Below are 127,042 nucleotides of genomic sequence, written 5' to 3' on the forward strand. Positions count from 1 at the left end.
ATGCTTGTGAGACATTGATGATCATGTGTTTGATCATAAGCTACACTTAATGTTTGCTTAATATTATCATCTTATCTATCTTATGTGATCATTCACTATTCTTGGTGATGAGTGCATGTATTTCATTCTTATCATTTTAAGCGCTCCACCAAGATGTATGTGACATGGAAGAGTAACCCATGACTCTAACTCTTTGTGCATTTGCAGTCCAAAGCAAATTTTAAATATGCACAAATTTAGGGGGAGCTCTTACTTGTCACATACTTCTCAAAGCGACGATATATTTCATGCTTATTATCATTTGTCGAAGCTTTGATCTGTATGTTGTCATCAATTACCAAAAAGGGGGAGATTGAAAGTGCAACTATCCCAAGGTGGTTTTGGTAATTCATAACAACATATAGCTCATTGAGCTAATGCTATTCCAAGATGACTATTTCAGGAAAGCTCAATGATTGGCATGGCATGGATGTGAAAGTGGAACCCTCAAAATGCTAAGGACAAAGGATTGGCTCAAGCTCAAAAGCTCAAGACTCTTCATTTTATATTTTAGTGATCCAAGATCACATTGAGTCTTTAGGAAAAGCCAATACTATCAAGGAGGGATGAGGTGTTGCTTAATGAGCCTCTTGCTTCATGTGCTTAGTGATATGCTCCAAAACCCTCAACTACTTTCCCACTTCCACATATGACCTAAACCCAAAGCCAAACTCGGTCCTACCGATTCTTTCTATCCGGCGCCACCGAGTTTCACTTGTCATAAGTCACTGCCAAACCCTAGCAAATCGGTTCTACCGATAGGGATCTCGGTCTCACCGAGATGGGATTGCAAACTCTCTGTTTCCCTTTCGTAACTTTTCGGTCTCACCGAAAGAGCGAATCGGTCCCACTGAGATTGCAATGTAAATTCAGTGTTTCCTTTTTGTAACTTTTCGGTCTCACCGAAAGAGCAAATCGGTCCCACCGAGTTTTCCTGACCAACTCTTTGGTTAGCTTATTACCAAAATCGGTCTCACCGAGTTTGTGTAATCGGTCTCACCGAGATTACGTTATGCCCAAACCCTAACCATATCGGTCCTACTGAGTTGCATGTCAGTCCCACCGAAAATCTCTAACGGTCACTAGGTTTACCTTTTCGGTCCGACCGAGTTTGTTGATTCGGTCCCACCGAGATTGGAAAACTGTGTGTAACGGTTGGATTTTGTGTGGAGGCTATATATACCCCTCCACCTCCTCTTCATTCATGGAGAGAGCCATTAGAACACATGCACAATTCCAACTCATATGTTCTGAGAGAGAACCACCTACTCATGTGTTGAGACCAAGATATTCCATTCCTACCATATGAATCTTGATCTCTAGCCTTCCCCAAGTTGCTTTCCACTCAAATCTTCTTTCTACCAGATCCAAATCCTATGAGAGAGAGTTGAGTGTTGGGGAGACTATCATTTGAAGCACAAGAGCAAGGAGTTCATTACCTACACACCATTTGTTACTTCTTGGAGAGTGGTGTCTCCTAGATTGGCTAGGTGTCACTTGGGAGCCTCCGACAAGATTGTGGAGTTGAACCAAGGAGTTTGTAAGGGCAAGGAGATCGCCTACTTCGTGAAGATCTACTGCTAGTGAGGCAAGTCCTTCGTGGGCGATGGCCATGGTGGGATAGACAAGGTTGCTTCTTCGTGGACCCTTTGTGGGTGGTTGCTTCTTCGTGGACCCTTTGTGGGTGGAGCCCTCCATGGACTCACGCAACCATTACCCTTTGTGGGTGGAGCCCTCCGTGGACTCGCGCAACCGTTACCCTTCGTGGGTTGAAGTCTCCATCAACGTGGATGTAGGATAGCACCACCTATCCGAACCACGGAAAAAACATCTGTGTCTCCAATTGCGTTTGAATTCTCCAAACCCTTCCCTTTACATTCTTGCAAGTTGCATGCTTTACTTTCCGCTGCCAATATACTCTTTGCATGCTTGCTTGAATTGTGTGATGATTGCTTGACTTGTCCTACAATAGCTAAAATCTACCAAGAACTAAAATTGGGAAAAGGTTAAGTTTTTATTTGGTCAAGTAGTCTAATCACCCCCCCCCCTCTAGACATACTTTCGATCCTATAGGGTATATGGGTATATATGGGAGGAAGAAGTACGTTGGTGGACCTCCGGGCTGTCCACGAGGCAGGGGGGCGCGCCCCCACCCTCGTGGGCAGCCCGGGACTCTCCTGGTCCAACTCCGATACTCCGTGGGCTTCTTTTGGTCCAAAAATAAGTTCCGTGAAGTTTCAAGTCAATTGGACCCTGTTTGATTTTCCTTTTCTGCGATACTCTAAAACAAGGAAAAAACAGAAACTAGCATTGGGCTCTAGGTTAATAGGTTAGTCCCAAAAATCATATGAAATAGCATATAAATGCATATAAAACATCCAAGGTTGATAATATAATAGCATGGAACAATCAAAAATTATAGATACGTTGGAGACGTATTAGTGGACTTGCTGAAAAGCTCTTATATTAACTCTTTCCTATGTTATGATAAATTGCAATTGCCTCAATGACTGAGATTAGAGCTTTTTGGTTCTCAATGAAGTTTATGATTCATATTTGAAATTGTGATTGAATTGTTACTTTAGCATAAGAGATCATATGACAATATATATATATATATATATATGTTGTTGTTCTAAGAATGATCATGATGCCCTTATGTCCGTATTTAATTTTTATCGACACCTCTATCTCTAAACATGTGGACATATTTTTTGATTTTGGCTTTCGCTTGAGGACAAGCGAGGTCTAAGCTTGGGGGAGTTGATACGTCCATTTTGCATCATGCTTTTATATCGATATTTATTGCATTATGGGCTGCTATTACACATTATGTCACAATACTTATGCCTATTCTCTCTTATTTTACAAGGTTTACATGAAGAGGGAGAATGCCGGCAGCTGGGATTCTGGGATGGAAAAGGAGCAAATATTACAGACCTATTCTGCACATCTCCAAAAGTCCTGAAACTTCACGGGAGCAGGTTTCAGAATATATAAAAAATATTGAGCGCAAGAAGTACCAGAGGGGGCCACCCATCAGCCATGAGGGTAGGGGCGCGCCCTACCCCCCTGGGAGCGCCCCCCTGCCTCGTGGGCCCCCTGGTGGCCCTCCGATGCCCATCTTCTACTATATGGAGTCTTTCGTGGAGAAAAAGGCATAAGCAAGCTTTCGGGACGAGACTCCGCCGCCACGAGGTGGAACCTTGGCGGAACCAATCTAGGGCTCTGGCGGAGCTGTTCTGCCGGGGGAAATTCCCTCCGGGAGGGGGAATTCATCACCATCGTCATCACCAACTATCCTCTCATCGGGAGGGGGTCAATCTCCATCAATATCTTCACCAGCACCATCTCCTCTCAAACCCTAGTTCATCTCTTGTATCCAATCTTTGTATCCAAACCTCAGATTGATACCTGTGGGTTGCTAGTAGTGTTGATTACTCCTTGTAGTTGATGCTAGTTGGTATACTTGGTGGAAGATCATATGTTCAGATCCATTATGCATATTAATACCCCTCTGATTATGAACATGAATATGCTTTGTGAGTAGTTACGTTTGTTCCTGGGGACATGGGAGAAGTCTTGCTATTAGTAGTCATGTGAATTTGGTATTCGTTCGATATTTTGATAAGATGTATGTTGTCATCCCTCTAGTGGTGTCATGTGAACGTCGACTACATGACACTTCACCATTGTTTGGGCCTAGAGGGAGGCATTGGGAAGTAATAAGTAGATGATGAGTTTCTAGAGTGACATACGCTTGAACCCTAGTTTATGCGTTGCTTCATAAGGAGCTGATTTGGATCCATATGTTTCATTCTATGGTTAGGTTTACCTTAATACTTCTGTTGTAGTTGCGGATGCTTGCAATGGGGGTTAATCGTAAGTGGGATGCTTGTCCAAGTAAGGGCAGTACCCAAGCACCTGTCCACCCACATATCAAATTATCAAAGTACCGAACGCGAATCATATGATCGTGATGAAAACTAGCTTGACGATAATTCCCATGTGTCCTTGGGAGCGCTTTCCTTCATATAAGAGTTTGTCTAGGCTTATCCTTTGCTACAAAAAGGATTGGGCCATCTTGCTGCACTTTATTTACTTTTATTACTTGTACTCGTTACAAATTACCTTATCACAAAACTATTTGTTATCGATAATTTCAGTGCTTGCAGAGAATACCTTGCTTAAAACCGCTTATCATTTCCTTCTTATCCTCGTTGGGTTCGACACTCTTACTTATCGAAAGGACTACGATAGATCCCCTATACTTGTGGGTCATCAAAGACCAAACTCATAACTCAAATATTCACCTCCACGATCAGATCGTAGAAACTTTATTTTCTTGTTACGATGATTTTCCACTTCACTTTGAAAGTCTTTGAAATTTTCAAATGTTTCAGACTTATATTTCATTAAGTAGATATACCCATATCTGCTCAAATCATCTGTAAAGGTCAGAAAATAACGATACCGGCCGCGAGCATCAACACTCATCGGACCGCATACATCAGTATGTATTATTTCCAATAAGTATGTTGCTCGCTCCATTGTTCTGGAGAACGGAGTTTTAGTCATCTTGCCCATGAGGCATGGTTCGCAAGCATCAAGTGATTCCAAAAGCCATCAACATGGAGTTTCTTCATGCGCTTTACACCAATATGACCTAAAGGGCAGTGCCACAAATAAGTTGCACTATCATTATTAAACTTGTATCTTTTGGATTCAATACTATGAATATGTGTGTCACTACTATCAAGATTCAATAAAAATAGACCACTCATCAAGGGTGCATGAACATAAAAGATATTACTCATATAAATAGAACAATCATTATTCTCTGATTTAAATGAATAACCGTCTCGCATCAAACAAGATCCAGATATAATGTTCATGCTTAACGCTGGCACCAAATAACAATTATTCAGGTCTAAAACTAATCCCGAAGGTAGATGTAGAGGTAGCATGCCGACGGCGATCACATCGACTTTGGAACCATTTCCCACGTGCATCGTCACCTCGTCCTTAGCCAATCTTCGTTTAATCCATAGCCCCTGTTTCGAGTTGCAAACATGAGCAACAGAACCAATATCAAATACCCAGGCGCTACTACGAGCATTAGTAAGGTACACACATCAATAACATGTATATCAAATATACCTTTCACTTTCCCATCCTTCTTATCTGCCAAATACTTGGGGCAGTTCCGCTTCCAGTGACCAGTCCCTTTGCAGTAGAAGCACTCAGTCTCAGGCTTAGGTCTAGACTTGGGCTTCTTCACTTGAGCAACAACTTTCTTGTCGTTCTTCTTGAAGTTCCTCTTCTTCCCTTTGCCCTTCTTCTTGAAACTAGTGGTTTTGTTGACCATCAACACTTGATGCTCCTTCTTAATTTCTACCTCCGCAGCCTTTAGCATTGCAAAGAGCTCGGGAATTGTCTTATCCATCCCTTGCATATTATAGTTCATCACGAAGCTTTTGCAGCTTGGTGGTAGTGATTGAAGAACTCTGTCAATGACACTATCATCAGGAAGATTAACTCCCAGTTGAGTCAAGTGGTTGTGGTACCCAGACATTCTGAGTATATGTTCACTGACAGAACTATTCTCCTCCATTTTGCAGCTGTAGAACTTATTGGAGACTTCATATCTCCCAATCCGGGCATTTTCTTGAAATATTAACTTCAACTCTTGGAACATCTCATATGCTCCATGACGTTCAAAACGTCATTGAAGTCCCAAATCTAAGCCGTAAAGCATGGCACACTGAACTATAGAGTAGTCATCAGCTTTGCTCTGCCTGAAGTTCATAACATCTGGAGTTGCTCCTACAGCAGGCTTTGCACCTAGCGGTGCTTCCAGGACGTAATTCTTCTGTGCAGCAATGAGGATAATCCTCAAGTTACGAACCCAGTCTATGTAGTTGCTACCATCATCTTTCAACTTAGCTTTCTCTAGGAACGCATTAAAATTCAAAGGAACAGTAGCACGGGCCATTTATCTACAACAACATAGACATGCAAAATACTATCAGGTACTAAGTTCATGATAAATTAAAGTTCAATTAATCATATTACTTAAGAACTCCCACTTAGATAGACATCCCTCTAGTCATCTAAATGATTACGTGATCCATATCAACTAAACCATGTCCGATCATCACGTGAGATGGAAAAGTTTTCAATGGTGAACATCACTATGTTGATCATATCTACTATATGATTCACGCTCGACCTTTCGGTCTCAGTGTTCCGAGGCCATATCTGCATATGCTAGGCTCGTCAAGTTTAACCTGAGTATTCTGCTTGTGCAAAACTGGCTTGCACCGTCGAATGTGAATGTAGAGCTTATCACACCCGATCATCACATGGTGTCTCGGCACGACGAACTGTAGCAACAGTGCATACTCAAGGATAACACTTGTACCTTGAAATTTAGTGAGAGATCATCTTATAATGCTACCACCTACTAAGCAAAATAAGATGCATAAAGGATAAACATCACATGCAATCAAAATAAGTGATATGATATGGCCATCATCATCTTGTGCCATTGATCTCCATCTCCAAAGTACCGTCATGATCACCATCGTCACCGGCCTGACACCTTGATCTCCATCATAGCATCGTTGTCGTCTCGCCAACTATTTCTTCTACGACTATCGCTACCGCTTAGTGATAAAGTAAAGAAATTACATGGCAATTGCATTTTATACAATAAAGCAACAACCATACTGTAGCGACCCGACCTCAGACGGTCAAGTCTCTGTGCTTAAGTGTCATCCCTGGATCGGTATGCTGACACACAAAGTACTCGAGGATTTATAACAGAGGTAAATCACATGTATAAAGTAACGTAAATACTATTACCTTAATCCAAATAGCGGAAGTAACAAGGTTGTGGATTCCCATCAACACCAACGGCAAAGTTGAGTGTAGAAATCGTAGCCCTAACGTATCACTTACTTGTCGTAAGATTCCTGCAACATGAGACGTTGCAGCCACAGGGTCAGTACATTGAATGTACTGGCAAATTCACACCATAGGATAATGATGAATAATAACTATCACTACATGCATATATGGCTGGTGGAGGCTGTAAGGTTAATATGTTTTGCGGAAAGCCAATTTTTCCCTACTGCAAAGGAATATATTTTATTTAACTACAAAGTTTGTTGAAAACATTGAGAATGGTAAACCCCATCTCAATCCCAATTAAAAGGTAATTAATAACCCAACAAAATTAATTTAGAGTGATGAGATCCACATGATAATCCAAGAACTAGATAGTCAAGATGTCCATAACTGGGGACACGGCTAACCATGATTAGTTTATACACTCTGCAGAGGTTTGTGCACTTTTCCCCACAAGACTCGATCTCCTCCATTGCATTTCTCCCACTACATAATGTTTGAGAAACGGATGACCGAGACACAGTCTTTCTGAAGAGGTCCCCTTAACCCATAGATAAGCCTGTACACCTACAATCCCCTACATCTGCTAGCCCATCATGGAAAAGTTTCCCACAACTTACTCAACTATGCCAGAGCCCATAATGGAATGTGGCTGCACATGGAAGTTTCTAGCATGGATAATCTTATAATCCCTTTGAGCCTGGGTGGCAGTCCATAGGAGAATCACACGGTACCCCGGGATTTCCAAAAAATACAGGGAATCACTTGGTTCCCTAGGTGCCTCAATCCACCCAGATGTGTATTAAAGTTGCCACCTTAAGTTAACCATTAATTAACAATACTCACATATGTCATGGACTCACTCAAACCCAATCCACGTCTATGAGCATATCATATCATAACATAATAAGCAACGTAGAAGTAACTCCCAAGGGTTTGATAATAAAACAGGTGAATAGGTACTACCTCAACTACTTCCCAACCCACAATTTATTCAGATCCTAACCATGCAATTGTTTAAGGGTTGATCTAATGCAATAAAACTAGGTAGTAAAGAGGTATGATCAAAGTGTGAACTTGCCTGTACTATTGATGAAGATGATTCCACTCAAAACTCTTGATAGTTCTACTCGTCACACTCCGGTCAATCTATCGTGAGCAAGCAATAGTAAACACACATAAGTAATCACTCAAAAGATCGAAAAGAACTAAAAAGACAATTTGGAAAACCTCAAAACTAAGCAAATAACTCATGCAACATAAAACAATTTCTAACAGTACCAAAATTATGTGAATTTGGCCTTATCAGAAAGTTTAGGTCAAGAACTTCGATTTGCAAAAAGAATCAACTGAATTGGAGTTATAAAACTCAAGTTATGATCAAAGAAAGTTTGAATCTAAATCTGTTTGAAACCAAATTTTAAATTTTCAAAAACATGTTTAAGTTGATTATCTGAATAGAGGGGATCATAACGAAGAAGTGAGCATTGGTTTCGTCGGATTTGGATAAACGGGTAAAAAGATGTGATAGATTGAAGATCAGGGACTAATATGTAAATAAATATTCACAGATGGGTCCCTGGCTGAAAAATAAAAAGAAAAAGAAAAACTCTACCGAGCGAACGTTCGCTACCAAACGCTAATCGAACGAACTCATTCACTACAGAACCCTAACTAATGAACGTCCATTAAATAAATCTAACTAAAAAGAAAAACCTAACTAAATCTAACTAACCGAAAAGAACCGGAATAAAAACCGAACTAAAACAATAAACCGGACCGGGCGGTTCTTTACCGGTTAAACGGGGTTCGGCCTAGCGGAAGTCAACGGCGAGTCGGGTGGCGGCTCCGGCGAGCTAGGCAGCTTCGGCTACGGCAGTAGGCAGCGTGGGCGGCGGCAGTAGGCGGCGTGGGCGTCGGCAGACGGCACGGCGGCGGCGCAAGCGGCAGCGGCCTGCAGCGGCAAGAGGCGGTTGGTGGCGGCGATCTGCGGGGTGCGGCGGCGGGCGGCGAGAAGAGAGGGAGGGGGTCGGGCGGCGGCTTAAATAGGCGGAGGGCGGTGGTCTTGGAGGAGGGGGCAGAGGAGGTGGCGGCGCTGCAGACTCCGGAGAGGAGTCCCGGTCGGCGACGGAGGTGGAAGGCGGCGCGGCTACGGGCCGGTCGGCTGGCTGGGCCGGTCCAGTCAGAAAGTTTTTTTAAAAATAAACATTTTTTCAAACAAACAAAATAATAAAAACAAAAAAAATTGAAATATTATATAGGCATATAATATATCAAAATAGTCAGAAAAAGATTTTCTGCAACATGGACATTTTTGTAAAATCAAATAAAGTCGAGAAAAATTCAAATAATTCAAAGAGTGCTATTGTCCTACTAAAATCCAATAAAAATCATTTTAAAAATACCAAAATGATTTCAAATTTATTTATCTCCAATTTTCTTATGTAGGGAATCATGTTACCCTATTTTCCATATATTCTATTTTTTGGAGAAAATAATTTGAATAAAAACCAAATAACTCCAAATTGAAAATAATTTCAAAGGGACTTTAAATTTGATTCGTTTAAACTTCCAACTCATATTTCATATGTTTTGAAGAAGTCATTTTATCTTCTCTCATGAAAATCATTGAGTTGCTTAAAGTTTCTGAATTTAAAATATTTCCCAATGAAATTCAAATATTTTCAAATACCCTTTTCATTTAATTAAATGGAAGAAGTCATGTCATCTTCTCTCTAGGGTTTTGTATTTGAATAGAATTTGAATTCACGGAGATCAAAATGCAAAATGAAAGTTTGGGAAAGTCTTTTTATTCCCTCTCATTTAACTTTCAAAAGGTTTCGAATTTCACTCAATTTCAGTCAATCAATCACACAACAATCAAACAATCAATCAAATCTATCTATTTATTATAACATTCCAAAATTTAGAATTTTGGGATGTTACAAACCTACCACCCTTAAAATGAATCTCGTCCTCGAGATTCGGAGAGGCTAGAAAGAAAGAGGTTAGGGTCGGGGTCTTCTCAAAATCCATCGATCGTCTCAGGGGTCTGGGGTGCTACCACCCTTAGAAACATGGTAATGGTTCCATGTAAACTCATTTACTCCATCCTTATTCTTGATGGAGTCGGTCTTCTCAAATCTTCTGTGTAATTCCTTCTCTGGCTCTTCCGGTAGTGGCATAACCTTTTCCTCAATACTTATGTCCTTTTCATCTTGGTACGGTTCTTCTGTGATCAAGTCTTCTTAGCTGATGGGTCTGGCGCCAATACTAAAAAACTATCGATATCTCATGGTGTCAACAATTTATGGTTTCTCTTGCAGGAAGTGGGTCTGGACTTCATTCTCACTGTATGACCTACGATTGGCAGCAGCTGCCTTGTACGAGGGAAAAAAATACTTATACCATTCTAAGGTTCAAACAAGGTTTAATATCGTCGTCCCTCTACTATAGGCAAGTCACTCAGATTTACCATCCCATATAGCAAGGCAAATAATAAGAGTAAGTCGGTATGGTGATCAATCCATCCCGCACCCAAATCATTACCTTGTACATGGTTTAGCGAATCTCGCATTCTAACACTCGGTCATCCTCACAAGCATTGCAGAATTTCTCTTGTCGATGAACTAAGTTCGGATAATCCATTGATTCTGCAAGCCAGACAAACAATCCATCGTTTCTTCATGACTCTCGGGTTTAGCGTTACTCCTGTAAGATCGTCTATCGATAAAATCGTAACTTATTCCATGGTTTTTCCTTCAGCAAGAATGTGCTTGCTTCTTGGCAGGTCCTGGGGCCTATGGTTTATGGCTCATCTCATCGCTTGTAAACCTTGAACTCATCCTCGGGGCAACGGATCTTTAATCCAACATCCAACATCCAACTACCAGCTTCCTAGCATACTTAAAATCCATCCAATTGTATTGTCTCTCTTCCTTCTATTTGTACAAGACTAAGACGTGATTACTCAAACTCATCATGGGGTTGCAATTGCTCCATATTTCCAACATCATACCTCCTTTATCCAATAGCACTTCATCTCTTCATACTCTTGGGGCTACCCCACATATCGAGACAAGACTCCTTATTTTGTCCAAAATCCACTTTGTGGTATATCATTCTCCTTTCCATGGGCCAAGTGTCCTCACAGGGTACTACCACCCTTAAAATGCACAAATCTTCCATAGACCATATTTCTCATATCCTCGAAAATGGTCAACATCTTTCTTCATAGAGTAACTACTCATAAAATCCAAATCAGTACCAACGATGCTAACTTTATTGATTCTCCCATGATAATCTCTTGCTTCTCCATCACATGCCTCAACTCATCGCCTCAATATAACGGAAAATGTTCTCACTACTACTACTATACTTCTCACAGACACAACTAATTATCACAAGTCTCCTTCTCCTTGGGGCATTCTCTGGTAAAGTGCCCTACTTTATTACAACGAAAACATATTACTTCTGACAAATCTCGAGGTTTCTTTTTTTGGGCAACTGCTGAAGTAGTGCCCCGACTCCTTGCACCTAAAACAGGTGATATGACTCAGGTCCTTCCTGAAATCCAATCTTCTTCTCTTCCTGGACTTTTCCGTTTCAATCAGGGCTTCTATTTCCTGTGGGTCATACTCTACTTCCTCTACCGGGAATTCTACTAGATCCCCATTCAAACAATTCTGGGAGATGTGTCCTTCTTCTCCACATGAATAGCATGACTTGGTGCAGGGTTTAATTGGTTCTTCTTTGGGTGTGTCCCCGACATCTTCCTTCATCATGAGTTCTTCTAAATCTTTCATAAGGGCTCCTTTCTTTACTTCTTTCTTCTGTTGTATGGTTCTTCGTACCATGGGGTAAATGTGACACTGAGCAGGATAGTGGGTAGTCCCTTCACACAAGAAACAAGTAATCTGCCTAGTTGGACATTCTTCAACTGGATGACTTCCTTCACAATTAGGGCATTCATCCTTGTGTTCTTTATGGGTGTGTTCTATTTCTCCATAAATCTTGCATGCACAAGGTTTCTTCATATCCTTTCCATAAGGCTTCAACTTCTGGGACACAAGACGAGATCTTTGCAGAGTCAACTTAAATTCTTTCCAAGTGGTTACTCCTTGCCATCCATTGATGGTTTGGTACATCCTCCACCAAGTAGCAGCACCTCTTTCAAAGCACTGAAGAGCATGCTGGGTCATATCCTTTCCAACTATAGGGTTATTCTTCATATGATTCTCCATGTTCTGAATCCATCGGTCCGTCTCCAATTGACTCATCGGTCCAGAAAATACAAGCTCATCTTCATTCATCCTCTATTGGGTCCATGGGTTTGGGGTGAGATAAGGGAGATATAGAGGGATACACCTAATACAAACAATAGTTTTGAAAAGACAGGTTTTTATTTGTGTCTATCGGAAAAAATAACAAACAAATGACACCTCACAACGTCGCATCTAACGTAGGTATATAACAGGGGTTTGGTCTTCTAAAGTTCAATAAATCTTCAAAGTCGCCAAACTCCTCAACTCTTGTTCATGTCTCCGATGGGCTTCTTCCGATCGTGCTCGTCCTTCTCAAGTTCTTTTGCCAGATCATCTCTGTTGACGTGAAGTCTCTCGTGACGTCCTTTAATATTTCTGGAGTTGCATTCCAAACTTCTGGGTTTCAACACCCCTGGCATGAGCCATGGTCCTACTGTCCTTCAGTTCCTGACAAATCTCCAGTATTCTCGAGGTTTTGCTCCTCTCTCTTGGCTACTTTCATCTTCTGGGGTCCTGAGTTCTTCACGAAAATGCTTCTTTGTCAAATACGGCTTCCTAAAGATCCATCTTATAATTCTTGATGTAATACTCCAAATCCTAGTGATACACCAGCTAAGGTTAAAACTTCATCTTACTGATAGGTGCTCCATCAGCCTTCTACCATACAATCCTTCTGAAGAAATGCATCCTTAACTCAGCACGGTGACAATAGCATCTACGGGCGATGACATCACGGATAACCGTGTTTATACCCATGTCATTGCCATGAGCTTTCATTCCATAATTGCCATCTCCTGTCTTGGGGTTTTCTTGACAAAATCTTTGATCGAGTTTTAATGCTCTATGTTTCGGTCTTTCTCCGACACACCTTGATCTCGGGTATTGACAGATCCAATAATCTGCCAAGTTCCATAAGGATAATCTTCCTAGGTCATACAAACCTGGAAAATTCTACAGGGCTTCCAAATTCTCCTAGTCTTCGGAGTCTTCAACCGTTGCAGTTTCCATTATTTTAATGCACGATAAAATCCTCTTCATTCCAAAATGATTTTACTTGTCTGATATCTTGTCCTTCTCGGAGTGCTCTCATCAGCTGAATATTCGCGTAGTCAAAAGGGGAAAAGAGGCGTATGGTCTCACTAAAAGGGAATATTTGAAGAAGCTCAGAAGAGAAGAGAGGTAAAATATCTTTTTGAAAATGAAGTTGAGAGAAAAATCTTTCCTATAGGCCTGCCAATTTCTAGGGGTCACGTCCTACAGTCAACATGTGCTCTTATACCATCTTGTAGCGACCCGACCTCAAACGGTCAAGTTTCTGTGCTTAAGTGTCATCCCTGGATCGGTATGCTGACACACAAAGTACTCGAGGATTTATAACAGAGGTAAATCACATGTATAAAGTAACGTAAATACTATTACCTTAATCCAAATAGCGGAAGTAACAAGGTTGTGGATTCCCATCAACACCAACGGCAAAGTTGAGTGTAGAAATCGTAGCCCTAACGTATCACTTACTTGTCGTAAGATTCCTGCAACATGAGACGTTGCAGCCACAGGGTCAGTACATTGAATGTACTGGCAAATTCACACCATAGGATAATGATGAATAATAACTATCACTACATGCATATATGGCTGGTGGAGGCTGTATGGTTAATATGTTTTGCAGAAAGCCAATTTTTCCCTACTGCAAAGGAATATATTTTATTTAACTACAAAATTTGTTGAAAACATTGAGAATGGTAAACCCCATCTCAATCCCAATTAAAAGGTAATTAATAACCCAACAAAATTAATTTAGAGTGATGAGATCCACATGATAATCCAAGAACTAGATACTCAAGATGTCCATAACCAGGGACACGGCTAACCATGATTAGTTTATACACTCTGCAGAGGTTTGTGCACTTTTCCCCACAAGACTCGGTCTCCTCCATTGGATTTCTCGCACTACATAATGTTTGAGAAATGGATGACCGAGACACAGTCTTTCTGAAGAGTTCCCCTTAACCGATAGATAGGCATGTACACCTACAATCCCCTACATCTGCTAGCCCATCATGGAAAAGTTCCCCACAACTTACTCAACTATGCCAGAGCACATAATGGCATGTGGCTGCACACGGAAGTTTCTAGCATGGATAATCTTATGATCCCTTTGAGCCTGGGTGGCAGTCCATAGGAGAATCACACGGTACCCCGGGATTTCCAAAAAATACAGGCAATCATTGGGTTTCCCAGGTGCCTCAATCCACCCAGATGTGTATTAAAGTTGCCACCTTAAGTTAACCATTAATTAACAATACTCACATCTGTCATGGATTCACTCAAACCCAATCCACGTCTACGAGCATAGCATAGCATAACATAATAAGCAACGTAGAAGTAACTCCCAAGGGTTTGATAATAAAACAGGTGAATAGGTACTACCTCAACTACTTCCCAACCCACAATTTATTCAGATCCTAACCATGCAATTGTTTAAGGGTTGATCTAATGCAGTAAAACTGGGTAGTAAAGAGGTATGATCAAAGTGTGAACTTGCCTGTAGTGTTGATGAAGATGATACACACTCAAAACTCTTGATAGTTCTACTCTTCACACTCCGGTCAATCTATCGTGAGCAAGCAATAGTAACCACACATAAGCAATCACTCAAAAGATCGAAAAGAACTAAAAAGACAAATTGGAAAACCTCAAAACCAAGCAAATAACTCTTGCAACATAAAACAATTTCTAACAGTACCAAAATTATGTGAATTTGGCCTTATCAGAAAGTTTAGGTCAAGAGCTTCGATTTGCAAAAAGAATCAACTGAATCGGAGTTATAAAACTCAAGTTATGATCAAACGAAGTTTGAATCTAAATCTATTTGATACCAAATTTTAAATTTTGAAAAATATGTTTAAGTTGATTATCTGGATTGAGGGGATCATAACGAAGAAGTGAGCATTGGTTTCATCGGATTTGGATAGGCGGGTAAAAACATGTGATAGATTGAAGATTATGGACTAATCTATAAATAAATATTCATGGATGGGTCCCTGGCCGAAAAATAAAAAGAAAAAGAAAAACTCTACCGAACGAACGTTCGCTACCGAACGCTAATCGAACGAACTCATTCACTACAGAACCCTAACTAATGAACGTCCATTAAATAAATCTAACTAAAAAGAAAAACCTAACTAAACCTAACTAACTCAAAAGAACCGGAATAAAAACCGAACTAAAACAATAAACCGGACCGGCAGTTCTTTACCGGTTGAACGGGGTTCGGCCGAGCGGTAGTCAACGGCGAGTCGGGCGGCGACTCCGGTGAGCTAGGCAGCTCCGGCGACGGCAGTAGGCAGCGTGGGCGATGGCAGTAGGCGGCGTGGGCGTCGGCAGACGGCGCGGCGGCGGCGCAAGCGGCAGCGGCGTGCAGCGGCAGGAGGCGGTTGGTGGCGGCGATCTGTGGGGTGCGGCGGCGGGCGGCGAGAAGAGAGGGAGGGGGTCGGGCGGCGGCTTAAATAGGCGGAGGGAGGTGGTCTTGGAGGAGGGGGCAGAGGAGGCGGCGACGCTGCGGACTCCGGGGAGGAGTCCCGGTCGGCGACGGAGGTGGAAGGCGGCGCGGCTACGGGCCGGTCGGCTGGCTGGGCCGGCCCAGTCAGAAAGTTTTTTAAAAAATAAACATTTTTTCAGACAAACAAAATAATAAAAACAAAAATAAATTGAAATATTATATAGGCATATAATATATCAAAATTTTCATAAAAAGATTTTCTACAATGTCGACATTTTTGTAAAATCAAATAAAGTCGAGAAAAATTCAAATAATTCAAAGAGTGCTACTGTCCTACTAAAATCTAATAAAAAACATTTTAAAAATACCAAAATGATTTCAAATTTATTTATCTCCAATTTTCTTATGTAGGGAATCATGTTACCCTATTTTCCATATATTCTACTTTTGGAGAAAATAATTTGAATAAAAACCAAATAACTCCAAATTGAAAATAATTTCAAAGGGACTTTAAATTTGATTATTTTAAACTTCCAACTCATATTTCATATGTTTTGAAGAAGTCATTTTATCTTCTCTCATGAAAATCATTGAGTTGCTTAAAGTTTCTGAATTTAAAATATTTCCAAATGAAATTCAAATATTTTCAAATACCCTTTTCATTTAATTAAATGGAAGAAGTCATGTCATCTTCTCTCTAGGGTTTTGTATTTGAAAAGAATTTGAATTCACGGAGATCAAAATGCAAAATGAAAGTTTGGGAAAGTCCTTTTATTCCCTCTCATTTAACTTTCAAAAGGTTTCGAATTTCACTCAATTTCAGTCAATCAATCACACATAAATCAAACAATCAATCAAATCTATCTATTTATTATAACATTCCAAAATTTAGAATTTTGGGATGTTACACATACGGCTCCTGCCAGTTGCCGATAACTGTTACAAAACATGATCATCTCATACAACAATTTATATATCATCACGTCTTGACCATATCACATCACAGCAAGCCTTGGAAAAACAAGTTAGACGTCCTCTACTTTGTTGTTGCAAGTTTTACGTGGCTGCTATGGGCTTCTAGCAAGAACCGTTCTTACCTACGCATCAAAACCACAACGATTTTTCGTCAAGTGTGTTGTTTTAACCTTCAACAAGGACCCGGCGTAGTCAAACTTGATTCAACTAAAGCTGGAGAAACAGACACCCGCTAGCCACCTGTGTGCGAACACGTCGGTAGAACCAGTATCATGAACGCGGTCATGTAATGTCGGTCCGGGCCGCTTCATCCAATAATACCGCCGAATCAAAGTAAGACGTTGCTGGTAAGCAGTATGACTATTATCGCCCACAACTCATTGTGTTCTACTCGTGCATATAACATCTACTCATAGACCTGGCTCGGAGGCCACTGTTGGGGAACACAGTATTTCAAAAAAATACAATTACTGCTATGATCATGCAAGATCTATCTAGGAGGTGCATAGAAACAAGAGGGGAGAGTGTGTCTATGTACCCTCGTAGACCGAAAGCGGAAGCGTTTAGCAACGCGGTTGATGTAGTCGAACGTCTTCGTGATCCAACCGATCCAAGTACCGAACGTACGGCACCTCCGTGATCAACACATGTTCAGCTTAGTGACGTCCCTCGAACTCTTGATCCAGTTGAGGCCGAGGGAGAGTTTCATCAGCACGCCGGTGTGGTGACGGTGATGATGAAGTTTACTGGTGCAGGGCTTCGCCTAAGCACTACGACGATATGACCGAGGTGTGTAACTGTGGAGGGGGGCACCACACACGGCTAAAAGATCAACTTGTGTGTTCTAGGGTGCCCCTGCCCCCGTATATAAAGGAGGAAGGGGGAGGCCGGCCGACCCTAGGGGCACGCCGAAGGAGAGGGAGTCCTACTAGGACTACTAGTCCTAGTAGGATTCCTCCACAAGGAAGAGATGGGGAAGGAAGGAGAGGGAGAGGGAGTAGGAAAGGGGCCGCCGCCCCCTTCCCTTGTCTAATTCAGACTGCTAGGGGGGTATGGCCTTCCCTGGTGGCCCTCATCTCTCTCCAATAAGGCCCATGGTGGACCATTAGTTCCCCCCGGGGTTCCGGTAACCCCTCCGACACTCCGTTTTTACCCGAAACCATCCGGAACACTTCTGGTGCCCAAATAACATGGTCCAATATATGAATCTTTACCTCTCGACCATTTCGAGACTCCTCGTCATGTCTGTGATCTCATCCGGGACTTCGAACAAACTTCGATCATCAAATCACATAACTCATAATACAAATCGTCATCGAACGTTAAGCGTGCGGACCCTACGGGTTCGAGAACTATGTAGACATGACCGAGACACATATCCGGTCAATAACCAATAGCGGAACATGGATGCTCATATTGGCTCCTACATATTCTATGAAGATCTTTATCGGTCAAACCGCATAACAACATACGTAGTTCCCTTTGTCATCGGTATGTTACTTGCCCGAGATTCGATCATCGGTATCATCATGCCTAGTTCAATCCCGTCACCGACAAGTCTCTTTACTCGTTTCGTAATGCATCATCCCGTGACTAACTCATTAGTCACATTGCTTGCAAGGCTTATAGTGATGTGTATTACCGAGAGGGCCAGAGATACCTCTCCGATATACGGAGTCACAAATCCTAATCTCGATCTATGCTAACTCAACAAACACCATCAGAGACACCTATTGAGCATCTTTATAATCACCCAGTTACGTTGTGACGTTTGATAGCACACAAGGTGTTACTCCGGTATTCGGGAGTTGCATAATCACATGGTCATAGGAACATGTATAAGTCATGAAGAACACAATAGCAATAAACTAAACAATCATAGTGCTAAGCTAACTGATGGGTCTTGTCCATCACATCATTCTTTAATAATGTGACCCCGTTCATCAAATGACAACACATGTCTATGGCTAGAAAACTTAACCATCTTTGATTAACGAGCTAGTCAAGTAGAGGCAAACTAGGAACACTCTTTTTGTCTATGTATTCACACATGTACTAAGTTTCCGGTTAATACAATTCTAGCATGAATAATAAACATTTATCATGATATAAGGAAATATAAATAACAACTTTGTTATTGCCTCTAGGGCATATTTCCTTTAGGACCCTCCTAAAATAATCCCTGGTCATCGCGACAAAAGGCCGCAACACCACCAGTATATCCCACCCTAGAAACACCACCGTCCACATTAATTTGCGCATCCAATAGGAGGAAACTTCCATGTATTAATAGGAGTAGGCGGTGCAGGAGAGTTAGAATTGCATAACAGGCCGTTGTATGAATTTTTACCATAGGATTTTATGCACTAACATAAAAATTCCATCATACCCGATAAATTTTGGGCCCTGCCACGCGTCGGCCGGCGGATCTTTTCAAAAGACCCGCCGCCTCGACATCGGCTAGATGTGGCACCATCCAATGATTCAGTCAGGTCTTTATCATTGCAACAAAGACGGTATTGTAGTATTTTCTACAACAGAGCTCATGTTGCAGAAAATATTTGTAATAGTTGCTGAATGCAACATGGATGATATTGCAGAATGCAATGAAAGATGTTGTCACAACTGCCCCTACGTCGAGTGACCCCATAGGAAACACGTTGAGTACGAAGGAGGTAGTCAACGAGTCGCATGAGATCCGGATCCTATAGTATGTAATTAGTATGTAAATTGTTAGAAGGGAGAGAGAGGTTTGGTGGAATTGTCGTTGTATTGCTTGAGCCTCGTGGGCATATATATATAGGAGTACATGATCTACTTGGAGTACAAGGCAAGCCAGACTATTTCCTATTCTAACCTACGTTTCCTAATACAATCACGTTACTCAACATCCCCCTGCAATCACAACGGTAGCGACGCAGACGGTGAGACTAGAGAAGAATTCGAAGGCAAGCCGACGGACACCCCCCACAGTTGTAACGGTCGACGCATCGCGGAGTCGTGGCTGGAGTGAAAACCGACGAGGTTGCTCAAGCAAGGCTGTAACGCCCCGTGACCGATGTGCCAGGTGTCGTCCAGTTATTCGCTGTTGTTGCATTGTCTTTGCTTGCGTGTCATGCATTGCATATCATGTCATCATGTGCATTTCATTTGTATACATGTTCGTCTCATGCATCCGAGCATTTTCCCCGTTGCCCGTTTTGCAATCCGGCGCTCCTATGTCACCCGATGTCCCTTTCTACCTCTTTTCGTGTATGGGGGTTAAACATTTCCGGATTGGACCGAGATTTGTCATGCGGCCTTGGTTTACTACCGGTAGACTGCCTGTCAAGTTTCGTACCATTTGGACTTCATTTGATGCTCCAACGGTTAACCGAGGGACCGAAAAGGCCTCTTGTGTGTTGCAGCCCAACACCCTTCCAATTTGGCCCAAAACCCACCTAAGACATCTCCATCATCTCGGTCGTTCGATCACGATCGCGTGACCGAAAATCGCACCTCATTTGGACTCTCCTAGCTCCCTCTACCTATAAATATGTGATCCCCACCCCAAAAATCACGGATGAACCCTAGATCCACTCCTCCGCGCGCCACCGGACATGTCCGTCCCGCCGCTGGACGTGTCCACCGCCGCCGCCACATCACTTCGACCAATGGCGCGATGCCACGTCACCCTCGTCGCCGCCCTCGGCCTATCAGCCTGCCGCCATGTCATCCCGCGCCTCTCCCTCCTCCCGCCGTGGCCCGTGGGGCCCGAGGCAGGCCCGCCCAGGCCCGGAGCCGCCCGCCGCCGCATTCGCGCGCCCCGGCCGCGCCAGACTTCCGCGCTGGGCCCGCGCTTCACCGCCACCAGCGCGCCACCCCGCCGCCGTGGTCGCCGTCGCCGGCGTCCACCGAACGCCGCGCCACCACCCGACCTCCGCGACACCGCCCTCCGCCGCCCTCCTCTCCCGGCCGGCAAGCCCCCCTCACTCTGGCGAAATCCTCCCCGATGGGATCCGTCTCCGGCGAACCTCGGGCTACGTGCATGAACAGTACCCGCGCTGGATCTGGATCTGGAAATCCCCCGCGGTTGACTTTCTCATCCCTAACCCTAATTATTTTGCATATTTTGACCTGTTGTATCTCCGCATCTGTAGCTCCGTTTTGGGCATATAGCATATCAAAATGTTCGTCTCAGATAGTACATCATTTCATATCATTGCATCATTTTTATTTGAGTTCATCTTGATGCTCGAAATGTTGTTAGAAGAGTGCTAGTTGAGATAATTGTCAGATCTGCTGCTCCATTTAGCTATTTGTCATTTTTGCCATGATTATTGTGTGCATGATATGCCCTTGAGCTCTTCATGAGTTTTGTTATATGTTTTGCCATCTTTCTAGAGGTGGAGCCCATGTATTTTTGTGATTTGTGTGGTGAGTAGCACAAGCTTGCAAAGTGGTGCATTCGTTAATGCTGATTTCAGGGACTTAGCATTTCCACTAAGTCCTTGACCTGTTTATCTCATTATGCCATATGTTCATGTTGTTTCCTAGTGATCCGTGCCTCTTTTGAGGATGACCAGTAAGGATGTTTTGTTAATCTTGTAGTGCTATATCCATCCATGTCTTTGTTTGCATTTATGGAGCACCCTAGCTTGAGTCAATCGAGCTCTAATTTTGCTATTCCGTGAATCTGGGCAGATTGTCTACTTGTTAGCGATTTTGCCGAGGATGTTGTAGTTGATCCGTGCATGCTATGTTATTGTTCTTTGCCATGTCTAGCTTGCTATAATGTGTATTATTGATGGGTGTATGCTTAGATTGTCATGACTTGCTCTGTTAGTGAGTGCATCGAGCTCGTAAACATGCCTACTTGATATCTGTTTCAGCATGCTCCAGTTTTCACTAAGTCTGTGATCTGATTATGTTTTTGCCATGTTCACATGCTTGCAAATGTATTTTCTGATCCCTTTTGGCTCAAGGTCACTAAGGGACTTTTGTTAAGCTCTTTGAGTAGCTCCATGCCATGCTTTACTTTGCCATGTTTAGGTCCTGTAGCATATAGTTTTGGTGCTCCGAAGAGTGCTACCTGATCTGAAATTCCACACAAGTGTTAATTTCACTAAGTCTGAAATCTGTTTGTCATATGCATTTTTTCCATGCTTGTTTGAACCTGTTAATGGATGAATTGGCCGTAGCTCACTGCTAGACTTTTGTTAAGCATCATGAATGCATCCCTGCCATGTATTTTTATGCCATGTTTGAGTGATGTAGCATGTTCATCTTGTTGCATTTAGATGACTACTTGCTGTAAATCGCATAACGTGGTCATATTTGAAACGCTTGCCATTTCCAAACCGTAACTCCGATTCCGGCGTTCTTTATATCGTTTTCAAGAGATTTCATCTCATCTTTACAGTGGCACACTTGGATTTCCATGTTGAGGCCAGGTTTAATCATTCCTTGTCAAATCATGCATATGCATCGCATACCGCATCCCGCATATCATACCATGTTCATGTGTTGGTTGTTTACTATGTTGTGTGTTTCTTTCCGGTGTTTACTTCTTCGGGTTGGTTCCGGTAACATCGTGTTTGTGAGGACCTGTTCGTCTACGTCCGTTTGTCTTCTTCATGGACTCGTTCTTCTTCCTTGCGGGATTTCAGGCAAGATGATCATACCCTCGAAATCACTACTATCTTTGCTTTGCTAGATGCTCGCTCTTTTGCTATGCCTATGCTGCGATACCTACCACTTGCTTATCATGCCACCCATATTGTTGAACCAAGCCTCTAACCCACCTTGTCCTAGCAAACCGTTGTTTGGCTATGTTACCGCTTTGCTCAGCCCCTCTTATAGCGTTGTTAGTTGCAGGTGAAGATTGAAGTTTTGTTCCTTGTTGGAACATGGAGATCGTTCCTTGTTGGAACATGTTTACTTGTTGGGATAACACAATACATCTTATTTAATTAATGCATCTATATACTTGGTAAAGGGTGGAAGGCTCGGCCTTATGCATGGTGTTTTGTTCCACTCTTGCCGCCCTAGTTTCCGTCATATCAGTGTTATGTTCCCGGATTTTGTGTTCCTTACGCGGTTGGGCTATTATGGGAACCCCTTGACAGTTTGCCTTGAGTAAAACTTCTCCAGCAATGCCCAACATTGGTTTTACCATTTGCCACCTAGCCTTTCTTTTCCCTTGGGAGTCGCGCTCCTGAGGGTCATCATTATTTTACCCCCCCCCCTCCCCGGGCCAGTGCTCCTCTGAGTGTTGGTCCAATCTTCAGCTGCCGGTGACCACCAGGGGCAACTCTGGGCTGGCCTACCCGTACCTAGGACAATCTGAGTGTGCCCTGAGAAAGATATATGTGCAGCTCCTATCAGGATTTGTCGGCACATTCGGGCGGTGTTGCTGGTTTAGTTTTACCTTGTCGAAATGTCTTGTAACCGGGATTCCGAGTCTGATCGGGTCTTCCCGCTAGAAGTCTATTCCTTCGTTGACCGTGAGAGCTTGTGATGGGCTAAGTTGGGACATCCCTGCAGGGATTTGAACTTTCGAAAGCCGTGCCCGCGGTTATGGGCAGATGGGAATTTGTTAACGTCCGGTTGTAGATAACTTGAACCTTAACTTAATTAAAATGAGTTTCAACTGCGTGTGTAACCGTGATGGTCTCTTTCCGGCGGAGTCCGGGAAGCGAACACGGTGTTGGAGTTATGTTTGACGTAGGTTGTTCTAGGATCACTTCTTGATCATAGTTTATCGATCGTGCTTTGCCTTCTCTTCTCGCTCTCTTTTACGTATGTTAGCCACCATATATGCTAGTCGCTTGCTGCAGCTCCACCTCATACCTTTTACCTTACCCATAAGCTTAAATAGTCTTGATCGCGAGGGTGCGAGATTGCTGAGTCCCCGTGGCTCACAGATACTTCCAAAACCAGTTTGCAGGTGCCGTTGAGTCCGTGTAGATGACGCAACCAAGCTCAGGAGGAGCTCGATGAAGATCTTGTCCTTTGTGTTGTTTCGTTCTAGTTGATTAGTGGTGGAGCCCAGTTGGGGTCGATCGGGGACCTTGTCGCATTTGGGGTTATCCTTTTATTTTGGTTCCATAGTCGGACCTTGATTGTATTTGGTTGATGTAATGCTTTATTCATGTAATTGTGTGAAGTGGCGATTGTAAGCCAACTATGTATCTCTTTTCCCTTATTGTATTACATGGGTTGTGTGAAGATTACCTCACTTGCGACATTGCTTTCAATGCGGTTATGCCTCTAAGTCGTGCTTCGACACGTGGGAGATATAGCCGCATCGAGGGCGTTACAAGTTGGTATCAGAGTCTTCCCCGACCTTAGGAGCCCCATTGCTTGATCGTTTTTAGCGGCCGAGTTGTTCTAGAAAAAAAATGTTTTGAGTCATTTAGGAATTATATATCGGAGAGTTTAGGAATTCTTTTTACTCCCCAGTCTCCTCATCGCTCTGGTAAGGCATCCTGACATAGAGTTTTGACTCTTCTCATCTCAAATTTCACTAATTTTTTTAGTATCACGCGGGTATCTTGGAATCGTTCCGATGGTTTTATGACGCGAACATTGTCTTGGTGCCTCCTATCAGGGGTTTTGTGGAAGTGTCCCGGGGAGTTGAGCTCCGAGGTGTTGTCGTCATAATTTTATCGTTGTAGTTCTGGAATACCTGAGTTTAGTACGCCGACATCGAAAATCTCTTTTATGCAGTTTGTTGGTGAGATAACCTCGGCGCCACCCAGTACTGGGGCGGGAGTTCGGGAGTATCGCCATAACTTGTATAACGGATGCTTTTCGAAGGTTGAGGTAGACGATTTCCGAAGGTTTCTTGGTTATGTGTTGAAGGATGGATACAGCTGGATGTAGGATTTGCTAGATTTGGGTGAGATATTATGCTTCCCCTGTATCCCCAACACCTGATTGCATAACCGGAAAGTTTCGGGAGTTTCATAAGTGGGAAATCAAGTAGCTCTTCGGATATCTTTCCGACAAATGTATGATATGAAATTGGGGTTCGACGTCTAGTGGTCCGCCTATTCACGGTCGGTTTTACAGTGGTCTCGTTGTGTCTTAAAGAGTCCTTGACTATGCCGACTCGGGGACGCTTCGTATGTCATGTGCACTGCCTTGTACATGATGGTGCTGTACGATCGAGCCCGTGTAGGCCCCACCACGAAAACTTCGGACGAAATCTCTATCATATGTTTGTTCCGGCTTATTTTGCAAGTCAATCCTTTGTTTTGTTTTGAGTTGTGGTATTCGAGTTGCTTCGATGTCAAGTGTTTGATTCCATACCTTCCCTAAATGGTGTTCTCATACTCCGATGCGAATACTAATCCTTCTTGATAATCGAGATTGTCATGTCAATCCTCTTCTCAACCGGTGTGCTTCTCCTCAAGTGGATCCGTTCACTTCAACATTCGCAAGACCAATTATCACTTCTTCTCAACGGTGTTCGTTTCATCCATTCCAAATTGTCTTTGTTTTTCCCGCCCTCCCTCCCTTGTTTTTCTTTAAGGACTCAGACTTCTTAATCGAGTATCCATCTTATTGATGTGAAGCCTCTCCGTTATTTTTCCTTCAATATTCTTATCCGATTATTCTCATGAAGGTTCTAACGGAGCTTCTAGTTCATCATTCTTCGCTGTTTTCTTCTCCGGTGGATTCAATTCAAGCTTTGCCAATTATATCCTTTCCTCGTTGCAAATACCTTCTCATGCCGGTGCACCTCTTAATCATCCACTTCTCGCTATTCATTTGTTCCGGAGTGCTCAAGATATCTCGAAGATTCGTGTTTTCCACTCTGCATTCATTCAAGATCTTTCGAGGTTGTTATCTCATTCAAGTCATTTAATTTAACCAGTGCAATATCTTTCAAGTAATCATTCCAACGGTGTTTATTTTGAGTGGGCCCTAACCCACAGGTTTTTTCCTAGGATCTTACCTGACTCTTCCAATCTTCCCGGAGCTATCCTCATATTTTCTTTTCAAAGTTTGACGTAAGAATGATTTATCATCAGTCAAATGTCTTCTCCTAGATCTTTCACAATTCTTTTCATCATTGGCTAAATCTCTTCGCTTTTGATTCTTCCGGTGTGCCTCAACAATTCATGGTGGTGTTTCTCGTCGTAATTCTCAGATTTTGAAGACCGAAGAAGATTTTTCTCTCAATCTTGCTCCACTCTCCTCAAGATTCGTGGTTCAAGCTTGTTGCCATCCTCTCATAATTATTTTCGATTGTGAGAATCCTTTTCACCCATCAGGAGATATTCAAGAGTCTTCTCAGTTTGATTATCCGGAGTCCATCAATTAAGGTGTATTCATTCTAAGCTGTCAGTTATCATTCCCCAATTTTACCGGTGCTTTGTTCAAGTGATCTTTAATCGGATCGTGATCTCTTCGTTCTCATGGGTCTAAATTCTCTCAAGCATCTTCATTCATTTGCTAATTCTTCCCGGTGTCTTCCTTATCTTTTCTTTGTTCATTTTTTTAATTCTTATGGTGGTTCGTTCAAGAGTTTTCTTCCTTCGTGTATCATATCTATTTATTCGTTGTTTCCAAATCCTACCGGTGGATCTTTGAAGACTTTCTCAAGTTTGCGCCATATCTATCTTAATCTTTTCTACGGGAATAAGTAATATGCCAAATCCGTTGATTGTCATCAATTTAATTGATGAAGGAGAAGCATAATGTAATTCTTATTCTTGTTTCATCCAAGAGATTAATTCCTTATTCCGGAGGCTTATCAAATTCTCAGTTTCATTTGTTTCATCTTTTCTTTTCCCGGAGTTCCAAGCTTTCATCATCATGAAGATCCATCTAATCATTGCAAGGCTTCAACCTTATTCTTTTCATCCTCCATTTCGATTGACCATTTCTTTTATTACCGGAGTTCTCATGAAGGTTCTACATGATGGTTCATCAAGGATTAAATTCCTTCTTGAAGTGTTCATCGAGATTCTTTTCTAATAAACTCAAGCTTTCTTCATTTTGTAGTCCGGAGTGCATTTCTGTCTATCGTATCATTGGAGGTGGTATTATGTCATTCTTGATAATTTGAGTTCATGTTTTTCATGATTCACATGCTGTCAATATTGGGATATTTTAAATCCATCAACCTATTCGTTGGAATTGTCTCGGGTTATATTTCACCTAAAGCCATCCCTAAGGACTGTTGCTATATATGGTGCTCATAAATGATCCAAGCTCTTCTTTATCCTCCCGGTGAAATACTTTCTCGTCTCCTTGTTCAAATAAATACAATTCTTTCCCGTGAGTGGCAAATTGTCACCTCATAATTTTGAGATGTATTTCATAAGACCATATCAAGATTTTTTTTCTTTTCGTTGCTGGTTTTCCAACAACTCCATTCTAGCCTTTGTTGTAAGCATGCTCTGCCAAGATATTGTTTTCTACTTCGTTCACTCCTTTCCACTCTCTCTTTTCTTCCGGAGGCATTTTGATGTGGCTCTCTTCTATTTTTTTCTTTTTGTTCTTGTCAAGATCATGTTCCTTTCATCTTATCAAGTCTTGCATCTCTTTCCAACCGGAGCGCTATACGAAGTTGTTCTTATTTGTTCCTCCTTTCTATCGGTGTGTTTTCAATTTTGTTCATCTCCGTTGTATTCTTTTCTCGTATTTGCTTAACCTCTTCAAGGTTCGTGGTTTCACTCGTTTGTCAATGAAGAAACTTAGTTTTACCTCTTCTCTTTCTCTTCCATTGTCCCTCCGGTGCCATTCTAGATCTCGGGACGAGATCCTCTCGTAGTGGTGGAGTGTTGTAACGCCCCTGTAACGCCCCGTGACCGATGTGCCAGGTGTCGTCCAGTTATTCGCTGTTGTTGCATTGTCTTTGCTTGCGTGTCATGCATTGCATATCATGTCATCATGTGCATTTCATTTGTATACATGTTCGTCTCATGCATCCGAGCATTTTCCCCGTTGTCCGTTTTGCAATCCGGCGCTCCTATGTCACCCGATGTCCCTTTCTACCTCTTTTCGTGTATGGGGGTTAAACATTTCCGGATTGGACCGAGATTTTCATGCGGCCTTGGTTTACTACCGGTAGACTGCCTGTCAAGTTTCGTACCATTTGGACTTCATTTGATGCTCCAACGGTTAACCGAGGGACCGAAAAGGCCTCTTGTGTGTTGCAGCCCAACACCCTTCCAATTTGGCCCAAAACCCACCTAAGACATCTCCATCATCTCGGTCGTTCGATCACGATCGCGTGACCGAAAATCGCACCTCATTTGGACTCTCCTAGCTCCCTCTACCTATAAATATGTGATCCCCACCCCAAAAATCACGGATGAACCCTAGATCCACTCCTCCGCGCGCCACCGGACATGTCCGTCCCGCCGCTGGACGTGTCCACCGCCGCCGCCACATCACTTCGACCAATGGCGCGACGCCACGTCACCCTCGTCGCCGCCCTCGGCCTATCAGCCTGCGCCACGTCATCCGCGCCTCTCCCTCCTCCCGCCCGGCCCGTGGGGCCCGAGGTAGGCCCGCCCGGCCCGGAGCCGCCCGCCGCCACATTCGCGCGCCCCGGCCGCGCCGGGCCCGCGCTTCACCGCCACCAGCACGCGCCCGTCCGCCCCGTACCTCCGCTCCCGCCGCCGTGGTCGCCGTCGCCGGCGTCCGCCGAACGCGCGCCACCACCCGGCCTCCGCGACACCGCCCTCCGCCGCCCTCCTCTCCCGGCCGGCAAGCCCCCCTCACTCCGGCGAAATCCTCCCCGGCGAGATCCGTCTCGGCGAACCTCGGGCTGCGTGCATGAACAGTACCCGCGTGGATCTGGATCTGAAAATCCCCGCGGTTGACTTTCTCATCCCTAACCCTAATTATTTTGCATATTTTGACCTATTGTATCTCCGCATCCGTAGCTCCGTTTTGGGTATATAGCATATCAAAATGTTCGTCTCAGAGAGTACATCATTTCATCTCATTGCATCATTTTCATTTGAGTTCATCTTGAAGCCCGAAATGCTGTTAGAAGAGTGCTAGTTGAGATAATTGTCAGATCTGCTGCTCCATTTAGCTATTTGTCATTTTTGCCATGATTATTGTGTGCATGATATGCCCTTGAGCTCTTCATGAGTTTTGTTATATGTTTTGCCATCTTTCCAGAGGTGGAGCCCATGTATTTTTGTGATGTGTGTGGTGACTAGCACAAGCTTGCAAAGTGGTGCATTCGTTAATGCTGATTTCAGGGACTTAGCATTTCCACTAAGTCCTTGACCTGTTTATCTCATTATGCCATATGTTCATGTTGTTTCCTAGTGATCCGTGCCTCTTTTGAGGATGATCAGTAAGGATGTTTTGTTAATCTTGTAGTGCTATATCCATCCATGTCTTTGTTTGCATTTATGGAGCACCCTAGCTTGAGTCAATCGAGCTCTACTTTTGCTATTTCGTGAATCTGGGCAGATTGTCTACTTGTTAGCGATTTTGCCGAGGATGTTGTAGTTGATCCGTGCATGCTATGTTATTGTTCTTGCCATGTCTAGCTTGTATAATGTGTATTATTGATGGGTGTATGCTTAGATTGTCATGACTTGCTCTGTAGTGAGTGCATCGAGCTCGTAAACATGCCTACTTGATATCTGTTTCAGCATGCTCCAGTTTTCACTAAGTCTGTGATCTGATTATGTTTTTGCCATGTTCACATGCTTGCAATTGTATTTTTTGATCCCTTTTGGCTCAAGGTCACTAAGGGACTTTTGTTAAGCTCTTTGAGTAGCTCAATTTCATGCTTTACTTTGCCATTTCAGGTCCTGTAGCATATAGTTTTGTTGCTCCGAAGAGTGCTATCTGATCTAAAATTCCAGACAAGTGTTAATTTCACTAAGTCTGAGATCTGTTTACCATATGCATTTTTGCCATGCTTGTTTGAACCTGTTAATGGATGAATTGGCCGTAGCTCAGTGCTAGACTTTTGTTAAGCATCATGAATGCATCCCTGCCATGTATTTTTATGCCATGTTTGAGTGATGTAGCATGTTCATCTTGTTGCATTTAGATGACTACTTGCTGTAAATCGCATAACGTGGTCATATTTGAAACGCTTGCCATTTCCAAACCGTAACTCCGATTCCGGCGTTCTTTATATCGTTTTCCAGCGATTTCATCTCATCTTTCCAGTGGCACACTTGGATTTCCATGTTGAGGCCAGGTTCAATCATTCCTTGTCAAATCATGCATATGCATCGCATACCGCATCCCGCATATCATACCATGTTCATGTGTTGGTTGTTTACTATGTTGTGTGTTTCTTTCCGGTGTTTACTTCTTCGGGTTGGTTCCGGTAACATCGTGTTTGTGAGGACCTGTTCGTCTACGTCCGTTTGTCTTCTTCATGGACTCGTTCTTCTTCCTTGCGGGATTTCAGGCAAGATGATCATACCCTCGAAATCACTACTATCTTTGCTTTTCTAGATGCTCGCTCTTTTGCTATGCCTATGCTGCGATACCTACCACTTGCTTATCATGCCACCCATATTGTTGAACCAAGCCTCTAACCCACCTTGTCCTAGCAAACCGTTGTTTGGCTATGTTACCGCTTTGCTCAGCCCCTCTTATAGCGTTGTTAGTTGCAGGTGAAGATTGAAGTTTTGTTCCTTGTTGGAACATGGAGATCGTTCCTTATTGGAACATGTTTACTTGTTGGGATAACACAATACATCTTATTTAATTAATGCATCTATATACTTGGTAAAGGGTGGAAGGATCGGCCTTATGCCTGGTGTTTTGTTCCACTCTTGCCGCCCTAGTTTCCGTCATATCGGTGTTATGTTCCCGGATTTTGCGTTCCTTACGCAGTTGGGCTATTATGGGAACCCCTTGACAGTCCGCCTTGAGTAAAACTTCTCCAGCAATGCCCAACATTGGTTTTACCATTTGCCACCTAGCCTTTTCTTTTCCCTTGGGAGTCGCGCTCCTGAGGGTCATCATTATTTTACCCCCCCCCCCGGGCCAGTGCTCCTCTGAGTGTTGGTCCAATCTTCAGCTGCCGGTGACCATCAGGGGCAACTCTGGGCTGGCCTACCCGTACCTAGGACAATATGAGTGTGCCCTGAGAAAGAGATATGTGTAGCCCCTATCGGGATTTGTCGGCACATTCGGGCGGTGTTGCTGGTTTAGTTTTACCTTGTCGAAATGTCTTGTAATCGGGATTCCGAGTCTGATCGGGTCTTCCCGCTAGATGGTCTATTCCTTCGTTTACCGTGAGAGCTTGTGATGGGCTAAGTTGGGACATCCCTGCAGGGATTTGAACTTTCGAAAGCCGTGCCCGCGGTTATGGGCAGATGGGAATTTGTTAACGTCCGGTTGTAGATAACTTGAACCTTAACTTAATTAAAATGAGTCAACTGCGTGTGTAACCGTGATGGTCTCTTTCCGGCGGAGTCCGGGAAGCGAACACGGTGTTGGAGTTATGTTTGACGTAGGTTGTTCTAGGATCACTTCTTGATCATAGTTTATCGATCGTGCTTTGCCTTCTCTTCTCGCTCTCTTTTACGTATGTTAGCCACCATATATGCTAGTCGCTTGCTGCAGCTCCACCTCATACCTTTTACCTTACCCATAAGCTTAAATAGTCTTGATCGCGAGGGTGCGAGATTGCTGAGTCCCCCTGGCTCACAGATAATTCCAAAACCAGTTTGCAGGTGCCGTTGAGTCCGTGCAGATGACGCAACCAAGCTCAGGAGGAGCTCGATGAAGATCTTGTCCTTTGTGTTGTTTCGTTCTAGTTGATTAGTGGTGGAGCCCAGTTGGGGTCGATCAGGGACCTTGTCGCATTTGGGGTTATTCTTTTATTTTGGTTCCATAGTCGGACCTTGATTGTATTTGGTTGATGTAATGCTTTATTCATGTAATTGTATGAAGTGGCGATTGTAAGCCAACTATGTATCTCTTTTCCCTTATTGTATTAAATGGGTTGTGTGAATATTACCTCACTTGCGACATTGCTTTCAATGCGGTTATGCCCCTAAGTCGTGCTTCGACATGTGGGAGATATAGCCGCATCGAGGGCGTTACAAAGGCGGTAGCCCTTTATGCCGTTTGTCGATGTAGCCGAGAGCGTAGGATGGTGTAGCCATGGTCGAGGTAGCCATGCAAAGAATGCCGTGGTTGATGTCGAGTTGGGGTAGCCGGTGTTGAGGAAGTCGCCGTGGAGCCGTGGGCGCAAGGGGGCGCCGAGTTAGCATGGGCGCAGTGGTGTCGAAGTAATGGTGCGCCGGAAAGGAGATGTTGTTGACGACGCGTCGCGGCGGGTTTGCCAAGCCCGGGGACACATCGTAGACGAAGGCACGCGGCCGTGTTACCAACACCGGGCACGCGGAGACTGGGACATGCATGAGCTATACGCCATGTCGAAGAAGTCGGAGAGGCCAGCTAAGAAGAACTCGACGACGATTGCGGCATCCATCGACGCGGGGCCGATGTCACCAACGGTGGTCGGAGTAGACGAAGTGGTCGGGGTAGATGACGGACGCTGGCGACGGGCTGGTGCTGACGAAGACGAAGGAGGTGGACGGGCGGCGGCGGCTACGTGAGTAGTGGCGGCGGCGACCAAAGAAGAGCGGCGGCGGCGGCTAGGTTAGGAGCGCGGTGGCGGTGCTCGAAGTAGGCGAAGAACCAGACAGTGTGACGGAGACCGGCGCGGACAGTGGCGTTCCCGCGCCAAGGGAGACGGCGCGACACATACCACGGGAAGTCAACGCGCGTGGATGACGAAGTGGACCGTGGGCCGCTGCGCTACGGCCCGAAGGGGCGACGCAACGGCGGCGGGCAGGTCGGGGTGACGGCGGGAAGACCTCGGGGCGGCGGCAGGGACCGCGGGCCGCGGTGCAACAGCACGAAGGGACGGCGGAAGAGCGCGGTGCAACAGCACGAAGGGGCGGCGGAAGAGCGCGGGTCGGTGCAACCGCGGGGACGGCCTCTAGACGGCGGCGTGGCCCGCGTGCCACGCTCGCTACGGCCCGACGAGGCGACGCAGTGGCGGCGCGAGGGTCGGTGCTGCCACGGGGACGACCTGGAACGGACGGCCTCTGGGCGGCGGTGGACCGCGGGCCGCGGAACTACGGCCTGATGGGGCGACGCAGCGGTGACGCGGGTCGGTGCAGCTGGGAGAAGAACCACGGGGCAATCGACGTTGCGGCCCGATGGGGCGACGCAGCGGCAGCCCATTGCTCGATCGGTAGAGGGGCGCACTGAACTCGGGACGGTCTTCATGGGGCCTGCGGAGGCGCGCGCAACCGACGAGCCAGGATCGGTCGCACGGTGTAGATTAGACGGATCGCGGCGGCGGGCGGGTGATCAATCCGATCGCGCGCGAGGTCGGGGACGCCGCTCGGTGGAGGCGTGGTGGCGGCGGAGTCCGAGATGAAGCCGGCGGCGGCAGGCGGCAGGGCGGCTATGATTGGCCGCAGCATGGCGCGAGGCCGCCGGGTCGGGGTGATGCAGGAGTCCCGGTCGGAGCAGGGCGGTGACAGCCGGCGTAGATCGACGGATAGGCCGTCACGCGAATGGCGGCGGTGAAGGGTCGTCGCATGACGTGAGGCCGCCGGGTAGGGCGACCGGCGGGAAGTCATGCGGACGCCGCCGGATCGGGGCGATCGACGGGCAGACGCGCGAGGCTGCCTGGTCGGTGAAGAAGCCGGTCGATCGCGCCGATGTTGGACTAGAGGCACACGGGATCGACGACGGTGGTGGGCGACGCAAACCGGATCACATAGACCGGAAAATCAAAAAGAAGGCGCCGATCAAAGCGACCGGCGAGAGAGAAAACTCGTATCAAAGAATCGGGAAAAAAACTCTCTAGAGCAGCCGGCCAACATGGCCGGGGGACGAACCCTACATACGGGCGGCGCGGCCCCCGGCGGTGGTCATGGAGGCCGACCGCCCCGGGGGCGGCGTGCGGTTGCGGAAGCGCCGGCGGCTAGGGTTTGGATTGTGATTAGGCTGATACCATGTTAGAAGGACGAGAGAGGTTTAGTGAAATTGTCGTTGTATTTGCTTGAGCCTCGTGAATATATATATATATATATATGAGTATATAATCTATTTGGAGTATAAGACAAGCCAGAATATTTCCCAGTCTAACCTATATTTTCTAATACAATCACATTACTCGACATAAATAGACTGCTACCCAAGCCATCCGATCAAATCATATCCGACGGCCACAAAGACGAGCGATGTGTGCGTCATTTCGGGTGACGGTAAGCGTTTTCCATAAAGTTTAAGCCTTCAAGTTTAAAAAAAATCCTAATAAGTGCCATACGTATGGCATAAACACATGTCAATTTAAACTTTGTGATGGCAAATTTAGTGACGGGAGAGTGACAACTTTATTTTCGGATGGCAGTTTTCAGTTTTCTTTTAGTTTTTTTCGGATGATAATTTTAGCTGTAAAAAACATCAGGATTTGCTTCGTTTTACTATCGTCTATCTATGGTTTGGGTAAAAAAAAATAGTTACCGGTGAAAAAGGCGGCCCGCGGGTCTAGCTTGGATCGATACCAGACACACACCGAAGCCGAGATCCAGGCCAGGCCAAGCACGCCGCCGCCGGCAGTCGAAAATAACACATTCCCTAGCCACGCCGTGACATGGCCACTCCGACGGCAGCCGCCGACACCGCCGCCGCCCCGCTGACTCCAGTTGCCCCGGAGCCCGCGGCGAAGTTCTCTCTTGCCTCTTCTGATATGGCTGCTCCGACCGCAGCAGCCGACACCTCCGCCCCGCCGCCGCCTGCTCCAGTCCCTCCGACCGCAGCCGCCGACACCTCCGCGCCGCCGCCGCCAGCTCCATCCCCTCCGACCGCAGGAGCCGACACCGCCGCTCCGCCACCACCTCCTCCTCCAACAACGACGGAGCCTGCGGCCAAGGTCTCTCATAGTCCTTACCACATGGCCGCCCCGACGGCAACCGCCGAGACCGTCGGTCGGCCAATTCCTCCTCCTCCAGCCCCGGAAATCGCGGCCAAGGTCTCCCATTTCCCCCCTCCTTTTCCTCCTCAGCCCGATGCGCCGGCGCCCAAGAGGCGGAAGCTGGAGGAGGCGGGGTTCCACACCTCCGCCTACTACAAGATCCGGGCCACTGTTGCCGACCTCCGCCTCCGCTTCGTCCAGGTCCGCACTCTCTCATGCCACACTGTAATATTTTTCACAATACTAGTCAGTTGCTATGCATTGTGGAAATGGCTAGCTAGTTGTTCTCTTAACCTCACTACCTCAGGAAAACTTGGTTGTTGGCAAATTTTAGGCTGCAAGACCGCAGGAGAAATCTACCAATCTGAACTCTCACGTGCTTATGTTTGATGAAATATTTGGTATGCATTGTTGAGCTAGTAATTTGCTCTGAACTGTTTACCTCTGTTTTAAAGGTTCACGAAGCTACTGATTTTCGGAAGAGCGATGCTGCTCGCGAGATTCTGAGAGGTATTTTTCTCTCTCTCGAACATATGCCATGTTAGAAAGGCATCAGTTATTTTAGACGACCTAGGGTACAGGAAAGAAAAATAGAGAAACAAAAGGTTCTTCGGTCATGGATCCGAATATGAACCCCTTTTCATACCATAATTTCATTCAGAAGCATCCTCAGTTATGCTTTCCACACTGCCGGCAGCAGAGGGGAGCTGTCTTAACCTGGAGAATGTTGTTAGAATAAATCCGAGGCATACCGTCGATCATCCGAGGACCAAGCAATCACACGAGCACGACACCGAGATTTGTTAACGAGGTTCACCGATATGGCTACATCTCCGGGGCCTGACTATGGGCGCTCCTCCCCATGACACCGCTACAATACCGCACCCGGTTGCCCTGGACACCGGCACATGCCGCCGGCTTCCCTTGCGTTCCGGTGCTATTATGTTGGCATAGGTTACATCATGTGTCTACCCCCGCTATATAAGAGAGGCCTAGGATACAAGTGTCCTACTAGGACACGACTCCACATCCTATGTAAACACAATACAACTCATAGTCCAACTGCAACCTACCTTGTACACAATATTCGACACAACTCTAACAAACTCCACCTTGGCGAATATTCTCGACCACCCTGAAATTGTCCATGCATCATACTTCCATGTACATTGGACTTGAGCTTATCCCATGAGTACCGCTGCTACTCCAAAGACCCCATATGACTCCACCTGCAACTTGTAGTCCCTTCTTTTCTTGACCACAGTCAACACTCGAGCAAAATTACCTCTTTACTCTAGATTATGCTCCCAACTTCCGGAGTATCAATCCAATGCCATCACACACTGATCACTGATCTGCGTGAAAGTGAACAACTCACATATTGGGTGTCACACATAAGAGTTACCTGAACTCAACATCACCGCTCCTTTCTTGACCGTCTGTCTGAAACTTGGAAGGAATTTCACCATTGCTTGTAATCATCCCGAGTCAAATTCGCAGTTGTCTCACCACATGTATAACCACCAAGCCCCGGCCCATCTCCATGTCCGTGCGTACCGCACGCCTCGCCGCTATTACCGCGGCGAGCCTCCGCTGTCCCGGTCGAGTCTCAAAGGTCGCGAACCCACACCACTCAACCCCCACTGCAGAGTACCACGGATTATCACCGACTGATGACGAGTTTCACGCTTCCATCAGACCACTGGGCTCCAATCCGAACTGCATGTCACTCGCTTTTCCTGCTGAAATAGGCTTCGACTCTCTGACGTCTTACGCCGTAGCCCCTCAATCAGCACCAAGTGAAGTCTTCCGTCAGACTCCAGCTCCACCTTCAACATGACTCCATGGTAGATGATCAGTCCACCCCTGCGCCTCATCGACTTCAAGCTCCATGTATACACCACCTTGAATCAATCCCGCGCCATAGTCTTGTCTAAGCCGCACAAGCCCTCGGGGCATGCGCCACGCGTTTCCACGCCCAGAAGTCGGTCACCATCAGCATTACGCTCCTATGTCGTCCTCACCGATCCCACCACCGTCTTCTGTACCAACCGACTCGCGTCGATCTGTCAGACTGACCTGTCCGACCCAGCCGAACTTGTCCGGCTACAACCATGCTCCACCTTGCACCATGACCGCTCGCACATCTGTGCATATCTTGGATGCCCTGTGTATTCATGATTCTGCCGTGACACACTCCAGACTTCTCCAAGCCCATATGCCCGTCGCTGTCCTTGCTGCACGCACACCCTGAAAGGCACTCACAACAAACTTGACCCAGCAAGGAAAACTTCCGTCCAGACAAAACACTATTTTTCCTTTTCCTTGTCCCTGTTTGCTTGTAGCCTCTCTTGTGTATGCACGAAGACTTTTTTTTTGTCCAAACAAATCTCACGTAAGCTTGTTGGTGTGTTGCACATCGTATCTCCACGCGTAGACCACACTAGGCCTTGCCTGCACGCACCTGGGCAGCATCACCTCCAGGTTGATCCGCGCCGCTTCGATCGATCCACTGCTACACACGCATCTTCCCGAAACCAAATCCGATCAGCAAGACCTCCAACATACTCGTCTGTGTCTGATTGCATCCAGCTGATATCGCTGAACCACACAAGTCTCGTCGAATCATGTACGACGCCGCTAGCCCTTCCAGCCGCACGCCTGCTTGGACTGCGTGACCGCGTCCTCCGGCCGGACCGCACTTGGCCCAGCTGCCAGCTGCGTTGCCGCAGGCCACGTCCTGACCTCGCCGACTCCGAGTATCTTTCAACTTGGCGTTGTTCACACGATAGTGACGTCACGTCGTCTCTTCCAATCTCGACAGTTGATTCTTCCACGATATCTTCACCTCTAGATCAACTGAATAACCGCCTCATAACCTAGCTCATGATACCACTTGTTAGAATAAATCCGAGGCATACCGTCGATCATCCAAGGACCAAGCAATCACACCAGCACGACACCGAGATTTGTTAACGAGGTTCACCGGTATGGCTACATCCCTGGGGCCTGACTATGGGCGCTCCTCCCCATGACACCGCTACAATACCGCACCCGGTCGCCCTAGACACCGGCACATGCCGCCGGCTTCCCCTGCGTTCCGGTGCTATTATGTTGGCATAGGTTACATCGTGTGTCTACCCCCGCTATATAAGAAAGGCCTAGGATACAAGTGTCCTACTAGGACACGACTCCACATCCTATGTAAACACAATACAACTCATAGTCCAACTGCAACCTACCTTGTACACAATATTCGACACAACTCTAACAAATGTGGTGAAGTCCACAAGCTGAGGATTGAACCGATGAGTATTCTTTTAGTGTGGGGTGTATATAAGCACTGAAAGGAGGGGATGTACCGGATAGGTTCTGAGTAGTTTATTGGTCTGTCTATGGAGAAGTATCTATTTGGTTTGGCGCTGTTGTTCAATGGTTAGTTACTACCAGCAAATATAATTTTATGCATTTTAGAAATATATCATAAGCTTGAGAGCTAGGATAAAATATACCAATACTGTGGATGAACCATAGCTGTTACTTGCTGTCTCATGGTTTTTTGTGCCAAGCAATACTTGAAAGAGAGAATAAGGGACACTGATCTTATCCAACATAAATTCCACTTCCAAGGTGTAACAGTTGAGACTTTAGCTAATCACACTGATCTTTCTTTTGTTGGTTCTGTAATCAAGTTCTTGCGAAGCGTAGTTTGTTGATCCTTTTTGCGTGCGGATCAGCTAGTTGTGCATTTGCATTTTGAGCTTGATGCAGTCTATGTTATACAATCCTGCAGATTGAAGCATATGAACTACTTATTAGCTTGTCTTTATGTCTTAGATTCTACATTCATGACTGACCTGTGAGAAATTGGGTTTATGCAGTAACATCCTTTTCATCTGACGAACCTATTATGCACCATGTCGCTCTAGATTCTTGGCGGTGTTAGTTATGCAAAAATATGTTCTTCAATACTGTAACTCATACAAAATATTGTTTCATTTCTATCCATTTTTTCCGTTAAGGAATTCCTACATATCATGGTAGATGTTTACAAAACTCTCCCAGGTTGTGAAAATAACTAATTAAACTGCCAGAGGTATATCATGTTTTATTCATCATTTTATCTTTCAACTTGCTGGATCTTGACATGCATTGCCTTTTTGTGTTTCAGAGATAAAGACAGTTATGGAACTCTCCAAGAAAATGAGGCTTGATCTCGGCGTCTCTTCTGAACCCATGAAACCGTCAGAGAAGCCTTTAGCTGGAGCTGTGAAGGATGAGCCCGCAGAGCCAATTCCTTCTGGAGAAAGAAATCAAGTTCCTCCGACAGGTCAGCCTGCAGTTCCTCCTAATATTGCAAATGATGGTGCACCGGCCACCCAAGCCTGACAAGTGATAACTCAGCGAGTGCAGCAGAGAAAATATCAGAGGGAAAGGGAACCCTAAGCAGTGAGATGGCAAATCACCCAAAGCACCTCGTGAAAACAGTGCAAGGGTCTTATGTGGTTGGTGGATCTCCTGTTGGCTGGAATTTTCTTGTTTGGCTTGGTGGTGAAATAATGTATTGTGGGGTTGCCAAAGAGGTGTTTCGGACGCGCCAAGCTGCAAATTGAGATGTTCCCTTCAAATTGAAACTTTCTGATTTGTAATGTACTCTTTAAATTGATGGGGGTTATGATTTAGTTTTAACATCCTTATCCTTAAATTCACTAAGCTCCCTAGGGGTTGGGGCGCTCTCAGTCAATTGAGGCATCAATTCTGGCATTTGATTTTGAATTTGACTGTGGGCCTGGATACTCATTGGGGTCGATGGTTATTCTCCCCCCTTTCGTACCTCCCACGTGGATTTACCCCTGTTGTTCTTGGCTGGGTTCCATTATCCAATAATATTTGGGTCTGACTATATCTTATCTAGATGTGAGATAATATCTAACATCTAACATGACATCACCTTCTGTTAGTAATAACTAAACGATCTCTTATATTGTTTGTTTGTCGGGAAATTATACATCGTGACCTGTGGCGGGGCGCATCAAGCTGTGATTTGTCTTCGCGCAGTGTGGCATTTTGTGTGTGCCTTGTACCACTACTGCATGCATGTGTCGTTGTCCAGCTACAGTGAGCAGTGTGCTATAACGCTGACTAGACTAGTTTGCCAAATTTACCTTTCGCTACGATAGCTCATCAGCTATTTTTTTCTGCTTGCTTGTTAGGCATTACTACAGTGAGCAGTGTCCCTTTCCTTTTTCTTTTGTGATCGTACCTAGATAGGTCTAGCTTTTCTCATTTTGGTTGTCAACATCTCCCACGAAAAGCAGAGATATAGTAAGGCCTATTTCTACAACACCTCACACAGAAAACAAATCGAATTAAATGGGAAAAAAGTGCTAAACAAAAAAATGTTAATAAATTCTCTGCATAAAAATGTTAGTATTTAAATACAAAAAAATATTTTTGCAAACTTTATAAAAGCATTTGTAAATTTTAAAAAAGTCGTGAAACTTCAAATGTTCGTGAAACTAAAAAAAGCTCACAAATTAATTGCTCGTCACTTGTTTAAAAAAAGATGTTCATCATGCGTTTAAAATTTTATAACACTGTTTTGAAAAAAAATCACAGAGTATTAAAACAATGTATGCTGCGCATTTAACATATGCGTAGGTCGAGTTGCAAGTCAATGGTGGAGTTGCAACTAGGATGAAACACACTACGATCCTAGTTGCGAGTCAAGGACGGACTTGCAATCTGGACAACTACACAAAATTACGATACCATTCGCATGTAGAGGGTGGACTTGCAACTGGGACAACAACAAAAAACAAGACCAGTTGCAAGTCGAGCGTGGACTTGCAATTGAGATGAAAAAACACGTGCTCAGTTGCGATACAGGGGTGGACTTCCAACTAGGACAACTACGAGCTCATTTGTGACCCGAGGATAGACATGCAACTGGGACAACTACAAAACTACGAGCTTAGTTGCGAGTCGATGGTCGGCTTGCAACTGGGGCCTCCAGCAAAACACATACACCCTTAGTTGTTGAGTCAATGGTCGGCCTGCAAATGAGGGGCCCTCGACAAAACACACGCGCCCTTGGTTGTTGAGTCGATGGACCCGTAGAAAGACACTCTCCTCCCCTCCCCCCCAGTCACGAGTCGATGGTTGGCTTGCAACTGGGAGCCTTAGACAAACACGCACACCCTTAGTTGCGAATCAATGGTTGACATGCAACTAGGGATCTCGACAAACACACAAATACACCTGTTGCGAGTCAAAGGTCGGCTTGCAACTGGGGCCGTGATAAACACACACACACACACACACACGCACGCACGCACGCACGCACGCACTAGTTGCGAGTTGGATGGTCGGCTTGCAACTGGGGCCCCGACAAACAAACACACACCTTGTTGCGAGTCGACAATCGTCTTGCAACTGGGGGCCCAGACAAACACACACACCCCTAGTTGCGAATCAATGGTCGACTTGCAACTGGGGACCCTCGACAAACCCACACACACCCCTAGTTGCGAGTCGACTGTCGGCTTGCAACTGGGGCCCCGGATAAATACACATCCCCTGGTTGCGAGTTGATGGTCGTTTGCAACTTGGGGCCACAACAAAACACACACATCATTAGTTGCGAGTAGATGGTCGGCATGCAGTTGGGGACCCTCTACAAACACACACACTCTTAGTTGCTAGTCGATAGTGGACATGCAACTCTGGACCCTCAACAAACACATACACCCCTAGTTGCGAGTCGATGGTCGGCTTACAACTGGAGACCCTCAACAAACACACACATCTAGTCGCGAGTTGATGATCGGGCACCGATAACACACACACCCCCTAGTTGCAAGTCAATGGTTGACATGCAACTGGGGACCCTTGACAAATACACACACCCCTAGTTGTGAGTCGATGGTCGGCTTGCAACCGGGGGTCCCAACAAACGCGCGCGTACACACACACACTTAGTTACGAGTCGATAGTAGACATGCAAGTGCGGACCCAAACAAACACACACACCCTTATTCATATTTTTTAAATGTAAATTCAAATAAGTGTTCACAAATTAAAATTTTGTGAATTTTAGTAAGTGGTCACACACTTCAAAAAATGTTCATGTACTTAAAATATCATGAATTTGAAAAAAGGGAAAAAAATTAAAAAGGAGAATAACAACAAAAAGGAAAAAAGCAGCTCAAATAAATGGGACAGATGAAGGGAGAGAAAGTGAGAGCATAATCTAACACCAGATCCTTTGTATATGGTGTCCGTTAAGTCTTCCTATTCTCCACGATCCAGAAAATACAAGTAACGATCCTCAAAAAAAAAATGACCCACGATAGCAGGCCGGCAAGAAAAATGGAAGAAGGGGCCAACGAACCAACGGTAAGCGGCTGCACGTGACAAACAAACGGCCGACCAAAAGCTGCCTGAGATTTACATACAGGACGGACAAAGACTTGAGACACGGCCGAGATAAACAAAACGATTAATGGCCCGTCAATATCGGCGTACTAGACCGGCGAGACAAATACGATGCAGGATAACCACAAAATCAACGCCGATCCAACGGTGAAAGATTTAGATGTGAGATAACCATTTCACATCTAGATATGAAATAGCAAATTCGATAATATTTATCCGGAGAACCAGATATGTGAAGGCTCTCGGATGGTCTACCATCTGTAAAAGCCAGGGGTCATGTGGGTTATTGTGCCTGTCCGTTAGGCGGGACAAGGCCGTGCATTGTCGGCGGCACGACCGACGATCATGGACCGTATAGGTCAAACAAGCCTCGTTAGAATGAGCGTTTACATGTACCATAGTAGTCAGTTCGGTAGGCATGAATGTTGGGGCCAGATTCAAAATAACTTTTCCAAGGGTCAGTGGGCGAATTAGTCATTTAGTACATTGATTTATGGGTGAGTCCCTCCTGTGAGTCAAACTAATTAAATTTGGTGCTGTTCATAGACTGAATTATGTTTTTTTGTTTCTTAAGCTTTGAGTGGATATTTCTTTTTGAAGCTAACTTTGAGTGGAATTTGAATGTGCAATTTTGGCACATGGTAGATGTGGACTTTTTATTTACTCCTTTTGATCCATATTAGTTGTCACTGAGGTGGATGTATTTAACAAATATTTTAACGATAGATACATCCATTTGAGCGAGAATTAATATGGATCGAAGGGAGTATCAGTTTTTTACACCATGCCTACATGCATTTTTTGTTGACCTTGTACACTGGCCTTGGTGGCATCAGAGTGCTGGTTGTTAATAAAATCGCAGCAGTTGATCTAAAAGATTTCAGCTTTTAGCCGAGAAGTTGGCAGCGGAAGCTGAACCAGCGACTTGCCTGTACCAGTAAGCATTCGTTTTGCCCCGCAAAAAAAAAAATCTATTCGTTTACCACAAAATACTGAACGACAACATATCAAACTTTTGTCCATACATGCAACAATATGTAATATGGATTGTCATGTACGTTAATAATACAAAATAGCACTTCAAACATCTTGAACTTGGACAGGAGGGTAAACAGTCAACTGGCCAGACACACCACTGAAGTTAGATTCCTCCTAGCAAAATTTGATTAGGGACCAGGTCACAGTGACCTCAATCTCACATGAATCAACATTAACTGTACCTTCAAGTTTACCGCGTTCCTGAGGCGTAAAATGCAGACCGTCATCAAATCGTTGCCCACCGATGCCATAAGCGCTGACAGAAACTTCCAGATACTCTCGTTTTTGAAGTTCAGCACAAACAACATGGCGTTGAAGCTTGATGGTGCCATCATCAGCAAGAGGCAACCCATTATCATCACCGATCTCAAGCAACCAAACTGTCATGTCATTTATGCTGGCAGTTCTTGCAGCAAAAGAGCCTCGAAACCATCTGGCCACGGCCCATGGACGACTTTCATACTGACTGAGGCCTCTACTGACCCAACAACGTGGCCAAATGTCAAGTCGAGTGCGCTGATCTTGTTGGTGTAGACAGACGTAAACAGGGATGAATCAGGCGGCTGGGTATTCCTGAACGGAGAGGCTACGTAGATTAGCTCTTGATCCTCGGATTGCCCAGCTCCACTCACCTTGAGGTCAACCTCAAAGTAGACAGGATCAACCAGCACAGCAGCACGTGCAGGCCCAGTCAGTGCTAGGTACGGAGACCGTTGGATTATGGATGGGCTTAGGCCCATATAAAACACTAATCCCTGGTTAATCTTGAGGCCCATGTATGAGATGGCAGGTGGTGGAAAGTTTAGTCACACCTTATTAGTTGAGGAGAGTTGAGACCCCTTTATAAGGGCTGCTCTACCACTTGCCACTGGGAGCTTGGGAAGAGGAGTGGTACACGCGCGTTCCTCTTCCTCCGCCGCCCGCCTCGCCACGCCGCGGGTTGCGGGAATGAGCCGAAGTTTATTTTTGCCGCTCAGAAATGAATTAATTAATCAGGGATTATTCGTCGACTCGGGAACAACGACTCCCTTGTCGGGAATGGGCCGACTTGGTCGTGGGCCTCGGCAAGGCCCACGACTTTCTTCCTTACGGATTATATAAAAAGGCTCTGGCCAGTGAAGTAACCAAGTTTGGTTCACTCACTCCCTCTCGCGTGACCTAGCCGTCATCTACTATTTCTCACTCTGTGCTGCCTCCGGCGATCCCATCCCGACGATCGCGTGCACGGCTGGTCGGGAGAGCAGGTGCCTCCGGAACCCTGTCGTTCGAGATCCTGCCCGGGAGAACGGCAATAAGGTTTTTGGGGAGCGTCTCGACGCGACTGCTTCCGATCCGTCCCCAACTCCGTTCGCCTCTGCTTCCACTACTTCCCCTGCATCGACACCATGGCCGACGACGCCGCCTCCAAGAAGAAGGCCACGGACGACGCCGAGGCTGCTGCTGCCGCCGCCGCGTTGGCCTGGCCAACCGGAGGGTATGATCTGTTCACCCCTCGTTTACTCGTACTTATGCTAGCCGTATATGTGCTGCTCATAGATGGTTCGATTCTATGTTCTGTACGTGCTAGTATGCTTAGGTATCGCTATGAGATGCATATCTTTTATGCCATGCTTACTGTTAACTCGTGGATAAGTCTAATCGGAAAAGTGCTAATATTTCCAACAATAAAAAAACCTTATTTTAGGCACTTTTCGATTCAAGGCTTTGCTGCTACTCTGAAACCGGAAAAGTTTACCGGGACGCATTTTAAGCGTTGGCAGACTAGGACCACCTTGTGGCTCACAGCGATGAACGTGTTCTGGGTTGGTGGTGTGTCCCTCATAGAAACGATTGCTCCTGAACAGGAGAAGGCGTTTAGGGAGGCAACCACAATCTTTCTGGGAGCAGTTTTGAGTGTGATTGGAGACAAGTTGGTTGACGCCTATATTCATATGGGTGTTGCCAAAAACTTGTGGGATGCACTCGAAGTCAAATTCGGCGCAACTGATGCTGGTAGTGAGCTGTATGCCATGGATCAGTTCCATGATTACAGGATGGTTGATAACCGTTCTGTATTGGATCAGGCTCATGAGATACAGTGCATTGCTAAGGAGCTGGAGCTCCTGAAGTGTGAGTTACCGGACAAGTTTATCGCGGGTTGCATTATTGCAAAACTCCCTCCTAGTTGGAGGAATTTTGCTACTCCTCTCAAGCACTTGAGACGTGAATTCTCTGTTGAGGATGTCATTGGTCATCTCAGTGTTGAGCAGAACTCGAGAGCAAAGGACTCGCACGTGAAAGGGGCAGAGGGTTCTTCTAGCGCCAATGTGGTGCAGAAGAACTTCCACAAGTTCAAGGGAAAGAACGCTGTCCAGCAGAATACTACCTTTAAGAAGAAGGGTGTAACACCCTCGATGCGACTGTATCTCCCACTTGTCGAGGCACGACTTAGAGGAATAATCGCATTGAAGGCATATGTCGCAAGTTAGGCAATCTTCACAACATCCCATGTAATATATATGTAATAAAAGGGGAGATAACATAGTTGGCTTACACTCGCCACGTCAATCAAGTACATAAATAACATTACATCATCCAAACACTCATGGCCCGACTACGGCGCCAAAATAAAAGATAACCCAACAAGCGACACGGTCCCGATCACCCCCAACTGGGCACCACTACTGATCATCAGGAAAAGAAACATAGTAACGTTGAGAGTCTTCGTCGAACTCCCACTTGAGCTTGAGCGCGTCACCTGGAGCGAAATCATCAGGCCCTGCATCTAGTGTAATAGTAATCTGTGAGCCACAGGGACTCAGCAATCTCGCGCCCTCGCAATCAAGACTATTTAAGCTTATAGGTAAGGAAAGGTAAAATATGTGGAGCTGCAGCAAGCGACTAGCAAAAATATGGTGGCTAACTTATTCGCAAAAGAGAGCGAGAAGAGGAGGCAAAGCGCGAGCGAGAAATTAGAGAACAATCTACGCAAGCATTACTCCAACACCGTGTCCACTTCCCGGACTCCGCCGAGAAGAGGCCATCACGGTAACACACTCAGTTAATTCATTTTAGTTAAGTTAAGGTTCAAGTTATCTACAACCGGACGTTAACAAATTCCCATCTGCCCATAACCGCGGGCACGGCTTTCGAAAGTTCAAATCCCCGCAGGGGAGTCCCAACTTAGCCCATGACAAGCTCTCACGGTCAACAAAGGAATAGACCTCCTCCCAAGACGTTCCGATCAGACTCGGTATCTCGGTTCTTCAAGACACTTCGACAGGTTAAAACAAGACCAGCAACACCGCCTAAATGTGCCGACAAATCCCGATAGGAGATGCACATATCTCTTTCTCAGGGCACACTCAGATGAGCCAGACGTCGGGTAGGCCAGCCCAGAGTTGCCCCTGGTAGCCCCGGACATCGCTCGGTGGGACCAACACTCAGAGGAGCACTGGCCCGGGGGGGGGGGCTAAAATAAGATGACCCTCGGGCTCCGGAAACCCAGGGGAAAAAGAGGCTAGGTGGCAAAAGGTAAAACCAAGGTTGGGCATTGCTGGAAAAGCTTTAATCAAGACGAACTATCAAGGGGTTCCCATTATAACCCAACCGCGTAAGGAATGCAAAATCCGGGAACATAACACCGATATGACGGAAACTAGGGCGGCAAGAGTGGAACAAAACACTAGATGAGAGGCCGAGCCTTCCACCCTTCACCAAGTATATAGATGCATTAAGATAACAAGATAATATAATGATATCCCAACAAGTAAATAAATGTTCCAACAAGGAATGGCCTCCAATCTTCACCTGCAACTAGCAACAATATAAGAGGGGCTGAGCAAAGCGGTAACATAGCCAATCAACGGTTTGCTAGGACATGGTGGGTTAGAGGTTTGACATGGCAATTTGGGAGGCTTGAAAACAAGTGGTAGGCATCATAGCATTGGCATAGCAAAAGAGCGAGCAAACTAGCATAGCAAAGATAGTAGTGATTTCGAGGGTATGATCATCTTGCCTGCACAGTTGTCAGAGTTGACTGGATCCTCGAAAGCAAACTCAACGGGCTCCTCGTTAGCGAACTCGTCTCCCGGCTCTACCCAAACAAGACAAACAAGCAACAAGGACACAATCAACCACGTGCAAGGACCAAACAAGATGATGCAAAGATGATATGCTATGCGGGATGCGATGCGGGATGCATATGCAAGATTTGACAAGGGATACATGAACCTGGCCTCAACTTGGGAATCCAAGTGTGCCACTGGAAAGATGAGATGAAATCGCTTGAAAACGATATAAAGAACGATGGAATCGGAGTTACGGTTTGGAAATGGCAAGCGATTCAAATATGACACCGGTCTGCGATTTACAGCAAGTAGCCATCTAAATGCAACGGGATGAACATGCTACAGCACCCAAACATGACAACAAAATACATGGCAGGGATATATTCATGATGCTTAACAAAAGTCTAGCAGTGAGCTATGGCCAATTCATCCATTAACAGGTTCAAACAAGCATGGCAAAAATGCATATGGCAAACAGATTTCAGACTTAGTGAAATCAACACTTGTCTAGAATTTCAGATCAGATAGCACTCTTCGGAGCAACAAAACTACATGCTACAGGACCTGAACATGGAAAAGTAAAGCATGTCATGGAGCTACTCAAAGAGCTTAACAAAAGTCCCTTAGTGACCTTGAGCCAAAAGGGATCAGAAAATACAATTGCAAGCATGTGAACATAGCAAAAACATAATCAGTTTTCAGACTTAGTGAAAACTGGCACATGCTGAAACATAACTCAAGTAGGCATGTTTACGAGCTCGATGCACTCACTACAGAGCAAGTTATGACAAGCTAAGCATACACCCATTAAGAATACACAAAATGCAAGCTAGACATGGCAAGAACAATAGCATAGCATGCACGGATCAACTACAACATCATCGGCAAAATTGCAAACAAGTTGACAATCTGCCTAGATTCACAAAGTAGCAAAAGTAGAGCTCGATTGACTCAAGCTAGGGTGCTCCAAAATTGCAAACAAGGACATGGCTGGATAGAGCACTACAAGATAACAAAACATCCTTACTGATCATCCTCAAAAGAGGCACGGATCGCTAGAAAACAACATGAACATATGGCCATATGAGATAAAGAGCTCAAGGACTTAGTGGAAATGCTAAGTCCCTGAAATCAGAATTACCAAGTGCACCACTTTGCAAGCTTGTGCTAGTCACCACACACATCACAAAAATACATGGGTTGTACCTCTGGAAAGATGACAAAACCCTTATCAAAACACATGTAGTACTCATGGGCATATCATGCACACAATAATCATGGCAAAAATGACAAAAAGCTAAATGGAGCAGCAGATCTGACAAATATCTCAAGTAGCCCTCTTCTAACAGCATTTCGGGCATCAAGATGAACTCAAATGAAAATGATGCAATGGAATGAAATGATGTACTCTCTGAGATGAACATTTTGATATGCTATATGCCAAAATGAAGCTACGGATGCAAAGTTACAAGGCTATGAACATGAGCATATGGGCTAGGGTTTTCTGAGAAAAGTCAACCCTAAAAAAACAGATCTCAGATCCGGACGGCGCGAATAACGAGGTTCGTCGGGGCACTGTTCACCGGCGGGGAGGGAGCTCGCCGGAGCCGGCGTGACGGCGGAGAGGCGGCGGGGCGAGGCCGGTCGCCGGAGTCGGCGTGACGGCGGGGAGGAGGCGGCGAGCTCGCGCACGGCGAGGCGCGAAGGCGGCGGGCGGCCGGACCGGGTCGAGGTGGCGGCAGAGCGGCGGGCGCCGGCGTCGAGGCGGAGCGGCGGAGGCGGCGGCGCGCTCCGGCCGGGCGGGGCCGGGCGGCGCCTCGGGCGCGAGGAGGCGGGGCGAGGGAGCGGGCCGCGGGGGCCGGCCTTGGGCTTCCCGTGCCCGAGCGGCGCGGCAATCTGGGGACCGGGCGCGGGCGAATCCCGGGGCGACATGTGGCGGAGGCGGCTGAGTCGGACGTTGTCCGGCTCCGCCCGGACACGTTCGGCTGCGGCGGAGATGGATTTTTTTTAGGGTTTGAAGAGGGGATCCGGGATTTTCGGAGGAGGGGCTATATATAGGCATAGGGGGAGCTAGGAGAGTCCAAATGAGGTGCGGTTTTCAGCCATGCGATCGTGATCGAACGCTCTAGATGATGGAGAGGGTTTAGGTGGGTTTTGGGCCAAATTGGAAGGGTGTTGGGCTGCAACACACACGAGGCCTTTTCGGTCCCTCGGTTAACCGTTGGAGTATCAAACGAAGTCCAAATGGCACAAAACTTGACAGGCGGTCTACCGGTAGTAAACCAAGGCCGCTTGGAAAGTCTAGGTCCAATTCGGAAATGTTTAATCTCCACACACGAAAGAAAGGTAGAAATGACCACCGGAGGAGATCGAAGCGCCGGAATGCAAAACGAACAACGGGGAAAAAGCTCGAATGCATGAGACAAACACGTATGCAAATGCAATGCACATGATGACATGATATGAGATGCATGACAATGACAACAACACACGGAGACAAAGACCCGAACCCGAGAAAATAAAATAACTTAATGCCGGAAACGACAAGAGTTGGAGTACAAATTGGGAAAGTTGTTGGGGAACGTAGCAGAAATTCAAAATTTTCCTACGTGTCACCAAGATCTATCTATGGAGAGACTAGCAACGAGGGGAAGGAGAGTGCATCTACATACCCTTGTAGATTGCTAAGCGGAAGCGTTCAAGTGAACGGGGTTGATGGAGTCGTACTCGTCGTGATTCAAATCACCGATGATCCTAGTGCCGAACGGACGGCACCTCCGCGTTCAACACACGTACAGCCCGGTGACGTCTCCCATGCCTTGATCCAGCAAGGAGAGAGGGAGAGGTTGAGGAAGACTCCATCCAACAGCAGCACAACGGCATGGTGGTGGTGGAGGAGCATGGCAATCCTGCAGGGCTTCGCCAAGCACCACGGGAGAGGAGAAGGACTTGGGAGAGAGGGAGGGGCTGCACCAAAGGCAAAGGTGTGTCTCAAGAGGCCCTCCTACCCTCACTATATATAGGAATCCCAAGGGGGGGTGCGCCAGCCCCTAGGAGATCCAATCTCCAAGGGGGCGGCGGCCAGGGGAGGTTTCCCTCCCCCCCAAGGCACCTAGGAGGTGCCTTCCCTCCTTGGGACTCTTCCTTAGGGTTCCCTCTTCACCCTAGGCGCATGGGCCATAAGGGAAGTGGCGCCCCAGCCCACTTTGGGCTGGATCCCTTCCCACTTCAGCCCATGGGACCCTCCGGGATAGGTGGCCCCACCCGGTGGGCCCCGGGGACCCTTCCGGTGGTCCCGGTACAATACCGATGACCCCGAAACTTGTCCCGATGGCCGAAACAGGACTTCCTATATATAAATCTTTACCTCCGGACCATTCCGGAACTCCTCGTGACGTCCGGGATCTCATCCGGGACTCCGAACGACATTCGGTAACCACATACAAGCTTCCTTTATAACCCTAGCGTCATCGAACCTTAAGTGTGTAGACCCTACGGGTTCGGGAGACATGCAGACATGACCGAGACGTTCTCCGGTCAATAACCAACAGCGGGATCTGGATACCCATGTTGGCTCCCACATGTTCCACGACGATCTCATCGGATGAACCACGATGTCAAGGACTTAATCAATCCCGTATACAATTCCCTTTGTCTAGCGGTATGTTACTTGCCCGAGATTCGATCGTCGGTATCCAGATACCTTGTTCAATCTCATTACCGGCAAGTCTCTTTACTCATTCCGTAACACATCATCCCGTGATCAACTCTTTGGTCACATTGCGCATATGATGATGTCCTACCGAGTGGGCCCAGAGATACTTCTCCGTTTACACGGAGTGACAAATCCCAGTCTCGATTCGTGCCAACCCAACAGACACTTTCGGAGATACCTGTAATGCACCTTTATAGTCACCCAGTTACGTTGTGACGTTTGATACACCCAAAGCATTCCTACAGTATCCGGGAGTTGCACAATCTCATGGTCTAAGGAATGATACTTGACATTTAGAAAAGCTTTAGCATACGAACTACACGATCTTTGTGCTAGGCTTAGGATTGGGTCTTGTCCATCACATCATTCTCCTAATGATGTGATCCCGTTATCAACGACATCCAATGTCCATGGTCAGGAAACGTAACCATCTATTGATCAACGAGCTAGTCAACTAGAGGCTCACTAGGGACATGGTGTTGTCTATATATCCACACATGTATCTGAGTTTCCTATCAATACAATTATAGCATGGATAATAAACGATTATCATGAACAAGGAAATATAATAATAACTAATTTATTATTGCCTCTAGGGCATATTTCCAACAAAAGTTACATCCGGGGTGTTACAACACTCCACCACTACGAAAGGATCTCGTCCCGAGATCTAGGACTGAAAGAACGCCGGGTACTCAGAACGGAGGTGATCCTCGCGTTCCCAGGTAGCTTCACGGTCGGAATGGTGTGACCACTTGACTTTGAGAAATTTGATTGACTTGTTGCGAGTCTTGCATTCAGTCTCTTCAAGAATAGCAACTGGGTGCTCACGATAGGAGAGATCTTCTTGGAGCTCAATGTCCTCGAAGTTGACGGTGCGGTCAGGAGTCTTGAAGCACTTTCGGGGCTGAGAGACATGGAACACATCATGAACATTCGCAAAGTTTGAAGGAAGCTCGAGTTGATAGGTGAGGTCGCCTCTCTTGCTGACAATCTTGAAAGGTCCCACGTATCTGGGGGCAAGCTTCCCTTTGATACTGAAGCGATGAGTACCTTTGATAGGAGAGACGCGGAGGTAAGCATGATCTCCGATCTCGAAAGCCAAATCACGGTGCTTACTATCATAGTAGCTCTTCTGGCGGGATTGGGCTGCTTTGAGGTTATCACGAATGACTTTGCACATTTCCTATGCCTCTGTGATTAAGTCATTACCCAAAAGCTGACGTTCACCGGTTTCAGACCAGTTGAGAGGGGTACGGCACTTCCTACCATACAGAATTTCAAATGGGGCCTTGCCCGAACTTGCTTGAAAACTGTTGTTGTAGGAGAATTCAGCATAAGGAAGACGATCCTCCCACTTCATGCCGAAGGAGATCACACAAGCCCTGAGCATATCTTCAAGAATCTGGTTGACACGCTCGACTTAACCGCTAGTTTGAGGATGGAAAGATGTGCTGAAGCGGATGTTGGTGCCCATGGCCTTCTGAAAAGAATCCCAAAACTTGGATGTAAAGATGCTGCCACGGTCTGAAGAGATCACTTGTGGAATACCATGCAGAGAGACAATCCGAGAGGTATATAGTTCCGCCAATTGAGCTGCAGTGATCGACTCTTTGATAGGAAGAAAGTGAGCCACTTTGGTGAGTTTGTCGATGACAACGAATATAGCATCATTGCCATGCTTGGACTTTGGAAACCCAGTCACGAAGTCCATTTCAATGTGGTCAAACTTCCATTCTGGAATGGCAAGAGGTTGTAGGAGACCTGCTAGCCTTTGGTGTTCTGCCTTCACTCTTCTGCAGACATCACATTCATTCATGAATTGAGCAATCTCGCGCTTCATTCGAGTCCACCAATAAGCCTGCTTGAGGTCCTGATACATCTTCGTGCTCCCAGGGTGGATGGAGAGGAGAGAATTGTGAGCCTCGTTCATGATCACTTTACGGAGGTCACCTTTGGGTACAACAATACGATCCTCGAAGAAGAGAGTATCCTTGTCATCAAGGCGGTAACACTTGTACTTGAGTTGACTTTTGGCAATCCCAATCTTCACCTTTTTCACCATAGCATCAAGAAGCTGGGCTTGGCGAATCTGGTCTTCCAAGGTAGGAGAGACTTGAAGGTTGGCGAGGAAACCTTGAGGAACAACTTGCAGATTAAGTTTGCGGAAAGCTTCACAAAGCTTGGGTTGATAAGGCTTGAGAATCAGACTGTTGCAATAAGCTTTCCTGCTCAATGCGTCAGCAATCACATTGGCCTTGCCTGGAGTATACTCGATACTCGGATTATACTCTTGAATCATTTCGACCCATCGAGTTTGTCTGAGGTTGAGATTAGACTGAGTGAAGATGTACTTGAGACTCTTGTGATCAGTGAAAATGTCCACTTTTCTTCCCAATAAGAGATGTCTCCAAGTCAAAAGAGCATGCACAACTGCCGCCAACTCGAGATCATGAGTGGGGTAGTTCTTCTCATTGGGCTTCAACTGGCGAGAGGTATAAGCAACAACTTTCTTCTCTTGCATCAATACTGCGCCAAGACCTTGGAGAGAGGCATCACAAAAGACCTCGTACGGCTTGGATTCATCAGGCGGAGTCAGAACTGGAGCAGTGATCAATTTCTCTTTCAAAGTGTTGAAAGCAATGTCACACTCCGGAGACCAAACGTACTTGACGTGTTTCTGGAGAAGATTAGAGAGAGGCTTCGTGATCTTAGAAAAGTTTTCAACGAATCTTCGACAATAGCTTGCGAGACCGAGGAAGCTACGGAGTTGCTTCACGTTCTGAGGAGGTTCCCAATTCACCATTGCAGACACCTTCTCAGGATTCATGGCAATGCCCTTGGCAGAGATGATATGACCAAGATAAAGAACCTCATCGAGCCAAAATTCACACTTGCAGAACTTGGCGTAGAACTGGTGTTCCCTGAGCTTATCGAGTACCAAACGCAAGTGCTTGGCATGATCTTCCTTGTTCTTCGAGAAAACCAGAATGTCGTCGAGATAGACCAAAATGAAGTCATTGGTGTAGGCGTTGAAGATGAAGTTCATCATGCGAGAGAACGTCGGAGGAGCGTTGACGAGGCCAAAAGACATGACAGTGTATTCATATGAACCATAGCTTGTCCTGAAAGCCGTCTCGGGAATATCTTGCTCACGGATTCGAATCTGATGATAACCCATACGGAGATCAAGCTTGGAGAATACTTGGGCACCTTTGAGTTGTTCGAACAGCTCATCGATGTTGGAAAGTGGGTATTTGTTCTTGATGGTCTTCTTGTTCAATGGACAGTAATCAACACAAAGTCGGTCCGTTCCATCCTTCTTCTTCACAAAAAGAACACCACAACCCCACGGAGAAGAACTAAGCCAGATGAGACCCATTTTCTCTTGAATATCGAGTTGCTTCTTCAGCTCCTTCAACTCTTCAGGTCCGAGATTGTAAGGACGTTTGCACACAGGTTCCGTGCCAGGCTCAAGATCAATAACGAATTCAACTGGCCGGTGCGGAGGCATTCCTGGGAGCTCTTCTGTAAAGACGTCTTGATATTCGCAAACGACTGGAATTTGCGAGATGGCATCGAGTTCACCCTTCTCATTGAGAGAAAACAGACGGATGGTATCATCACGAGTGGCAAAGACAATTACATCCTCAGACGAATGAGTCAATTGAATCTGCCTGGCTGCACAATCAAGCTGAGCCTTGTGCTTAGAAAGCCAATCCATTCCGAGAATAAGATCAATATCCGAGTTACCAAGAACCACCGGAGAAGAGAGAAACTTGTAGTCGCCCAACGTGATAGTAACATCTGGGGCAATAGCGCTAGCATTCATGAATTTACCTGGAGAAACAACAGATAACTGTCTAGGCAAATCTTGTAAAGGCAACTCATGCTTAGAAACAAATGGCCTCGAGATGAAACAATGCGATGCACCCGTGTCAAAAAGAACTTTTGCAGGAATATTGTTAACTGGAAGGTTACCCATGATGACATCTGATGAATCCTCTGCCTGAGCTGCGTTCATCAAGTTGACCTTGGCGGACTTGGGGTTATGCTTGACCACAGCTGTACTTGCCGATCTGACAGGAGGAGGAGGGGGAAGACGCCTCTGGTTTAGACACTTGTTGGCATAGTGACCCTTCTGTTGGCACTTGTTGCACGTGACTTCTGAAAGCGGACGGTGATACGGAGCACTCGATCTTGGAGCTTGAGACGAAGTCTTGTTTTGAAAGCCAGGGTTGGGTGGGTGGGAAGATCCACTGCCACCTTTGCTCTTCTGCTGATACGGCTGACGGAACGGAGGAGGAGGAAGCCAATACTTCTGCTGCTTGGCCATTTGAGTAGAGGAAGAAGGAGTAACATCTCTGACTCGCTTCTTGGAAGCATCACACCTCAACTGAGCGGCCTCTTGCTTCAGTGCCATGTTGTAGAACTCATCGTATCTCAAGGGCTCAAAGAGAACAAGGGCTAGCTGAATTTTTATCTGAGACCACCCCTGAACTGGTATATCATGCTCTTCTCATCTGGGACGTCCTGCTTGGCAAAGTGGGCGAGCTTTTGGAACAACTTGTTGTAGTCATAGAAAGACAAAGAGCCTTGCTTCAGGTTGCGGAATTCCTCACGCTTGCTTTCAACCACACTTTGAGGGATATGATGAGCTCAGAAATCTTGACGGAATTCATCCCAAGTGATAACACGTCCACCTCTGGAATCCTTGTACTGCTGGAACCATTCTGCAGCTTGATCTTTGAGTTGGAAGGAAGCGAACTTGACGAAATCCTCAGGCCTGACGTTACTGCACTCGAAATGCTTGCACAGATCCACAAGCCAATCGTCAGCATCGGTTGCCTCAACACAATTGCTGAAAGTCTTTGGCCCATTAGCAAGGAACTGGTTGAGTGTAGCAAAGTGATTCTGATTGTTGCCTGGGTTCCCTTGGTTGCCTTGATTGCGCTCTTGGAGAATTTGCATGATCAACTGTGTGTTTGCATTGGTTGCGGCCATCACAGCTTGCCATGCCTCCGGAGGAGGTGGAGGTGGTGGCGGATCAGGATTCGGAGTCGTGCACGTTGGAGGAGCCATCCTGAAGAGGTTGACATCCATTAGCACATTGATAGACAAATATTGAAGCTGAATCCAACGGAATGAAAATTGCAACATATAGTCTTCACATCCGAACAAAATGAACGAATGCATTCCTCTTGAAATGGTCACATATCCATAAATTGAGAAGCCACTTAGAATTAAGGTAGAGAAATAAATCAACAAGGTACGGATCAAGAACGAATAATCGGTAAGAAATCCCAATCTCAAACCAATATCCGTGGAAGAAGAACTAGAGCTACTAGAATTCCCACCTATGAAACTCTCGAACCTTTCCGGTTATGCAATCAGGTATTGGGGATACAGGGGAAGCATAATATCTCACCCAAACTAGCAAATCCTACATCCAGCTGTATCCATCCTTCAACACATAACCAAGAAACCTTCGGAAACCATCTACCTCAACCTTCGAAAAGCATCCGTTATACAAGTTATGGCGATACTCCCGAACTCCCGCCCCAGTACTGGGTGGCGTCGAGGTTATCTCACCAACGAACTGCATAAAAGAGATTTTCGATGTCGGCGTACTAGACTCAGGTATTCTAGAACTGCAATGATAAAATTATGACGACAACACCTCAGAGCTCAACTCCCCGGGACACTTCCACAAAACCCCTGACAGGAGGCACCACGACAATGTTCTCATCATAAAACCATCGAAACGATTCCAATATACCCGCGTGATCTTAAATTTTTTTTAGTGAAATTTGAGAAGAGAAGAGTCAAAACTCTATGTCAGGATGCCTTACCAGAGCGATGAGGAGACTGGGAAGTAAAAAGAATTTCTAAACTCTCCGATATATAATTCCTAAATGACTCAAAACATTTTTCTAGACACAACTCAGCCGCTAAAAACGATCAAGCAATGGGGCTCCTAAGGTCGGGGAAGGCTCTGATTACCAACTTGTAACACCCTCGATGCGACTATATCTCCCACATGTCGAGGCACGACTTAGAGGCATAATCGCATTGAAAGCATATGTCGCAAGTTAGGCAATCTTCACAACATCCCATGTAATATATATGTAATAAAAGGGGAGATAACATAGTTGGCTTACACTCGCCACGTCAATCAAGTACATAAATAACATTACATCATCCAAACACTCATGGCCCGACTACGGCGCCAAAATAAAAGATAACCCAACAAGCGACATGGTCCCGATCACCCCCAACCGGGCACCACTACTGATCATCAGGAAAGGAAACATAGTAACGTTGAGAGTCTTCGTCGAACTCCCACTTGAGCTCGAGCGCGTCACCTCGAGCGGAATCATCAGGCCCTGCATCTGGTGTAATAGTAATCTGTGAGCCACATGGACTCAGCAATCTCGCACCCTCGCGATCAAGACTATTTAAGCTTATAGGTAAGGCAAGGTAAAATATGTGGAGCTGCAGCAAGCGACTAGCAAAAATATGGTGGCTAACTTATTCGCAAAAGAGAGCAAGAAGAGGAGGCAAAGCGCGAGCGAGAAACTAGAGAACAATCTGCGCAAGCATTACTCCAACACCGTGTCCACTTCCCGGACTCCGCCGAGAAGAGGCCATCACGGTAACACACTCAGTTGATTCATTTTAGTTAAGTTAAGGTTCAAGTTATCTACAACCGGACGTTAACAAATTCCCATCTGCCCATAACCGCGGGCACGGCTTTCGAAAGTTCAAATCCCTGCAGGGGAGTCCCAACTTAGCCCATGACAAGCTCTCACGGTCAACAAAGGAATAGACCTCCTCCCAAGACGTTCCGATCAGACTCGGTATCTCGGTTCTTCAAGACACTTCGACAGGTTAAAATAAGACCAGCAACACCGCCTAAATGTGCCGACAAATCCCGATAGGAGATGCACATATCTCTTTCTCAGGGCACACTCAGATGAGCCAGACGTCGGGTAGGCCAGCCCAGAGTTGCCCCTGGTAGCCCCGGACATCGCTCGGTGCGACCAACACTCAGAGGAGCACTGGCCCGGGGGGGGGGCTAAAATAAGATGACCCTCGGGCTCCGGAAACCCAGGGGAAAAAGAGGCTAGGTGGCAAAAGGTAAAACCAAGGTTGGGCATTGCTGGAAAAGCTTTAATCAAGACGAACTATCAAGGGGTTCCCATTATAACCCAACCGCGTAAGGAACGAAAAATCTGGGAACATAACACCGATATGACGGAAACTAGGGCGGCAAGAGTGGAACAAAACACTAGGCGAGAGGCCGAGCCTTTCACCCTTTACCAAGTGTATAGATGCATTAAGATAACAAGATAATATAATGATATCCCAACAAGTAAGTAAACAAGATGATGCAAAGATGATATGCTATGCGGGATGCGACGCGGGATGCATATGCAAGATTTGACAAGGGATGCATGAACCTGGCCTCAACATGGGAATCCAAGTGTTCCACTGGAAAGATGAGATGAAATCGCTTGAAAACTATATAAAGAATGCCGGAATCGGAGTTACGGTTTGGAAATGGCAAGCAATTCAAATATGACACCGGTCTGCGATTTACAGCAAGTAGCCATCTAAATGCAACGGGATAAACATGCTACAGCACCCAAACATGACAACAAAATACATGTCAGGGATGTATTCATGATGCTTAACAAAAGTCTAGCACTGAGCTACGGCCAATTCATCCATTAACAGGTTCAAACAAGCATGGCAAAAATGCATATGGCAAACAGATTTCAGACTTAGTGAAATCAACACTTGCCTGGAATTTCAGATCAGATAGCACTCTTCGGAGCAACAAAACTACATGCTACAGGACCTGAACATGGCAAAGTAAAGCATGGCATGGAGCTACTCAAAGAGCTTAACAAAAGTCCCTTAGTGACCTTGAGCCAAAAGGGATCAGAAAATACAATTGCAAGCATGTGAACGTAACAAAAATATAATCAGTTTTCAGACTTAGTGAAAACTGGCACATGCTGAAACATAACTCAAGTAGGCATGTTTACGAGCTCGATGCATTCACTACAGAGCAAGTCATGACAAGCTAAGCATACACCCATTAAGAATACACAAAATGCAAGCTAGACATGGCAAGAATAATAGCATAGCATGCACGGATCAACTACAACATCATCGGCAAAATTGCAAACAAGTTGACAATCTGCCCAGATTCACAAAGTAGCAAAAGTAGAGCTCGATTGACTCAAGCTAGGGTGCTCCAAAATTGCAAACAAGGACATGGCTGGATATAGAACTACAAGATAACAAAACATCCTTACTGATCATCCTCAAAAGAGGCACGGATCGCTAGGAAACAACATGAACATATGGCCATATGAGATAAAGAGCTCAAGGACTTAGTGGAAATGCTAAGTCCCTGAAATCAGAATTACCAAGTGCACCACTTTGCAAGCTTGTGCTAGTCACCACACACATCACAAAAATACATGGGTTGCACCTCTGGAAAGATGACAAAACCCTTATCAAAACATATGTAGTACTCATGGGCATATCATGCACACAATAATCATGGCAAAAATGACAAAAAGCTAAATGGAGCAGCAGATCTGACAAATATCTCAAGTAGCCCTCTTCTAACAGCATTTCGGGCATCAAGATGAACTGAAATGAAAATAATGCAATGGAATGAAATGATGTACTCTCTGAGATGAACATTTTGATATGCTATATGCCAAAACGGAGCTACGGATGCAAAGTTACGAGGCTATGAACATGAGCATATGGGCTAGGGTTTTCTGAGAAAAGTCAACCCTAAAAAAATAGATCTCAGATCTGGACGGCGCGAATAACGAGGTTCGTCGGGGCACTGTTCACCGGCGGGGAGGGAGCTCGCCGGAGACGGCGTGACGGCGGGGCGAGGCCGGTCGCCGGAGCCGGCGTGACAGCGGGGAGGCGGCGGCGAGCTCGCGCGCGGCGAGGCGCGAAGGTGGCGGGCGGCCGGCGTCGAGGCGGAGCGGCGGAGGCGGCGGCGCGCTCCGGCCGGGCGGGGCCGGGCGGCGCCTCGGGCGCGAGGAGGCGGGGCGAGGGAGCGGGCCGCGGGGGCCGGCCTTGGGCTTCCCGGGCCCGGGCGGCGCGGCGATCTGGGGACCGGGCGCGGGCGAATCCCGGGGCCACACGTGGCGGAGGCGGCTGGGTCGGACGTTGTCCGGCTCCGCCCGGACACGTCCGGCGGCGGCGGAGACGGATTTTTTTAGGGTTTGAAGAGGGGATCCGGGATTTTCGGAGGAGGGGCTATATATAGGCATAGGGGAAGCTAGGAGAGTCCAAATGAGGTGTGGTTTTCGGCCACGCGATCGTGATCGAACGCTCTAGATGATGGAGAGGGTTTAGGTGGGTTTTGGGCCAAATTGGAAGGGTGTTGGGCTGCAACACACACGAGGCCTTTTCGGTCCCTCGGTTAACCGTTGGAGTATCAAACGAAGTCCAAATGGCACAAAACTTGATAGGCGGTCTACCGGTAGTAAACCAAGGCCGCTTGGCAAGTCTCGGTCCAATCTGGAAATGTTTAATCCCCACACACGAAAGAAAGGTAGAAATGACCACCGGAGGAGAACGAAGCGCCGGAATGCAAAACGGACAACGGGAAAAAAGCTCGAATGCATGAGACGAACACATATGCAAATGCAATGCACATGATGACATGATATGAGATGCATGACAACGACAACAACACATGGAGACAAAGACCCGAACCCGAGAAAATAAAATAACTTAACGCCAGAAACGGCAAGAGTTGGAGTACAAATTGGGAAAGTTACATCCGGGGTGTTACAAAGGGTAAGAAGAAAGACAAAAAGAGAGATGGCTGCTTTACTTGTGGTTCATATGAACATTGGGCAAACAAGTGCCCAAACAAGTATAAGAAGCCAGCGCAGGACTCTAAGTCTGTGAATGTCACTCTGAGCAACAATGATGCGGCATCTGTGTATGGTAATCTGTTTACCATACTTTCAGCTTGTCAGTCCACTGATTGGTGGATTGACACTGGGGCCAATATTCATGTGTGTGCTGATGTGTCTTTGTTTTCTTCCTACCAGGTCACACGAGATTGTTCCGTCCTGATGGGGAATGGCTCGCATGCTTCTGTTCATGGTGTTGGCACGGTAGATCTGAAGTTTACTTCAGGAAAGATCGTGCAACTAAAGAACGTGCAGCATGTCCCCGCCATAAAGAAGAATCTCGTTAGTGGCTCCCTTCTATGTAAAGAAAGATTTAAGTTAGTATTTGAGTCTAAGAAAGTAGTCGTATATCGGTATGGACTATTTGTTGGAAAAGGATATGATTGTGGTGGTTTGTTCCGCCTTTCCCTGGAGGATTTTTTTAATAAAGTCATGAACCAAATTCATTCTAATGTGAACGAAACTGAGGTTTGGCATTCACGTCTTTGTCACATAAATTTTGGTTGTATGACGCGGCTAGCTAAGATGGATTTAATCCCGAGTTTCACTTTATCCAAAGGCTCTAAGTGCCATGCGTGTGTGCAAGCTAAGCAACCTCGTAAGCCTCACAAGCCTGCGAATAAGAGACACCTGGCACCTCAAGAGCTCATACATTCAGATCTCTGTGAGATGAATGGTGTGTTGACTAAAGGTGGAAAGAAATACTTCATGACTCTGATTGATGATTCCACTAGATTCTGCTATGTGTATTTGTTAAATACTAAGGATGAGGCTCTACACTACTTTAAAGTCTATAAGGCTGAAGTTGAGAACCAACTTGAGAAGAAAATAAAATGAGTTCGGTCTGATCGTGGTGGAGAGTACTTTTCTAATGAGTTTGATTTATTCTGTGCGGAACATGGTATTATTCATGAGAGGACGCCTCCCTACCCACCCCAGTCAAACGGAGTTGCCGAACGGAAAAACCGTACTCTAACTGATTTGGTTAACGCCATGTTAGATACATCGGGTTTATCCAAGGCATGGTGGGGGAGGCTGTATTGACATCTTGTCATGTCCTCAATAAAGTTCCCACAAAGGATAATGAGACTACTCCCTATGAGCAATGGGAAAAGAAAAGAACTACACTCTCTTACTTGCGCACTTGGGGCTATTTGGCGAAAGTCAATGTGCCGATAATCAAAAAGCGCAAGTTGGGGAGAGAATTCCTTATTTAACACTGTCTTAAAATTTGTTGCCTTATTTAACACTGGAAAACTTTTTCTTCCTTATTTGATACTGAGTCTAAATTTTATGCCCTTTATAACACTTTCGTCCATTTTTAGCCTTAGTGGTGTTAAATGACACCTGAAAAGACGTATTTGCCCCTAATGTGTATGTGACCAAAAAAATCGTGTATGTGTGTATCGGGCCGACTCATTTTGTGTTGGCCTTGGTCCTGACCTCGACGGCGTTGTAGCAGGGTGCTTTCCGACGTACATTCATGGTACTTTCTGAGCTAATGGGTTCCGTACGAGGCTAGCACGTACACAAGAAACAAGTAGGCGGGGAGGTGGACTGATTCTAGTTGGACGTATACTTATGTACGTACCAGAGGAAGCTAGCAGCGGTTCTCTCGCTTGATGATTCTACTTTGGCTGGCTAGCTAACCAGCTATATGTATTGGAGGAAGCTAGCTAACACCGTAACACGAACACACGAGGCGATTGATGATGGCCACACGGTCTTTCTTTCGATCTCAACTCAGGGTTGTTATAAAGGGGCTGGGTACATACATATATACACTACGTTACAACTAGCATTTTTTATAGCTATTTATGATCTAAATTACCACATAATTTTTTTGGTCACATACCACATGAGGGGCAAATAGGTCTTTTCAGGTGTCATTTAACACCATTAAGGCTAAAAATGGATGAAAGTGTCATAAAGGGCATAAAAATTTAGACACAGTGTTAGATAAGGAAGAAACAAAATTTGAGTGTCAAATAGGGAAACAAAATTTAAAACAGTGTTATATAAGGAATTTTCTCCAAGTTGGGACCAAAGACCGTGGACTGTGTTTTTCTTGGCTATGCCAAGCATAGCGTTGGCTATAGATTTCTAGTGGTGAAATCTGAGATACCTGACCAGAAGGTCGGTACAATTATAGAGTCTAGGGATGCTACATTCTTTGAGGATATTTTCCCCATGAGAGATATGCAAAGCGTTTCTAGACTGGAATCTGATGAGACTCCTGAACCTGCTATTCCGATGGAATACTATGAACATAAAAGTGATGAGAGTTCCACGGAGGATGACGAGGAAGTTCCTGTTAGGAGCAAGAGACAGAGGACTACAAAGTCCTTTGGTGATGATTTTCTCGTGTACCTCGTGGATGATGATACTCCCAGTACCATTTCAGAAGCTTATGCATCTCCGGATGCTGACTACTGGAAGGATGCGGTCCGTAGTGAGATGGATTCCATCTTGGCTAATGGGACATGGGAGATCACTGATCGTCCCTATGGTTGTCAACCATTAGGATGTAAGTGGGTGTTCAAGAAGAAGCTTAGGCCCGATGGTATTGTTGAGAAGCACAAGTCTAGGCTTGTGGCCAAGGGTTATACCCAGAAAGAAGAAGAAGAAGATTTTTTTGACACTTATTCACCTGTGGCTAGATTGACAACCATTCGAGTGTTACTCACTTTGGCTGATTCGCATGGTCTTCTCATTCATCAGATGGACGTTAAGACGACTTTCCTTAATGGAGAGCTAGACGAGGAAATTTACATGCAACAGCTGGATGGCTTTGTAGTAAATGGTCAGGAAAGAAAGGTGTGTAAGCTAGTGAAATCTTTGTATGGCCTGAAACAAGCGCCTAAGCAATGGCATGAGAAGTTCAACACTACTCTGACATTTGCTGGCTTTGTTGTGAACGAAGCTGACAAATGTGTATACTATCGCTATGGTGGGGGCGAAGGAGTTATACTGTGTCTGTATGTCGATGACATACTGATATTTGGAACCCACCTCAAGGTCATTGAGGAGGTCAAGTCTTTTCTATCGCACAACTTTGAGATGAAGGACCTGGGTGTGGCTGATGTTATCCTAAACATCAAGCTATTGAGAAATTCTGAGGGTGGAATTACACTTTTGCAATCCCACTATGTTGAGAAGATTTTGAGCCGTTTTGGATATTCGAACTACAAACCTTCTGCAACACCATATGATCCTAGCGTGCGGATTCGAAAGTTCGAAGGCACGGCTGTAGATCAATTGAGATATTCTCAAGTGGTTGGTTCACTGATGTACCTAGCATGTGCTACTCGTCCTGACATCTCATTTGTTGTGTGCAAACTGAGCCGGTTTGTTTCCAATCCGGGAGATGTGCATTGGCATGCTGTAGAGCGAGTGATGCGTTATTTGCAAGGTACTGTGAACTATGGAATTCACTATTCTGGGTACCCGACGGTACTTGAGGGGTATAGTGATTTGAATTGGATATCTTATGCTAATGAGATGAAAGCCACAAGTGGACATGTCTTCACACTTGGTGGTGGTGCTGTTTCCTGGAAGTCTTGCAAGCAGACGATCTTAACCAGATCGACTATGGAAGCAGAACTCACAGCATTAGACACATCATGCGTCGAAGCAGAATGGCTTCGAGAGCTTTTGATGGATTTGCCAGTGGTTGATAAACCAGTACCGACTATCCTTATGAACTGTGACAATCAAGCAGTGATTGCCAAGGCTAAGAGTTCAAAGGACAACATGAAATCCACAAAGCACACAAGAAGAAGATTGAAATCTGTCGGAAAATCAAGAAACTCCGGAGTAATAGCGTTGGATTATATCCAGACGGCTAAGAATCTGGCAGACCCTTTTACGAAAGGGCTATCACGGATTGTGATAGAAAATGCATCGAGGGAGATGGGTATGAGACCACGTAAGTTGCCATGGGGGTAACTTGTAACGCCTCGAGACCGATGTGCCAGGTGTCCTCTAGTTATTCGCTGTTGTTGCCTTGTCATTGCTTGCGTGTCATGCTTTGCATATCATGTCATTATGTGCATTTCATTTGCATACATGTTCGTCTCATGCATCCGAGCATTCTTCCCGTTGTCTGTTTTGCATTCCGGCGCTCCGTTCTCCTCCGGTGGTCACTTCTACTTTCTTTTCATGTGCGGGTGTTAAACATTTCCGGATTGGACCGAGACTTTCCAAGCGGCCTTGGTTTACTACCGGTAGACCGCCTGTCAAGTTTCGTACCATTTGGACTTCGTTTGATACTCCAACGGTTAACCGAGGGACCGAAAAGGCCTCGTGTGTGTTGCAGCGCAACACCCCTCCAATTTGGCCCAAAACCCACCTAAACCTCCTTCATCATCTCGGTCGTTCGATCACGATCGCGTGGCCGAAAACCGCACCTTATTTGGACTCTCCTAACTCCCTCTACATATATATATGTGTGCCTCCCCGAATTTTTCGCAGTCTAAACCCTAGCCTCTTCTCCACCGCGCCGCCGGACACGTCCGGGCGGAGCCGGACATGTCCACCGCCGCACTGCCACGTCGCCCGACCAATAGGAGTGCGCCACGTCGTCACCGCTGCCTCCCTCCTCCACTCGCGAGCCGCCATGTGGCCCTGCTTCCCTCCTCCACCGCGCGGCCCGGGGAAGCCCATCGCGGGCCCGCCCGGGCCCGGATCTCGCCGCCGCCCAGCCCGCTCTGCCCCGCCGTGCGTCGCCGCCGCCCTCGCCGTCCGGCTGCCGCCACTGCACCACAAGCTCGCCGCCGACCTTCGCCGCGCCCCGCCAACCTCGTCGCGTTGCCGTCTGCTTCCTTTGTCGCGCGCGCGCCTCCGACCCACGGCGCCACCGCCGCCCTTGCTCCTCCGATGCCTAGCGCCGTTGCTCCGGCCGCCGCTTGCCGGAGCGCTCCACCACCGTGCAGCCGACGTCGCCGACCCCGTCCGGCCGTGCCCTCGACGCCGGCCCGGATCCGGCGAGCCCCCCCCTCGTCTCCGGCCTTCTCCCTCGGCTCTGGCCGTCTCCTCGCGTTTTTCGGCGATCTTCCGGCGAGCTCACCCGACGAACTTCGAAGAACGTGCACAAACCCTAGATCTGGGCGAGGTCTATTTCTAAGTCCCCGAGTTTTCCATGTTTCATATGCCCATCTTCATCATGTCGTAACTTTGCATCCGTAGCTCCGATTCATGCGTGTAGCATATCAAAATGTTCGTCTCAGAGAGCACATCATTTCATATCATTGCATCGTTTTCATTTGAGTTCATCTTGATGCCCGAAATGCTATTGGAAGAGTGCTATTTGAGATAATTGTCAGATCCGCTGCTCCAATTAGATATTTGTCATTTTTGCCATGATTATCGTATGCATGATATGCTCTTGAGCTCTACATGTGTTTTTTTATATGTTTTGCCATCTATCCAGAGGTGCGACCCTTGTATTTTTGTGATGTGTGTGGTGACTAGCACAAGCTTGCAAAGTAGTGCATTTGTTAATGCTGATTTCAGGGACTTAGCATTTCCACTAAGTCTTTGATCTGTTTATTTCAATATGCCATATGTTCATGTTGTTTCCTAGTGATCCGTGCCTCTTTTGAGGATGATCAGTAAGGATGATTTGTTAATATTGTAGTGCTCTATCCATCCATGTCTTTGTTTGCAATTATGGAGCACCCTAGCTTGAGTCAATCGAGCTTTACCTTTGCTATTTCGTGAATCTGGGCATATTGTCTACTTGTTAGCGATTTTGCCGAGGATGTTGTAGTTGATCCGTGCATGCTATGTTATTGTTCTTGCCATGTATAGCTTGTATAATGTGTATTCTTGATGGGTGTATGCTTAGTTTGTCATGCCTTGCTCTGTAGTGAGTGCATCGAGCTCGTAAACATGCCTACTTGATATCTGATTTGCGTGCTCCAGTTTTTCACTAAGTCTGAAAGTCTGATTATGTCTTTGCCATGTTCACATGCTTGCAAATGTATTTTCTGATCCCTTTTGGCTCAAGGTCACTAAGGGACTTTTGTTAAGCTCTTTGAGTAGCTCCATGCCATGCTTTACTTTGCCATGTTCAGGCCCTGTAGTTTATAGTTTTCATGGTTCAAAGTGTGCTACCTGATCTGATATTTCAGACAAGTGTTAATTTCACTAAGTCCGAGATCTGTTTACCAATTGCACTTTTGCCATGCTTGTTTGAACCTGTTAATGGATGAATTAGCCATAGCTCAGTGTTCATCTTTTGTTAAGCTTCATGAATGGATCCCTGCCATGTATTTTGTTTTCATGTTTGAGTGCTGTAGCATGTTCATCTTGTTGCATTTAGATGGCTACTTGCTGTTTATCGCAGACCGGTGCCATATTTGTTTTGCTTGCCATGTCCAAACCGTAACTCCGATTCCGGTGATCTTTATATCGTTTTCAAGCGATTTCATCTCACCTTTCCAGTGGAATACTTGGATTTCCAAGTTGAGGCCAGGTTCAATCATTCCTTGTCAAATCATGCATATGCATCGCATACCGCATCCCGCATATCATACCATGTTCATGTGTTGGTTGTTTACTATGTTGTGTGCTTATTTCCGGTGTTTGCTTCTTCGGGTTGGTTCCGGTAACGTCGCGTTTGTGAGGACCCGTTCGTCTACGTCCGTTTGTCTTCTTCATGGCCTCGTTCTTCTTCCTTACGGGATTTCAGGCAAGATGACCATACCCTCGAAATCACTTCTATCTTTGCTTGCTAGATGCTCGCTCGTTTGCTATGCCTATGCTGCGATACCTACCACTTGCTTATCATGCGTCCTATATTGTTGAACCAAGCCTCTAACCCACCTTGTCCTAGCAAACCGTTGATTGGCTATGTTACCGCTTTGCTCAGCCCCTCTTATAGCGTTGTTAGTTGCAGGTGAAGATTGAAGTTTGTTCCTTGTTGGAACATGGATATGTTGTTCCTTGTTGGAACATGTTTACTTGTTGGGATATCACAATATATCTTATTTAATTAATGCATCTATATACTTGGTAAAGGGTGGAAGGCTCGGCCTTATGCCTGGTGTTTTGTTCCACTCTTGCCGCCCTAGTTTCCATCATATCGGTGTTATGTTCCCGGATTTTGCGTTCCTTACGCGGTTGGGTTATAATGGGAACCCCTTGACAGTTCGCTTTGAATAAAACTCCTCCAGCAAGGCCCAACCTTGGTTTACCATTCGCCACCTAGCCTCTTTTTCCCTTGGGTTAGGCCAGCCCAAGGGCCATCTTTATTTTAACCCCCCCCGGGCCAGTGCTTGTCTAAGTGTTGGTCTGAAATGGGCAGCCTGCGGGGCCACCTCGGGGAAACTTGAGGGCTGGTTTTACTCGTGGCTTGACCTATCCGGTGTTGCCCTGAGAACGAGATATGTGCAGCTCCCATCAGGATGTCGGCACATCGGGCGGCTTTGCTGGACTTGTTTTACCATTGTCGAGGATGTCTTGTAGAACCGGGATACCGAGTCTGATCGGAATGTCTCGGGAGGAGGTCTATTCCTTCGTTGACCATGAGAGCTTGTGATGGGCTAAGTTGGGACACCCCTGCAGGGATTTGAACTTTCGAAAGCCGTGCCCACGGTTATGGGCAGATGGAAATTTGTTAATGTCCGGTTGTAGATAACTTGGATCTTAACTCAATTAAAATGCATCAACCGCGTGTGTAACCGTGATGGTCTCTTTCCGGCGGAGTCCGGGAAGCGAACACGGTGTTGGAGTTATGCTTGACGTAGGTTGTTTTAGGATCACTTCTTGATCATACTTTCTCGAACGTGCTTTGCCTTCTCTTCTCGCTCTCATTTGCGTATGTTAGCCACCATATATGCTAGTCGCTTGCTGCAGCTCCACCTCATACCTTTACCTTACCCATAAGCTTAAATAGTCTTGATCGCGAGGGTGCGAGATTGCTGAGTCCCCGTGACTCACAGATACTTCCAAAACCAGCTTGCAGGTGCCGATGAGTCTGTGCAGATGACGCAACCAAGCTCAGGAGGAGCTCGATGAAGATCTTGTCCTTTGTTTTGTTTCGTTCTAGTTGATCAGTGGTGGAGCCCAGTTGGGGTCGATCGGGGACTTTGTCGCATTTGGGGTTCTTCTTTTATTTTGGTTCCGTAGTCGGACCTTGATTGTATTTGGATGTTGTAATGTTTTATTTATGTAATTATGTGAAGTGGCGATTGTAAGCCAACTATGTATCTCTTTCCCTTATGTATTACATGGGTTGTGTAAAGATTACCTCATTTGCGACATTGCTTTTAATGCGGCTATGCCTCTAAGTCGTGCTTCGACACGTGGGAGATATAGCTGCATCGAGGGCGTTACATAACTCAACCTATGTGATCGGAGATCCCGTGAACTAGGACCTGGGAAAACAATCCAGCAGTCAACTGAGGAGAGTATCCTTAATTAACCCACTCCGTTGGAGATGCACAATACTCTCAATTCTGTAAGGCAGGCTGACTTTTGTCTTAATGTGTTCCAAAGCTTGTGTAAGCAAGATGCTAACCTACAGAGCATTCTTTGGAGGAACACACCTATGTGAGCCCGACTGCTGGTCACAGTCTATGAGATTGGGTAATCTCTATTAAGCTCATGAGAAGGTACGGAGTATGACTAATAAGCTCCACCCGTGGGGTTTAGCCTTCGGCAGCCATCTATCAGCTAACAATAGGCGAAATTTCTGCACGCCAAACTAACAATTCAAGGCATAGTCCATTGTTTAATTGTGAAGAAGTCTAATCCTGTTGCTCTAGGTGGAAGTTCAACTTAACAGTCTCCACTGAAAATTCTGGTATATCAAACATTGTTTGGAATAGTTGACAAACTTATGTGCCTCGAGATCTGGTGGGGGATTGTTGGATTATGGATGGGCTTAGGCCCATATAAAACACTAATCCCTGGTTAATCTTGAGACCCATGTATAAGATGGCAGGTGGTGGGAAGTTTAGTCCCACCTTGCTAGTTGAGGAGAGTTGAGACCCCTTTATAAGGGTTGCTCTACCACTTGCCATTGGGAGATTGGGAAGAGTGGTACACGCGCGCTCCTCCTCCGCCGCCCGCCACGCCGTGCCACGCCACGCCACGCCACGCCACGACGCGCGCGCGCCGCCGGTTGCGGGAATGAGCCGAGCCGAAGCTTATTTTCCAGGAATGGGCCGACTCGGTCGTGGGCCTCGGCAAGGCCCACGACTTTCTTCTTTACGGAGTATATAAGAAGGCTCTGGCCAGTGAAGTAACCAAATTCGATTCACTCACTCCCTCTCGCGTGACCTAGCCGTCATCTACTGTTCCTCACTCTGTGCTGAGAGCAGGTGCCCCCGGAACCCTGTCGTTCGAGATTCTGCTCGGGAGAACGGCAATAAGGTTTTTGGGGAGCGTCTCGACGCGACTGCTTCCGATCCGTCCCCAAATCCGTTCGCCTCTGCTTCCACTACTTCCCCTACATCGACGACGCCGCCTCCAAGAAGAAGGCCACGGACGACGCCGAGGCTGCTGCTGCCGCTGCCGCGTTGGCCTGGCCAACCGGAGGGTATGATCTGTTCATCTCTCGTTTACTCGTACTTATGCTAGCCGTATATGTACTGCTCATAGATGGTTCGATTCTATGTTCTGTACGTGCTAGTATGCTTAGGTATCGCTATGAGATGCATACCTTTTATGCCATGCTTAGTGTTAATTCGTGGATAAATCTAATTGAAAAAGTGTTAATATTTCCAACAAAGACTGCATGCAAAATTAATCAAGCAAGTAGTAAATACTAGTGTAAGGCTTAGCTGAAGACCAGATGAAATAGTAATTCATGTAAATATATGTAGACAAGGGGCTAGCTAGCAAGACAGAGACACGAACCCCCTCACTGACGATCTGGCAGTTATCTTTTCCACGCTCAAAGATGATATTGCGCTTGTAGTCCACCGAATCACGCGTGGCGATAAAACCATACACATGCAGCGGCCACACTAAGCCTGAGGCCTCTTTTGTTGGGATTCTGACTTCAAAGAGCTGCACAGTGTCGACGGTGCAGATGCTGGCCCTGGGGGAAACAAGGTCCGTGAAGCCCACGCTGGGTACAGTCGCTGCATCACATGTACGTAGTTATGCATATGAGATTTCGATTGCCACTAATTTTGGTATCATAATGCTTCTAATATGTCCATCTAGTAATAAGAAGAAGAAAAATTAAGAAACGCATGCAATTTGTAGGATATATGCTTACTTTTTCGGTCCATGGAAACGATGAGATCGCCCCATATTCCCATCCACAGTTCGTTGAACTCGTCGCGATTTTCATCGCCGACAGGAATTGTCAGCTTGTATACTGGCGCCCGGCGACGCGTTTCCCTCGCCGTGCTGTCTATCTTCCTCACGCTCGGTTTCGCTGCCTTCTTTGCCATCGCAGGTACCTTTTTTTTTGCTTCGTCTTCTGCTTCCTTTTTTTCACGATTACGCAAAAGCCTTGCGTATCTTTGCATTGATAGATAGAGTGACAAAACATGAAGGTATTACAAGGTGGAGGGGAAGCTAACTAGTTCATGCACAATGATGGCAAGCATCGGTAGCCTTGGCACACGGTCGACGGAGTGTGCAGCCCGATCTGCCATAGCCTACGTCTCAGGCAAGACGAGGGCCATGCCCTTTGCGCCGGCGCGCGCCCAGAGCCGCGCCTCCTCCTGGATCATATGCACCGCGCGTCCCACGGCTGGTTGATCGCCGTCGAAGAGGCAGCCGTTCCGGTGTTTTCATAGGTGCCAAACGGTGAGGACGGCAATGGAGGCGAGGCCATGGCGAAGAGGAGCTGAGGTGTTGGAGATGGCCGTAGAGAGCCAGCTGGCGAGCTCGTCACTGCGTGCGGGGATCGCGCTGGTGCATCGGCACCATGAGAGCACCTCGTGCCAGGTTTGGCGGGAGAAGGAGCAGCCCGTCATGAAATGTTGCATGGATTCCGGCTCTTGGTCGCATAAGAGGCAGCGAGGCTCGTGGGGAAGGCCATGGCGTGCTAGGCAGTCAGCAGTCCAACACCTGCCCATCAGCGCAAGCCAGACGAAGAACTTAATGCGGAGCGGAGCCCATGTTCTCCAAGTGATGTGCCAGTGCGGGTCGGCGGTGGAGCCGGCGAAAAGGGCTTGATAGCAGGAGCTGGCCGAATAGATCCCAGAGTCAGTCCAACGCCACGACAGCCGGTCCGGCTCGTCGGTCAGGTGCATGTGCCGGAGATGCCGCCATAGTGTGACGTACTGCACGGTCATGGCCACGCCCATGGCGCCGTGGATGTCGGCGATCCACGCCCGGTTGAGTAGGCCGTAGCGCACCGAGCGTGTCCTGCGCTGGCATTTGGGCACCCTGCAGTAGACCAGAGGCGCAATCTCGGAGATGCTCTTCCCGTCCAACCAGTGATCCTCCCAGAATAAGCAGGACTCACCATTGCCAACGTGCCAAGAGGTTGAAGCCCTGAAGATGGCCTGAACCTCCGGGCAGCGGGGGATGTGCAGGTGCTGCCATGGGCGCGAGGCGTCGGATCTCTGGAGCCACATCCACCGGGCGCGCAGCGAGATGCCGGCGCGCTGCAGATCCGAGATCCCAAGGCCACCGAGGGATATTGGTCTACAAACCCGGCGCCAGTTGACCTTGCAGTAGCCTCCACTCGCGTCTTTCCGGCCATACTAGAGGAAGTTTCAAATCAGGCGATTGATGCGCTTTAGGATGGGTGGGTTGATGGCCATCGCGATCATGATGTGCATGGGCATGGCCGAAAGAACATGACGGCACAGGGCAAGCCTGTCGCCCCTCGACATCAGAGATGCCCACCACGGTGACAGCCTGCGCTCCAGCTTGTCTATGATGGGTTGTAGAGCGGTGGAGCTGACTTTGCGGATCGACAGTGGCGGTCCGAGGTAGGTGGTGGGGAAGTCTTGCAGCGGGTAGGCGAGGTTCGCGGTGATCATGGCCCGGTCCGCGTCTGTGCACTGGATGGGGGAGGCCGCGCATTTGGCGTAGTTGGTGTGCAACCCAGACGCGGCCCCGAATACCCGCAGTAGCTCGCGGACGGCAGCCAGGTCGTGCCCGTCAGGTCGGCAGAAGACAACGACGTCGTCGGCGTAGATGGAGACGCTTGAGGACATATGACGCACAGTGAGGCGTTGCAGCACCCCCTCGCTGGCCGCGCGGCATATGAGGTTGTTGAGGGTGTCAATGACCATGAGAAATAGCATGGGGGACACGGGGTCGCCCTGCCGCAGCCCGCAGCGGTGTTGGATGGGCGGTCCGGGGACGCCATTGGTGAGGACCCGTGTGCTGGCCGTGCCGAGGAGTATGCATATCCACTCACACCACCGGTGAAAGAATCCAAGGTGGCGTAATGTCTCCAGAAGGAAAGCCCAGGACACGGAGTCGAAGGCGCGTGCAATATCAAGCTTGAGCATGACGCGGGGATTTTTCAGGTTGTGGAGCTGCGGCGCTGTTTGTTGCACGAGTAAGAAGTTGTCGTGTATGCAGCGACCGGCGATGAACGCACTTTGGTTGGCGGAGATCATGGCGTCGAGGCGTGGCGCGAGGCGAAGCGAAAGCACCTTGGCGAAGAGTTTGGCAACGAGGTGTATCAGGCTGATCGGCCGATAATCCGAGAGCGATGCAGCATCTTGTTTCTTGGGTAGGAGGATGAGTAGCGCCTCATTGATCCGCTGGAACCCGCGGCCGTTGAGGTTGTATAACTTGTTGAACGCAGCCACGAAGTCGTCTTTGATGGTTGCCTAAGAAGCACAAAGGAATTCCGATGTGAAGCCGTCCGGGCCGGGGCCCCGGCCCTTCGGGAGCCGCCGGATGGTCTCCCATATCTCACCCTCAGAGAAGGGGAGCTCGAGATCAAGCAGCTCAAAGGAGCGCGGGTCTAGGGCGTCCAGGTCGATGGATGAGGTGCGCTCGACGCCGGTACCTAGGATCGCCGTGAAGTGGTTGAAAGCGGCTTCAGCAATCGCGACCTGGCCATGCATGTGGTTATCACCGACCTGAAGTTGGAAGATGTGGTTCTTGCGGGCACGGTGGGCGGCATGGAGTCGGAAGAAAGCGGAGCCCGTGTCACCAGCTTTGAGGAAGTTGAGACTCGTGCGCTGCCGGGCCAGGGATCGCTCCAGGGAGGCCAAGCCGAGGTACGCGGCTTTCAACCGTCGTCGAAGCCAGGCCTCGGCCGGGGAGAGCGCCCTCCAGTCCTGCGCCGTGTCAAAGCGCGCGATCAGCTCACGGGCGACGGACAGCTGCAACGAGACGTCCCCCACCGTCCTGGAGCTCCAACGCTAAAGGCACTTGGCAGTGGCACGCAGTCTCGTGAAGATACAATGGAACGGGTTTGGCTCATGGGGTGTAGAGTTCCAAGCCTGCGCAACCACCTCGTGGTAGCCCGGAAGCGAGGGCCAGAACCGCTCGAAGTGGAATCGCCTCGGTTTGCAGGAGCGCAGGAGGGAGTCGATGATGAGCGGCGCGTGAACAGATGCCGCTGACGACAAGCAACGAAGCATGCAGCTTGGATGGTCAGTAGCCCAGCCAGCGGTGCAGAGAACACGGTCGATGCGCTCGAGGGTCGGCGCCTCGTGTTCGTTAGACCAGGTGTAGCGTCGGCCGTGTAGATAGATGTCCTGAAGCTCCTCATCGGCGATGAAATGCCTAAAGCGGCGCATGGTAGCCCGGTGCAGATTCCTGTTGTTCTTGTCCTCGACGTTCGTGATCATGTTGAAGTCGCCCCCAATAAGCCAAGGCCCGGCGCAGCAAGATCTCGTGTCGTGCAGGTCGGCAAGGAAGGCGATCTTGTCCGGCTCCTCTTGGGGCCCGTAAACTCCCGTCACCCACCAGTGTGGGCTGCCGTCGCGGGGGGTCACCAGCGCGTTGATGAAGTGGTCGGCGATGGTTGGATGGGAGAGGGAGACGATGTCGTTCTGCCATGCAAGAAGAATGCCGCCGCGTGTATCCGTGGCTGGGAGGAAGAAGTAGTCGGCAAACGGAGCGCCCAACGTTTCGCGTACGAGGGACGACGAGAAGGCAGCGATCTTTGTTTCCTGAAGACACGCGATACATGGGTTAGCCGAACGGATGACGGAGCGAACAGCGCTACGCTTAGCAGGGCAGTTTAGACCCCGCACGTTCCAAAATATAGCCCTTAGGTTGTACTCCATTGGAAAACTAGTGTTGTCTCGGTGGGGAGGAGCAACAGAAGTTAGGCCTCGGCGATGAGCGCGGGTGGGGCGTGCAGCGAGTCGTCGGGGTTGGCCGGCACCTCCCAGCCATGGTAGTCTGCGAGTGCGGTGATCGTGTCGGCAGCCAGTGGGCGATCAAACATGCGCGCGTACTTCTCGAGGATGGAGTCAGAGATTGGTTCATCGTGCTGCAGCAGGCCAAGGCGGCGTAGGAGCACCCGCTTTGCCTTCATCTCGGAGTCGAGGCCACGATCAGCCTTGGCAATGCGTCCACTGCGACGAGGCGTGAAATCCAGCGGGACGGCGTTGCGGCGTCGGCGCGGAGGCGGGGGCCGGAGGACTGGTTCGTTGGGGCGCTGCACCGAGGAGACGAACCGCTCCAAGCGCTCCCCAACCGCGCGATCGTGGCCATCAACGGTTGGGATCCCGTCTGTGGCGCATGGCGCAATGATTATGGCCTGACATGTGTTGGGCCCGCAATCCACGTCATGCGCCTGGGTTGGCTCCAGCATCGCAGGGACATGCATGGCGCTGACCGGCACCGCGGAGGCCTGGGCCTGTAGCACGTGGGCGGGGGTGGGGTAGGCTCTGTCTGCGCCACGGTGGGCCTGGGCTGCGCCGCCTGCAGGCCGCAGGCCGGTTGGGAGATGGGATTGGCACGGTGGGTTGGAATCTCTGGCCTGTCGGCGGCAGAATGAACAGAAGCAGCTTTGTCGGGGGAGTGTGGGGCGTCGAGCGCAAGGGCTAGCACCGGTGATGGGCCTGGCGGGGTCTGGTCGGGCGCAGAGGACTGACAAGTGGCAAGCCCGTGGTCGCCAAAGCTGACCTGGGGTGGCAGCGATTGGATGTCTCGTAGCGAGGAGCGCGTCAAACCGTTGACTGGTGAGCCCGAGGTGGACAGACGGCCGTCCAGCGTGGACCCGGGCGTGGCAGCAGTTATCCGTTGGCTAAGCGCGGGCCCGCCAGCAGGGATTGGGTCCGTGGGTGGGTGGGGCCCCAGAATGCCCCGCCAACCGCGGAGGACGCATACCTCGGCGGCGGTGTTGGCCCTGGCCGACGGTCCTAGTGCGGCGGGTGCCGGGCGGGGACGCCCGAGAGGGGCGCGGCGGGAACTCGTGTCGCCGGGGCCAGCGCGGAGGGAGCGGGGGTGACAGGGGGTTCGCGTCACCGTCATTGGCGCCGCCCGGCGAGCGCGGCCGTGCAGGTGGAGGCACCGGCCGGCGGAAATCCTCCGAGGCGGTGACCAGGATCTGCACCGGCTTGCGGAGCGTGCGCCGGACGAAGCGCTCGGCGCGGTCGGGGTCGGCGCCCGCATTGACGGCGTCTGGCTCCGGGAGCAGCAGGTCGGTCGAGCGCGGGATGGCGTCGGGATTCGCGGTCCAGGCCGAGAATCTGAATCGGGACATGTCGTTGCCGTCATGGGTGGAGGGGAGGAGGTGCTCGATCTCGAGGAATGGGGAGAGCATGGATTCGACGGAGGAATGGTGCCACGCCTGGTCGGGGAGGCCGACGATCTCGACCTCCACCCGAAATCGCAGCTGCACCGGCTCGCAGCCAGCGGAGTGACTCCAGGGGTGGACGATGAGTCGGAAGCGTGGCGAGCGCACCAGGCGCAGGGCCACCCTGGCTCGGGCCTCGGTCGAGGAGAACTTGAGGAGGAACTCGTCGTGGCCACGGCTGTGGACGGAGAACTCGTCGTCGGCGAGGCTGAATCTCTCGCGCAGCAGCCCAGCGACCTCCTCGCGACCAATGCCAGAGCGGTTGCCAGCAACAGTGGCCGTAAGGGCGCGCTCCTGCAGCTCCTTCTCGGTGGCGACCAGCCTGGCCGTGCGCGGCAGGTAGCACACGGCAGATGCGGGGCGGAGGGCAGGGTGGCCGGGGAGCACGACAGGCGTCTTGCTCGAGGAGGTGGAGGGGTTGCTCTGGGAAGAGCGCGACGGCGAAGCAGAGGCGGGCGAGGACCGGCCCCCACACCCGGAAGACGCGGGGTTGCTTGGGCCGGCGGCACTCGCGCCCACGCTCGTGGGAGAGGACGAGGCTGGGGGAAGGCACGGTCGTGGCGAGGAGCCGCAGCGACGCTTGGATGGCGGCTCAGCAGAGGAGGCCGGAGAGCGCGGGTTAGTGCAGTCGCGTGCAACATGGCCCGAGAACCTGCAGCGGCGGCAACAAATGGCACGGCGGCACTCCGAGCGCGGGTGGGCGGTGTTGTAGCAGCGCGGGCACTCGCCGGGCGCAGCCACGGGTGGGGAGCGCCGCGGAGGGACGGGATCCGCCTGGCAGCGACGGGGGGAGCACCAGCGGGGCCGCTTACGGCCGTGCGCGGACTCCCAAGGCGCCTCAGGGCTGACGCGGTGGACCTCGGATCTCGGCCCGAGGCGTTGCAGAGGCTGCGAGTCACCCTCGGAGGACGCGAGGGGCTCCTCGCAGAGCACGGCCGGGAAGGAGCGAGGCGCGGCGGGGCTGGTAGATCCAGCGGCGGAGGGGCTTGAATCCAACCAGCGAAGCTCGCAGCCGCGACCGCCGGTGGGGGGGGAGGCCATGCGTAGGGTGGAGGTGGGCGGTGTTGGGTTTCGTAGTAATTTCAAAATTTTCCTACGCACACGCAAGATCATGTGATGCATAGCAACGAGAGGGGAGAGTGTTGTCTACGTACCCACGCAGACCGACTGCGGAAGCGTTGACACAACGTAGAGGAAGTAGTCGTACGTCTTCACGATCCAACCGATCAAGCACCGAAACTACGGCACCTCCGAGTTCGAGCACATGTTCAGCTCGATGACGATCCCCGGACTCCAATCCAGCAAAGTGTCGGGGAAGAGTTCCATCAGCACGACGGCGTGGTGATGATCTTGATGTACTACAGCAGCAGGGCTTCGCCTAAACTCCGCTACAGTATTATCGAGGACTATGGTGGCTGGGGGCGCCGCACACGACTAAGGAATAGATCACGTGGATCAACTTGTGTGTTCTTTGGGGTGCCCTGCCTCTGTATATAAAGGACTAGAGGGGGGAGGCTGGCCGGCCAAGGGAGGGCACGCCAGGAGAGTCCTACTCCCTCTGGGAGTAGGATTCCCCTCCCCCCCCCAATGCTAGTTGGAATAGGATTCCTTGAGGGGGAAAAGAGAGAGAGGGGGCCGGCCACCTCTCCTAGTCCTAATAGGACTAGGGGAAGGGGGGAGGCGCACAGCCACCTTGGGCTGCTCCTTTCTCCTTTCCACTAAAGCCCACTAAGGCCCATATAGCTCCCGGGGGGTTCCGGTAACCTCCCGGTACTCCGGTAAAATCCCGATTTCACCCGGAACACTTCCGATATCCAAACATAGGCTTCCAATATATCAATCTTTACGTCTCGACCATTTCGAGACTCCTCGTCATGTCCGTGATCACATCCGGGACTTCGAACAACCTTCGGTACATCAAAATGCATAAACTCATAATATAACAGTCATCGTAACCTTAAGCGTGCGGACCCTACGGGTTCGAGAACAATGTAGACATGACCGAGACATGTCTCCGGTCAATAACCAATAGCGGGACCTCGATGCCCATATTGGCTCCTACATATTCTACGAAGATCTTTATCGGTCAGACCGCATAACAACATACGTTGTTCCCTTTGTCATCGGTATGTTACTTGCCCGAGATTCGATCGTCGGTATCCAATACCTAGTTCAATCTCGTTACCGGCAAGTCTCTTTAATCGTTCTGTAATACATCATCCCGCAACTAACTCATTAGTTGCAATGCTTGCAAGGCTTATGTGATGTGCATTACCGAGAGGGCCCAGAGATACCTCTCCGACAATCGGAGTGACAAAACCTAATCTCGAAATACGCCAACCCAACATGTACCTTTGGAGATACCTGTAGTACTCCTTTATAATCACCCAGTTACGTTGTGACGTTTGGTAGTACCCAAAGTGTTCCTCCGGTAAACGGGAGTTGCATAATCTCATAGTTATAGGAACATGTATAAGTCATGAAGAAAGCAATAGCAACATACTAAACGATCGGGTGCTAAGCTAATGGAATGGGTCATGTCAATCAGATCATTCAACTAATGATGTGACCTCGTTAATCAAATAACAACACTTTGTTCATGGTCAGGAAACATAACCATCTTTGATTAACGAGCTAGTCAAGTAGAGGCATACTAGTGACACTAGGTTTGTCTATGTATTCACACATGTATTATCTTTCCGGTTAATACAATTCTAGCATGAATAATAAACATTTATCATGATATAAGGAAATAAATAATTGTTGGGTTTCGTAGTAATTTCAAAAAAATTCCTACGCACACGCAAGATCATGGTGATGCATAGCAACGAGAGGGGAGAGTGTTGTCTACGTACCCACGCAGACCGACTGCGGAAGCGTTGACACAACGTAGAGGAAGTAGTCGTACGTCTTCACGATCCAACCGATCAAGCACCGAAACTACGGCACCTCCGAGTTCGAGCACACGTTCAGCTCGATGACGATCCCCGGATTCCGATCCAGCAAAGTGTCGGGGAAGAGTTCCGTCAGCACGACGGCGTGGTGACGATCTTGATGTACTACAGCAGCAGGGCTTCGCCTAAACTCCGCTACAGTATTATCGAGGACTATGGTAGCTGGGGCGCCGCACACGGCTAAGGAATAGATCACGTGGATCAACTTGTGTGTTCTTTGGGGTGCCCTGCCTCTGTATATAAAGGACTAGAGGGGGGAGGCTGGCCGGCCAAGGGAGGGCGCGCCAGGAGAGTCCTACTCCCTCTGGGAGTAGGATTCCCCCCCCCCCCAATCCTAGTTGGAATAGGATTCCTTGAGGGGGGAAAGAGAGAGAGGGGGCCAGCCACCTCTCCTAGTCCTAATAGGACTAGGGGAAGGGGGGAGGCGCACAGCCACCTTGGGTTGCCCCCTTCTCCTTGTGACGCCCGGGTAATTAGGCTACAGTAATCCCACGCTAATCGTGCCATGACACCTCGGTTACTGTTGCTGTCCTCGTAATAGTTTGAAACCGTTCAAAATTCAAATTCAAGTTTATGACAAGAATAAAAGTTTTCAAAAATTAAAACAGAAATGTTCGATGGTTGCCGAATATTATAAGGGTAATTATGGGGCAACAAACACCTTTTTATAAAATGGCTAAATGGTTTAAAATGATTTAAACAGGAAAGAAAGAAATAATAAAAGATAACACAAAAAACAGAAAAGAAAACTAACAAAAAAAGGTAAAAAGAGACCCCCCCCCACTGGACCCCTTGGCCCAACTGGGCCATGGCCCAGCCGGCCACCCCTGGCCTATAGGCCACCCCACCCCTACCGAAACCCTAATGCCCCACTCGCCCCCCCCCACTCGCTCTCCCCTTCTTCCCCGATCCAGATCCGATCGGGGGAACGAACCCCGCCGACGAACGCCGCCCCACCCTTGGCGCGCCACCACCTCGTCCCGCTGCCCACCTCGACGGCGCCCGCCTTCTCGTCCCGCATGGCGCTCGGTCCCCTCTCGACCCGAGCAAGATCAGGATCAACCCCGCGCCGCCCCAACGCCCGCCGCCACCGACCGCGCCGGCGCTGCCTCGCCGGACCGCTTCCTCGCCGGATCTCCCTCGTCAGACCACCCCGAGCCACCCCGAGCTCGCTGCCTTATCCCCTACACCCGTAGTGAGCTCCCCCCTTCTCTCTCGCGCGCGCGTTCTGGCGCCCCGCTGCCTGCTCTGCCGCTAGGGCCGCGCACCCTGCTCCTAGTCGCCGATGCTCAAGCTGCCGCAGCCGCGGCCTGGCCGAGCGCCCGCGCCCCGCGCGTGGCCACGGTCCTCTGCTCCTCACGCCGCCCCGCAGTCGTGCACGCGCGCGCCCGCGGCCACCCATGCGCTCACCCCGCTCCCCCTCTGCGCTCGCCGCGCGGCGACCGCGCCCGCCCGCACGCGCCCGGTGCGTGCCTTGCCTCGCGCCGTCCGCGACCCCCCTGCTGCTGCTCGCGGTCACCGCGCCGCCCGCCGTCCCGCTTCGCCCCATCCACGGCCTCGCCCTGCCCCGCGCATGCCTCGCTTCCCCTCTGGCCCCGCGCTGGTCAGCCGCTGCCGCCGCGCCTGCCTCGGCCCTCCTCGCCCCGGCGATCTCGGCGAACGCCCAGTCGAGCACCACAACGCCCGACCTGCCCCGTTAGTGCCCAGCGCCCGATAGGCCCCCTGGGCCATTGACAAAATGGCCCCACGGCCCAGAACGATTTAAAAAAAAGGGAATTAAAAAAATAAATAAAAATAAATAAATAGATAATAATAATTAAATTAATTAATTAATTAAGGAATTAATTAAGTTAATTAATCACAATTAGATTAACCTAATTAACTGTTAAATAATTAATCAAACAATGACAGTGGGGCCCACCCCCTAATTAATTATGATTAGTTTAATTAATCTGTTAGTTAAAATGTGTCACTCACCAGTGGGACCCACTGGTCAGGTTGACCAGTCAACTCTATTGACTGCTGACGTCAGCATGACATCATGCTGATGTCATTAATCTATTTTCGAATTTAATTTAAATAATTAATTAAATTCCAAAAATTATTAAAATCTTTAGAAAATCATATCTTTTAATCCGTAACTTGGATTAAAATACTTTCTGCATGAAAGTTGCTCAGAACGACGAGACGAATTTGAATACGCAGCCCGTTTATCCGCCACGCATCCCTAGCATAGCGAACACGCAACTTTCCCCCTCCGGCTCCTCTGCCCGAAAACGCGAAACACCGGGGATACTTTCCCGGATGTCATCCCCCTTCACCGGTATCACCTACTACCGCGTTAGGGCACCTCTAACGCCGTTACTTGTCATGTCATGCATCGCTAAGCACCTGCTTGCTTAAATATTTATTGTTTCTTCCCCCTCTTCTCTCGCTAGACACCGAGACCGACGCCGCTGCTACCCAGTACGACTACGGTGTTGACGACCCCTCTCTCTTGCCAGAGCAACCAGGCAAGCCCCCCCTTTGATCACCAGATATCGCCTACTCTTCTCTATACTGCTTGCATTAGAGTAGTGTAGCATGTTACTGCTTTCCGTTATTCCTATCCTGATGCATAGCCTGTCCTTGCTACTACTGTTGTTACCATTACATGCTATCCTACTGCTTAGTATAGGATGCTAGTGTTCCATCAGTGGCCCTACACTCTTGTCCGTCTGCCATGCTATACTACTGGGCCGTGATCACTTCGGGAGGTGATCACGGGCATATTCAATATACTTTACACAGTTACATTACCTGTGGTACTGTTCGGAGTTGGGGGCTGAAGGGGCAGGTGGCTCCATCCCGGTAGAGGTGGGCCTGGGTTCCCGACGGCCCCCGACTGTTACTTTGTGGCAGAGCGACAGGGCAGGTTGAGACCACCTAGGAGAGAGGTGGGCCTGGCCCTGGTCGGCGTTCGCGGATACTTAACACGCTTAACGAGATCTGGGTATTTGATCTGAGTTTGGCCATTTGGTCTATACGCACTAACCATCCACGCGGGAGTAGTTATGGGTATCCCGGCGTCGTGGTATCAGCCGAAGTCTTCGTGACGTCAGCGACTGAGTGGCGCGCGCCGGATTGGAACGTAAGCCTGCTCTTGTATTAAGGGGGCTAGTTCTGCTTCCGGCCGCGTTCGCAACGTGCAGGTGTGCTAAGGGCGATGGGCCCAGACCCCTGTGCGCTTAGGTTTAGACCGGCGTGCTGACCTCTCTGTTGTGCCTAGGTGGGGCTGCGACATGTTGATCTTTCGCGGCCGGGCATGACCCCGAAAAGTGTGTCCGGCCAAATGGGATCAAGCGTGTTGGGGTATGTGGTGCACCCCTGCAGGGAAGTTAATCTATTCGAATAGCCGTGATCTTCGGTAACAGGACGACTTGGAGTTGTACCTTGACCTTATGACAACTAGAACCGGATACTTAATAAAACACACCCTTCCAAGTGCCAGATACCACCGGTGATCGCTCTCTCACAGGGCGACGAGGGGAGGATCATCGGTTAGGATTATGCTACGTGATGATACTTGGAGGACTTCAGTCGACTCTCTTCTACATGTTGCAAGACGGAGGCTGCCAGAAGCGTAGTCTTCGAAAGGATTAGTTATCCCCCTCTTATTCTGGCATTCTGCAGTTCAGTCCACATATGATACCCTTATTCCATTTGATACCAATGCATACATATGTAGTATAGCTCCTTGCTTGCGAGTACTTTGGATGAGTACTCACGGTTGCTTTCTCCCCCTTTTCCTTTCTTTCTGGTTGTCGCAACCAGATGCTGGAATCCAGGAGCCAGACGCCACCGTCGACGACGACTCCTACTACACCGGAGGTGCCTACTACTACGTGCTGCCCGCTGACGACGACCAGGAGTACTTAGGAGGATCCCAGGCAGGAGGCCTGCGCCTCTTTCGATCTGTATCCCAGTTTGTGCTAGCCTTCTTAAGGCAATCTTGTTTAACTTATGTCTGTACTCAGATATTGTTGCTTCTGCTGACTCGTCTATGATCGAGCTCTTTTATTCAAGCCTTCGAGGCCCCTGGCTTGTAATATGATGCTTGTATGACTTATTTTATTTGTAGAGTTGTGTTGTGATATCTTCCCGTGAGTCCTTGATCTTGATCGTACACATTTGCGTGCATGATTAGTGTACGGTCAAATCGGGGGCGTCACAAGTTGGTATCAGAGCCGACTGCCTATAGGAATCCCCCTTTCCAACTGCTTGGCCGAAGTCGAGTCTAGGCATTGCAAAACTTTTACTAACTTGGCTGTGTGTCTTACGGGCACACGTCGCCATTGGGTGGTACTAGGATCTTTTACTCCTTGTCTATACTCTGGGACTCTGATCTCTCTTCTATTCGGGTTAAATGAAATTTGCTAAATCTAACATTAGGATCTCGTTATCACTTTCACCCGGAGAGCCCCTTATTACTGATGATCGTGTGCTGCACGCGGAGACCCTGAAGATACTCTCCGCTGTTAACCCGAGGACTTGTGTTCATCGCGTTTGCAATTCCCTTCCACCATCAACCCTTATGGGTAACTACTTGCAGTTGTTATTCTTACATTCATCCCCAGTTGGTCTTGTTATTACAAGATACCCCGAATTACTCGTCGATGTTTCGATAATCTTTTAAGCCTACTGCCTTGCAGTTATTTGTCACCTGAATACCCCTATGGAAAAATTCTCACACTTATCGAGTATCCGCTCATCCCCAGTTGTTCTTGTGTTTCACAAAAGTCTTCAAAATACTATTCGATCTTCCAAAAATCCTCTGGAGCCTTTGGCTCTTGAAATTCTTGCTTGCTTGCATTATGGTTAATCCCATAAGTCTCGTAGTCTTATTGACATTCCTTGTCATTATCATTTTGAGTCTATTGACTCAATATGTTTGCGAATACACGCAATCATCATTGATCCTTATAAATTACCTTTCCGGCTGAGCTGCCATTCTTTAACTGGAATTGGTTCTCGACCAATCCAATTTTCGTTGATTGTACCCTAAGGCTATTCAACTTATCCATCCCTAATCAGAGCATTGCTTCTGATCCCTTGATTTGGAAATCATAATTCCTTTGCATTTGACAATTGACTTAGTCAGTTGTTTCTATAATCTGATCTCCTTGTATTCTTCTTCCTCTAGTTGAGTACCGATGCTCACGTCAGATCCCTTGTGGACCACCAGAACCTTTATTGGATTTTATCCGACAGTGTCCTTCGTATTCAATAACCTTGTGAACCTTCCCTCGGATACATAATGCCTTTGGTAAATTGTATCATCTACTTTCTCAACCTGGCTCTACTTTCGAGCTTGTGATATTTACTCTTGAAGCTTGTGGTATATGTTTCTAAGAAGCCCCTATGGGTTGAACATATGCCTTCTCTAAACTGTGGGAACTCGAAAGTTTTCACGAGTCATACACTTCTGGTATCTTGCCAGATAAAATTTCAACACTGCAACTTCATCAAACGCGAGAAGTGAATGAAAGGTTATGCATTGAGGAAGTGGGAGTCGACCTTAAACTTTGCGTTCATGCCCATGGACACGATGCAAATCTTATCATGGAAGCTTCTCGCAGAATAGTTACCCCCTTGTTATAAGTGCTTGTATCTGTGGTTTGATCATGTACAAATGTGATTCTGACCATATTGTTTCCCTTTGATTCAATTCCTCAGACAAGTTAAAACCACTTGTCCTCTGCAGAGCAATACCCAATCCAACCTCTATTTTGATCTGTCGTCGAGTATTACCCCCTGGTATCTCGAGATTATCACAGAACTGCATAACCTCTTATGAGTTCTTTATCAAGTACTACATCCTCACTGATTCCAATTTTTCACGGGCTCCGAGTCATTAAACACTCAAAAACACCGATAACTGAACCGAGTCTGCACTATGGTTCAACGACACTTGATAATCTTCTTTAAGTACGAGTTTGTACCCGAGCACGCCATTCCTAGCCTGTATGGCTATATCATTGTCATGGTGATTTTAACCGTGCTACCTGGTCCTTATTCTCGGAGCACCACTTCGACGATGAGCTAAGCTTACGTCGATTTTCCTTGTTATATCATTTCACCTTGAAAAGCAAGCTTGGTTTTGAGTTTGTGTCGTATCTGTGCTTCCATTGACCTCTTACTTCATCATTCCTTTGACTTGATGTCATCGCTGATCGATTACATCCTCATGAAACCTCTCGACAAATGTGTCGTGATCATCATCAACATTTTGACCCCTTCCAGGATATCAATTGAATTCATGATGAGAAGTACCCTCCTTGCCCTCGATGATTTGTGTTATCATCGACCACTTTATTGCCTTCCGTTCAACACAAACTTGTTCGTGTTTCTAGCAACCCTATTGCTTTCAAGTTAATGGTCGATAATTCATTCTTAGACTATTGGTTGTTGAATCACCTTTCTAACATTGGTCATGCTACCTAAGGCCATATTTTGGGTGCACTTTTCAACCAATGCTTATTGTGTATGTTTTCCTCGAGCATACATCCTTATATCATTTGATCCGACAAATGTTATCTCCTTGTTCGCATAAGTGTGGAAATCCATCTTTTGAAAATCTCAATGAATTGTCGCTGAGTTCATCAGCCATCTCTTCATCCTCTCCTTGGTTTTAATGATGAACTCTTGTTTCGGAACTCGCTACCATAGTACATTTCCCGAGAATCTTACAATGTCGTCTCGTCAATTGTGTTGCACCTTTTCTTCTCAGGCATCCTGAGTCTGAGGTATCCTGACACCAATCAGATCTAAATCTTGGTCAGATATGATGGTTGGAACATTTTTCAAGAGACATATCATTGGTCCTTATATGACCCGGTAAGGTGATGTCATGCCTAGCCCACCTGACCGGAGGACCTAATGTTTTAGTTTCCTTTTTAGCAAGGTTAACCATTCTTCCATGAGGAAATGGAATGACTTTCTTTATAAATTGTTCCTGATGAATCCTTTGTATATCCAAAGCCCGACCTTTGTTTGAAGACCATGTCAGTACTATCTCGAAGCATGTATGTGGTACTCCTATCATCGATAAGAACACTTGAAGCACAAAGCTAAATTTTCTTAATCAAATTATCCAAACATCTTGTATGGGTAATGTCATGAAATTTCTCTCCCCTACCTAAAGAGTTTTCTACGTTATATCATGTCATGGATATCATGCTCAGCTTGTCCTTGGGAAGGATATACCCTTGAAATATGTGTTTAAACACATTTTCCTTTCCATTGTTCTATTTAATCTAATGACCACCTTTTCCTTTCCATTGGTTTGTTTAAACCCTTTCTATGGTCAATATGATCTAAGCAGTGATAGTTCCATGCTTAGGTAAGAACCTCATTGTACACTCTGTTAGTAAGACCCTGTTACTTTTGTTGATGACATTCTGGTAACCACCGATGGACGAGAACCTTGCCTATTGGTCCACCTCGTTTCAACAAGTAGGGAAATGGTTCTCTTCGTCCCTCGCCCTTGGTACCGACGTTGTTGCCAACATAACCGACATGCTATCCGTTGACATGTCTTGCCTACATGGTCATACAAGACGTCACCGCCCTTCCTACCGATAACTCACATGGTGGGCCCATAACCCACAGTTTCACAGGATCGAAACCAGACTCCTATACATCCCTGTTTCGAAGTTATCCCTTGCGCTTCGTTTTGTATGTAATTCGCGAGCCACCTTCCTAGTGATCAAATCTGGTATCGGACACAATACTTATTCCGTTGCTCTGAACCCCTTTCACACTTGTTTTAGGCAATAAACGATTGCCTATCCGCTCAAAACTTCTTATTGCACCGTCTTACTTGCTCTCGATGTTTTCTTAAGTTTCAATTCGAGAGTTACTTTCCGCCACCTTCCCTGGTGTTATCTACCAGCTAAGCAACCTTGTAGAGGTCTGCTCTCTCGGAATAACCATCCTTTATTCTTTCGTAAGAACGATGGAGATCCTGAAGAAAGGACGACAATTTCATCATGATGCGATGAAGCAGAGAAATGAAGACGTCCATATAAGGGATCGACCTCTTCGAGAAGAGCAACCAAGACCAAGAAGATCCGCTAGAATTTCACAACCACAAATTTCCCCCTTACACCACCTCTTAAATCTCGGGACGAGATTTCTTGTAGTGGAGGAGAATTGTGACGCTCGGGTAATTAGGCTACAATAATCCCATGCTAATCGTGCCATGACACCTCGGTTACTGTTGCTGTCCTCGCAATAGTTTGAAACCGTTCAAAATTCAAATTCAAATTCATGACAAGAATAAAAGTTTTCAAAAATTAAAATAGAAATGTTCGGTGGTTGCCAAATATTATAAGGGTAATTATGGGGCAACAAACACCTTTTTATAAAATGGCTAAATGGTTTAAAATGATTTAAACAGGAAAGAAAGAAATAATAAAAGAAAACACAAAAAACAGAAAAGAAAACTAACAAAAAAAGGTAAAAAGAGACCCCCCCCCACTGGACCCCTTGGCCCAACTGGGCCATGGCCCAGCCGGCCACCCCTGGCCTATAGGCCACCCCACCCCTACCGAAACCCTAACGCCCCACTCGCCCCCCCCCACTCGCTCTCCCCCTCTTCCCCGATCCAGATCCGATCGGGGGAACGAACCCCGCCGACGAACGCCGCCCCACCCTTGGCGCGCCACCACCTCGTCCCGCTGCCCACCTCGACGGCGCCCGCCTTCTCGTCCCGCATGGCGCTCGGTCCCCTCTCGACCCGAGCAAGATCAGGATCAACCCCGCGCCGCCCCAACGCCCGCCGTCACCGACCGCGCCGGCGCCGCCTCGCCGGACCGCTTCCTCGCCGGATCTCCCTCGTCAGACCACCCCGAGCCACCCCGAGCTCGCTGGCCTTATCCCCTACACCCGTAGTGAGCTCCCCCCTTCTCTCTCTCGCGCGCGTTCCGGCGCCCCGCTGCCTGCTCTGCCGCTAGGGCCGCGCCCCCTGCTCCTAGTCGCCGATGCTCAAGCTGCCGCAGCCGCGGCCTGGCCGAGCGCCCGCGCCCCGCGCGTGGCCACGGTCTCTGCTCCTCACGCCGCCCCGCAGTAGTGGCACAGCGCGCGCCCGCGGCCACCCATGCGCTCACCCCGCTCCCCCTCTGCGCTGCCGCGCGGCGACCGCGCCCGCCCGCACGCGCTCGGTGCGTGCCTTGCCTCCGCCGTCCGCCTCCTCTGCTGCTAGCGGTCACCGCGCCGCCCGTCGTCCCGCTTCGCCCTCCCCCGCGCGTGCCTCGCTTCCCCTCTGGCCCCGCGCTGGTCAGCCGCTGCCGCCGCGCATGCCTCGGCCCTCCTCGCCCCGGCGATCTCGGCGAACGCCCAGTCGAGCGCCGCAACGCCCGACACCCCGTTAGTGCCCAGCGCCCGATAGGCCCCCTGGGCCACTGACAAAATGGCCCACGGCCCAGAACGATTTAAAAAAAGGGAATTAAAAAATAATAAAAATAATAAATAGATAATAATAATAAATTAATTAATTAATTAAGGAATTAATTAAGTTATATCACAATTAGATTAACCTAATTAACTGTTAGATAATTAATCAAACAATGACAGTGGGGCCCACCCCCTAATTAATTATGATTAGTTTAATTAATCTGTTAGTTAAAATGTGTCACTGACCAGTGGGACCCACTGGTCAGGTTGACCAGTCAACTCTATTGACTGCTGACGTCAGCATGACATCATGCTGATGTCATTAATCTATTTTCGAATTTAATTTAAATAATTAATTAAATTCCAGAAATTAATAAAATCTTTAGAAAATCATATCTTTTAATCCGTAACTCGGATTAAAATATTTTCAACATGAAAGTTGCTCAGAACGACGAGACGATTTGAATACGCAGCCCGTTTATCCGCCACGCATCCCTAGCATAGCGAACACGCAACTTTCCCTCCGGCTCCTCTGCCCGAAAACGCGAAACACCGGGGATACTTTCCCGGATGTCTCCCCCTTCACCGGTATCACCACTACCGCGTTAGGGCACCTCTAACGCTTACTTGTCATGTCATGCATCGCTATGCATATGCTTGCTTAAATATTTATTGTTTCTTCCCCTCTTCTCTCGCTAGACACCGAGACCGACGCCGCTGCTACCCAGTACGACTACGGTGTTGACGACCCCTCTCTCTTGCCAGAGCAACCAGGCAAGCCCCCCCTTGATCACCAGATATCGCCTACTCTTCTCTATACTGCTTGCATTAGAGTAGTGTAGCATGTTACTGCTTTCCGTTATTCCTATCCTGATGCATAGCCTGTCCTTGCTACTACTGTTGTTACCATTACCTGCTATCCTACTGCTTAGTATAGGATGCTAGTGTTCCATCAGTGGCCCTACACTCTTGTCCGTCTGCCATGCTATACTACTGGGCCGTGATCACTTCGGGAGGTGATCACGGGCATATACTATATACTTTACACAGTTACATTACCTGTGGTACTGTTCGGAGTTGGGGGCTGAAGGGGCAGGTGGCTCCATCCCGGTAGAGGTGGGCCTGGGTTCCCGACGGCCCCCGACTGTTACTTTGGCGGAGCGACAGGGCAGGTTGAGACCACCTAGGAGAGAGGTGGGCCTGGCCTGGTCGGCGTTCGCGGATACTTAACACGCTTAACGAGATCTGGGTATTTGATCTGAGTTTGGCCATTTGGTCTATACGCACTAACCATCTACGCGGGAGTAGTTATGGGTATCCCGGCGTCGTGGTATCAGCCGAAGCCTTCGTGACGTCAGCGACTGAGCGGCGCGCGCCGGATTGGAACGTAAGCCTGCTCTTGTATTAAGGGGGCTAGTTCTGCTTCCGGCCGCGTTCGCAACGTGCAGGTGTGCTAAGGGCGATGGGCCCAGACCCCTGTGCGCTTAGGTTTAGACCGGCGTGCTGACCTCTCTGTTGTGCCTAGGTGGGGCTGCGACGTGTTGATCTTTCGCGGCCGGGCATGACCCCGAAAAGTGTGTCCGGCCAAATGGGATCAAGCGTGTTGGGTATGTGGTGCACCCCTGCAGGGAAGTTAATCTATTCGAATAGCCGTGATCTTCGGTAACAGGACGACTTGGAGTTGTACCTTGACCTTATGACAACTAGAACCGGGATACTTAATAAAACACACCCTTCCAAGTGCCAGATACCACCGGTGATCGCTCTCTCACAGGGCGACGAGGGGAGGATCATCGGTTAGGATTATGCTACGTGATGATACTTGGAGGACTTCAGTCGACTCTCTTCTACATGTTGCAAGACGGAGGCTGCCAGAAGCGTAGTCTTCGAAAGGATTAGTTATCCCCCTCTTATTCTGGCATTCTGCAGTTCAGTCCACATATGATACCCTTATTCCATTTGATACCAATGCATACATATGTAGTATAGCTCCTTGCTTGCGAGTACTTTGGATGAGTACTCACGGTTGCTTTCTCCCCCTTTCCCCCTTTTCCTTTCTTTCTGGTTGTCGCAACCAGATGCTGGAATCCAGGAGCCAGACGCCACCGTCGACGACGACTCCTACTACACCGGAGGTGCCTACTACTACGTGCTGCCCGCTGACGACGACCAGGAGTACTTAGGAGGATCCCAGGCAGGAGGCCTGCGCCTCTTTCGATCTGTATCCCAGTTTGTGCTAGCCTTCTTAAGGCAATCTTGTTTAACTTATGTCTGTACTCAGATATTGTTGCTTCTGCTGACTCGTCTATGATCGAGCTCTTTTATTCGAGCCTTCGAGGCCCCTGGCTTGTAATATGATGCTTGTATGACTTATTTTATTTGTAGAGTTGTGTTGTGATATCTTCCCGTGAGTCCTTGATCTTGATCGTACACATTTGCGTGCATGATTAGTGTACGATCAAATCGGGGGCGTCACACTCCTTTCCACTAAAGCCCACTAAGGCCCATATAGCTCCCGGGGGGTTCCGGTAACCTCCCGGTACTCCGGTAAAATCCCGATTTCACCCGGAACACTTCCGATATCCAAACATAGGCTTCCAATATATCAATCTTTACGTTTTGACCATTTCGAGACTCCTCGTCATGTCCGTGATCACATCCGGGACTCCGTACAACCTTCGGTACATCAAAATGCATAAACTCATAATATAACTGTCATCGTAACCTTAAGCGTGCGGACCCTACGGGCTCGAGAACAATGTAGACATGACCGAGACACGTCTCCGGTCAATAACCAATAGCGGGACCTGGATGCCCATATTGGCTCCTACATATTCTACGAAGATCTTTATCGGTCAGACCGCATAACAACATACGTTGTTCCCTTTGTCATCGGTATGTTACTTGCCCGAGATTCGATCGTCGGTATCCAATACCTAGTTCAATATCGTTACCGGCAAGTCTCTTTACTCGTTCCGTAATACATCATCTCACAACTAACATATTAGTTGTAATGCTTGCAAGGCTTATGTGATGTGCATTACCGAGAGGGCCCAGAGATACCTCTCCGACAATCGGAGTGACAAATCCTAATCTCGAAATACGCCAACCCAACATGTACCTTTGGAGACACCTGTAGTACTCCTTTATAATCACCCAGTTACGTTGTGACGTTTGGTAGTATCCAAAGTGTTCCTCCGGTAAACGGGAGTTGCATAATCTCATAGTCATAGGAACATGTATAAGTCATGAAGAAAGCAATAGCAACATACTAAACGATCGGGTGCTAAGCTAATGGAATGGGTCATGTCAATCAGATCATTCAACTAATGATGTGGTCCCATTAATCAAATAACAACTACTTTGTCTATGGTTAGGAAACATAACCATCTTTGATTAATGAGCTAGTCAAGTAGAGGCATACTAGTGACACTCTGTTTGTCTATGTATTCACACATGTATTATGTTTCCGGTTAATACAATTCTAGCATGAATAATAAACATTTATCATGATATAAGGAAATAAATAATAACTTTATTATTGCCTCTAGGGCATATTTCCTTCAATAATAACTTTATTATTGCCTCTAGGGCATATTTCCTTCAGGCGGCGGGGCCGGGGTGGCCGCCGTCGAGAGTGGTGTACGCCGGGGCTGGAGTGGCCGGCGGCGGAGTGCGCGAGGCAGGAGCTAGAGCACCAACCCTAAACCCTCGTCTTCTGCTTCCCAGCCGCCGTATCCTTGCTTGTAGTTGTAGCCCCCGTATCCATCTGCATCTCGGACCTACCCTTCTTGGAATCCATCTCAATCTCACTATGGTACGCACCTTGCATAGTTTTCCTAACCCTTGCGGCCTCTTTTTTACGTGAGGAAACCCTAGGGTTTAGAGTTCGCGTGCGGGTACCAATCGATCTCTCCCAACACAAACAAAGCAGGTTTTGCTTGCTTTTTTGCAGGGGTAAAGGAGATTTTCATTACTCACGAGGGCCTCTCAGCCACAACCAAGTTTACAATGAAGTCTAACCCCGAGTACAACCACACCGCGGTTCGGTGGTACTACGGCCATAAGCAGCAAGTTCATGGCTAACTTTATTTTGCGAACGATGACAAAGAGGAAAAGAAATCTCCCTATCCTTAGTTGAAGCCAAGCTTTTAATCTCCTGGATCACGAAGCGATGTGTTGATCTATCATCAGAATTTTCTATGATCAGCGACACTGCCTCAGAACTATCTAGTTCTACTGAAATTGGCAGCATCGTCCGACGGAAGGCTAGCTCTCCAGCCCCTCCCTACACGCTGTGAGCTCGGCGCCCACCGCGTCGCCACAAGTACAGAGTTCATGGCAAGCGCTAAATATGATGTTTCACTTAGTGTACTGGAGGATCATCCCACCTCCCGCCATACCTATAGCCGGTATGAAGCTTCCGTCCGTGTTCAACTTGGTCCATCCTGTAGTAGGAGCGACCCAACTCAGCTCCTCTTTAGCTAGGGTGCTGGCTGTATGTGCTGGTGGTGCATCATTGATCACCATTTTCCCCTTCACAACATCATCATTGGGGTACTGCTTGAGGCACAATAAAGAGCTGATATATCCATGTAGAAACCGCCAAGAGGACTCACTTGGAGGTGGCTGTTTTTCATGCGTGATCTCATTTCGCACGTGCCAAGTCCTCCACATGATCATCAGTACGATCATACGCGTCATCTCGTCCAAAGGCTCAAGGAGGGTGAACAACCATTCTGGCCCCGTGTTGCGAATGGATTCAATCCTCGGGATGACCCAATCTAGCGCAATGGCATGCCAAAGTTCCTTCGCAAAGGGGCACCTCCACATCGCATGGAACCCATCCTCTCGTTCCACACCACAAATGGGACATATGTCAGAAAGCTCAAGATGACGTGAAAATTTATTTGCCCAAGTAGCTAGAGAGTTGGTCACAATCCGCCAAGCAAACACGCGTACCTTTGGGGGAGCAGGGCACCCCCATATGGTCTTCCAGATGGCGCGACGACCATCCGGTGCCCTGCTCATGGCGGTGGCCAATGGACGCTCGCGCTCGTCCATGGCCAACCGATAGGCAGAACGAACGGTGAAGATACCGTTCTTCTCCGGCGCCCAAGCAATGATGTCGTCGGTGCAGCGAGGCGAGGTGCAAATGCTGGATATCGCATCGACGTCCACTGGAAGGAAGTGTCGGCGGAGAAGATCCATACGCCAGGACCCATCCGCCGCGAGAAGCTCCGCCACTCTCCTCAGCCGGCAGGTGCCTTGCTGCGTGATAGGTTGGCGCAAGGGTTTCCTCGGCACCCATCGGTCGCGCCATATCCGGATGTTTTGGCCGTCTCCAACACGCCATATGATGCCCTTTTTCAAGAGCTCGAGGCCATACTGTATGGCCTGCTAGGTCGAGGATGCGTTCCCGGAGAACACTGTATCCTCAAGGCGACCATCTGAATAGTACCGAGCTTTTAGTACCTGCGCACATAAACTGTTAGGCTTAATTAACAGGCGCCACGCCTGTCGAGCAAGGAGCGCTTGGTTGAAGAGACGGAAATCTTTGAAGCCCAAGCCTCCCTTGGTCTTATGTGCTAAAATTTTCGGCCATGCCAATCAATGTGTTTTTCTCTTGCCCTCCGCCGAGCCCCACCAGAAATTTCGTACCATTCTGTTCAAGTCGTCGCAGACTGACATGGGTAGTTTGAAGATACCCATTATATAAGTTGGAATGGCTTGAGCAATAGCTTTAATCATGGCTTCCTTTCCTGCAAGTGACAGAGTGTCCCTCCATGCAATGATCCGCTTCAATAGATGAGACTGCAAATTCTGAAATTCCCTGTTGGCATACGGCCTTCGGGCGTTGGTAGACCCAGTATTTTTCCTCAAACCACACTGTATCAATATTCAGTACAGCCCGTACCTTTCCCTGCTCATCCAGCACACAAGCTGGGCCAAAGAGCGCACTACACTTTGCTGGGTTGATACTCTGCCCTGTAGCTCGCTCATATGTGTTTAACACATTATGTATTTTTGTAGCTTGCTCCTCGTTCGCCTTAAAAAACAGTAAAAAGTCGTGTGCAAAGAGCAAGTGAGACACTCCAGGGGCTCTGGGACATATTTTCAATGGGGAGTAATCATCTTTTTCCTCTCCATCTTTCAACAGAGTAGACAATCCATCAGCCACAAAAAAGAATAGGAACGGGGATAACGGATCACCTTGCCGTAGTCCACACGACGGTGCGAACGAATCCAAGAGGGTTCCATTGAATTTCACAGTATATCTCACCGAGGTGACGCAAGCCATAATCCAGTTCACCCACCGGTGAGTGAAGCCCGTCTTTTGCATCATTCGCTCCAAAAAGATCCAATCCACCCTGTCGTAAGCCTTAGACAAATCCAGCTTATAAGCACAAAAGCTCTTGTTGGGGTCTTTTTCATGCTGTATATAATGAATGCACTCAAACGCAATCAAGGCATTGTCAGTGATCATCCGTCCAGAAACAAAGGCACTCTGCTCGGGAGAAATAATATCATCTAACATAGGTCTCAAACGATTTACCAGACACTTCGCCGCCACCTTGTAGATGACGTTACATAAACTGATGGGCCTGAATTCCGTGAGCTTCGACGGGTTATCTATCTTTGGAATGAGAACAATGGCAATGTTGTTCACCCCCTCCGGCATTATTCCCGTCCGAAAAAAATCCTTCACCCCAGCAATAATTTGCTCCCTCATAATCGCCTAGTTTCTCTGAAAGAAACGAGTGGGGAAGCCGTCCAGTCCCGGCGCCTTCACTGGCCCAATCTGAAACAGGGCGTCAGCGATCTCCTTGTCCGTAAAATCTGCGCAGAGTCCATCATTCATATGATCAGTAACACGGGTATTAATCAAGTCAATTACTGGATCCGCACACAAGGAAGCATCAGCTGAAAATAAATTTGAGAAATAAGACGTCGCCATGGCAGCTATAGATGCATGATCCGTGTGAGCATTCCCTGTGTCATCCACGAGCACCTTTATACGGTTTTTCCGGCGGGCCAGACCGCTTTCCTATGAAAGAACTGGGTATTCCGGTCTCCCTCCCGCAGCCATGCAATCCTAGACCTCTGCATCCAAAGCATTTCCTCACGGTACAAGAGTTCATTCATCCGGTCCGTCGCCTCTCTAATCTCCTTCCGATCTGCATTCATAGACATGAGCTCCTCTAGCCAAGAGTGTGACTTATTAATCTCTTTGATGATATTACCAAACTTTTGACGACTCCAATCTTGTAGCTGTTTCATCATGTTACCCAGACCAGAAGCAATATCACCAAGGTTAAGCATAGATCCTAATTCAGTCCATGTGTTCATGATTACCTCCGGGAGTGAGGGGTCCCTCTCCCACATTACCTCATACTGGCGACACTTCCTGCCAGTCACCTGCTCGGCACCTCCCACGTACAACGAAGCAAAATGGGGAGGTGGTCCGAACTGCGAGCCACGAGGTGTTCAACCTTTGCATGGCCAAAAATATTTCTCCAGGAGTTGTTCGCGACGGCTCGATCAAGTCGAACCTTGATGTTGGCCCGGCCGCCACGACGATTATCATATGTGTACGGTAGCCCTGCAAAACCAAGATCGTACAGACCACAGATTTCAAGGGCATCATGAAAATCAATCATCTGACCTGCTGACTGTGGCGTTGCAGAAAAGTGCTCGAAGCTCCACATAGCTTCATTGAAGTCACCAATCATGGCCCATGGCATGTTGGCCTGTTGGTGAAGACCACGGAGGGCGGACCACATGCGGTGTCGGTCCTCCTTCCACGGTTCGCCATATACACAAGTGAGCCTCCAGGGCGGCTCACCCGCCACACTCGTAACATACACATCAATATATCTCTCGTTTATTTCTTTTACATCCAGACTCAAGAACTCATGCCAATACAAAGCAAGACCACCACTAAGACCAACGCTATCAGAAGCATCAAAACCTCGTAACCCTAACCGAGCATGGTACCTACTCATTTTATTCTTAGACTGCCTAGTTTCACAAAGAAAGACGATACTAGGGGAGTGAGCTTGCACAAGGCTCACAAGATCACGAACTGTCCGGGGGTTCCCTCCCCCTGGCAGTTCCAGCTTAAGATATTCATTGCTCCCGACGGGGCTCCAGAGGCCCCGTCAGTTCGTCGGCGGCCCCTGGGCCGACTGCCTCCGTTGTGGTCGTAGCATCCTGCATGTCATGATCACGAGTCCCTCCATGCGCCTGTGACTGCTGCCCCTCCAGCATCTCACCGGTCCTCCGCTTCTTAGGTGTACCTGAAATAAGACATTCTGCTGTGGAAGCTTACTTCGTGTACACGACCAATGCCTTCTCGCCAGCATCGTCGTCCGCATCGGCGGCCAGCTCCTCTCCCGCGTTCCGCTTGCGCAAGGACGAGGTGTTTTTCTTGCTACTGCTGCTACACCCGGTTAATCTGTTTATTAATGTTATATATTGTTATTTTAAATTTGTTGATAATATTATATCTTCTCGTTTTATTACTTTTATAAATTTATTAGATCACGACATATTTCTTCTAGTTTCAATCAATCAACTGTTTGATATGTTAAAATACAGGATGTGGACCTATGAAGGGTTCAGAAAGAGAGTTAATGAGGTGCATGTAGGCAAAAAGTATGCAGGGTCCAACACGAAGATGTGGATGTGGACCCGTAGAGGGTTTTGATCCATATTTATTGGGCTACAAGCATGTGATATTAACATCAAAAGAGCTAAAAAAACTGACGTTGATTTTCGCTCACCTCGCGCGAACGTGCTAGATGCCGTTGGATAACCACACAAATCTTGAAGCAGCGAAGAGGAAACACATCAGCTCTAAAACCCATTTAGTAGAACAGAAAACCGGCGAGAACACTCTTCTATGCAAACACAATAGTTCACCGCATTGGCTAGCACCTTAGGCCTCCATTTAGGAGATCCGGCTTCCAACCCTAGTTTCTCCCCTGTTTACAGAGCAATTTTACAAAAGGAAATGTACATGGTAAATTTATTTTTTGATCAATGAATGGTAATTATTTTTCATAATTTACTATGGTAATTTTAATTTTTGGACCATAGCAAATTTATTTTATAGATGGTGGCAACTATTTTAGTTGACCATGGTAAAAACAAATTTGACCAACAAGTTTGTCAATTTACTTGTTTGCATTGATGTGTTTTTTTCTCTTCTTCCGACAAATTTTGTAATATTGTTTATTTTTTGACCCGCGGTTAGAGTTATGGAGACAAACCTTGGAATCGAAAGGGTTTAGGCTTAGTAGAACTAAAACCGAGTACATGATGTGCGGTTTCAGTACTACTAGGTGTGAGGAGGAGGTTAGCCTTGATGGCCAGGTGGTACCTCGGAAGGACACCTTTCGGTATTTGGGGTCAATGTTGTAGGAGGATGGGGGTATTGATGAAGATGTGAACCATCGAATCAAAGCCGGATGGATGAAGTGGCGCCAAGCTTCTGGCATTCTCTGTGACAAGAGAGTGCCACAAAAGCTAAAAGGCAAGTTCTACAGGACGGCGGTTCGACCCGCAATGTTGTATGGCGCGGAGTGTTGGCCAACTAAAAGGCGACATGTTCAACAGTTAGGTGTGGCGAAGATGCGTATGTTGAGATGGATATGTGGCCACACGAGGAAGGATCGAGTCCGGAATGATGATATACGAGATAGAGTTGGGGTAGCACCAAGTGAGGAGAAGCTTGTCCAACATCGTCTGAGATGGTTTGGGCATATTCAGCGCAGGCCTCCAGAAGCTCCAGTGCATAGCGGACGGCTAAAGCGTGCGGAGAATGTCAAGAGAGGGCGGGGTAGACCGAATTTGATATGGGAGAAGTCTGTTAAGAGAGACCTGAAGGATTGGAGTATCACCAAAGAGCTAGCTATGGAAAGGGGTGCGTGGAAGCTTGCTATCCATGTGGCAGAGCCATGAGTTGGTTGCGAGATTTTATGGGTTTCACCTCTAGCCTACCCCAACTTGTTTGGGACTAAAGGCTTTGTTGTTGTTGTTGTTGTTATTGTTTATTTTTTGACCCGCAACATGGCAATTCTTTTTTTAAAGTTTTTTTCTGAGAGAATTAAGATCGGGCTGGAGGCCTAGTAAAAGGCTTATATTTCCGGGGTTCATGCAAGGCGGCTGCTTTGAATTTGTTTTCTTCAGCGCAGCTGCAGATGAGTTTAGGCTCAGAAGTGGATTATCGGAAACGGAGGGAGTACTCCAGGTGTAAGGAGAGAAGTAGAGCACAATTTTTGCAAACACTAGTCTTAATGTGTTTTTCCATCACTTCACCGAGCTTCTGACGGAAAATAAGCAACACCAGTTCTTAAATAGGGGAATAAAGGGACGTGATTATTCTGCACTCGGGCTCAAATGAGCCTGAATATGAATAGTAAAATCGTTGTAAATAGCAAAAACATTAAAAAAATTATCTTTTTTTTGGTGAAAGATGCTTATGTACCCGGGCTTAATTTTTGGTGAAGTTTGGACATTCGAGGAGCTAGAAACTTTTAAAGAGAACACTATTCATACCTGATTTTGTCTTTTTACCAATGAGCTCCTCGAATGTCCGAAAACCATGAAATTTTGCACGAACATAACGCACTTGAGCATGTAGCACAGAAAAATTGTTTGTTTGAATTTTTCTAGTATTTTTCACTGTTCGTGGGGTGTAGATGAGCCCGGGTATTGAATTGAATTTTCGGAAATAAAGGAACAATCTCGTTGAATAAATGAGAAAGGTTTGGAAATAAATGGCTCACTAACCGACCAAAGATATACCACAACGTGCGTGCGGTTCAACAAAAAGTACGAATACCAATCATAAATTAAGGAATTAACGACCGGAAGCCCTCTATTATCAGAGATGATCCACTAAATAGGGTTGGATTACTAAAAACGGGAGCATGTTTTCTGGGGCAAAAAGAAAAAATGCATCATGAATGTGTCAATAACAAAAGGGAAAATGAAAAAAGAAATATTAAAAGAACAGGATGAGAGAAGGAGCAACGTCATTATCATTTCTAAAGTACATGGAAGTGCTTCAAAGTAGCACTCTGCATTAATAGAGAGTTTTTAAGTTCGTCATGTCTAATACACTAGTGGGGACTTTGTGCTATAGAACATGACTTGTGTATTCCGACTTCCGAGGATGAGCTACCTCGGATGCTTTAGATCTTCGTGAGCAAACAAATAGGATGCACATTTTGCTAGTTCAAAAAAGAGATATCATACATTAATAGATCTAGTACATATGGTGCATGACAATCCTACTCATTGTATTAACATCGATTATAAAGTATTTCCATTTCCTAATGATTAGTTATGTTGATGCAATACTTTCTTCATTTCCGACTCCTCATAACACCATAATTATTCTTATTTCTCCTTTTTAAGCGCGGGAGCGAAGAACCTAATGTGAAGTTTCCTAGGGCGTGTTTGGTTGCCTGCATGAGGCTCAACCAGACTCGTGCGGGAAGGAAACGGGCTGTTTGGTTGTTTGGTTTTACAGTTGAGCCTGCATAGCACGAAACTTAAAGCAGCTCTGGGCCTGGCTCACTGGAAACACTCAGATCGGCAGTTTCTCACGAGTCAAGCCGAGCCAAACGCAAGCGAGTGGGCCATTGCACGAGTGGAGACAGGAGGAATGCGAGGTGATTACTTGAGGTCTTCTTCAACCTCCACTAAGCTCCTATCTAATCTCCTTCCTCTGATCTACACAACGGTGCTTCGGTTCGAGGTAAGCTCTACACGAAAAAGATGCACCTCGATGCTATGGTTCCATTCAGGCGATCAGTTCGTAGTTTCGTCGGTTGTAAGTTCTTAATATCGTGTTTTCGTTTGGAGCTATTCTGGATAAATTTTGTCAGGTTCTCGCGCACGATTGATCATTTGAAATTTCCTTTAACCAACAGCCTAATCTCGCAGTTCCTCACAACATTTGTGTTGTAAATTTTTGATTTCGACGGTCGTAGCTTCATCTCTCTTTGAACAGCAGTCTACTGCACTGACGCTGCCATGTCAAGCTCCTCTGTTCTCTGCTCAGATCCCTCCTATTCGTCCCTCTCGACGCCGAAGCCCTTCCCCTTGATCTCCTTGCCCGCATGCTACTACACTAGAGTCGTTTTCGGCGTCGTTCATCTCGGCCTACTCTCTGTCGTCCTCCTATTGCATTGACGCTGCAATGGTGCGCACACTGCTTTCTTGTACCCTCTGCCTCCATGCCTGCGCCGCTGATGGGGTCGATCATCTTCGCCTCCTTTCTGTCACCCTACTACACTGGAGTCGTTTCCGGCGTCGATCATCTCGGCCTCCTCTCTCGTCCACTGCACCGACGATACCATGACGCGAGCACTGCATTCTCCTCCTCTGTCCACTGTCTTTGCGCGAGCACCGCAACTAGTTCGCCGACGGTGTCGCTCGTCATGCTGCCGACGGGGTCGCTTGTCCACGACGCCATGCTCGTCATGTCGGACATGGCGCCACGGCCACTATCCACCACAGTCGCCATGGTCCGATGCACACTGCATTTCTTCTCCCCCTTCCTCTGCTAGCTCTTACCCCTGTGTGCTAAGTGCAAGTTGAAAGTGCGTTATATCGACTAGAGGGGGGGGGTGAATAGGCGATTTTTATGAAAGTCTTCAAAACGTGAGAGTTATGAAGACAAACAGTGAAGATTATGCCTATTACTATGCAGCGGAAGTTAGATTACACTAGGCCAGCCATGGTCATGTATTCAATAGAGTGAAAGCGCAATGACAAACAGCTTCAGTGTAATAAGGATCAGGTAGGAAGAAGTTATGAAGCCAAACAGATCATACATTCATGTTGTGAAGACAAAAGATAAAGCAAGCACGCAATGGCTTCACAATGAATAACTGTAAGTAAAAAGGAAGTGTAGATGAAACCAGTGACATGTCGAAGACAATGATTTGTTGGACCAGTTCCAGTTGCTGTGACAACTGTACGTCTGGTTGGAGCGGCTAGGTATTTAAACCGAAGGACACACAGTCCCGGACACCCAGTCAAGGAACACTTAGTCCAAGACACCCAGTCCTCACCGTTTTCTCCTTGAGCTAAGGTCACACAGACCTCGCCCAATCACTCTGGTAAGTCTTCAAGGTAGACTCCCAAACCTTCACAGACTTCGTTCACCGGCAATCCACAATTTCTCTTGGATGCTCAGAACGCGACGCCTAACCGTCTGGAGGATGCACAGTCCTCAAGTGTAATAAGTCTTCAGATCACACAGACACGAAGACTTAAGTGATGCCCAATTTACTCTGGCTCTGGGTGGTTAGGGCTTTTCTCCTCACTAGGAATTTTTCTCTCAAAGGCTTCGAGGTGGGTTGCTCTTAAACGACAAAAGCCGTGCACTGAAATCTGAGCAGCCAACCGTTTATGGTTGTGGGGGGTGGACTATTTATAGCCACTTGGCAACCCGACCTGATCTGTCCGAAATGACCCTGGGTCACTAAGGAACTGACACGTGTACCAACGGTCGAATTTTGAACTCACACGGCAACTTTACTTGGGCTACAAGTAAAGCTGACTTGTCTGACTCTGGACAAGATTTTCTCTCAAAGTCTTCGCTCGAAGACATAGGATTTGAATTAGGCATCACTTCAGTCATTCTGACTGGTTCTCTTGGACCCCACTTAACAGTACGGTGATTCCTATGACACAACATAAATGAAATAAAACTACGAAGGATCTAAGTCTTCGAGTTCCATAAGCTTCATAGGGAGTCTTCTCATGTCATTGTCTTCAATATGAATATCTTCATAAACCACCATTGTCTTCAATGTCTTCGTACATTTTTAGGGGTCATCTCTGGTAATAAAACCGAATCAATGAGGGACTTCTACCTGTGTTTTCCTGCAATTCTCACAAACACGTTAGTCCCTCAACTAGGTTTGTCGTCAATACTCCAAAACCAACTAGGGGTGGCACTAGATGCACTTACAATCTCCCCCTTTTTGGTGATTGATGACAAACTAGTTGAAGTTTTCAACGGGGAACATAATTTGTGAAATAGTAAAGGAATTTGTCTTCATAAGTTGCAAGGGCTCCCCCTGAAGATGTGCATATAAGTAATTTGCCTTTTGAATGCAAATGCACATGGCAGGTTGTACTTGTGGAGATCCACTTCAACTTATGATGACAATCCACTATGCATGTGAAAGTATATGAAGATAATGACATGCATAATGGAAAATGGACGTCTGCAGTAAGAGATGAGTGCGGAATTTATCGTCGCACATGCGGAATTTATCTTCGCATAACGGAGTGACAAACAGGTAGCAGACGGCCATCAAGGCTAAGTGTTACAACTCAAAGAAGCAAATGTAGCAAAAACGGGAGTTGTAAGCACGAAGCAAAATGTAGCAAAAACGGGAGTTGTAAGCACGAAGCAAAATGTAGCAAAATATAAAGGCACCCGCCCAAAGTGACCCGCTTGAAGACTATAAACATCATGCTTCTCCCCCTTTTGTCAGTGATGACCAAAAAGGTTTGAAGACATAGAGTTTTCTACGCGTTCCCAGGCGCAGCAGGATCGGTGGAGTTGTTTGGTGGCGGTGCAGATGAGCTTGGTGCAGATTCGACGTGTGTTGAAGCAGGTGGAGATGATGTCGCGTCGTCGTCTTCTTCAATAATCCGGGCAGACACGGTGGCAGCAGAAGAAGAGAATTCTGACTCTTCAAGTGATGGTGTGCTTCGCATCACAGCTCTTCTTGGAGGCGTGGAGTCAAATTGGAATCTCTCTCTGAAGCCATCCTCTTGCAGTTCAGCTTCATTGCTCATCATGGTGAGGCCTTTCCAAGTGCGGCGACAGGTCTCGTGTGCGACAAACGCATTCTTGGTTGCCAGATTTCTGATGCGATTGACGTCTTGCATGATGCTTCTCATCTGCCGTTTGAGCCAGTCGTGATGCCTATCTTGCTTTTGGTGAAGAGCCACAAGAAGCTCTCGGTCATTGAGTGCTCGAGCGCGCTTCTTGGGTCTCTTGGCAGCTGTGCTGTCAGTGGCTTCAGTTGATGCAGGGGCACGTGTGGTGCCAGCCATTGGATACACTCGGGAGAGAGCTTCAACACCTTCAATATTTTGAGTGAAGCTCTGGTGTTCTGCATTTTGAAGACTTAATGGTTGCTTGCCAGGCTCTGGATATATTGCTTCAGCAGATGTGTCCACATCTGGCAAAAATATCCTATGGTTGCGGGCTGAGGGTTGATAGGAGATTGCAGAGTGAAGCTTGATCAGCCTCATAACCCAAGGAGCATAGAACTTTAATCCAAACAGTTCTGAGGCAGACGCTGCAAAGTGACGGATGAAGAGATCCTGTGCATTGAAGCATTTGCCATGAAGAATGCAGAAGATGAGAGTCTTCATTGCACCATCAATTGTTGCATATCGAGAGTGTCCCTTTACAGGCCATAGAGTCCGCCTTATGATGTGATATATTGTTCTGGGCAGGTACTCTAAGTCTTCAACGAAGAACCTAGTTGGATAGGGTGCATTAGGAGGCAGTGGCTTCATTATTGAGAGCATCTGACTCATATCTGGCTCAGGACGCTGAAATATGCTCTCAATTGCTTCAGCATGGAGTTGGCACCCTTCTTCAAAGAATTCGCCAGGAGTGGGAAGGCCGGTAAGCTCAATTAGGTCGAAAGCATTGGCTTCATGATGGATATTGCCTGTCATCCACTCCAGAATCCATGTCTTCGGATCTCTGTTATAGCCTTTGATATGCAAAGTGGCATAGAACTGGAGCAGAAGCTCTTCGTTCCAGTGCTCTTCATCAGTGATAAATGGCAGCAAACCCACTTGCTTGAAGCAATCCAGTGCTTCTTCCAGACCAGGCAGACCAGCAACAGCTTCAACCTCAAGGCGCTTGTGAGGAAAGATGCGGCCTTGGTTGTATAGGATGCATGAATAATAGCTGCGCTGTTGATGGCTCCAGAACCTATCTGATACAATCCGTTCCCTTGAATAAGGGTTCTTGGAGCGGTCGAAAAACGTGTTATCTGCCCTGAAGCCGTTGATGTTGAAGGAACCAGGAGCTGATGCAGGACCTGGGAACCTTGGCAGTCGTGGGATCGGCTTCTGGACCTGGGGTCTGTACGCAATATGATAGTTGAATTGTGGTCCGGCAGCAGACTCAGGCACAGAATGTTCAGGAGCAGTAGCTTCATTGTCTTCTGAAGCTATTGTTGGGTTGGGCTCCACATTTGCTTCGGCGTTGTTTGTGGCAGCCTCAACATTTGCAGACTCAGGCACGTTCTCCTGGAGAACTGCTTTTTGTTGGTGTGGGGAAGTTGGAGCTTGTGGTATCTCTGCATGCTCTTCGGCTGATGCAGCCGGAATGTCGTCAGCAGCCTGAGCCCTTGGCCCTTTGCGAAGCCTACGGAATGTAGGCGCCGGTGGAGTTGTAGTGGGTTGGGGCTCATCTTCCTCCTGTGGGCGATCTGCCCACGATGCATCTTGTGTGATTGGCATCAATGGACGACCAATACTGATCAGTTCACTTGTCTCAAGCTGAGGAAGGGCTGCATCACCTTGCACATTGTCTTGGAGACCAATGTCTTCAGCAGCGTTGGGTTCGTGCACAGTCAACTGACGATCTGCGTCAGGATAGCGGACGGAGAGGGGTTCAACTGTCAAGGGCTCTGTGGGAGCAGCCCGAGATTTCTTGGTCTTGCGCTTCTTGATGATGGGTTCAGAAGGAGAGGCTTCAGAGTGTTTTCTCTTCTTAGCTTCAGCCTCTGCAGTCCGTGTCTTCTTGAGCTGTGAGGCGGTTGATCGACTCTTTGGCTTCGAGCCAGTCGTTGCAGCGGGGAAGACAATCGGAGCAGTTTCTGACCTTGGCGCTTCAGGTTCAGGCACAGCAGCCTTCTTTTTCTTCTTCGCGGCCATCCTGGGGTCAATGCCGGGACGCCCAAGTGCCTTGCGCTTCTCTGCCTCATTGTAGGCCTGCACGCAGCGATCAGCCAAAGTCTTCATGCGCTCTCGCGAGCCTTGAGCTTCAGCACGCGTCTTCAGAAAGTTCTCTTTCAGCTCGTGCAACATGATCTTGAGGTTTTTCACTTCTTGCACGCTGAGCTTGGCCACGTGCTTCTTGAACTGAACCTTTTCATAATCAATTTTCTGCTTCGGTTCTACAATTCGCTGGGCTATTGCAAGTTCTGAAGCAATTGCACCTTGAAAGACAACGCTGAGGCCTATGGGCAGCTGCAGATCATCGAAGCTTATGCCTGGTGTGTCAAACCATTCATCAATGAAGCTGTGGATGACGGCGACATCAAACAGAGGCAGATTGTTGAAGATTTCAGCCTCCTCCTTGCTCTTGATGAGCTGCTCAAGTGCGTCATCTCCAAGATCTTCATCGCTTGATAGATCAATGTTTTCGCAGCGCAGAACGGCAGCAGTTGTGAGCTCTTTGCCTGTGTGTGGCTGAGGCTTCTTGGCTTCTTGTGGCTTGGAGACTCATGATATGTCTTCAGACTGCACACTGGCTTCAGGAGGTGCAGTTGCCAATGGCTTCGCTCGTGAGATTTTGGGAGAAGCGGCTGGCTTTGAAGCTTTTGGAGCTTTTGGCTTCTTCTGCTTTGGCTTCGGAGCAGCAGGGGCGTCATCTGACTCAGTATCTGCTGGAGGGTCATTCACAGCAGTCCCTTGGACTAGGATGCGAGTGATGAGGCCTGCAAGATTGGCATACGGCCCGATGATATTGGGATCGGCGTCGCGTGTGCCATCTGCCCTTGGTGAGGAGGGACCAGGGTTGAAGTCAAGCCCAAATTTCTTCTTGTTTATCTTCACTGACTATTGTGCAAACTGAAAGTTGCGCTTGAAGAGATTATCATCGCGGCACCAGAGAAGTGATGACGGATGTGCTTCAGCTGGCTTTGGTCCTCTCACCATGCATGGATAGAAGCCTTGAGCAATGGCTTCGACTCTGGACCTGGGTACGAGATTTTTGTATAGTACGTCTCCCCACGGTCTCTTGATGGCGCACTTCTCCGCATATTCCTGAGTGACGAAGCGGTAGTGAAACCATTGCTCTGCCCAATATCTTCGAATCCATTGGATTCGTGTCTTGCTTTGACCATAGCTTTCTTCAGGATCAGTTTTGTACATCTCTGCCAATTCATCAGGCAGATCTTTGAACGTTTCACCACGTCGCTGTCTGCCTCCCTTCCTTGCTGCTGTTTCTGAAGCCATGAATAACTTGGAAGGCTTCAAGATGTTCAAAGGCTTCAAAGGCTTCCTTTTGCAAGAACTGGCTTCAGGAGAGCTGATGTGATGCTGCAAGTACTCTGCAAATGAATGCAGACTATGAGAACCAAAGGATTCTCCCACGGACATGTACCTGTGACAGCATTAAGGTGCGAGGGAAGGGGAAGAGGTCATATGCATTCTCAGAAGATTTTGAAGATAAATCGGTTTAGAAGACATAGACCTCATTGTGCGAAGACATTCACTCATAGATAAGAAGTTGGTTCTAGATTTGTACGAACCCACAGATCAGTACAAGTGAGGAATCTAACTACCTTATGAAGCACAAGTGAATATACTAGGCATGTCATGAGATGTAGCGAGATAACTAACTGATGTGAAGAGAAACTCCTTATGGCAGAAAGTGACTGAACTATGGGATCAAAAGAGGCTGTAAAAAGAGGTTTTATTTACCACACTTGGAACTGCTAGACGAAGTGAGAGTTGAGGTCGAGCAGTTCGATCCTCTGTGCCCTAACTTGGCGACGGAAGACACCTACGGCAACGGCGGAGAGAGCGATGTCCGCTGTCGGCGTGAAAACGGCGTCGGAGAGGTTGCGGCAGTGAAGCGCTTCGTCGCCGGCGTCGTCGAGTGCTAGCGGTGGCGCTAGGGTTCGTGCGAGGGTGAAAGAAGGAGATAATGACTGCAGTGAATCGTATATTTATAGGGATAGAGGCGGCACTGCGCTATTACGCAGGTACCCCTGGCGGTTCGCATTTGAGGCACGCGTGGCCAGTTAGAGGAAGATTGGGATTTGTTCCACGTCCCATGCACGCCTAAATTGTCGGGCGGTCATTCCTGCTTCTCCGGATCTTATGTGGAGGAATGAGCATTAAAAACGGACTTTTATGGTTGTCACTATGTCTTCAGCTGACAAGGACACAGTGAAGACATTTGACAGTTTCAACAGAATGCATATGACTTGGAGAGATAGAGTTTGAGATAGAAAGCATAGAGAGGTTAGGGTCCGATCACATTCACTTAGTTCAAAAGATTCAACCAAGAAGACGTAGCTATAAGTGAATGCTGTAGAGGACAGAACATCAGTACATATATATCCATATAATCAACGCAGTGAAGATAATCATGAAGACATATTGAGAATGAAGCCAAACCAAATGTGAAGACATTGAGAGGTAACGCCATGAGAGAAACACTTCACAATGGAACGTTTGGTGGTGGCGTTACCCACCGTATAGGAAGTATTAGACCCAGACACGGCGCACAATTATCGTGGCACTCCGAAGTCAAATTCCACATTAATGTATTCACACTTAGAATGTATGTCTTCATTGTCTGAAGATATACGCTACTTCGTGTGTTGCACATCTAAGTCATCAATATGCATAAGTGTTAGGATGTGTGCCTGATCACAGGACATTTGAGGATTCCAAGATATTTAGCTCACACCGTAACTTGCAAAATCTCTTCTCATCCAAGGGCTTGGTGAAGATATCTGCCAATTGCTCTTCAGTGTTGACGTGTATGATATCAATGTCTTCCTTCACAACATGATCTCTGAGAAAGTGATGACGAATTTCAATGTGCTTTGTCTTCGAGTGCTGAACTGGGTTGTTGGCAATCTTGATGGCGCTTTCGTTGTCGCAGTAAAGTGGCACTTGCTTCAGATGAATGCCATAATCCTTGAGTGTTTGCTTCATCCACAGAAGCTGAGCGCAGCAAGATCCAGCAGCAATGTATTCAGATTCAGCAGTGGAGAGTGATACATAGTTCTGCTTCTTTGAAGACCAACATACAAGTGATCGTCCCAGAAAGTGACATGTGCCTGATGTAGACTTGCGATCAACTTTGTCACCAGCATAATCAGCATCCGAAAATCCAACCAAATCAAACTCTGAGCCCTTTGGATACCATAATCCTAGAGTTGGGGTGTGAGCCAAATATCGAAGAATTCGCTTCACAGCTAAGTGATGCGACTCCTTTGGTGTCGCTTGAAATCAAGCACACATGCAAACACTAAGCATGATATCTGGCCTAGATGCACATAAATAAAGCAAAGCCCCAATCATGGAGCGGTATACCTCTTGATCGAACTCTTTACCATTGTCGTCGGGACCCAGATGATGCTTGGCTGGCATTGGTGTTGTGAAGCCTTTGCAGTCTTGCATACCGAACTTCTTCAGGCACTATTTAAGATATTTCTCTTGAGATATGAAGATGCCGTTGCGTTGTTGCCGTATTTGAAGACCGAGGAAGAACTTCAGCTCCCCCATCATGGACATCTGATATTGCTCTTGCATCATATATCCAAACTCTTCACTATACTTCTGATTGGTGCAGCCGAAGATAATGTCATCCACATATATTTGGCACACAAACAGTTCACCATCATATGTCTTCGTGAAAAGAGTGGGATCCAGGGAACCAGGTATGAAGCCTTTGCTTTTCAGAAAGTACTTGAGTGTATCATACCAGGCCCTAGGGGCTTGTTTGAGGCCATACAGTGCCTTGTTGAGCTTGTATACCATATCAGGATGTTTTGGATTTTCAAAGCCAGGTGGTTGTGCAACATACACTTCTTCTTCAATTTTGCCATTGAGAAAGGCACTTTTCACATCCATCTGATAGAGAAGTATGTTATGATGATTTGCATAGGCCAGCAGTATGCGTATGGCTTCAAGCCTAGCCACAGGAGCAAATGTTTCATCGAAGTCAATGCCCTCCACTTGAGTATATCCTTGAGCAACGAGACGAGCTTTGTTTCTGACAACTTGACCATGCTCATCTTGCTTGTTGCGGTATATCCATTTGGTGCCTATTATGTTGTGCCTCCGTGGATCAGGACGTTTAACCAGTTCCCATACATTATTCAGCTCAAACTGTTGAAGCTCTTCTTGCATAGCTTGAATCCATTCAGGTTCCATGAAGGCTTCTTCAACTTTCTTGGGTTCTGATATTGAGACGAATGCGAAATGCCCACAGAAGTTTGTTAGCTGAGTTGCCCTTGAACGAGTGAGTGGACCAGGTGCATTGATGCTGTCAAGTATTTTGTCAATTTGTACTTCATTTGGAACACGAGGGTGTGTAGGGCGAAGACTTTGCTCTTGCTGATCTATGTGGTCATTTGAAGGTATATCTTCAGGCTGAGCATTGTCTTCATGTGGATCAGGTGCTGAGATGATAAGTTCTTCTTCAGGATGAGCTTCAGAAGGTACAATCTCTCCAGTTCCCATAAGCTTGATTGATTCATTAGCTGGAACTTCATCTAGCACATTTGGCAATTGCTCTCTTTGTGATCCATTGGTTTCATCAAACCGCACATCCACTGTTTCAACCACTTTGTAGTGGAAGAGATTGAAGACTCTGTAGGAGTGCGGAATCCTTTCCATATCCAAGCATGAAGCCTTCATGTGCTTTTGGTGCAAACTTTGAGGTGTGGTGTGGGTCCTTGATCCAGCATTTTGCGCCAAATACTCTGAAGTAACTGACATTTGGCTTCTTGCCAGTTAGGAGTTCATAGGATTTCTTGTTCAGAAGCTTGTGAAGATAAACACGATTGATTGTATTGCATGCAGTATCAATGGCTTCAGTCCAGAATTTTCTTGGAGTCTTGTATTCATCTAGCATTGTTCTGGCCATCTCAATGAGTGTTCTGTTCTTGCGTTCGACGACGCCATTCTGCTGTGGCGTGTATGGAGCTGAGAATTCATGTGTGATCCCCAAGGTATCCAGATATGTATCAAGGCCAGTGTTCTTGAATTCAGTGCCATTGTCACTTCTGATGTGCTTTATCTTGGCGCCAAAATTGTTCATAGCTCGATTTGCGAAGCGTCTGAAGACATCCTGCACTTCAGTCTTGTAAAGGATTATGTGCACCCAAGTATATCTAGAATAATCATCAACAATTACGAAGCCATAGAGGCATGCAGAAGTAGTAAAAGTTGAGTAGTGAGTGGGACCGAAAAGATCCATGTGAAGCAGTTCGAAGGGTTGTGTAGTAGTCATGATTGTCTTCGAAGGATGTTTTGCCCTTGTCATCTTTCCTGCTTCATAGGCACCGCATAAATGATCTTTCTTGAACTTGACGCCTTCGATGCCTATGACATGCTTCTTCTTTGCAAGGGTGTGGAGGTTCCTCATGCCAACATGCCCAAGCCTTCGATGCCAAAGCCAGCATTCTGAAGCTTTTGCAAGAAGACATACCGCAAGTTGTGGTCCTGCTGAGAAATCTACCACGTACAAATCATCTTTCCGATACCCTTCAAACACTAGAGATTTGTCAGATTCCATAAGCACCAGGCAGCGATATTTGCCAAACATTACAATCATATTCAAATCGCAAAGCATTGAGACAGACATTAAGTTGAAGCCAGGGGATTCAATAAGCATGACTTTATCCATGTGTTGATCCCTTGAGATTGCAACTCTTCCTAGACCCAATACCTTACTTTTACCAGTGTCAGCAAATGTAATGTGGCTCTTGTCGGATGGACGTAAAGTTGAGTCCATGAGAAGGCTTCTTTTGCCAGTCATGTGATTTGTACACCCACTGTCAATAATCCATTCTGAAGACTTTGAAGTCACTGGTGTCATACCCTACAGTGCAGTTAGGGGGATAGGCTTCACGAAGGGTATTGTGAAGCATAAACATTTGACGAACCAGTGGATTATGAAAACTTAAATCCAGATTAGGACTAATAGGGAGAGTAGCATGCGATTCAGGAACGAAGTACATAATGATGCCATTTGGGCATTTTATCTTGCGCCCTACAAGATTTTTAAGGTCCCCAGCAATAGCATCAGAAGATTTTGTTTTTCTGCTGGAGACCTTTCCCTGCAAAAGAGAGTTAAGCTTTCTTAACCACCCACATCTTCAAGGGTGGCTTAGAAGCAATAAGTCTAAGTGCAGCATCTGAGAATTTTGGCTTTGAAGCCTTAGCAAACAGTCTAGCAGGTGGACAATAATACTCATAAGAATAAGCAGAATAATTTTTGGTCATATGAACATGACGGTTCGAAGAACCGCTCTCATATTCGTATGCCTGAGTATGGTTTCCCTGCAAAACATTAGCGTTAGTGCGACTCAGGTGAGTCCTCTGTTCATATGAAGCCTTTGGACCGTATGAAGCCTTTGGTCTGAGGTTTGTCTTCTTCAAGTGAGGTGTCATGAAGACATTCACAGGAAGATTTTCCAGACACTTTTTCGGAACCAGATCTTTTTCATAGGCGGTCCATTCCTGCAGTTAGTACCAATGTACCTGGCAAACACTTCACCATTCTGATTCTTAAACAGTTTATAGTTTGCATCAAAGGATTCATCAATGATAATAGGGTTAGCACAAGTGAAGCCAGATAAATTGGATGGATCTGCTGAAAGTTCCTTTGCAGCAACCCATGTAGTTTTGGGGTACTGCTCAGGTTTCCAGTAAGAGCCATCTGCATTGATTTTCCTCACAAATCCAACACCCTCTTTCCTAGGGTTACGATTCAGGATCTGCTTTTTGAGGACATCACATAATGTCTGATGCCCTTGAAGACTTTTGTACATCCCTGTTTCAAGCAATGTCTTCAACCTAGCATTCTCATCAGCAATAGCAGTGGTATCCTCAGCAGAGGGGTTAGTTACCACATCAACATTTGAAGATATTCGAACAGCAGTAGCATTGGAACATTCAGCAACAGAATTAGCATTATCGCGCTCAATGCATTTAAGACATGGTGGTTCAAATCCTTCCTGAGCGGGACTGATCTGTTCGGAGCAAAGTGACTCGTTTTCCTTTTGAAGGTCTTCATGAGCCACCCTCAATTTCTCAAGTTCTTGCTTCCTTTGAAGATAATCATAGGCAAGCTTTTCATGAGTTGTTGAGAGAGTATCATGACGATCTTCAAGTTCCTGATACTTAACGTGAAGGTTTTTATGTCTTCAATTAAGGATTCAGATCGAGTCATTTCAGCACCCAACAGATCATCGCTTCTGTCTAACAGTTTTTGAATATGTTCCATAGCTTTCTGTTGTTCAGTTGCAATTTTAGCAAGCGTTTTGTAGCTAGGTTTTGAATCACATTCAGAGTCATTGTCACTGGATGTTTCATAGTGAGTAGTGCGTGTGTTTACCTTGGCACCGCGGGCCATGAAGCAGTAGGTAGGAGTGGAGTCGCTCTTGTTATTTGTGTCGGTGTCGGTGATGCAGTCATTGTCTTCAGTGTTGAAGATGGACTTGGCGACGTATGCTGTAGCCAGACTCGCAATGCCAGAATCAGACTCCTCCTCAGACTCCACCTCTGCCTCCTCAGATGCGGACTCCTCCTCTGAATCCATCTCCTTTCCAACAAACGCACGTGCCTTGCCAGATGAGCTCTTCTTGTGTGATGAAGACTTTGATGAAGACTTGGAAGAAGACTTTGAGAATTTCTTCTTCTTCTTGTCGTCAGAATCATATTCCTTGCTCTTCTTCTTCCTTCTGTTCTCATTGTCCCACTGTGGACACTCAGAGATGAAGTGTCCAGTTTTCTTGCACTTGTGACATGTTTTCTTCTTGTAGTTATGAGCAGAAGCTTCATCATTCCTTGAGCTTGATCGTGAAGATTTCCTGAAGCCTTTCTTCTTAGTGAATTTTTGGAACTTCTTCACTAGCATTGCAAGTTCTCTTCCAATGTCTTCAGGATCATCAGAACTGCAGTCAAATTCTTCTTCAGATGAGGAGACAGCTTTTGCCTTCAAGGCACGAGTTCGCCCATAGTTTGGACCGTAGATATCTCTTTTCTCAGAAAGCTGAAACTCATGTGTGTTGAGCCTCTCAAGTATGTCAGACGGATCGAGTGTCTTGAAATCAGGACGTTCTTGAATCATCAGGGCCAGGATGTCAAACGAACTATCAAGTGATCTCAGCAGCGTCTTGACGATTTCATGTTTGGTGATCTCAGTGGCGCCGAGGGCTTGAAGCTCATTTGTGATGTCAGTGAGCCGGTCAAATGTGTGCTGGACATTCTCATTGTCATTTCGCTTGAAGCGGTTGAAGAGGTTGCGAAGAACACTGATTCTTTGATCTCTCTGGGTTGAGATGCCTTCATTGACCTTGGAGAGCCAGTCCCAGACTAGCTTTGATGTCTTCAAGGCACTCACACGGCCATACTGTCCTTTGGTCAGATGACCACAGATGATATTCTTGGCAGTAGAATCCAGTTGAATGAACTTCTTGACATCACCAGCAGTGACACCTTCTCCAGCCTTGGGAACGCCGTTTTCGATGACATACCATAGGTCGACGTCAATGGCTTCAAGATGCATGCGCATCTTATTCTTCCAGCAGGGATATTCAGTTCCATCGAAGACGGGGCAAGCAGCGGAGACTTTGATTATCCCTGCAGTCGACATAGCTAAAACTCCAGGTGGTTAAACCGAATCACACAGAACAAGGGAGCACCTCGCTCTGATACCAATTGAAAGTGCGTTATATCGACTAGGGGGGGGTGAATAGGCGATTTTTATGAAAGTCTTCAAAACGTGAGAGTTATGAAGACAAACAGTGAAGATTATGCCTATTACTATGCAGCGGAAGTTAGATTACACTAGGCCAGCCATGGTCATGTATTCAATAGAGTGAAAGCGCAATGACAAACAGCTTCAGTGTAATAAGGATCAGGTAGGAAGAAGTTATGAAGCCAAACAGATCATACATTCATGTTGTGAAGACAAAAGATAAAGCAAGCACGCCATGGCTTCACAATGAATAACTATAAGTAAAAAGGAAGTGTAGATGAAACCAGTGACATGTCGAAGACAATGATTTGTTGGACCAATTCCAGTTGCTGTGACAACTGTACGTCTGGTTGGAGCGGCTAGGTATTTAAACCGAAGGACACACAGTCCCGGACACCCAGTCAAGGACACTTAGTCCAAGACACCCAGTCCTCACCGTTTTCTCCTTGAGCTAAGGTCACACAGACCTCGCCCAATCACTCTGGTAAGTCTTCAAGGTAGACTCCCAAACCTTCACAGACTTCGTTCACCGGCAATCCACAATTTCTCTTGGATGCTCAGAACGCGACGCCTAACCGTCTGGAGGATGCACAGTCCTCAAGTGTAATAAGTCTTCAGATCACACAGACACGAAGACTTAAGTGATGCCCAATTTACTCTGGCTCTGGGTGGTTAGGGATTTTCTCCTCACTAGGAATTTTTCTCTCAAAGGCTTCGAGGTGGGTTGCTCTTAAACGACAAAAGCCGTGCACTGAAATCTGAGCAGCCAACCGTTTATGGTTGTGGGGGGTGGACTATTTATAGCCACTTGGCAACCCGACCTGATCTGTCCGAAATGACCCTGGGTTACTAAGGAACTGACACGTGTACCAACGGTCGAATTTTGAACTCACACGGCAACTTTACTTGGGCTACAAGTAAAGCTGACTTGTCTGACTCTGGACAAGATTTTCTCTCAAAGTCTTCGCTCGAAGACATGGGATTTGAATTAGGCATCACTTCAGTCATTCTGACTGGTTCTCTTGGACCCCACTTAACAGTACGGTGATTCCTATGACACAACATAAATGAAATAAAACTACGAAGGATCTAAGTCTTCGAGTTCCATAAGATTCATAGGGAGTCTTCTCATGTCATTGTCTTCAATATGAATATCTTCATAAACCACCATTGTCTTCAATGTCTTCGTACATTTTTAGGGGTCATCTCTGGTAATAAAACCGAATCAATGAGGGACTTCTACCTGTGTTTTCCTGCAATTCTCACAAACACGTTAGTCCCTCAACTAGGTTTGTCGTCAATACTCCAAAACCAACTAGGGGTGGCACTAGATGCACTTACACAAGTGTTAGCTCTTAATCATACCCCATGCGGGCAACCAAAAAGCGTGTAGTTGTATGCGACGAGACAATGCAGGCAACCAAACAACGTGCCAAAGTTGATCTCCTAATGCAGGAAGTCCACATGCAGGCAACCAAACAACTCGAAGATGTCGCATATGAGAGCAACTCGAACGGGCCGACCCAAACGGACGGCGATTTCGTCCGCTTTTATCCGTTTGGATCGGCCGCCCGTCCTGCGCCCGCCCTCTTTTAGATTTGGGTCGGCAGCGCGCCCAACGCGCCAACCCATATGTGCCGGCGTGGCCGGCTGGTGATACGTCTCCAACGTATCTATAATTTTTGATTGCTCCATGCTATATTATCAACTGTTTGGACTATATTGGGCTTTATTTTCCACTTTTATATTATTTTTGGGACTAACCTATTAACCGGAGGCCCGGCCCAGAATTGCTGTTTTTTTACTATTTCGGTATTTCGGATAAACAGAATATCAAACGGAGTCCAAACGGAATAAAATCTTCGGGAACGTGATTTTCTCACCGAACGTGATCCAGGAGACTTGGACCCCCCCCCTAGGGCGCGCCCCCTGCCTCATGGGCCCTCGTTGCTCCTCCGGCATACTTCTTCCTCCTATATATACACACGTACCCCCAAACGATCAGAACAGGAGCCAAAAACCTAATTCCACCGCCGCAACTTTTTGTATCCACGAGATCCCATCTTGGGGCCTGTTCCGGAGCTCCGCCGGAAGAGGGCCGTCATCACGGAGGACTTCTACATCATCCTAGCCCCTCCGATGAAGTGTGAGTAGTTTACCTCAGACCTTCGGGTCCATAGTTAGTAGCTAGATGGCTTCTTCTCTCTCTTTGAATCTCAATACAAAGTTCTTCCCCTCTCTTGTGGAGATCTATTCGATGTAATCTTCTTTTTGCAGTGTGTTTGTTGAGACCGATGAATTGTGGGTTTATGATCAAGTCTATCTATGAATAATATTTGAATCTTCTCTGAATTCTTTTATGTATGATTGGTTATCTTTGCAAGTCTCTTCGAATTATCCTTTGTTTTGGTTGTGTTTTTTGTGTTTAATTAGTGTTTGTGCCAAGTAGAATCGTTGGGAAGACTTGGGGAAAGTCTTGTTGAACTTGCTGTAAAAAACAGAAACTTTAGCGCTCACGAAAACTGCTGTCATTTTTATTTAAAGAGTGATATTTAGTTAATTCTTTTTTAAGATGATTAATATATAAATTCCTCACGTCCAGCAATTTATTTTAGAATTTTTGTGGTTCCAGATCTTGCGCTAGCTACAGATTACTACAGACTGTTCTGTTTTTGACAGATTCTGTTTTTGTGTGTTGTTTGCTTATTTTGATGAATCTATGGCTAGTAAAATAGTTTATAATCCATAGAGAAGTTGGAATACAGTAGTTTTAACACCAATATAAATAAAGAATGAGTTAATTACAGTACCTTGAAGTGGTCTTTTGTTTTCTTTCGCTAACAGAGCTCACGAGTTTTCTATTTTGAGTTTTGTGTTGTGAAGTTTTCTAGTTTTGGGTGAATTTTTTTGATGGATCATGGAACAAGGAGTGGCAAGAGCCTAAGCTTGGGGATGCCCATGGCACCCCCAAGATAATCCAAGGACACCAAAAATTCAAAGCTTGGGGATGCCCCGGAAGGCATCCCCTCTTTCGTCCACTTCCATCGGTAATTTACTTGGAGCTATATTTTTATTCACCAACATGATATGTGTTTTGCTTGGAGCGTCTTGTATTATTTGTGTCTTTGTGTCTTAGTATGCCACAATCATCCTTACTGTACACACCTTTTGAGAGAGCCATACATGAATTAAAATTTGATAGAATACTCTATGTGCTTCACTTATATCTTTTGAGCTAGATAATTTTGCTCTATGTGCTTCACTTATATCTTTTGAGCTAAGTAGTTTTGCTCTATGTGCTTCACTTATATCTTTTGAGTGTTATAATTTTGCTCTATGTGCTTCACTTAGATCTTTTAGAGCACGGTGGTGGATTTGTTTTAAAGAAACTATTGATCTCTCATGCTTCACTTAAATTATTTTGAGAGTCTCTTAATAGCATGGTAATTTGCTTAATAATAATATGCTTGGTATTCAAGATTTGTGAAACTTTCTTTTGAGTGTGTTGAATACTAAAGAAAAGATTGAAGCATGATAATTGTTTTGAGATATGGAGGTGATAATATTAAAGTCATGCTAGTTGAGTAGTTGTGAATTTAAAGAATACTTGTGTTAGGTTTGTGATTCCCGTAGCATGCACGTATGGTGAACCGTTATGTGATGAAGTCGGAGCATGATTTATTTATTGATTGTCTTCCTTATGAGTGGCGGTCGGGGACGAGCGATGGTCTTTTCCTACCAATCTATCCCCCTAGGAGCATGCGCGTAATACTTTGCTTTGATAACTTCTAGATTTTTGCAATAAGTATATGAGTTCTTTTATGACTAATGTTGAGTCCATGGATTATACGCACTCTCACCCTTCCACCTGCTAGCCTCTCTAATACCGCGCACCTTTCGCCGGTATCATACACCTACCATATACCTTCCTCAAAACAGCACCATACCTACCTATTATGGCATTTCCATAGCCATTCCGAGATATATTGCCATGCAACTTTCCACCATCTAGTTCATCATGACACATTCATCATTGTCATATTGCTTAGCATGATCATGTAGTTGACATAGTATTTGTGGCAAAGCCACCGTTCATAATTTCTTCATACTTGTCACTCTTGATTCATTGCATATCCCGGTACACCGCCGGAGGCATCCATATAGAGTCATACTTTGTTTTAGAATCGAGTTGTAATCATTGAGTTGTAAATAAATAAAAGTGTGATGATCATCATTCAATAGAGCATTGTCCCAATAAAAAAGAGAAAGGCCAAAGAAAAAAAGAAGGCCCAAAAAAATATAAAAAATAAAAAGGGGCAATGCTACTATCCTTTTACCACACTTGTGCTTCAAAGTAGCACCATGATATAGCGAGTCTCATATATTGTGCTTCAAAGTAGCACCATGTTCTTCATATAGAGAGTCTCATATGTTGTCACTTTCATATACTAGTGGGAATTTTACATTATAGAACTTGGCTTGTATATTCCAATGATGGGCTTCCTCAAATTGCCCTAGGTCTTCGTGAGCAAGCAAGTTGGATGCACACCCACTAGTTTCTTTTGTTGAGCTTTCATACATTTATAGCTCTAGTGCATCCGTTGCATGGCAATCCCTACTCACTCACATTGATATCTATTGATGGGCATCTCCATAGCCCGTTGATACGCCTAGTTGATGTGAGACTATCTTCCCCTCCTTTTGTCTTCTCCACAACCACCATTCTATTCCACCTATAGTGCTATATCCATGGCTCACGCTCATGTATTGCGTGAAGATTGAAAAAGTTTTGAAAAAGTTAGAGTATGAAACAATTGCTTGGCTTGTCATCGGGGTTGTGCATGATTTAATACTTTGTGTGGTGAAGATGGAGCATAGCCAGACTATATGATTTTGTAGGGATAACTTTCTTTGGCCATGTTATTTTGAGAAGACATAATTGCTTTGTTAGTATGCTTGAAGTATTATTATTTTTATGTCAATATAAACTTTTGTCTTGAATCTTTCTAATCTGAATATTCATACACAATTAAGAAGATTTGCATTGAAATTATGCCAAGTAGCACTCCGCATCAAAAATTCTCTTTTTATCATTTACCTACTCGAGGACGAGCAAGAATTAAGCTTGGGGATGCCTGATACGTCTCCAACGTATCTATAATTTTTGATTGCTCCATGCTATATTATCTACTGTTTTGGACTATATTGGGCTTTATTTTCCACTTTTATATTATTTTTGGGACTAACCTATTAACCGGAGGCCCAGCCCAGAATTGTTGTTTTTTGCCTATTTCAGTGTCGGATAAACGGAATATCAAACGGAGTCCAAACGGAATAAAATCTTCGGGAACGTGATTTTCTCACCGAACGTGATCCAGGAGACTTGGACCCTGCTCCAAGGAACAAAAGAGGCGGTCACGAGGGTGGGGGCGCCCCCCTAGGGCGCGCCCCCTGCCTCGTGGGCCCCTCGTTGCTCCTCCGGCGTACTTCTTCCTCCTATATATACACACGTACCCCCAAACGATCAGAAGAGGAGCAAAAAACCTAATTCCACCGCAACTTTTGTATCCACGAGATCCATCTTGGGGCATGTTCCGGAGCTCCGCCGGAAGAGGGCCGTCATCACGGAGGGCTTCTACATCATCCTAGCCCCTCCGATGAAGTGTGAGTAGTTTACCTCAGACCTTCGGGTCCATAGTTAGTAGCTAGATGGCTTCTTCTCTCTCTTTGAATCTCAATACAAAGTTCTCCCCCTCTCTTGTGGAGATCTATTCGATGTAATCTTATTTTTGCGGTGTGTTTGTTGAGATGATGAATTGTGGGTTTTGATCAAGATGATTAATATATAAATTCCTCACGTCCAGCAATTTATTTTAGAATTTTTGTGGTTCCAGATCTTGCGCTAGCTACAGATTACTACAGACTGTTCTGTTTTTGACAGATTCTGTTTTTGTGTGTTGTTTGCTTATTTTGATGAATCTATGGCTAGTAAAATAGTTTATAATCCATAGAGAAGTTGGAATACAGTAGTTTTAACACCAATATAAATAAAGAATGAGTTAATTACAGTACCTTGAAGTGGTCTTTTGTTTTCTTTCGCTAACAGAGCTCACGAGTTTTCTATTTTGAGTTTTGTGTTGTGAAGTTTTCTAGTTTTGGGTGAATTTTTTTGATGGATCATGGAACAAGGAGTGGCAAGAGCCTAAGCTTGGGGATGCCCATGGCACCCCCAAGATAATCCAAGGACACCAAAAATTCAAAGCTTGGGGATGCCCCGGAAGGCATCCCCTCTTTCGTCCACTTCCATCGGTAATTTACTTGGAGCTATATTTTTATTCACCAACATGATATGTGTTTTGCTTGGAGCGTCTTGTATTATTTGTGTCTTTGTGTCTTAGTATGCCACAATCATCCTTACTGTACACACCTTTTGAGAGAGCCATACATGAATTAAAATTTGATAGAATACTCTATGTGCTTCACTTATATCTTTTGAGCTAGATAATTTTGCTCTATGTGCTTCACTTATATCTTTTGAGCTAAGTAGTTTTGCTCTATGTGCTTCACTTATATCTTTTGAGTGTTATAATTTTGCTCTATGTGCTTCACTTAGATCTTTTAGAGCACGGTGGTGGATTTGTTTTAAAGAAACTATTGATCTCTCATGCTTCACTTAAATTATTTTGAGAGTCTCTTAATAGCATGGTAATTTGCTTAATAATAATATGCTTGGTATTCAAGATTTGTGAAACTTTCTTTTGAGTGTGTTGAATACTAAGAAAAGATTGAAGCATGATAATTGTTTTGAGATATGGAGGTGATAATATTAAAGTCATGCTAGTTGAGTAGTTGTGAATTTAAAGAATACTTGTGTTAAGGTTTGTGATTCCCGTAGCATGCACGTATAGTGAACCGTTATGTAACGAAGTCAGAGCATGATTTATTTATTGATTGTCTTCCTTATGAGTGGCAGTTGGGGACAAGCGATGGTCTTTTCCTACCAATCTATCCCCCTAGGAGCATGCGCGTAATACTTTGCTTTGATAACTTCTAGATTTTTGCAATAAGTATATGAGTTCTTTATGACTAATGTTGAGTCCATGGATTATACGCACTCTCACCCTTCCACCTTTGCTAGCCTCTCTAATACCGCGCACCTTTCGCCGGTATCATACACCTACCATATACCTTCCTCAAAACAGCTACCATACCTACCTATTATGGCATTTCCATAGCCATTCCGAGATATATTGTCATGCAACTTTCCACCATCTAGTTCATCATGACACATTCATCATTGTCATATTGCTTAGCATGATCATGTAGTTAACATAGTATTTGTGGCAAAGCCACCGTTCATAATTTCTTCATACTTGTCACTCTTGATTCATTGCATATCCCGGTACACCGCCGGAGGCATCCATATATAGTCATACTTGGTTTTAGAATCGAGTTGTAATCATTGAGTTGTAAATAAATAAAAGTGTGATGATCATCATTCAATAGAGCATTGTCCCAATAAAAAAAGAGAAAGGCCAAAGAAAAAAAAGAAGGCCCAAAAAAATATAAAAAATAAAAAGGGGCAATGCTACTATCCTTTTACCACACTTGTGCTTCAAAGTAGCACCGTGATATAGCGAGTCTCATATATTGTGCTTCAAAGTAGCACCATGTTCTTCATATAGAGAGTCTCATATGTTGTCACTTTCATATACTAGTGGGAATTTTACATTATAGAACTTGGCTTGTATATTCCAATAATGGGCTTCCTCAAATTGCCCTAGGTCTTCGTGAGCAAGCAAGTTGGATGCACACCCACTAGTTTCTTTTGTTGAGCTTTCATACATCTATAGCTCTAGTGCATCCGTTGCATGGCAATCCCTACTCACTCACATTGATATCTATTGATGGGCATCTCCATAGCCCATTGATACGCCTAGTTGATGTGAGACTATCTTCCCCTCCTTTTTTGTCTTCTCTATAATCATCATTCTATTCCACCTATAGTGCTATATCCATGGCTCATGCTCATGTATTGTGTGAAGATTGAAAAAGTTTTGAAAAAGTTAGAGTATGAAACAATTGCTTGGCTTGTCATCGGGGTTGTGCATGATTTGAATACTTTGTGTGGTGAAGATGGAGCATAGCCAGACTATATGATTTTGTAGGAACAACTTTCTTTGGCCATGTTATTTTGAGAAGACATAATTGCTTTATTAGTATGCTTGAAGTATTTTTTTGTGTCAATATAAACTTTTGTCTTGAATCTTTCTAATCTGAATATTCATACCACAATTAAGAAGATTTGCATTGAAATTATGCCAAGTAGCACTCCGCATCAAAAATTCTCTTTTTATCATTTACCTACTCGAGGACGAGCAGGAATTAAGCTTGGGGATGCCTGATACCTCTCCAACGTATCTATAATTTTTGATTGCTCCATACTATATTATCTACTGTTTTGGACTATATTGGGCTTTATTTTCCACTTTTATATTATTTTTGAGACTAACCTATTAACCGGAGGCCCAGCCCAGAATTGATGTTTTTGCCTATTTCGGTGTTTCGGATAAACGGAATATCAAACGGAGTCCAAACGGAATAAAATCTTCGGGAACATGATTTTCTCACCGAGCGTGATCCAGAAGACTTGGAACCTGCTCCAAGGAACAAAAGAGGCGGTCATGAGGGTGGGGGCGCCCCCCCAGGGCGCGCCCCCTGCCTCGTGGGCCCCTCGTTGCTCCTCCGGCGTACTTCTTCCTCCTATATATACACACGTACCCCCAAACGATCAGAACAGGAGCAAAAAACCTAATTCCACCGCCGCAACTTTTTGTATCCACGAGATCCCATCTTGGGGCCTGTTCCGGAGCTCCGCCGGAAGAGGGCCGTCAGCACGGAGGGCTTCTACATCATCCTAGCCCCTCCGATGAAGTGTGAGTAGTTTACCTCAGACCTTCGGGTCCATACTTAGTAGCTAGATGGCTTCTTCTCTCTCTTTGAATCTCAATACAAAGTTCTCCCCCTCTCTTGTGGAGATCTATTCGATGTAATATTCCTTTTGCGGTGTGTTTGTTGAGACTGATGAATTGTGGATTTATGATCAAGTCTATCTATGAATAATATTTGAATCTTCTCTGAGTTCTTTTATGTATGATTGGTTATCTTTGCAAGTCTTTTCGAATTATCCGTTTGGTTTGGCCAACTAGATTGGTAGTTCTTGCCATGGGAGAAGTGCTTAGCTTTGGGTTCGATCTTGCGGTGTCCTTACCCAGTGACAGAAGGGGCAGCAAGGCACGTATTGTATCGTTGCCATCGAGGATAACAAGATGGGGCTTATTTCATATTGCATGAATTTATCTCTCTACATCATGTCATCTTGATTAAGGCGTTACTCTGTTTTTAACTTAATACTCTAGATGCATGCTGGAGAGCGGTCGATGAGTGGAGTAATAGTAGTAGATGCAGAATCGTTTCGATCTACTTGTCACGGACGTGATGCCTATATACATGATCATGCCTAGATATTCTCATAACTATGCTCAATTCTGTCAATTGCTCAACAGTAATTTGTTCACCCACCGTAGAATACTTATGCTCTTGAGAGAAGCCACTAGTGAAACCTATGGCCCCCGGGTCTATCCTCATCATATCAATCTCCATCACTTTAATCTTGCTTTGCTTTTTTACTTTGCTTTTACTTTTTACTTTGCATCTTTATACCAAAAATATTATATCTATCAAATCTCACTCTCGTAAGTGACCGTGAAGGGATTGACAACCCCTAATCGTGTTGATTGCGAGTAGCTATCGCTTTGTGCAGGTACGAGGGACTTGAGCGTGGGATCCTACTGGATTGATACCTTGATTCTCAAAAACTGAGGGAAATACTTACGCTACTCTGCTGCATCATCCCTTCCTCTTCGGGGAAAACCAACGCAAGCTCAAGACGTAGCAGCTGGCTGCCCAATATTTACATTGATTTGCATTCAAACATATTGTCAAATAATATAGTTTTACCGAATAAAAATATTATAGTTTTACAAGCCGGATACAAATAAAAATGTTTCACATAGTTTTGCAAATGAATAAAAGAAGATACATCTATTGGTTGCCAACATGAGCCCACATATGCTCAACCAAATCATTCTGCAGCTGCACATGAGTTTCCCAATCACGCATGTCTTCATGAAATTGGGTGAACTATTCAAATGTTGCTGCTACTCCATGCTCAGGCACAACATTCTCACCCTGAAACTGAAACCCTTGATCGTATAGATGTTCCAGGCGCTCATCCTCTACGATCATATTGTGCATGTTCACACAAGCAGTCATCACCTCCCAAAGTTTCTGCGTGCTCCAGGTATTAGCAGGATACCGAACGATGCCCCATCGAGATTGTAAAACACCAAAGACACGCTCGACATCCTTCCTGACACTCTCTTGCTCCTGGGCAAATCTTTTCCTCTTCTCTCAGATAGGGTTGGGTGTTGTCTTGACAATAGTGGTCCACTGAGGATAGATACCGTCACCCAGCTAGTATCCTTTATCGTAGTTGTGTCTGTTGACAGTAAAGTTCACCGGTGGGTTGTTGCCTTCGGCAAGCCTAGCAAACACCGGCGAGCGCTGAAGCACGTTGATATCATTGTGTGATCCAGCCATGCCAAAAAAAGAGTGCCAGATCCAGAGATCTTGAGACGCCACGGCATCTAATATGATAGTGCAAGCCCTGACATGTCCCTTATACTACCCTTGCCAAGCAGAAGGATAGTTCTTCCACTCCCAGTGCATGTAGTCTATGCTGCCAAGCATCCCTGGGAAGCCCCTTCTGGCATTCATCGCCAACAAACGAGCTGTATCTTTAGCTGTCGGATCTCTCAAGTACTCAGGGCCAAACACAACAATAACAGCCTTGCAGAACTTATACAGGGACTCTAGGCATGTAGATTCACTCATACAGACATACTCGTCAATGAGATCATTGGACACTCCGTATGCAAGTATTCGGATGGCGGCAGTGCATTTCTGATAAGAGGAGAAACCGATCTTGCCGACGGCATCCTCTTTGCACTCGAAATAGTCATCATAGCCGACCACCCCCTCTCTAATACGGTTGAAAAGATGCCTACTCATACGGAAACAACGGCGGAATTTTTGATGTTTGAACAACGGATTTGTTGTATCAAAGTAGTCCTTCCAAAGAAGGAAATGCCCGCTCTCTCGGTTGCGATTCAACGCCGGAAGGTGGCCCGGAATGGAGCCACGAAACAACGGCCGCTGGCTGTTGAGGTGGTGATGGACCAACACGGCAGCCAATATCTCCTCCTCCTCGTCGGACGACGAATCGTCGGAGTCGCAAAGGAAATTGTGGAAAAAGAACTCATCGGCGGAGTCCATTTCCGTACCTTGGCAAACTGTCGAACAGTTTACGAGCGTCCAAGAAGGAGACGGCCGGCGAGGGGAGTCGCAGCGCGCACGGACCAGCTAGCTTCCCTGCCGACGTCCGACAAGTGGGCCAGCGTCCGACGAGCGTGCCGGTGAGGATCTGGCTGGGGTGGCGAGGCGGCCTCTTGGTCGCGGGCGGCTGTGCGGTTGGGGGGGAGGAGCGTCGGTGGGAAACAGTTTGCTCCCCGGCGGCAAGACGGCGGTGAAGGGGGCGACGGGGGGAGTGAGCGGCGTTGCTGGGCGGATGTGGAGGCGGCGGTAGCTGGTAGAGTCGCCGGCAAAAAAGGGCGATGGGGTCGGCGACGAAGGTGGCGGGCGAGGGTTGCTGTTGGCTGGGGATGGGGGGAGGCCAATGAGCCACCGACCAGCGGGCCTGGGGAGAGGAGAAGGCGAGTGTGCGCGCGTCCGTCGCGTGTCCGCGCCAACGCAAACCTGGCTCAAAAATGGGCCGGGAATGGGTCGCCCGCGAACGAAAAGCGGACGCGCGTCCGTTTGGGTCGGCGCGTTGGGCCGACTTTTCTGTCCGGGCCGACCCAAATAGACAACGCCGGACGAAATGGGTCGCCCCATTGGAGTTGCTCTGAGGCTGTTTTTTTAGAGCCAGGCTGAGTGGGGAAAGGTATGCAACGCAAATACTGTATCGCACGGCAACCAAACACGCCACTAGTATTCTTCCAGACAAAAAAGGGAAATAAAGGGGCTTCCTAGTACTTCACCCGAGAAAAGTAGAGCACAATTTACGCAAACAGTTAGGATCTCACTCTGTTTTTCCATCACTTTACTTAGCGGATCTTACTTTGTTTTTCCATCACTTTACTTAGCTTCCCACGGAAAAAAGCAACGTTTGTTCTTAAAAAAAGGGAGAAAAATAAAGGAACAACCATCCTCTAATAAATGAGAAATGTAGTCTATTTGGTCCTTTTCATTCCA

General features: G+C 46.9%; 1 protein-coding gene and 1 pseudogene across 1 annotated transcript; one reads left to right on the forward strand and one right to left on the reverse strand.

Moving 5' to 3' along the window:
* The first annotated feature begins 34,196 nt into the window (after window positions 1-34,196).
* Window positions 34,197-39,319, forward strand: LOC125513971 (vegetative cell wall protein gp1-like). Its single transcript, XM_048679208.1, has 3 exons — window positions 34,197-34,831; window positions 35,086-35,140; window positions 38,802-39,319. The coding sequence occupies exons 1-3, from the start codon at window positions 34,310-34,312 to the stop codon at window positions 39,017-39,019; spliced, it is 795 nt and encodes a 264-aa protein (XP_048535165.1). The 5' UTR covers window positions 34,197-34,309; the 3' UTR covers window positions 39,020-39,319.
* Window positions 39,320-43,219: 3,900 nt separating this feature from the next.
* Window positions 43,220-92,725, reverse strand: LOC125515695 (annotated as a pseudogene).
* Between the last annotated feature and the right edge of the window lie 34,317 nt (window positions 92,726-127,042).

The sequence above is a fragment of the Triticum urartu genome, chromosome 6 (assembly GCF_003073215.2).
Source record: "Triticum urartu cultivar G1812 chromosome 6, Tu2.1, whole genome shotgun sequence".
Lineage (NCBI taxonomy): Eukaryota > Viridiplantae > Streptophyta > Magnoliopsida > Poales > Poaceae > Triticum > Triticum urartu.

What these genes read in the sequence shown, in the direction of transcription:
- LOC125513971 (XM_048679208.1), top strand. Translation starts at nt 34,310, where the DNA reads ATGGCCACTCCGACGGCAGCCGCCGACACCGCCGCCGCCCCGCTGACT. An exon ending in TCCGCCTCCGCTTCGTCCAG is followed by an intron (nt 34,832 to 35,085) that starts GTCCGCACTCTC and finishes TCTGTTTTAAAG; the next exon opens with GTTCACGAAGCTACTGATTT. An exon ending in TGCTCGCGAGATTCTGAGAG is followed by an intron (nt 35,141 to 38,801) that starts GTATTTTTCTCT and finishes TTTGTGTTTCAG; the next exon opens with AGATAAAGACAGTTATGGAA.